The 144,179-nt window shown below is 39.9% G+C and overlaps 3 protein-coding genes across 6 annotated transcripts; 2 read left to right on the top strand and 1 right to left on the bottom strand.

The window, feature by feature from the left end:
• Positions 1-12,827: 12,827 nt before the first annotated feature.
• LOC113424472 (olfactory receptor 10AC1) lies at positions 12,828-13,805 on the top strand. Its single transcript, XM_026686174.1, has one exon. It carries the CDS (start codon positions 12,828-12,830, stop codon positions 13,803-13,805), a length of 978 nt encoding a protein of 325 aa, XP_026541959.1.
• A 16,242-nt stretch (positions 13,806-30,047) lies between these two features.
• Positions 30,048-110,053, top strand: EPHA1 (EPH receptor A1). 2 transcript variants are annotated; one of them, XM_026686173.2, is made up of 18 exons: positions 30,048-30,366; positions 39,114-39,181; positions 71,270-71,545; positions 77,505-77,895; positions 91,402-91,557; positions 92,048-92,383; positions 96,421-96,545; positions 96,664-96,823; positions 102,272-102,368; positions 102,486-102,535; positions 103,415-103,537; positions 103,629-103,814; positions 104,231-104,292; positions 105,411-105,620; positions 105,756-105,905; positions 106,705-106,898; positions 107,298-107,453; positions 109,252-110,053. In XM_026686173.2, the coding sequence occupies exons 1-18, from the start codon at positions 30,270-30,272 to the stop codon at positions 109,328-109,330; spliced, it is 2,916 nt and encodes a 971-aa protein (XP_026541958.2). In that variant the 5' UTR covers positions 30,048-30,269; the 3' UTR covers positions 109,331-110,053. The 2 variants fall into 2 exon arrangements, with proteins under 2 accessions (XP_026541958.2, XP_026541957.2); XM_026686172.2 differs by having other exon boundaries at positions 30,069-30,366; positions 103,403-103,537.
• A 3,152-nt stretch (positions 110,054-113,205) lies between these two features.
• Positions 113,206-138,580, bottom strand: ZYX (zyxin). Of its 3 annotated transcripts, none has more exons than XM_026686176.2 (10): positions 138,067-138,580; positions 130,826-131,103; positions 120,203-120,414; positions 119,243-119,341; positions 118,033-118,515; positions 116,097-116,247; positions 115,683-115,852; positions 114,361-114,539; positions 114,113-114,233; positions 113,206-114,016 (listed from the first exon to the last, which is right to left on the bottom strand). In XM_026686176.2, exons 2-10 carry the CDS (start codon positions 131,079-131,081, stop codon positions 113,906-113,908), a joined length of 1,782 nt encoding a protein of 593 aa, XP_026541961.2. In that variant the 5' UTR covers positions 131,082-131,103; positions 138,067-138,580; the 3' UTR covers positions 113,206-113,905. The 3 variants fall into 3 exon arrangements, with proteins under 3 accessions (XP_026541961.2, XP_087813456.1, XP_026541960.2); XM_087957330.1 differs by lacking the exon at positions 138,067-138,580 and adding an exon at positions 137,404-138,037; XM_026686175.2 differs by lacking the exon at positions 138,067-138,580 and adding an exon at positions 131,703-131,876.
• Positions 138,581-144,179: the final 5,599 nt, after the last annotated feature.

Below are 144,179 nucleotides of genomic sequence, written 5' to 3'. Positions count from 1 at the left end.
GAGGATTAACTTTTGAAATATTGGCCAATAGAGTGTTGTCACCATTTTGATGTATAATTTAGATGCCACAAATTTAGCTTTTAATTAGGCTGGTCCTACTATTGATATTTTACATGATTTGACTCAAAGCATGTGCAAATTTGACACTGTGGTCAAACCAAAAGATCAAAAATATTGTTTACAGCAGCCAAAACAGATACCCTCATGTACTAGAAGGAATCTGCCAGGGATGTCTTGTTGTAAAAAAAAGGGGCATGGTTTGAAGAAAAGTGGGGTGCCTTCGATACTTCCTTTAATTATTATTTGTGTATAGCAATGCTGCTAGTTAAAGGTTGCAAAAATTATAATTAAAATGACCTAAGGATGATCTTTCCAAGCTAAGATTGCCCAGACATCACTCTCAACTTTTCCCATTTGCATAGATGAGCAGTAAAACCATGGCAGATATGATAGTGTCTTAGCCATGTACTCTGTTAATCACATGAATGGACATTAGTGAGTCACTGATTCATTTGTTTCCTGAAAGTCCCCCCCACAACCAATAGTTATATGGAAATAGTTTTGATCATCTTCTGGTGTCAAGACTGAATTGCTTTGCTTCTTTCAAACTGAATGCTTTTCAACTTGCCAATGAACTTGGGGGAGGGAAATGGAATATGGAGAATGTATGCAGAGATTGTGAGGGTATGGAGCCAGCAAGGTCACCATTGCAGGTGTTTGAGAAAGAGATGGACCATTCTCATAACAAAATACTGTCTCATAATTGGACAATGTGATCAACCAGGGGTGGGAAGAAGAAGAAAGTATTGTTTAACAAGGCAAGCATTAGCGCGGGAAACCAGAGCTGGTTTTGTTTCTTCATTACCAACATGGTGTATCCAATAAAGTTTTACTTTTGGGAATTCAGTTCTCCTTAGATTGTTTCCTTGTTTTGGGTTCACTAATTGGACAGTCGACATCTGGCTTGATGTCAGGGTTTTTTCTCCCAAATTTGGATTATCTGGACCATTTGCGTCGTGGCAGAAACTTCCTATAGAATAACTCCACCTTTTGAAGCTAGCTTGAGCTCATTTGAGTTTGAGCTTGCTCTGCTCTTGGTTTCATCTCTACTCATGGCTGAAGTTGCTCAGAAGAAATTCAGAAAGGGACAGGATATCCTGAGCTCTCCCACTCATTTGCCAGCCTTTTGGTTCATGGCAGGCAGAAACCTTTTTAAGCCTCTAGATGCTGACACCTTCACTACTTAGCCAGCATGACTCTCAAGATCAGGGTAGTCCATTGACCTGGATTTACAGTGCAACCCCCCAAAAACAGCTGGACTAAAGCTCTCCAATACATGGCTTTCCTAGACTTTAAAAGTATTATCTTTTGGGTAGCTGAAGCAGCTGAGCTGATTTGATCCCAGCTTCACCTTTCAGTTTGCATCCAGAATCAAACAAAGAACAGGCATATCAAAATTCATCTTTTTAAGGTAGTTGGAGTCCCAAGCTCCATGGTTTCAAATACACCAGGCAAAGAAATTATTAAAAGACTCATTGGGACTTCCGGTTTGCAAGGCTTCGGCGGCGGCAGCAATCCGCGATTGTGCGTGGTTTCTGCTGCGCTCGCCGCTGGAGTGCCCCCGATCCAGCCGGATTTGGGGGCTATTAGTTACCCCGTAGGGTAACTGAAGATAGGGAAGATCCGGCATGAGTCCGGGGGAATAGCAACCCCCCTCCTCAGCCGGCTTAACTCCCTTTTCTGAAAGCGGTGGAGCGGCGGTCAGCAATGGCCCCCACAAAGAAGCTTTCATCCGGATAAGAATGTGCAGGAGGAAGCTGTGAAAGTGAAAGTTTTTGACTGACCAGGATAACAAGTAACATTTAAATACCCTGGAATTTAAGTTTTATTAAAGATACATCGCTCCCGAAGAAGATCAGAAAAAGCGGCGAATGAAAGTAAAAGGGAAAGTTTGTTTTTTCTCACTCTCCTTCCTTACGGTGATAGCAGATGAAGAGAAATTGGAAAAACCCGCTTTGGCATCGGCAGGTAACTAAATTGGAAAATTAAAGCCAAGGGGACAATAAAGATTTCTGAACATGGGGGAAAAAAACAAAAAACTTTTTTTTGCTATAAGTGGGAAGGGAGAGGAAAAGAATTAATATTAAGATTTTGCCGGAGGAGGCTGCTTGGAATATATAAGATCAGAGCTAAATTGTAACAAGACTTCTAAAAGATACATTCTAATTGGAACTTTGCAACTGAATTGTAACCCCAGGAAGAGAAAGTATAAAAAGAAGAAAGTGCTAAATCAGGGGTGTCCAACCTTTCACCTTCCCTGGGCCACATTAGAAGATGAAAATTTGGTTTGGGCCGCACATAAAATAAAATAAAATAAAATAAAATAAAATAAAATTATTATTTATTATTTATTATTTATTAAAAATTATTTATTTTTTATTTTATAATTTTCCAGCCAAATTTTGTGGGGGGAGCTCGCCAGCCTCGTGCCTACCTCTCCTCCTGCAAATTATTTATTTTTATTAATTTTCCGGCCAAATTTTGCAGGGGGAAGAAAGCTCGCCCGCCTCACGCCTACCTCTCCTCCTGCAAATTATTTATTTTTTATTAATTTTCCAGCCAAATTTTGTGGGGGGGGGGGGGAAGAAAGCTCGCCCGCCTCGCGCCTACCTCTCCTCCTGCAAATTATTTATTTTTATTAATTTTCCGGCCAAATATTGCGGGGTGGGGGGGGAGGGGGGGAAGAAAGCTCACCCGCCTCGCGCCTACCTCTCCTCCTGCAAATGCAGCAGCGGGGGCAGAAGCAGCGGCGGCGGCAGCAGCGGCGGCAGGGGCAGAAGCAGCAGTGGCGGCGGCGGCAGAAGCAGCAGCGGTGGCGGCGGCAACAGCAGGAGGTGGCGGGGCGGGACTTTTGGGCTGCGGCTGCCCGCCTTTTCTGTTGCTCGCCTTGCCCCGCCTCGCGCCTGCCTCTCCTCCTCCTCCTCGCTGGATCTTTCACAAAGGTTGGGGTGGGCGTTGGGCCGCATTACGAGGCAACCTGGGCCGCATGCGGCCCGCGGCCCACGGGTTGGACAAGCCTGTGCTAAATGAAACAGTCTGTGTGTATTTGGATTGCTTGGTGACTTTGGGACTTTTGGAAATTACTATTTGAAAGTCTAAAAACATTTGGGTTGTTTAAAAAAATTTTCATAATGGCATTACTTGTTGATGAACTGAAAATGGAATTTAAAAAATTAAAAGAAGAGGAACAAGAAGGGAAGGGCTCTTCTGGATCTGTTTTCCATTTTTTAGAAATGGCGATTTCTACCTATCAGAAACTACAAGAACAAGAAGATTGGGATGAAGAAGAAGCCATCTTTAATGAACAAATAACTCTAGCTGGGGAAGAAAAGGGAAAGAGGGGAAAGAGAATGGAGAATTCAAGACTTAAAAAAACAACCAAAAAAGGAAAAAATAAGGTGAAAAATCGATACAATGTCAGAAAGCAACAGAAAAGAGGAATACAGAAGAGGGTGGAGATCAAGAGACAAGGGGGTAAAAAGGCTAGACTGGAGAAGAAAGGAAGGGAAAAAAGGAAGAGAAGTTACAAAGGTTTGAAACAAGATGTAAAGAAACAGGATTTATTCAGAGATAATGGGTAAAAATCTAATTAAAAAAGAGATTCTGCAAAAGTACATAAGATTGTATTATTGTATTTATATTAATAATATTAGAAAACTGGAACATTATATGATTATAAAATGGGACAAAATATTAAAAGGAATGTGTAAAATGCTTAAGATTCAATGATAGAGTTCAATTTGCTATGGATTATTGTTTTAATTATATTATAAACTTATTATTCTTTTTTTATTTTAAAATATAGTACGTAGCTTTAGAATGTACTAAGCAGAATCAGAATGAAAATTATATATTATTTTATTATTTTAAGTGTTAAATTTAGGGGAAAGATATAAAGGCGTCATACTTCAATCAGTGATTACAGGAGAAATTTTGTGTTAATGAGAATAGATAATAGATAATTGTAACAGAACAGACAAAAGATATAAGCATAATGATTTAAATTGAGATGAAATAAATAAAACAGAATTAAGAGAGTGAAAAGAGGGGAGAAGCTATATAGAAAATGTAGAATGGTTAATAAGATATAAAATGGGATATAAAGTGAGCATGAATTCGAATTTATGTCTGTACAAAAAGATGTAACCCGGGATTAAGCCGCTTTCCAAAAAGAAGTTTTATGTTTTCATGTTCTGTGTTTTGTTTGTGTATGTTTGTTTATTGAAAATCAATAAAATTTAAAAAAAAAGAAAAAGAGAGAGTCTCATTAGTTTCCTTCCTTTCCATTTATTGGAGTGTACTTCAGAGGCCAGAACTCTCTTTACAGGTTGCACAGAAGAGACTGTTATTTCCATCCTTTCCTCTGCCCCACTTCGATTCTGAAGCATTTTCTCAATTTCTCTATTCCCAAGTGAAGTGGTACCTATATAAAAGGTGCCTCTCCGTAACACGTAGGTGTGAATGTCACACCTTGTAAATTTCTCCCACTTTACTATAATAAGAAGCCTCTAAACTGTTGGCCTTTGTTACAGTAAGATTAATATTTCTCTTTTTATTTACTCCTTTTGCTGAACACAGAATGAAGTTAAGCATTTCTTAATGCTTGATATTCATTTCTCCTGATGTTCTTGGAACTCCATGCCTCTTTTTTTTTTTTTTTGAATTCAGCATTTAATTGACTTCTATGAACAACTTGCCTTTCTCTCTGAATGATATGCTAAATTCTCATGGGTTAATACTGCTTCATATTTGATTTATTTGTATGTCAGCTTTAAGTATCGTTTGTATTATATTCCCTCCCAATAGTCAGCTGTTATTATTTTATTGCCTTTATATCATTATTTTCAAACACTAGTTAAGAAATGTGTTGGTTATTATGGCTTCAATTTTGGATTTCTGGAATGCAAATATCACAACATACAAGCTCAAGCATATGTTGGCATGGACAGGAAACAAGCGATTTAATTGCCCAGATATGAAAACATGTCTTAAACTGTCTATGATTTCCAACCAGCCACTATTTCAGTAGGAAATTGTATTGTGTTATATAATTATATAATTTACTTACAATTGTGCATTGCATTAAACAACCAACACCAGATTAAAATAACAATAGCCAATTACAACATATTTTTATGTTGTTTCTATCATTGAACATTGAAACTGGCATTTTTCCTTTATCTGTAGAGCTACAGAATGTAATGATAATTAGTTACAATAATATGTAATTATTCTTAATGTAATGTAATATAAAATGCTGGTAGAAGACAAGTTGGGTAGATCAGAGATGACAAGAATTCATAGATACAGTACAGTGACTGACAGACTATCCTAGTAAAATATGTCCATTGGATCCTAATGAGTTGGAACTGACTGAACAACTCAACACAATCAATAGCAATCAGCTAAATTATTATTACTATTCCTATATATCGGCTAGAATTTGGGAGCTATTGATCATTATGCTCTGTCCTCATGGAATATTTTGGCACCTATCTTTGGGTACTTTTAGGGGATTCCTACATGTTGGAGGGATTTTTCTGTAAACTTCAAAGCCCAGTCAACAAACATTTCTGTGAGTACAGTGTGGCACATACTATTTTGACTAAGTATCAGCTCTCAGTTTGGTTAACTATTGCTGAGATAATGTTTTTGTTCAAATAACTACATTTACAGTTTGAGATAATTAAGATGTTGTTCCTGTTGATGTCTTGCTAATCAATCCAAATCCACAGAGATAATAACAATAAACTGAAGATGAAAGAAATATTGCTGTAACCTAACAACCTTGACTTCAGAAGTATGAGAAAAAGAAAGTTAAAAACAAATGTAGCCGTATCTCTTTTCTAAACAGACTGTTACCACTTTACCAATATGAGAAGTAGTGTGGCTTCGTAAATTATCCATTGTCTCCCTGAAATTTTGTAAGAAATCTAACCAATTTGGAATGCTAAGGAGATTCTAGAAAAAAGGGTAAATACAAAGAGAGATAATTTATTTTTTGTTTTCATTTAGGCAGAGTTTGCAAGCAAATAATAGTGTTGATAAGCAAGATTCAAGTCCAACAAGTTTCTGCTTGCCTCAGTCCTATATATACTGCTCCCTCACTCTCTTATCCAAGTCCTTATCTTGAGATTTGGGAAGGAGTCATCTGGGGGTGGCAATCTACTTTTCCTAGGGCTTCAGGAGATAGTATTTCCAGATCAAAATTCGGATTACCAAGTCAAGAATTTCCAAAATTAAAAATACACTCATAAGATCATTGTGAGAAGACTTTTCAAGATAGAAACAATCCAACAAACATCATTTTCTCTTCACAGATTTTGGGAGCAGTTGTCGTATTCTCATCTCCAGGGAGAAAGCCATTACTCAAGCTTGGGTAAAGCCTTACCCCAGTCTTTGGGAGCAATTTTTCTTTCCCTTTCTCCTCATCCACAAAGATAAACTTTGGAACTTAAGAACTGTGAGTGGTGATAATGGAGATGAAGAGGTGGCAAATCTTTGTCAGTACCTTCAGATGCTTTCTGAAGGCTCCCAAAAAGTAGTGGCCCATGCTAAGTAAGATGAGAAGATAATAAAAATGCATACGTTGTGGAAAAATACAGCATTATTTTATTTTACTTTCCTTCACAGTATTGGAGCTCAAGGTCACCAATGGTATTGAAGTTCAAAGTCCAATGAAAAGGATTAGCAGTAGCTTTAGAATAAAGAATAAAACAGGATTTAGTCCCATGTTACTTCCTGGATTCTAAACAGTTATTCTTATTTCTTCAGGGCTTTTGCATCTTACTATTATCTTGGCCAAATAATGATTGTTCTCCAGCCTTCATTTTATGGATCCACCAAACCCTCAGTGGGTTTTGGACAGTTTTGTGTGTAACCTGAATAGCAGATAAAGTGAAGACAGTTAGTTGTTGAAAATATTGCCTATGAATGAAGTTGTATTTCTGGTGTTTTTTGTTTTGTTTTTTCACAATAGATGTAACATTCAGAACAGAAATTTGAGCAGAAAAGGTGTCTGTAACTAAAATATGGAAGAACCAGCCAGGGATGTTTTCTTTTTAATATTGCTCATACAGAGGGAAAGTTCAATTTATCTGAGCTTTTCCTACCAGCTAACACTGCTCTGATTTCAAACACGCAAGGTTAGAATTTTAAAAAATCTTCTTTGGATTAGTCTTCTCTACTCTACTCTAATTTACTCTATTCTATTCCATTCTCAGACCTTTTTCTTCATTCTACTTAATGAATACAGGCTCTTTATCATTCTTGTCCCTGAAAGATGGAATGGGGTGGGAGGAGAGAGGGAATGGATAAACTTGTATGCCACAGTTTGAAATACATGAGCAACTTTGTTGGATTCTCATTATAATATGTATTTATCTAATTTTGTATATTAAGTAAACAGAAAAAATAAGCTATCCTTCATATCTCTAAATTTTGTCATTCATTTCTAGAATAGAATAGAATAGAATAGAATAGAATAGAATTTTTTATTAGCCAAGTGTGATTGGACACACAAGGAATTCATGTAATTCAAGCATTACATATAAAGAGAAAAAATATAATTGGCAAAAAAATAATTAAACATTTGTATATTTTTACAAATGAAATGAAAAAGATTTTTAAATACACTTTTTAAATTTTCAACCTAACATAGAAAGGGCATAGAACTTGACTTTTGACGAATGTATCTTTTCTTTTATATACACTAAGAGCATATGCACCAAGACAAATTCCTTGTGTGTCCAATCACACTTGGCTAATAAAAAATTATATTCTATTCTATAAATGGAATGTAAGATTCCCTTTCAAATGGCAAACATTTATACTTTCTGACTTTTTTTCAAAAAAAAAAAAAATTAATACTTTGCCAAAATCTTCCTTGAAATTTCTTAAAAGTTTAATTTGCACCACAAGCAAGTCTTCCAGTTTTCTAACTTGGTCTTAGGAAGTCTGAGAACTTCTTCTGGATTTCACTTGGTGGATTCAAGCTCATTCTATTGCTTGAGGCAGTGAAAAAAGGATCTCCAAGGGATGAGATTATTTGGTTCCACAGATAAATGAGGGGAATTTCCTCATGATGTCATCACCTGGGACTTAATGATTGAAGCAAAGAGAGCTAGGTAGCCTGCAACTGATTGCAGAGCTTATTGTGCAGTGACAGTACACACACACACACACACACACACACACACACACACACATCTCAAAAATTATAAAATCACTCCCCATCAATGGGAAAGGAAATTCTGAAAAAGGGGCAGGTAGGCAGTAAAAGATAATGGAATAAATTTTTAATGCATGGCTACTTTGTATTTGCTATCTGAGAGCTGGGAAGCATACCAATACCTTCAGATTTAAAAAGTCAAATGGAATGGAGATTTCGGCTTTTATAGTTGATTGACAAAGAAATCTGGATGAAAGCTGTTATGTTTTGATTATGTGCATTAGATGCTGCTTTACATGCTGGCAGCGTCAACCTGCCTGCCTTTCAGCTTAACTTGCAACAAATTAGAATGGGGTGGGGTGTTATATTCTACAAATAACAATCTTTAATTCAAATGACCATTCATTCGTTATTCTTCAGCCTGGCCCAATGGGTCTCTTCTAGTGTGGTTTCATTCATTTATTATACCTCATCAGAACATCTATCTCCTTTCAGTGCTGCTTTACAAAATAACATTTATTTATTCATTTAAAAATATTTCTAAGAAGCACTACAATGCTATAAAATATTAACTAGCCATCTTTATCCTACAGTCTAATCCAGTAAAACAAAGCAAAATTCAGAGTATTTAGATGAAAATGCAACCCTCTGTCTCTTGTCTAAGAAGTTTGGTTTGTCAATCACTTTTGATTCTTGTCCTTTGTTAGCCAAGAAAATGCCGTAAGGTCCTTTTCTTTGAAAGGGTCAAAGGGATGCTTAACACTTTCGGCATGTGAACTTTCAAGGGATGGCTCCATAGGTAGGGGAAAGGAAGAATGAGTCCCAGGAAGCATACAGGCTATAAGATAGTAAAAGTAAGAAGGGAAAAAAGGATGTAATTGGGCATTGTGGAAAGAGAAATCATTTGGGCAATTTTTAAAAAAGTAACAAGAGGATGGATCCATAGTTTCTATCCAGTGCTCTTGTTACGACTGGATAAAAAACAGATTAAGGAGATGCCTTTCGTTCTTTTCTGCTAAGTGTGCAAAATAGACATCCAGAAGCAGGCTGGGGAGGGTTGTAGCAAGAAAGCAATACCAAATTATTTTTCACAGATGACCCAGAAGCCCTAAAAGGATTTATGGAGGGGAAGGTCTGGGAATTTATGGAATAGCTAGGTCTGGGAGATCCATGGCATTGTAGTATAGATGTATTCAAATTAGCATGGAGGAAAAATAATGGGAAAGGGGGTTATTTCATCTTTTCTGGACCAGCCCAATTTCTGATCTAGGCAATATCTCCTCCCCCCAATGAATTCCAAGGACAAATGTACAAATCTGCATCTTGCAATAGAAGCAACAATAAAGGCAGAGGGCAATAGCAATGGTAGACACGAATGAAAACGTTTCTCATGTTTTAGGTAGCATTGTTCCCCCAGAGCTTGAAAGTGGCTTCTTCTACATTTATTTATTTTGTTGTTCTTGTTCTTGTTGTTCTTGTTCTTGTTGTTCTTGTTCTTGCTGTTATGTTAGTATAAATCTTAATGCATTATGTTATTTTTGTACAATGACATTTATATATTTCAATTCTATTGTTTAGATACATTAAAGTATCGGATATAAAAAAGGGGGAGGGTTTTTATGAAGAAATTGGACAACAATTTGTCTGAAATGGTATAGGATTTCCTGCTTGAGCAGGGGGTTGGATTAGAAGACCTCCAAGGTCCCTTCCAACTCTGCTATTCTGCTTAAAAAGATGGTGGGCAGATTAGGAAGAAAGTATGCATGAGTTTCATATGGGGATGTAAGTAGAGTGGGGAAAAAATATGCATTAAATTATGATGTTTCTTGATTATTCTTTTCTGGAATTAGTAGTAAGAAAAGTTATGCTTTTATTTTGAATTTAAAATAAACTTTTTGTCAGCATTCCAGCAAACCTCCATTCCAATCAATAACTCTGAGACAAGCATAATCTCAAAAATACCTTTATTAGAATAGTACCTGGCACATCTGTGAAATCTCGAAATTAAAGTTTCCCGGATTTCCCACAATGTCCCAAACTACAATCCATCCCCTTTTCTCCCATCATCACATCACATGGACCAATCACGATCTGTCTCAGTGGAAGATCCTTTTTCTCTGCTGCGCCACACTTAATAACCTTGAACCAAGAAAAGAATTTTATTTTGTCTACTTAGAACTACTCAATTGAAATCACCCCCTCCCAACTTCTCAGGCTATGTGGCAGTGTGGAATATGGCTTCCAAAGCTGACATTTCTCTGCACTGTACTGCACATGTCTTTCAACAGTATTTTGGGGTCTTTTATCCATTTACCACATATGATAAAATGTTTCTTCTGTTTCACGGCATTTCCAACATCTGTGATTTAATCTGTCATAGATATTATTGATGGGTTTATATATCATCTGTAAAACATTTTATGCCAATTTTCCTTTAGGTTATAGCTTAGTAAAGTTATGTTGTTGAAACTGTTACTTTTGTATTTTGTGACAATGAATAACATAAAATAATGTGTGAAAAAGCCATGACAGCTGAATCAAAGCCTGAACTGAAAAGTAACCCATTGCAATCTGAGCAATCACTTTCCTTTGTTAGATTTCCTTGGGCAGAAATTATTTTAACTCTCTTCAAACTAAAATTTCTTCTGCCTTAATCTTCCTGCTTTTAACAATCCACTATTGTAGACAAAGAATCCAGACTAGGTCTGCAAAATAAAATTGCATCACATTAACCAATAAGTGTTTTTGCTGTCCTTATACTCTTATTACCTACTGTATATAACCTCAAATATTTCCTGTTGGTTACTGTAAACTGCCCTGCACATGAGTCAGAAGCAGCAGAGGTAATATTCTTTGTTTGAACAAGAACAGAGAAAAACAACTTTATGCCTGACCTCACTATTTATATGCAGATTTAAGGCTGCTTCCTATTCAATCTGGATACTTTGAGAACATTACTGAAAATGTCCCTTCCCATCTTAGATGTATTAAGACTAGATTCCTGAATTTCCAATCACAAGAGGAAATGGCTTTTTGGTAATTAGCTACATGTGAAATTAGAAAAGGGTTTCAGAGAAGGCTTCCTATAATGCAATATTATTGATATTGCTGTTATTCATGCCAAGATATTTCAGCAACAAGTATGAATAAACTCATGAATAAATTCAGCAAACTTTATTCTAATGTTTCCCGTTTGCTGGTTGCCTCCATTTTATGTCTTCCTGTGATTGCCACTGAATGATTACTGATAAATAGTCTCCCAGTTGCTGTTCCTATTGCAATTCTTGTGCACCAAAGCATTAGTTACTCTGGAAAGAGGTAGGTTGAATAGTTATATTCCACAGCTATATTTTACATATGATCTCCCAATCTAAGAAATTTTTATTTTATTGTATTTTACCATATAAATAAAATAAATATTCCTTGGTTTGGGAGGTTATGTGTAAAATGTAAGTACCCGAAAACAGGTCATACTGGAAGCCTTTTCATAAGAAATGAAATTGAGTTGTTGGGATGCTGGAATATCAAGCTATTACCTTAGAAAACTCTTTAAGTCATTTTCTTGTTAGGATATATCATATGCTCCTAGTATTTTTTTTTTTTAATGCCAATCAAACAATATTTTCAACAGTGCTAAGTTTCATCACGGAATGCACAAGATAACCATCAACATTACCACCAATGCATAATACCCTGTTTCTCCAACAATACGGCCTCCCCAATAGGAAGTCCCAGCATGTTTTATAGGCATGAAATGAAATTAAGCCCCTCCTCCCAAATTAAGGCCTGTATTAAAACATGCGAAATGGGGGAATGGTGGGGGCTTGCCGTTAGGAAGTACTTTTGTTGCACACCCGGATATGGTGCTGCCTGCATTGACCCCGATACGAAGTGCCCCACCAACACCGAGGTCAATCCAAGCCGTCGCCGCCTGCCTGAAGATGCAAGGGGGGAATTAAGTCACCCCCAAAAAGACAGCCTAGCCATTTTTTCGGGGCTCAAAAAAAAATAAGACCCGCCTTATTATATGAGAAACACGGTATATTATAGTGATGTTACAAGTCACTGTTGGGTATAAAATGTGATAATGTGACTGTCGGAAGTAGGGCCGCATTCTACTCTTTTTGGATACTCCACTGTTCTCCAGATTCTGGAAACATAGCATCTAGGCTCCCTAAAGGCAAAGCTCATGCATTTCAGTACTGCAATCTAGTCAGTTGGATGCAGTCTGAGAAACATGTCACCTCCCTTTCCTTCTTGCAAGATTTCCGAAGAAGTAGAAAAAAGGAAAATGCAAAATGACCTTGTTTTTCTAGAATAGACTGCAGGAGTAACAATACATTTTGCACAAAGTACATGGAAGTTATGCATGCCTCCCAATTTACTATCATTCCTCACAACAACTAGAGCTGAGAACCATTGTTAGATTTTAGTTTGCCATTTCTTTTCTACTGCTAATTTCCATGAGTACTTGGACCACAACAAGTAAACTGCTGGGAATGGGTAGATGGTTACTTTCATCTTTTTCATCTAGGTTTATATTCTCTCATCTCATTCTTTTTTTTCTCCTGCAGGTCTAATCTCTGTGGACAGTTGCATGGAGGGCAATAATCAGACATCCTCAAGCATGGAATTCCTGCTGCTTGGGTTCTCTGACCAATTCCGCTTGCGGATTTTCTTTTTCTCCATCCTCCTTGGGTTGCACTTGGCTACCCTTGCAGGAAACCTGCTGATTCTCTTGGCTGTGTCAGCTGAGCCCTCCCGTCCTCCAATGCTCTTTTTCCTCTGCCAGCTCTCGGCCATTGAGTTCTGTTATACGCTCATCGTTGCTCCCAAAGCGCTGGCTGACCTCTTGAGCAGCGGGAAAGGCACCATTTCTTTCATGGGCTGCGCTACCCAGATGCATTTATTTGTAGCTCTGGGGGGAGCTGAATGTTTCCTCCTTGCAGCCATGTCTTATGACCGCTACGTAGCCATCTGCCAGCCTCTTCACTACATGGCAGTGATGAACCAAGCGTTCTGCCTTCAGCTTTTCGTCATCTGTTGCCTTGGGGGATTTGTGGTCTCTCTGGGGCTGACTGTGGCTATCTTCCACCTGCCCTTCTGCAGTTCCCGCCATATTGACCACTTCTTTTGTGATGTCCCTGCTCTTCTCCACTTGGCCTGTACCAAGAGCTATATCAATGAGCTTCCCCTCCTTGTAGCTTGCGCGCTCATCCTCCTCCTCCCTTTCCTCCTCATTCTTATCTCTTATACCTGCATCTGCCTTGCCGTGATGAGGATCCACGATTCCTCTGGCCGAGGTAAGGCTTTCTCCACCTGCATCTCACACCTGGTGGTCACAGTCTTGCACTATGGTTGCGCCACTTTCATATATGTCCGACCCAAGTCTAGCTACTTACCCCATCGAGACAAGATGGTAGCCCTCATCTATACCAACCTTACCCCCCTGCTATATCCTTTAATTTATAGTGTTAGGAACAAAGAAATCAAAGGAGCTGTGAGGAAGTTATTGCAAAAACTTATTACTCATCCAAACTGCAGCATCTTTAAAAGCAGACCTGCTCATTTCTGAGGAAGTAAATTGAGTCCAGCCCAGAATCCATGGAATCAATATTTCTTATATATTGGGAAATCTTGTATATTTCTTTTATAATGAAAAGAAAGCAAATAAAAAACAGAGGCACCCACTGTGATTCATCAGTTAATCTTCTCTCTTTGCCATCTGCCTGGGATAGCCAAACATCAATTGTTAATTCATCTTGATTAATTCCTTTGTATGTAATGTACATGCTTAACTGTGCACACTCACATTATATGTGTGTGTGTGTGTGTGTGTGTGTGTGTGTGTGTGTGTGTTTTCTTAAATTTTCGCGGGTACTTACATGTATGGCATTCAGCTTTGTTCGGGTATTTTCCCACGTCATAGTAGTGGTGCTTTTAAAGTTGTAGCAACGTTTCAGCAGAATCTCATCTGCCATCATCAGGCTTTTGTATAGTGTTCGTCTGTGAGTTAGACTTTTACAGTGGTTTCAGATTTAAATTTTGGGCAGCCTATTGCTGTGCCAGAATGGGTTTTTCTTCATCCTGATAGGTTGAGAGTCTTGGTCTGTGTTTATTGGTCTTGGAGTTTGCTGTGTTCTGCTTCTAATATCTTCTGTCTGTTTTTTTGGCTCTTTTTGTATCTTGATTGGCTGGCAACTTTATTGGAGGCCTTTAGTGCAGCTTGGCTTCGGGTAAATGGACGGCTATCATTAGTTAGGAAGCTGGGTTTCATCTGGGTGCCTGGTTGGGGTGTGTTTGAGCTGGAGGTATCAGGGGGGATCTGTTTGTGCCCAGGTGTTTGCCTGGCTTGTGGTGTGGAGATTTTTTTGTTTGTGAGTGCAGGCTTCCAAATGATTGACAGCCTGGTGGAATCATCTCTTCTGTTCATGCTTTCAGGTCTTTTTTCAATCTCTATGGCTTCTCTGATAATTCTGTGGCTGGGGTTTTCTATAGTGGCTAGGGTTTTGGTGCCATTGAAGTTGATGCTATGACCTGTGGCTTCCATGTGTTGGACTAGTGAGGAAGTGTGTTCCAGCTTTTTGACTGCATTTTTGTGTTCATCCAGGTGGGTGCTTATTCTTCTATTGGTCTGTCCAATGTATGTGGAAGGGCATGATGCACAGGGGACTTCGTATATGCCTTGGTTTTCCAGGTCAATTTTGTCTTTGGGGTTTCTGAGGATGGCTGCTATTTTTCTGTCTGTTTTGAAGGCAGTCTTGATGTGGTGTCTGTATAGTATCTTACAAATTTTGTCTGTAGTGCCTCTTATGTAGGGCAGGACAGCTGTTCCATGGGTCTGTTCATCTTCTGGGTCTCTATAATGTCTCAGTGTGTTTTTGTGGATCAAGTTGGTGATTTTGCTTTTGTGGAAGCCGTTGGCTGTCAATATTTTAGTCAGGGTGCATAGTTCAGTCTTAATGTGTGTCTTGTCTGCCAGGTGTTTGGTTCTAGTAATTAGTGTTTTAGCCACGGAGTTTATCTGTGCTGGGTGGTGGTGGGATTGGGCGTTGAGGTAGCGGTTGGTGTGTGTTTTCTTCTGGTATATGGTGTGTCCTAGTGTGCCATCTGTTTTTTTGTAGATTAGTACATCTAGGAATGGTAGTTGTTTGTTTGTTTCTGTTTCCATGGTGAACTTGATTTTGGGGTGTGCACTGTTTAGGTGTGTTAGGAAATTGTTTAGGTTTTCTTGTCCATGGGGCCAAATCACGAATGTGTCATCGATGTATCTTAACCATAGTTTGGGTTTGAGGATGGCATTGGCCAGGGCTCTGGATTTGAATTCTTCCATGAACAGGTTTGCAATGACAGGTGACAGTGGTGATCCCATGGGGGCTCCTTCTATTTGTTTGTATCTTTGTCCTTTGTATATGAAATATGTGTTGGTTAAGCAGTGTTCTGTTAGTTCCATGAGGTGTTTAGCTGGTTGGTATTTATTTTTGATGATTTCAAGGGTCTCTTTTATCGGGACTTGAGTGAATAGTGAAACCACGTCAAAACTTACAAGCAGATCTTCTTGCTCCACGTGTAGATCTTTGATCATTTCCAAGAAGTGGTATGAGTTTTGTACATGAGAAGCTGCTGTTTCAGCATGGGGCTGTAGCTCTTTTGCTAGGTGTTTAGCTAGGTTTTGTAGTGGTGCTCCACTGGAGCTGACTATGGGTCTGAGAGGTATGCCTTCTTTGTGTATTTTTGGGAGGCCGTATAGTTTGGGGCATCTGGAAGATTTCTCTCTGGGTATGATCGTGTGTTGGATCTCTTTGCTTATGTGGCTGGTTATAATTTTCTTCTTGGTTAATTTTTCCAGATATGTGGTTGGGTCTGTGTTTATGGGTTTGTATGTGGAGTCTTGGAGTAGGTCTGTCAATTTTGTTTCATAGTCTTTTCTGTCCATTACTACAGTGGCATTCCCTTTATCTGCTGGGAGGATGATTATGCTGCTGTCTCTTTTCAGGGTTTGTAGCGCTTTAATTTCATTTTGCTGCAAGTTGCTTTTGGGTGGTTTGCATACATATATATATGTATGGCCTTCGGCTTTGTTCGGGTATTTTCCCACGTCATTGTAGTTGTTCTTTTAAAGTTGTAGCAACGTTTCAGCAGAATCTCATCTGCCATCATCAGGCTTCTGTATTGTGTCCGTCTGTGAGTCAAAACAGACAGAAAAATAGCAGCCATCCTTAGCAACCCCAAAGATAAAATTGACCTGGAAAACCAAGGCATATACGAAGTCCCCTGTGCATCATGCTCAGCCACATACATTGGACAGACCAATAGAAGAATAAGTACCCGCCTGGATGAACACAAAAATGCAGTCAAAAAGCTGGAACACACTTCCTCACTAGTCCAACACATGGAAGCCACAGGTCATAGCATCAACTTCAATGGCACCAAAACCCTAGCCACTATAGAAAACCCCAGCCACAGAATTATCAGAGAAGCCATAGAGATTGAAAAAAGACCTGAAAGCATGAATAGAAGAGATGATTCCACCAGGCTGTCAATCATTTGGAAGCCTGCACTCACAAACAAAAAAATCTCCACACCACAAGCCAGGCAAACACCTGGGCACAAACAGATCCCCCCTGATACCTCCAGCTCAAACACATCCCAACCAGGCACCCAGATGAAACCCAGCCTCCTAACTAATGATAGCCGTCCATTTACCCGAAGCCAAGCTGCACTAAAGGCCTCCAATAAAGTAACACAATGCTGCCAGCCAATCAAGATACAAAAAGAGCCAAAAAACAGACAGAAGATATTAGAGACACCAATCAAGCAGAACACAGCAAACTCCGAGACCAATAAACACAGACCAAGACTCCCAACCAATCAGGATGAAGAAAAACCATTCTGGCACAGCAATAGGCTGCCCCAAATTTAAATCTGAAACCACTGTAAAAGTCTGACTCATAGATGGACACAATACAGAAGCCTGATGATGGCAGATGAGATTCTGCTGAACGTTGCTACAACTTTAAAAGAACAACTACAATGACGTGGGAAAATACCCGAATAAAGCCGAAGGCCATACATGTAAGTACCCATGAAAACTTAAGAAAATGTATGTGTATATATATATATATATATATAGCATTCAGCTTTGTTCGGGTATTTTCCCACGTCATAGTAGTTGTGCTTTTAAAGTTGTAGCAACGTTTCGGCAGAATCTCATCTGCCATCATCAGGCTTCTGTATAGTGTTCATCTGTCAGAGTCAGACTTTTACAGTGGTTTCAGATTTAAATTTGGGGCAGCCTATTGCTGTGCTGCCCCAAATTTAAATCTGAAACCACTGTAAAAGTCTGACTCACAGATGAACACTATACAGAAGCCTGATATATATATATATATATATATATATATATATATATATATATATATATATATATATATATATATATATATATATATATATATATATATATATATGTGTGTGTGTGTGTGTGTGTGTGTGTGTGTGTGTGTGTGTGTGTGTGTTGTGGCTCGGAGGTTTGAGCCTGCTCTGTTAGAGGACGAAGACTTGGACAATGAGGAAGAGGAGGATTTGGCTTTGAGGTTTGAGCCTGCTTTGATAGAGGACGAAGACTTGGACAATGAGGAAGAGGAGGATTTGGCTCTGAGGTTTGAGCCTGCTTTGTTAGAGGATTTGGAGTTGCCTTCCTCCCCAGGACTTTCCTCTTCGGCAAGACCTTCCTCCCTGATTGTGCCTCAGGTGTCGGCAGATAACCAGGGGGGCGTATCAGAGCCTCTGACTGAGGATCAAGCTGAGGAATGCTGGCTTGATGCGAGGCAACGGCGCAGGCAAAAGTGTTAGCTGCAACGCAGAAAGAAAGGATAAATCAGGGACTGAGATGAGGGACTGACACGCCCCACAGGGAATAAAAGTGGGTGTGTTCGCTCTGGGAACTTGTTCAGGACAACGTGTTACTTAGTGAGAGAAGCTTCAGACTATCCTGTGTGCAGTGACAGCTTGTGATTTATGTTCCTGCTTTCTTGTTGGACTTGGCAGACAGCTTGTGTGAGACTGCCAAGAACTTTATCAGCTCAAGGAAGTTAACCCTGTAATTACTGGACTTGCTTGCTTGTTTGTGTTTAGTTGGAAATTTAGACTTCTCACCTTGTTGGTACAGGTGAGACGCCACACAGATAATTTGTCCAAACTGCTAACTCAAATAAACAAGTTGACCCGAACAGGGATTCAGAGCTAACACGCCCCCTTATATTCCCTGAGGGGCGTGTCAGTCTCTTTTCTCAGTCACTGATTTGACATTTCCTTTTACGCTGTATTTCACGTTTCTGCCTGCGTCTTTGCCTTGCATCAGACCAGCATTTCTTGGCTTGATCTTCAGCCAATGACTCCGGCACGCTCTCCTGATTATCTGCCAACACCTGAGGCACAATCAGGGAGGAAGATTCTGGGGAGGAAGATGATTCCGAAACTTCCAGCAAAGCAGGCTCAAACCTCAGAGCCAAGTCCTCCTCTTCCTCCTGACTCCCGTCTGTGTCTCCCAACAAAGCAGGCTCAAACCTCAATGCCAGATCTTCCTCATCACTCGAGCCTATGTCTTCTGACAGAGCAGGCTCAAACCTCCGAGTCACAACATATATATATATATATATATATATATATATATATATATATATATATATATATATATATATATATATAGTGTGAGTGTGCACACTACACATACACACACAAACACACTCACACACATACACATACATATATACAGGGGCAGGCTGCTGGGGATTTGCAGGGATCGGGAGAGCCCCTAGCTAAGATTCTGTGCAGTTTGGAGAACCCCCAAATCCCCTGGCTGGCCCCGCCCACCCCACACCTCCCAGGAGTCTCCCCACGGCCCATTTTGAATGCAGGTAAGTACAGGAGGCATGTGGAGGCTTGGGGAGGGCAAAAATGGGCCTCCTGGAAATAAGAAGGCTGGAAATGGGCCTGTTTCTGGTTTCCAGAGAACCTCCGGAGCTCAGGGAGACCATTTTCACCCTCCCAGAGGCTCGAGGAAAACCCCCAGAGTCCGGGGAGGACAAAAACGCACCACTACCCCCCGCCATGGTGCAGGAGGCTGACTAGCCATGCCCACCATGGCACACACACACACACCCACTCCCTAGGCATGTGGATTCATCCTATGAAGACACAGCCAGGCCTAACCAAATACAGAGGAGCCTGGCAGAGCTGCCTCCAGCTATAACAGACAAGAATAATAAAGAATGAGCTGATCACAAAGTCACGGGCAAAGCAACAAATTGCAATAGCTGACAGGTTAACATCACTTCTTAGAGATGAAGCAAAAACAACAGAGTTAATTACAGGTGGGAGGCAGTTGGAAGGGCCTATTACGCATGCAAGGGCTAAATTGATTAATGATATATAAAGGCATAGATCTCTGTAATGGTCGTTTAATAATCTGACGATGTCAGCAGAGGCTGATGAAAGCTTAGTAAGTATAATAAATATATATATAAATAAGTATTTTATATAATATATATATATATATATATATATATATATATATATATATATATATATGTGTGTGTGTGTGTGTGTGTGTGTGTGTGTGTGTGTGTGTGTGTATTCCTTATCTTTTATGTACACTGAGAGCATATGCACCAAGACAAATTCCCTGTATGTCCAATGACACTTGGCCAGAAAAGAATTCTATTCTATTCTATTCTATTCTATTCTATTCTATTCTATTCTATTCTATTCTATTCTATTCTATTCTATTCCATTCTATTCTATTCCATTCCATTCCATTCCATTCTATTTTACCTACACACACACACACACACACACATAATTATATACAAAATGTTGCAGTTTGATTCTAGGTGTAATTCATAAGACTGGCTTCTACCCATAAAGCCCTATATGGTAGAGACCCTGTTAACTTGAGGAGATGCCTATTTACTGTGGTATCTGCCTATCTGGTTTGATCTGACAGGGTTACAATGCCATTTATAGGGACCCTGAAAACATGTCTTGTCACTCTGCCTCCCCTCCTAAATGAGCTACTCCCTGAAATAGTGGTGACCCAAATCCTGATGGTATACCAGAGGATTGTAATGTGATGGTATGTAATGGTATGTGGTAATGACCTTGGGGGACGAAGCAAAGAGATGCAACCTAGGAAATTTCAGACTTGTAAAATTCTGTTAATGTAGTTTTACAATAAAATAGAATTAGCTTATCTAGTTGTGCTTCCTGACTGGTCTCTAGCTGAGTAGGAAGAATATGGTAGTGTGTACTTGCTACGTCCCTTGCTTATGAATAATCACTGAGAGGACAGAGGGAAAAGGGCTGAGGGCTGAGGCACCAGGCAGACTTGCAACTGAGGACTTGGCCTATAAACAGAAAAATGGGGCAAAAGCATGCCCCATTGCTCTCATCTCTGCCCCTGAAGGCTCTGATCTGGAGTCATGGCTGGCCAAGTTGAGAGAAAACCATTGTATCACTTCAAAAATCAGAGAGCAGAGAGTGAGGAAGTGGGAGGTTGCATAGAAGAGTATCTTGGCAGGATCTCAATACAGGTAGTAAAGTCTTGCTCCTGAATGGACCAGCTGCTAATATCAGGGCTGAGTTACAGCACTAGTTGTACTCAAGTGATAGCACAGAAAGCTTCATGTGAGACTCATTGGAAGCAACATCAATGGCAGCCCAATCTGACATGTTTTCATGCTTTGTTCTAACTTGTATTCACCTTCCTGGGAACTTTGGGACCTGGCCTGGATCTGACAAGGCTTTGACCCTTGCCTGCTTTAAACTTGAGTGCTGGTAAAGAACTTCTCAGGGCAAATTCAGGCTGGACTAAGTCTAAGACTTCACTTAGTGTTACAACTGTGAGGTGAGGACCTCTGCTATATGAAGACTTAACAACTTTATTTCAGTTTTGCAGTCCAGGCACCAATACAGAAAATGATCTGTGGAGAATTTAGAGAAATCTCTGTATCCTTCAATCATCCTTCAAAGGAGGGGAAACAGCCATTAAGAAAAGCCATTGCAGACAGCCCATATTCTGAAAGAGTTTCCATAAAAGCTAGAAGAATTCATTAGGGAAGTAAAATGACACAGAAGATGGCATCGGTCGTAATAGTGGCTTTACCTTGCTGTCAGTATGTGGACTTCCCTCACACACAAGACATGAGAAGATAACTGTTGTCCAGCTTTGTGCATCAAAGCACAGCTTTTAAATAACCACCCTAGAACTGCTAGTTCATTTCATTAATAACATCCATACTTTTCTACTCAGGAAGCCTGGGTTCTTATGAAGGCAAGTGATGCTTACTGGGTGTTATGGAAGTTATAATGCAACATATTGAGATGGGAAGGCTTTCATACTGTAATCCACGCTCATGCACACATGTTGTGGCTCCGATTCCCGAGCCTGTGCTGTTAGAGGAAGAGGACTTGGAAGATGAGGAGGAGGAACTGGGAATGCCTTCCTCCCCAGGACCTTCCTCTCTGGCAATGCCTTCCTCCCTGATAATGCCTCAGGTTTCATCAGACAACCGAGAGGAACAGCCTGAGATTAATCGGGAGGAAGGCATATCGGAGCAGCCCCTGACAGGGAGTCAAGAGGAAGAATGTTGGCTTGATCCTAGGCAGTGTCGTAGGGAGAAATGTGAGCAGCAACGTAGGAGGCGTGGGAGGGTCAGAGAGTGAGCTGAGTCATTGAGCCACACCCCACAGGGGATAAAAGTGGGTGTGTTGTCGGCTGGAACTTTGTACGGGACAAAGTTTGATCTTACTTCAGGTTTTCTTTGTGAATGAGTTTTGTGGTCTGCCTTGTAATTTTCTGTAAGTAGCTTTTTACTTGTTATCAGTTCGGACTTGGCAGGCAGAGCGTGTTGGAATGCCAAGGACGTTATCAGTTCCAAAGAATTAACTCTGTGAAGTCCGAGCCAGCCTGCCTGCCTGTGTTTGTGTGAGTTTGTACTCTTTCATCTTTTGAGAAAGAAGAAAGGTGAGACAGAACACACACATAGCTAAAACTTTCTGCCACTAATTTACACAAGAGGCCACTAGGAAGAGGAGAGAAAAATTCAGCAGATGGGCACAAGGGAGATTCCTGGAGTCATTTTGCTTCACAGAGGGCTTTCCTGTTGTCAATGTATAGTATCAGATTTTTGTAGGTAGATGCTTATCATAAGAATCTTTGGACTGAGGCTTCAGTCTGCAGTATTTGTGATATAATTTTAATTATAATTTTAATTCAATGTAAACATTTTATATGGTTTCATGTACTAGAAAGGATGGCCATGTTAATCTTTTGTGGCAAAAGCAACAGAGAATTTGCAATCCTTTAAGGAGTAAAAAAATATATCAGGACGTTCACTGTTTCACTCTATAGTCTATTCATCAAATTCAAGGACTATTATCCTGGCATAATACTAAACCATGATGCAACCAGTCATTGAACCATGGTTGTGGACAGTGATAATTTCATGACTATTAGTTTTCATCAATAAAACAGTGTTGGAGTAGCAAGCATATTTTTCCACAGTTGATTCGATTAATATGTGTAGTGTTAAAAGCTCTTTATCTTCTCTTTGGAATAACTTTGTTCAGGAATAGCTATTTCAAGCTCAGTGCCTGGTGTTCGGGAGACTGATGTGTTCTTCACCATTTTTTTAAATAGTGTCATTTTTCAACTTTCAAAAGAGTTTCATATTTACAAATACTTTCCCATTGAGATGAAGCTGCTTGTCCAATGAAGTCTCTGTTTTATTTCCTCTCTAAAAAACACAGGGTTCTGCTGCCTTACCCTGTACATTTTTCAATTTCCTTCAGGTTCATTAAGTCTTGTGTCCTACAAGGAAGATTCAAATGAGATTGATAAATAAAATTGTTTTGTTTATTTATTTTAAAATTTATTAGCCACCCATCTTATCACACAACTTACAATATTAAAAAATAAAACTGACCAAAACCTAATGAAATAAATATTGTACTATAAAAAATCAACCTAGCTAAAAAGAGGGGGGGGAGAGTGTAGGATGGGGGGGGAGATGGAATCTATTATTGACCTATCAACCACACCCAGTTGGAAACCCCTCTGTTGGAGCCCCAAGCCAAGGTCTTTAGGCTCTTACAGAAGGTCGGGAGGGTTAGAGCTGACCTCACTCCAGGGGGTTTCAAAGGGCAGACGAACGGCAGAGAAAGCTTTATCCTGGACCGCACCAATCAGAATATCCTGGCCAATGCAACCCCCAGCATGCCTCCTCTGCCAGCATGGTGCAATCCCGATGGTCCTTCAAGTAGCCTGAAGGCCTTTAAAGGTAATTACCATCACCTTGAATTGCACCCGGAAACAAACTCAGCCAGTGCAGCTTGCAGAGCAGTGATGTTACCTGGGCCACCCTTGGGGCCCCCAAAACTACCTGCACCATTGCACTCTGCACTTAGCTATAGCTTCCAATGCTCCTCAAGGATAGCCCCATATAGAGCACGTTGTAATAGTCCAACTGAGAGATGACTAGGGCTTGCATGACTGAGCACAGGGACTCCTGATCCAGGGCCAGAGGTGGTATTCAGCAGGTTCTGACTAGTTCTGGAGAACCGGTAGCAGAAATTTTGACTAGTTCGGAGAACCGGCAAATACCACCTCTGACTGGAGATTTTACATTATCCTTCTCTGCCACACCCACCAAGCCACGCCCACAGAACCGGTAGTAAAAAAATTTGAATCCCGCCACTGTCCAGGAGATGCCATAATTGGTGCACAACCTGAAGTTGTGCAAAGACTCTCCTAGTTGCAACTGTCCAGGAGAAACCTCAAGTTGCGGATCTGATCCATCTGAGGTAGTGCCACCTCATTCAAAACTAAAAATATCAAAGTCCCAGATCTTGGACGCCTGTGCATCCAAAGCCATTTGGTCTTGCCAGGGTTGTCAAAGCCTGTTATCCCCCATCCAGGCCCCCACAGCCTCCAGACACCGTGGGAGAGAAGAAACAGCACTGCTTGGATCACCAGAGATGAAAATACAGACTTGGATATCGTCAGCATACTGCAAATACCACAACCCATGGCGATGCAAAAGTTCATTTATTTCAGTAATGCAACTTAAAAGGTGAAACTAATCTATGAGATAGACTTATTACGTGCAAAGCAAGATAGTTCAAGCCGTGATGTGTCATAATTGAGATGATTATGGCTTACAGCTCATGAAAACCCCAAATCCACAATCTCAGAAAATTAGAATATTACATGTAATCAATAAAACAAGGATTGTACATAGAACAATATTGGACCTCTGAAAAGTATAAGCATGCATATGTACTCAGGACTTGGTTTGGGCCCCTTTTGCAGCAATTACTGCCTCAATGCAGCGTGGCATGGAAGCTATCAGCCTATGGCACTGCTGAGGTGTTATGGAAGACCAGGATGCTTCAATAGCAACCTTCAGCTCTTCTGCATTGTTCAGTCTCATGTCTCTCATCTTTCTCTTGGCAATGCTCCATAGATTCTCTATGGGGTTCAGGTCAGGTGAGTTTGCTGGCCAATCAAGCACAGTAATCGCACGGTCATTGAACCAGGTTTTAGTGCTTTTGGCAGCATTTTCCTGCTGGAAAATGAAGTCAGCTTCCCCACAAAGCTCATCTGTGGAAGGAAGCATGAAGTGCTCCAAAATCTCTTGGCAGACGGCCACATTGACCCTGGACTTAATGAAGCACAGTGGATGACATGGTCATCCAATACCAGCAGATGACATGGCTCCCCAAATCAACACAGATTATGGAAACTTCACAGTGGACTTCAAGCATCTTGCAGTGTGTGCCTCTCCATTCTTCCTCCAGACTCTGGGTTCTTGGTTTCCAAATGAGATGCAAAAGTTGCTCTCATCAGAAAAGAAGACTTTGGACCACTGAGCAATAGACCAGTTCTGTTTTTCTTTAGCCCAGGTAAGACGCTTCTGACGTTATTTGTTGTTCAGGAGAGGCTTGACAAGAGGAATACAACATTTGAAGCCCATGTCCAGGATCTGTCTGTGCGTGGTGGCTCTTGATGCACTGACTCCAGCCACTCCTTGTGAAAGTCCCCAACACTTTTGGAATGGCCTTTTCCTGACAATCCTCTCCAGGCTGCAGTCATCCCTGCTGCTTGGGCACCTTTTTCTTCCACACTCTTCCCTTCCACATAACTTTCTATTAATGTGCTTTGATACAGCTGTTTGGGAACATCCAACTTCTTTTGCAATTATCTTTAGCGGCTTTCCCTCCTTATGGAGGGTGTCAATAATGGTTTTCTGCACAACTGTCAGGTCAGCAGTCTTTCCCGTGATTGTGATTCCTACTGAACCAGACTGAGAGACCATTTAAAGGCTCAGGAACCCTTTGCAGGTGTTATGGCTTAATTAGCTGATTAGAGTGGGACGCTTTGAGCCTAGAATATTGAACCTTTTCACAATATTCTAATTTTCTGACATTGTGGATTTGGGTTTTCATGAGCTGTAAGCCATAATCATCTCAATTATGACACATCACGGCTTGAACTATCTTGCTTTCCATGTAATGAGTCTATCTCATAGATTAGGTTCACCTTTTAAGTTGCATTACTGAAATAAATGAACTTTTGCACAATATTCTAATTTTTCGAGTTTCACCTGTAGAAATCACAGTCTCCTTGTTTCTAATTTAGTGCCCTGATCACTTAGTGCCAGAATGTATTACAAGAAATGTTTATATTTATGAAGATCATCCTTCATTTTTTTTGCCGATCTTTTTCAGCAACTTGGTGGTGTACAAGACGTAACATTTTTATGAAATGAAGCAGAAATACATGTGGAATATAGAACATTACCTTTCTAAGCTCCAAAGGGGATGACTTCCAAATAACTGCCTTAAGCTATGAGCTTTCTTTAAAAACGAAAAAAACAAACTTGTTACCTTTATGGGTTTCAGAGAGTTCTAGGATAGACTGTAAGATTCCCTGCCCCAATCTGGTGCTTTCTAGATACATTGGAACAAGAACTTCATTATCCCTAGTTAATATGTCCTTTGGTTAGTCTTGAAGGGAGACCTAGCCCAGCCTCTGAGGGCATTAGTTTAGGAAAACTGGATCTAATGGGGGAAATAGCATTGTTGATATGCAAGATATACTGTAATTCTCTTTAACCCCTTAAACAGCTCTAATGTACCGTTAATAAGTATATGAGCATTAACTGTAAATAAAAATATGTATTCTATCAAAAAACCAATAAAACAAATTTATGAAACAACTGATGTGTGGAAGTGCACTCCCCATGCCCAAACCATTGATAATCAAGAACCAATAAGCATTAATTATATCTTGAATTATCTCTTCGGCCATTTTTCCACCAGCATTTCAAGAGATGATTTTATTCTTGCTTCTGCATATTCATGTTTGCTCTCTCTGGGGTCTCAAGGATCTTGCCATACAAATTAATTTAGAATGAAGACATGTCAACTAATTTAATTTGTTTGTTTAATATCCCACCTTTATTATTATTTTTATAAACAACTCAAGGCAGCAAACATATCTAACACTTCTTCTTCCTCCCCCCCCCCACCCAACCCTGTGAGGTGGATTGGGCTGAGAGAAAAAAGTCATCCAGCTGGTTTTCATTGTCGAAGGCAGGACTAGAACTCACAGTCTTCTGGTTTCTAGCCTGTCCATATGCCTGAATCTGGCCTGACAACATGGGTAAAACCATGACTGTGAATCCTATTACCATCCTAAAAGAGAGGGTCTGTAAGTGGTTCCCGCCATTGTTTGGCTATGAACATAGGAAAGCTAGAAACATTGGGGACAATCCTATCATTCAGGCAGTACTCTTTCAGAGATATTACTATATTTCCCACACCTACAAAATGTAAAGACTTCAGGAATTAAATCAAAGTTTAAATCAAAGTTAAAAAGAATTCAAATAAGCTACTTGGCTGTGGAAAATATCAGTCAAACAGCATGTCAAAAGAAAAAAATGCAGTTGTCAAAAATTGGGTATTGCTACTAATCTCTGACTATAATTCCATTCACCTTTTGCTTTAATCTCTTTTCATCATGCAACCTCTTTCATAAGGCCAAAGAGGGGATGCAGAACACAAAACAATTCTTCAACAATTCCTCATCTCCAATATAATATAATAACAGAATTGGGAAGGACCTTGAGGGTCTTCTAGTCCAACCCCCAACTCAAGCAGGAGACCACATACCATTTCAGACAAGTGGCTGTCCAGTTTCTTCTTAAAGGCCTCCAATGATGAAGCACACACAACTTCCGAAGGCAAGCTGTTCCATTGGTTGATTGTTTTCACTGTCAGGAAATTTCTCCTTAGTTCTAGGTTGTTCCTCTCCTTGATTAGTTTCCATCCATTGCTTCGATCTATACTTGAAACTCTAGCAAGGAAATGGGAATGATAAAACATTACAGAACTGCTTGGAAAGTTCTCAGAATCAAGTTGAATGAGCATCAGATTTGGAAATGAATCAGTTCACCCACAAGGCACCCAATAAGAGTCAGTAGCTCATTGTTTAGAGGATGATCCAGAAGAGTCCCAGATGGTTTTCATATATGGACTCTTTTAGCCATAATAAAAGTAATAAAGGATGTCTAATGAAAATCAATAAAAAGCAAAGTCTAAGCTCAGCCTCTGATGATCTTATATCTTGTTTAACTCATTTGACACAAACCAAGGTCGCTGATGCTGCACTTGCTGGAAACTTGAAGACTTGACTGAAATGCAAAAATCTTCAGGTCCTCCACTTTTAGAAAGGATCAAACCTACCAAGAATTGGCCTATGCTTTTTTGTGCAATAAGAAGTTTTCAAAACATATGGTTTTGGGGAACAATGTTTATAAAAGGAACATACAATCCAGAAAAGACTTTCCTCCTTCTCTTCCTCCTCCATCATTTATAATCTGTGTTATATTTTACTCTACAACCCATATTTTATTTTTACTTCAAAGGTTTTATAATGTTATTATAACATTATAGTATTAACCAAAAGTTAGTATTCAGAATTTCAAAAGCGAAAATCCGTGAGAAAGAATAGACGCAGATGGTAAGAGTACACTAAAAGGTAAGAGAGGCAAAAAGGCTTGATTAACTAGTATTTTTCCAGTGCCTAAGGAATATACTACAGACTTCATCAAAAGTTTTGTGTAACTTTTCAAGAGCTCCTAACCAGTGGTGGGATTCATTTTTTTTTTTTACTACCGGTTCTGTGGACAAGGCTTGGTGGGCATGGCAGGAGAAGGATACTGTAAAATCTCCAGTCAGAGGTGGGATTGGCCGGTTTTCCTAACTACTCAAAATTTCCACTATTGGTTCTCCAGAACTGGTCAGAACCTGCTGAATACCACTTCTGCTCCTAACCTATTTTAGGTTACTGTGAGAATGTCCTCACTTGGGTGGGTTAGCTTTTCTGATGAAGTTTGGTACTTTTGTTGGAGGCAGATATCTCTTGTTTTTGACAAATTGCAGAAGCTCATATGGGGCACCCAAAGGGAGGATCAAAATCAGGGAAGATGGTGGGTATAACCATGCAATTGAAGGTCCGCCCCACACCTTTAATATACACATGATGCATGTTTAAAAAGGACTTCTATCAATTGGTTGTGCTCACTAACTTGACTTCTCCAATCCCTCCATGAACATCCCTGTCTTCTATCCATGTCATCCTTCCAAAGAGACCGAAGAATTTGAGGAACAGATTAAATATTGTCCCAGCTTTATTTAATATCGTTGTTTCTGTTAGGGAAGTTAGCAGGTATCAACCCCTAACTAACTTTGACTATTCTTTTTCAAAAAATGTTAAGCAGGATCAAGCTAGCTTATTGTTTGAATGGGTGTGTGCCAGGAAATCCAAGGATTGTAGGCTGCACTAAGAAACCCCAAAACACCACAAGAAGACAAAGGCAAACTTCTTGGAGATTGTTGCTAAAAAATCTGGCATGATAAATCAATCCAGATTTCAGACTTGACTCCTGGTGACTTCCTGGACTAATCCCTCCAGTTTTCTTGGCAACTTTTTCAGAAGTGGATTTCTACTTTCTCCTTCCTGGGGCTGAGAGAAAATGATTGGCCCAAAGTCATCCAGCTGCCTTTGTGCATAAGGCAGGACTAGAACACGGTGTCTTTTGGCCTGATGCTTAACTACTACTCCAAAACATCCTTCTTTATTACACTGTTTGGAATATTTGAATTTCTTAAAAAATGAGCAGGTCTTTTGAATAATTTACCTATACATTTGAATTCAGGTAAGCATGTTTCCATGCCCGAAGGTCAAGATTTCGTGTATTCTATCCTGCTAGGTGCCAAGGGTGCTTTTCAAAAGCCAGTTGGCTTTTCTTGTTGTTTTTTTCCTTGAAAACATTTCACTTCTCATCCAAGAAGCTCCTGAACTGAATGAATAAAAGAAATTTCTTGGATGAGAAGTGAAATGTTTTCAAGGAAAAAGCCAAGAAAGTCCAGTTGGCTTTTGAAAAGAACCCTTGGGACAACCATGACCTGGATGATTGAGAATCTCACAGTCGTCTACCTTGCTATGTTTCGCACTCCACCCACCCCCCCTTGTGAGAAGGAAAGCCCACTGGGCCTAGGTCTGAAAAATGTCACCATGAGCCCACCAGGTGGCCCTGTGGAGCCATCCACGGAGCCTGACAGAGCAGGGGGAAGTTCCCAGGAAAAGTGGCAACTACCTTTAAGGTGAGCCTATCTGCTTGTAGCTGGCCCAACCCCTTTCAAGCTAGTAGCAAGCAGTTGATTGGGAGAGAACTGGTTTCACCACTTCTCTGCCGTACTCTTTCATCATAAGTCAGGGCCAGGTAGGTAGCTTTTGCAATGCAGGAACCTCCGTCAGTCCTTTGGCTCTGGTGAAAGTCTCTTTATCAAGGGCACCAGGCGAGCACCTCAATGTCTCAGGCCTGTAGCAACCAAGCTGAGAGACTTGCCGAGTGACGAAACGGAGCCTCAGAGCCAGCCGGGTCTGGGAGCAGGATCGCCTCCACGGGCAATGGAGCTGAGATTCCTTGGCAGAAAAGCCTCTCTAGCTTTGGAGCTACTGTTTCTGTTCTCTGTTTCCTTTCTGCAAGAGATACCTGCTAAAGAAGGTAAGGGCAGTTGGGGAGAAGGGAAAGGTATACCCAGGGTTCAAAATTTGAGGGAGCTGCACAACTTCTTGGAATGTCGCAAGAGGGAAACTGAAAATGCCAAACAAAAGGAGAGCATACTCCACAAGGACATGTTACCTTGAAAAACCACACAAAGTTGCATTATGCACGAGTGCTGAAGTTTGGGAAGGAGAAGTGGGGCATTTGAAAATGTGGTCCTCATATATTTTCCCACAAAGACAAAGCCTGAATCTGCCCAACTGTACTTACTTAAAGTTTACTTGTCAGCAGGTTGGAATCAATTGCCGCATCCAGTGATCAGCCTGGATTTGCTGCTGTCTCAATGTATGAAACAGCCCTGGCTTTGGAAGACAATGAGGAACCTGACAAGAAAGTTGAATTAGTCATGCTCCATTTTTGCCCATTGTGAGGTTAACTACCCTGCTGAAAAGCAGCATGAAGTGGACCCTGGTACTTCCAATAGCCTGGAAATCTTTGCAGATGACACATGGTAGCCCTGGAACTCTAGATTTCAGGGAAGCTTTGGTTGGCTTCTGGATTTTAGGGTTCTTTTTCAAAGGATTTTTTTTTTAATGAGATTATTGGGTAACTGAAATCTCTTGGTAAGCAAGCAATAATGTTATGAGTCAAATGAACTTTATAAGTTCATCACATTACAGTCCTAATGGAAACAGGAATCGGGCATCTTCCGCTTGGCGTAGCAGGCAGGGTTGGGTTGTAACTCGTAATTTCTGTGTTGGGGTTGGTTCCCAATTATACACTTCCCCTCCCCCTCCTGATACAGTACAATATGCATATATATTTTTTTAATGATATCTGTAAGACTCATTGGACACATTGTTTATAATTAAGGAAGTAAAATTTGGCTTCTCTGAATTAGCTCTTGTGAAAAAAATTACTAATACATTCTGTTAGCAGAACTTAAAAATATCTTTGTTGTTATAGGCAAACTGGTAGCCCACGGGCCTGATACATCCTATGCAGGCCACATCACCCCAGTTCCACAAAGGCAAAAAAATATGTCGCACAAAGTCGCGATATGTCACGATCATCCAACCCGTGACGCAATCAAGTTCCACACCCATGTTGTAGAACATTAGTAAATTGAACAGTTCCTTCTTTGCAATGAATATACACTCCAATACACAAACTTTAAACATTTCTGGTTGCCAAACTCAAACCTCAATTAGTGTTATTTAATGGCTGAGGGTGCTTCAGCCTCAGAGTTGTCCAACTTTGGTAACTTTAAGACATGTGGCTTTCAACTCCCCAGAATTCCCTAAATTATTGCAGTGTCCCTGCAAAGTTCCTTTCTGCCTGGCTTCTTACCCTTACTTGTGAGCATCTGTAATTTGTTTTCTGTAATAAGAACAGAGCTAATGGCTCTAAACCGGGATGGAAAATGTGCATGTCTTGAAAATGGTCTACAAATGAATTGTGATGCTTTCTGCATTTGTGTAATGATAGGACACAGATAACTTTACATGCTGAAAAATTTGAGTCCTATTTGTTTTGTTCCTTGATTCCCTTAGCATAAACCAACTCAGACCTATTGCAGGACCTATTGTAATGAAGTTAAATATTGTATTGGTTCAGTGATTTCGCATATAATAACTAGGAAAGGAAACTGCAACATCTTAATAATAACCAATTCCACGAATCACCATGGCTGATTAGAATATTTTTACTTAGAATATTTTAGCTTACCTAGTTTATGTGATTGGTTGAACTTGACACTGTAGCTTTAGGTAACCAGCAGAATGGACAGGAATGGCCTTTAACCTCCAATTATTGAAAGACTGACAATGACCAGGATTGGAATCCTAGGTTTAAATATAGCAGCCAGTTATGAATGTCTGATATGAATGAATGAAAATATGCCACCATTAGATTCAAGGTTGATAAGTTACATTTAAAAAATAAAACAGAGTTTACAGTTCTGGTGCTTTCAATCATGTCTCATATTCCAGGATAACTTTTTCCACTATAACGCCTTTCTGTGCAGCCTCTGTTTCTGATTAGATGACATTTTCTCCTTACAGAACCTACGATAGCCACAATGACGACACTGACAAATCATCAGTTTACAATATGACCTTTTATTTCTCCCACATTTGAGGGCAATTGTCCTGAAACTCTTCATCTGGCCATAATTAAGAAAATGATATAATTTGAGGTGATGTTTTCTCTTGGCACCTGCATACCAACCTACCTGTAGCCACTTTGGCAAGGGTGTTACCTGCTCAGGAATTTAAGAAATTGAATTCCCTTGCTCACACCTAAAAGGTACCATGTGAGTAAAGGTACCATAGGGCCAGACCCCCGAAATTCTTTCTGTCAACTTGCATGCTTCTCTCTCTCCAGTACCCATTCTTTGGTTTTAAATTTCATAGCACAAAAATAGAAAGGAACTAGATATTCTTCTTTTAAGAAAATAACTTGCATCTATTCATCATTTCAAAGCAGATTTGCTACCGTCCTCTTCCCGCACCTCCATCTGTCCAGAGCAGTCTTTATCCAATCAGTGTGTCATTCATCTCTTCTTGCCAAAGTTTTACTCATTGTACAATTAGGAAAAAGTTCTCAAAAAATGTTCTTGTATCTAACTTTCCCCCATAGATCACAATTATAAGCATTTTTGAATGTAGCTTTCTGTAAGATAGACATTTTTATCTATAAGCCAAGAAATACAGGTATTAGCAAACTCTGAATTATGTGCCTACTTGTGCCATGAAATGTGCTTCATTTCACAGAATGCATTGTTTCTCTTGGAGGGAATCCAGGATGAATTCTTTCACATTCTTAGCATATGAATTGCATAATTTAAGTTTTAGTTTCATTCCTAGCACTCATATCCAGTTACAAGAATTCTTATAGTAGGGCTGTGATCCAAACTTGTATCCACATGAATTGTTATAGTTAAGAGGCTGAATTTAAGATCCCCCCCAGATTTGGAGTTTATAACTAGCATTTTAGTCTTTAGAAATGTTGTTCAAAAATGTTAGCATTATTTTACTACAGTGACTCCCTGTGTATATTTTTTATTAAATTTGTGTGCCACCTAACATATGAAGAAGTCACATGCAATGAAAATATTAACTTTTCATATTCCTCTGCTGATGGTGTCTGAACTACTTAGGAAAATAAAGTTTCCTAAGATAATTAAGTTTTTCTAATATATCTTTAACTAGAATGATCTATATCAGGGGTGTCAGACTGGTGGCCTGTGGGCCGGATGGATCATGCGCAGTTTCACGCCCATCCCAGCTCCACAAAGACAAAAACCGTCACAATATGTCACGTGACGCGATCAAGTTTGACACCCATGATCTATATTGTCATCTTAACAATCAAACCTAGGGCAGACTATAGCTGCAAAGAAGGAGCCATGGAAGTGTAACACTGAGAGATCCATCAGAGATCCTTGGTGAGATTATAGGTTAGTCTTAGGATGCCTCTTTATTATCTATGACATGTCATTGATGTATAGATATTCCAACCTTTTAAAAAAATTATGATTACCTTTGGTTTTCACAATAGGAAGACAAGATAGTCTTCACAGAGACCATGACAGCAGCTGAGAGACTGGAGGGAATTAATACTTCTGTCATGCCTTCACAGCATTTTGTCACTTTAAAGTCTTCACTCCCTTGTAGAAATATTTCATGACTGAAATTCCTGATGGAAAAGTGGATCTTAGAGAGAAATGATGAAGCCGGAAAGTTGTAGCAAAAATGAGAGCATGTGCAAATAATATAATGATGACTTTATCCTGTTAATATTAATTTTTGAAGCTGTTTTTAAAATGTTTCAGGCCACAGAAGGGTACAAAGGTAGCACCATTAAAGCAGCTGCATTTTTTTTCTGGGATGGTGCATGGATACAACTGCCTTAAAGAATTCCCTGGTGCCTCACAATCCCAGGAAAAGTTGCAGTTGCTTTAAAAGTTGCTACATATGTAACCTCATGCACTCTAAAGCACTTTTTAAAAATAAGGTGCAAGCACTACACAGTTCTAATGCTTAATATGAAACTGATTTTAAGGTTTTCTAGAATGTATAAAGATACTCTAAATTTATGTTGGAACTATGGAAAACAGTAATGGGTCATTTCATCATTCTTGGTAGAGTTGCAAAAAAAAGCTAGAAAATTTGGGGTTCAAATACATACAGTATACATACAGTAAATAAATAATTTTAAAAGTTAATTGAAACTCACCATGAACCATTGAGTCTTTCCACCTTGCCATGTTCTCATTCCAACTCCTGATCTGTCCCATTCCTTCCTTAATTTCCTTAATGCTTGGACTGTGTCAGCAGCTCAAAGGTGATATTGTTTTTGTGGAGCAAAGGGGAGGTGAGATGTTTCTCCTACCCCTTTTTGGTGCCAGGGAGAGGAGAGGAGAGGAGAGTGCTGGGTGTAGAAGAAAGAATCTAGAGCAGAGTTGACTTAAAGGGGAAAAGAGAAGATGGAGTAAGAACTAAGAAGTAAGCCAACAGTATGGGTTTGTCTTTCTTCATGGCCAATACAGCATGGAATATAAAGATGAGCCCTGAGAAAAGTCAACTAAATTTGCAAAGAGCTATTTGCATGATTTTTAGACACAGCTATTCCATGGAATAGAAGGGTATAGAAGGCTGTAGAAGGGTGGTTCCTATTACAATGTTTAAAATATGTTTTATATGCCTCCCAAATTCAAGTTTGCAAACTCACTGCTGTTTATAGATGGATTGGTTTGCTTTTGGGTACACTGAGCATGCAGAGTCCCAAAACTGAACATGAGAATTCCATCCCTACAGGTCAAAAGGGAACAGAACGAAAGCAGGGGCTATGTTCTAACCCCTAAAAACTCTCTTAAACACCAGGAAGCTTCTTGGATTTAAGTTTCATTCACACTCAGTCTTTTTACCCATGTAGCAGAACAAACAATTCAGTTATTTGTTGTCTGGACTTAAGACAAAATTGTCTATGACTGGACACATTTTATTTGACTTATAGAGGCTTTTTTTTCCTTACAGCCTGCTAGCCGATCAAGTCTACTATTAGTGTAGATCCCTGAATTGGTCCTAATTAATTGAATTATTTCCTCTTGTCCCTTTTCATGCTTTTGCTAGCTTAAAACGAAATAGTAGCAACAGAGAGTTCATTTTTAAATGCAGAAACTAAATGTTCGGTTGTTGATTTTTTTAAAAATTACTAAGATTTATGATGCATGAATCCCTGGAACTGCCTTGATTTTGAAAGATGTTAGATTATGAAATCTAATAAATCAACTGGTAATAGCCCCAAGGAAATAGTTCCCTGCAAGCAAGGGAAGATGAGCTATCTAAGATTCATGGTTGTTATTTTTGTTTTGAATTTTAACCAAGTGACAAAGAAGAAGCTAAGAAGGGGAAGGGAAGAGAGGGACCTCCATGATCCAAACTTCATTTTCTTTGTTCCTTGGAATAGAACTAGCCCTGGCCCCTTGTTCACTGGAACAATGGGAAGAAACCTCCAAAAATGAAATGAAACAACAGCAAGAAAAGTATCAACGCTCTTTCCTTTCCTTTCCCTTCCTTCCGTCCTTCCTTCTTACTCCTCCTCTATAACTCCAAAGAATATTCTGCAAATATTGATTCATCAGCTGCCAAATGCCATCAAGCGTTAGTTATAGTATTACAGTGCAGACTCATCAGATGTCAAATAATGAAGAATGGCTTTCTTTAACAGCTTAATTTTCTCACGTTAACCAAGAAGATGATGGTCTCAAGCAACCTTTAGACCAATTTATTAAAAAGATATTTGATTAGATCCTTTCAATTACAGATCTAGCTGTGGCTGGTAATTTATACATTAGTTAGCTTAAAGGAAATGTGGTTTCTTGGCTGGATATCAAAAATGTGCTAGGCCCAAGCAAGTTGGATTCATAAACAGATCAACAGTTGACTAGTGTTAGATCTCTGGCAGAAAAACACATAGCATCTCCTGGCCAAAATTCTTTTATTCTCTCTCAAGAGAATTTGGGCTTAAATTTAGCATTACTTTCATTACTTCCAAGACTTTTCTTTATCTAGAATCTACTAAGAGTGAGACTACAATTTGATTCAGCCTATATTTGTCACAAAAGGGCCTCATTAGGCCAGTAATTTTTTGCCCCAGATTTCCTTTCTCCAAAATTGGAGAACCCAAAACTCCTTCACTTAGACTTCTATTGTTTCACTGTTCAAATGTCACTTCCCTTCTTTCTCTAACAGATATATACCTGAAGATATATATTATGTGCATTTATGAGTTAGCATTCCAGAATTTATTTTACTGATAATTTCAGTAAATCTAAAATAAAGGAGAATATTTATAACTCAGGGCTGAAATGAGGGGTTACATTACTCTCAGAGACCACCAAGTACCCCTCAGTAAATTTAAAATAATGTTTTTTTCTTTAAAAAAATAAGCATATGTTTGTATAAAAGGTTCATTAGAGGACAGCCCATGGAACAAAAGCAACCATCCAAAGATTTGGGAATCATGTGAGAATAATTTCAATTCAATATATTTAATAATGTTCTTTTTCTTGGGTTGACTATAGAATGTATGCAGTTCTCAATTCATTCCTACTAGTGTTAAGGACGTTGCTCTTTTTTTCTTATCAAAGTTGGAGAATTTCTTTCAGTTTCTTCACAGATATTTAAAGCTAAAGACTTATTCCAATTCTTAGGTGTTCTTAGATTGGTGGTTTAATTCAAATTTGGAATAAGATATGTCTTAATTTTTTTTCCCATTACATTCTTGGGATGACAAATGTATCATTTTGTTGCCTTCATTTTAGAGTGTGGTTTTCTTTCTCTCAAATGTAGATCCATAGAGATCCCAACAGATGAGACTGTAATTAAAAAAAATATTAGAATGTGCAGAAATGAACAGATTAACACTTACAATTAAGGAAAAAGAAGAAACTGAATATTTTTTGACATGGGACTTATTTAACCAATGGTTAGATAATAAAAACAGTAATTAGAAATATGGGGATATAAAAACAACTAATGTTGTACAGGAGATTTGTTAAAGTAGACAAGTAAAATATTATTGAATTAATATCATTGTGATGGATATTATTGTAAACATTTTGATTATGATTTCCTAAAAGTAATTGTACCCAGACAACACACTATTTGATTGAAATTGAAATTTTACATGTTATATAAATAAAACAAATAAAAATGGGGGGGAATGCAGATCCATAGGGCTTGATAGCCATATTTCTCTTGTGGTAGGCACTGCATTATATTAGAGAAGAGAGCTACCATTGCCCTGACTTAAGCTCAGAATCGTCATGTTTAGGCCTTTGGTTTTGTTTCTTCTCTCTGCAGGAAAATTGCCAAACAGGAACCATTCATGATCTGTTTATCACAAAAATTGACTTATCACAAAAATATTCTGCATGGCTCACAGACTTGTCCCAATTTCCATTGTACAGGTAGTCCTTGAGATATAACCCTAACTGAGCTGGGCAATGACAGTCGTAAATCATGTTAGTCATAAAACAAGTCACCATGTGACCAGATCCGATTTTAAAACCTTTTTTTTTTGCGATGGTCATTAAGCGAATGTGATGATTGTTAGGAGAACATGGCAGTCATTAAGTGAACTTGGAGGTTATTAAGCAAATTTGGTGGTCATTAAGTGAGTGCAACAGTTGTTAAGCAAACCCATTGTTCACTATGGGGCAGTTTTGGCTAGAAACTTAAAATAAACACTGGTTTCCGGAAAAACCATAGTGAATCACAGTCATGTTATCATAGGACACTGCAAACAGGATCAATGTTTCAGTGCCCAATGTTTGAGAGGGCAACATCAGAACAACAAAGTCAGGTCATAAGTAGCTTTTGTGGGATCTGTTGTAAATTTGAACAGTTACTAAGCATCCAGTCGTCGTAGGTTGAGGATTACCTCTAGCCCTTAATAATTGGTACCAAGGACAAGATAATTACTTGAACAACGTAAGCATACCCTTAATCTGCTATGCTTTTTGAAGCACCAGGTTTAGTTTTGTCCTTCTTGCCTTACTAATTACAACTCTTTTGGTTAATTTGCAGGTCTTTGGTTATATAATTACATTTTATTAACATAATCATTAGGTCTGCACAATCTACAATTGAGAATGTTACAGAAACAAATAGAACATAGAATCATAGGGCTGTAAGGGACTTTGGGGTTCTTCTAGTCCAATCCTTCACTCAAGGCAGGAGACTTTATCCCACACAAATGGCTGTCCAGTCTATTTTTGAAAACCTCCAATGACGAAGGATCCACAACTCCAGGAGGCAAGCTGTTCCATTGATTAATCGTTCTCACTGACAAAAATTGTATCTTTGTCTCTACACTGGACCTCTCTTTAACAAGCTTCCACCCATTTCTTCCTGTCCAGTCCTCTGGAACTTAAGAGACATGTCATCTCTTAAAAGATCCTAAGGATCATGCTGACCAAACTCCTAGAGCTACATTTTCTTTCCAGGATTGCCTCTGAATAGCAGTCGATGGAAAATTCAAGCAGTAGGGTTATTTTGGCCCCATGTAAACCTTATGGACTTCCTTGAAAGCATCTCTTTGATCTCTGTTGAGAAGAGAACCCTGGATCATTGTAGACCTTTGGGGTGAATTCCTCATTACTTGTTTCAGGCAAGGCTGATATGAATTTCAAGTTTTTGATGGCTGACTCAATTTTTTTTTCTTATTCTTCTTTTCAGTTAATCTTCTGGACACAAGCACCTCTCAGAATGAGCTAGGCTGGTTGCCAGACCCTCCAGATTCAGGGGTAAGTAGAAATCACAAAGACTAGAATGCAAACAATCTGTATTGCATTGCAGCCGTATGGAGCTGAATTTTCAGCGGCAGCTAGGAAATCTCTGCTAGAGATTAGCTGGTTTACTTAATGTCAAAGATAGATATCTAGCTGTCTGTGTTGCTCTGTTGCTTGGATCCTAGAAAGGGCAAAGTAGCTAGAGAAGTCTGACAGATGAGGGTCAATAGAAGCAGAGGCCTTGGGAAAGTTGAATAGGGATTGAAAAGACAGTAAAGGGTGTGATGTAGGGCTAGCCTGAAATTGTAAATGATTTTAAAAGGGGACACTCTAGAACAGTGGTTCTTAACCTGGGCGATATTGCCCCCCAGGGGGCAATTTCATTTTTCAGGGGGGCGATGGAATGAAAAGGGGCAACACGGGGGCGAAGGAATGGAAGGGGGGGCAATATGGGGGCAATGGAGTGAGAAGTTTTGGGGACACTTTTGAGAGTTTTTTTTGTACAGTGAACCGGTGTATATCTGTCGTACAAAAACATCAGATCGCTCGCTATTAGTGGATTGAACTGTGTTTTAAAATGTTCCTCCAGCTAGCTTCAGTACAGAATGCTGTACATATGTGAATACGCATCGCTCATCTTCATGCGCGTTGCGCAGCAGCCTTTATCACTCTACCCATTAAATTTGTCACTCTGATTTTTGTTGCTTTCCTTCTGTAAAAATTTTCGTTGTGCCTTTTTAACCCTTTTTACAGTATGCATGAATATATATTTTCCTCAAATCTTAATTTAGTTTCAGAGTTTTCGTCTTGAAATTCTTAGTTCCTGCATCGCGGTTTGTTCTTATGCCCTTTTTCTTTTTCTTTTTGTGTCTTAAAATTCACTTGTAATTAAATCATTAAATGTTACTGTTTTTTTCGGGCATTTCATTTTCTTGCAGTTGAATTTTGTTTTCAGTGGTTGTTTTTAAGTGTCTTGAATAAATAAGATAATAATTAAATATTTGTATCACGAAGTTTGGGAGTAAAGTGATTGGTGGCATCAGAATTTTTCACACAGTTGAGATATGGGGAAAAGACAGGAAATAAATTATTTGCATCGATATGTCCTGATGACAATTTTAAAGAAATCAAAAAACGTGTTTGCATAAATTGAAAAATTATTTCCCTGTGTTGAGATTGAGAGGTTATGTTGGGGGAGGGGGGCGATGATAACTTCCTCAATGGCTCAAGGGAGCGATTCTTTCAAAAAGGTTAAGAACCACTGATCTAGAAGAAAAACAAAGGCCAAGATTTAGAGGGGAAGAGACAAGGGAAACAGTTGGAAGAATGGGCAGAAAGATTTATCTCTCACCAAGAATCTCCTGTTTTCTAACACTTCCTTTCAAAAGGCAATATATTTTTTTGCTGAATTTCACCTTATTGATTTCAGTGTAATTTTGTTAATGCACATTACTTTCTGTGTGATATTCTAATCTGTGAGATAATCCGTAGGTTGTTTCTTGGATAGATTTTGCTGATTTTCTGATACCTAGTCATTTCTTGTTCTTTTCCTTTTTATTGTTTTGCCTTTTTTTCTTTTTTCTTTCTTTTTTCTTCCTTTCCTGTCTAGCTTTGCTTGCTGGTTTATTTTTTTATCCCATTTCAACAACAGGAGTGGGATATAAAGGCACAAGCCCATTTATGAACTATGTATTCACTTATCAAGCTTTACTGCTTAGTGCAAAATCTCTTATGTGACAATACTAAAGTTTCTAATTCCGCAGTGGGTCAACAGTATTTAAGACATTTTCCCAAATGAATCAAAATCTCTCTCTCTCTCTCTCTCTCTCTCTCTCTCTCTCTCTCTCTCTCTCTCTCTCTCTCTCTCTCTTCTTTTATGCTTTGTGGAAGACTACCTTGCTGTACTTTGCAATTCTTTGGAATGCACTGTACATTTCAATTGCCTCTGGGAAACTGTCACACATGTCAGTTTTTTGATCTTCCTGTAGTGCTTTAAATATTCGGAATTTCTGCCATTTGCTGCCTACGATTTATGTGAAAAGTTCTCCCTTCCCCCATCCATACAAAAGAATGTTTTGTTTTGTTTTCCATCTTAGGAAAATGAATGCTGCTTTACTGTTTTTGTGTTTTTATGTATTTAACAGTTTTATGTATTTAATAGTATTGTTTTTTAATGTTTCAAATTATTTTTGCTATTCACTTTTTTGTTGATTTGGTATCATTTTCTGCATATTTAATTTTTTAAGTAGCCCTGAGGTACAGTTCGTGAAATGAGTGGCTGTATAAAATGAAGGAAGGAAGGAAGGAAGGAAGGAAGGAAGGAAGGAAGGAAGGAAGGAAGGAGAAAAGGTCTACAGAGTTTCCTGAAATTATAATTCCAGAATTTCTAATTGATCAATCGAACATGTTTTACATTATCAATTTTCATTTTGTGATTATATACTGTTAACCATATCTATAATACAGTCAAATGCAAAATCATTAAAAACACTAAACAAGAAGCCTAAAATGTATTTCAATCCCCTTTCTACCTGTAGTCAGAAGTGGGCTTGGTCTTTTCAACAAGAAAATGTTCCATACGGTAGTAGCAGGTATACCATGGAAATGGTGGGACTAACTATTGATGCTAAATACATCTATAGCGTATTTGTCCCTTCCCTTCAAAAGATGCCTTGCTGAATTCTAAGAGGGAGGCATTGATGCAACTCAGTACTAATGGTCCTGCAAGCAAGTTGAGCCTTCTTTGTATCATCTATAGGCCACGATCAGTACTTAGCACTAATGTGCAAGAGGAAGCTTCTGTTCTTATCCTACTTGTTCCTATCCTCTCTTATTTTTCTCAGGGAGGAAGAGGATCTATAAGGAACAATGAAAACTTTTGCTCCCATTTTCTTTTTTCCATTTAATCGTGTCTGAACCTAGGGCCAGATTTGGCCTTCGCTGGACGAGTCTCTGCAGTTTTCTTGCCATGGTTTTTCAGAGGTGGCTTGCCATTGCCTGCTTCCCTGAGCTGAGACAAACTGAGTGACCAGAGGTCACACAGATGACTTTGTGCCCAAGGTGGAGCCTGAACTCGCAAACCTCTGGTTTCCAGTCTGATGGCTTGGTTCCTAAACCATACTGGCTCTCTTGCAGCAAGTACAGCCTCCTTCTGTTTGGATTAAAATTGTACCCTGATCCAAATCCTTTTTGCCCACTAATTCAGGTCCTATTTTCTTTTTTTAAAAAGGGCAGTTGCATTAGTGTTAAGGGTGTAATTAAGTTAACTTCTAAGTTACACCTGTTTCCCATCCAAAATAGGCAGTCTCAATAGCTAAGAGGTTAGACTCGGAGCAAGACAACTCAAGTTCTAGTCCACTCTTAATGATGGAAGCTCACTGAGTGTCCTTCACCCTTTGTTATTCTTTCTCAGCCCAACCAACCTCACAGGCTTGTCATTCTGGAGGGGGGAAAAAACAGGACTTAGATGTAAAGCATATTAAATAAAACGTATTTGCTAATTCCTAACTTAAAATACTGGTAGTTGAGGCTTTTGTAATACTGACTAGGGGTGTCTACTAACATTCAATGTTTATTCTACATAGAGAGGCTATGTGACCTTTCTTTGCTTTTTGTGCCTAAATAAGATTATGACAGTCACCTTTTTTCTTAAATTATATTTCCACAAAGCAAGGACACAAGATGAGCTGAGACCAAGATAAGGAGGACAAGGGATATGAACTTTGAGAAGAGGGAGAGCAATTTATGGTACTTTTGGCATTCATCCCACAAGGAATTATGTTTAGCATTGGTTAGAATTTAACACATTTTTCTCCCACTTTGGGGTCCCTTTTGACTAACTAATATAGTACAATTGCCAATTAAGGCTAATGAACAGCAGAAAATGATCATAATAGACAAAAATTATTTACTCATTTATTTACAAAAGCTTGTAAGCTGCTCCAATTGAAGCTGAGCCTGAACAGCCTACAGTTTCCACCTTTGTAAATTCAGACTAAAAACAAAACATTAAATTTAGCAAATGAGACAAATCCATAGGGGGGAAATGTAAAAATTGGAAACATACAATCAGCATTCTATTCATTAGGCTTTCCTTCATCAGAAGGAGCAGTCATACTATTCTGAGTCCATGGTCAGATGGTCATGATTTTATGGACTTCCTAAAAACCAAGAGAGTTCGGCCATTCTGATGCCTGGGCAAAAAACTTACAGATAAGGAGGGTACAATTGAAAATACTTCTACGAACTTTGCAGGTAACAGTCCCTAAAAAACTGGGAACCCCTGGTATAGGGAAAGGAAAAACCATCCCATTTTTGGGGTGCCACAAAGGAGCTAAGAAGAACTTTCTATATGACTTGCTATCTCAAAAAGAGGTTGTGTTTTTTTTAAGTGTCCAATTTTTTTTTCTGATTTAAAGGTGTCCTGAAAAAGGCATTTGCTGAGTGATCTTGTCCTGGGACAAATGAGGGTTGAACTATAGTAACAGCATTTTAAATGTGAAACAAATAGGCTGTCAAAGCTACACCTATACTTTCAGATTGGTGGTCGGTTAAAGCCTTTTTCAAATAAAATTTAATTCCCTGCAGTTTTTTAAAAATAAACTTTATTAGTCTTTTATATCTTTAAAAACCAAACAAAAAATATTAATATTGTGACATTAACAGTGTGTGACATCTATCTCATATACTTCTATTTTGTGCTTATTTACAAATATATAAAATTTATGCAAACATAAACCTTTAATCTATAAGTTGCTTATCATTAATTCTTCCATCATCCATCTGTCTTAATTCAATCCAATCATACCATTTTTTCCAAGTTCTATAATATTCAGACTTCTTTCTCTCGTAACATCAGGGTTAACTTATCCATCTCTTAATTCCCTGCAGTTTTGTGGACATATCTATGTAAAAAAAATTGGCAGCAATATAGAAATGATTTACTGATGTTCTCTTCTGGCATAACTTTTCAACTTTCCAACATTATAGCACTTGCTGGAGTTTCCGATTCAAGTATTAATCAGGCCTGACCCTGCTTAGCTTCTGGGTCCAGAGAAGATTGACCACATACTGTTACTTATTAATAATAATAATACACCACCTGAATCCACCAAGGTTCCAAAATGTTGTTAAAATGAACTGTATGCAGTGCATAATATAGCGGCCTCTTGGATTTACAGGAGCTTCTGTAATAATGGCAAGGCACATGTCTAGTGAATAGATGAGGATATCTCATTGCATTGTGGTTAATGAACACTGAACATTCTTTTGTGTCAGGGTACAACTGACAGCTGAACAGGATCAGAATCCTGAGATTCTTATAATTGCTGGATAGTGCTGCTAGGCAACGGCCCCAACAAATATTGTACAATGTTCATCTTTGCCTGTTTCTCTAGTTCAGCCCAAGGCATGTCTCGGTCACAAAGGTTGTCAATTATTTCCTTGAAGTCAGAGATCTACCATCTGCATCCTGACACCAGCATTTGATACTGCTGGGCCTGCATGCTTATTTATATTTCTCCTGACCTTGGCAAGTATAAAGAATAAAAGCCGTAGCTGTTGGGTAATTCAGTGCTGTCCTTTCAAAGTGGAGCCAAGGAGTAATTGCAACATGCTGGCTACCCTGAAGGAAACAGGTTTGGTGGTCTCTGTTGTCTTCCTCCCAGCTTGGAAGTGGACTAGAACAGAAGACTGGGAAACAGAATTTCATTTCTTCCTCTTTTTCCTGCCATGATTCATATTCCTTTCTCATCCTCTTCATAAAATGGAGGCATTTAAAAGAACTGGGTGGTTTTGCCCTTATTTCTCACGAATGTTAAGTGTTTCATGGGGCTGAAAAGAGAATTGCTAGAAAATGGGCTATCTTTAGCCATTACAACAGGTGGCATTTGTCCTTATGAACTGTCCTACAATTATGAGCTTAAAAAGATGTTCACCTGTTCTCCTTCTCCCATTAGAGGTTATGTTTTGCTAGGAACTCAAGGAAACCTTCTGTGTGGTTGCTCCCTGGTTTTGGAATTCTTTCTGAATGGGGATCAAGCTCATTTCCTGTTTGTTATCTTTTGGTTGCAAGCAAAACCCATTTTTATTCATTTTTTGTAGGCATAGCTCCTGAGATTTACCGGTGCATTTATAATAGTATGGTTATCATGCTTCATTATTCTACTTTAAAAAAATATTCATCTCCATTTTTAGTGCAAAAGTGAAGTATACAATGTACAATCATAAAGTGATCTGTCTGTCTTTTTCAGAATACTTTTTCATCAGTAAACAAAACATTTAAATGATAAAGGGGTGAGAAAGCACCAAATAATTTTGTGATGATGCAGGTTTACCAAGAAGTCTGCTACAGGTACAAAGCTGTTAGGAGGTGAAGCTCAGCCGCTATATTCCAGTTTCCTACATTTGTATTCCTGACAATTGCAGACAAGCTATGCAGATTAATTAAGAGATGCATTGGGGGTGGGGTCACTCTACTTACAACTCATGCATACTATCTTCCTGATCTTTTTAAGCAGAATAACAGAGTTGGAAGGGACCTTGGAGGTCTTCTAGTCCAACCCCTTTGCAAGTAGGAAACCCCATAGCATTTCAGACAAATGGTTGTCCAAACTCTTCTTTAAAATCTTCAGTGTTGCATGACAGTTCTGTGTTGTTTTCCACACAATGTACAGATCTCTGCTTTCCTACAAAACTGGACAAGAGAAAGAATATGCAGAGAATACAGTTTGTTTAAACACTCCACAGTATTCCTTGCAATATCAAAGTCTTTTTTTCCATGTCACAATGCAGTAAAAGACACTGTGCTCATCATTTAAATAAATTGGGTGTTGAAACAAGCCTGGGTAGCCTTCCCTTAATTCAACCTCAGGCAAGTGCCTAGTGCTGGCCTTCCCACATTTTGGCTTCCACATGGGTAATTGCATTTTCCTCCCTTTCTACATTGGTCAATCTCTTCTTCCAGTGGATGGCTTTGCTAATGCTGACATTGCAGATACTGTAGAAAGTTAGCACCCACCCTCTCCTAGAAGAATGAAATATTCTAGGAAATATTATAAAGGCAGAATATTATATTTCCCCGGATGAGAAAGGAGAAATATGTCTTTAAAGCAGCTCCCTGTAGCTCCCTGCCCACCCCCTTCAGTTCCAAGGCGATGGGATTAAGACATGGCCCTCAGCACATGATAAGATTACCCATCTCACCACATGGCACCTGGGAAGATTGCATCACCCAGAAGGATTCAACCAAATTTAGCACACATACAACCTACAAAGCTAGCTATGACCCCTGACAGCATCCAATCAGGATACTCTTCCTGTGCCCCAGGAAGTTCAAAGCTTAGAGAGGGCATAAAACCAAGGGACTCTCAGCATCTCTTCCCTATTCACTCAGGAGCTCCAAGGCATGTGGTCCTGTCCACCATTAAACCTTCTTTCCAAGCAACTTCCATGAATCCAGTGTCTTTTTCCCCGCTTGGAACTGCACCCAGAAGGATATTTCTTCCAACAATACTATTATGTGAGAATAAACCCATAATTTCTGATTCAGTTCAATTCTTGTAGTCTAAACCTTTGTGGGTCAAAGTGCTTGTTAATCATTATAAATAGTCATCTCTGGATGGTAGGACATCTATCAATATATATTTATCCATAAACATACACTACAGCGATCCTTTCATTCATGAACTTCCTTTTCTGAATGCAGAAAGAGAAAGAAAAATCTTCCCTAAAAGATGAGACCAAGATAACAAATAGCCCAAGCGGTAGATGTGTGCGTGTCAACCTTATGCTGAATATATATTAAAATAGAATGTAATAAAAGGGCAAGGTCTAATTGGTGTGGTCGTGACTCATTTCCGGTCCTTAGCTACTGTTGATAAGAAGTGTAATGAGATTGGTACACTCATAAAAGTTCTGAGTAACTTTCGGTTGAATTAAAAAAAATCCCAGCTACTGTTGTTGAAACCAAAGGCTACTATTTCAATTTTGCCAGTGAGTTCTGATTTTTCGAGTGGTTTGATATTATAGTATTTAGCACTCCCTTTTTTGGTTCAACTCAATGGCGGCCATAACGCCTGAGACATAATGTCTTGGAGCTCTGTGGCGAAATTCTCCTTCTCACACTGATCAACACATACACAGACAACCTAGGTCAGGGGTGGGCAAATCACGGCCGCTGGACACATCCGGCCCGTTGGTCATTTTAATACGGCCCGCCTCTGAAAAAAAAATATTCCCTCTGAAAAAAAAATTGGGGCCGGCCAAAAGAGACCCGCGCCGCGCGCCAAAAATTGCACACACAACACGGAGCTGGGCAGCTGCTTCCTGCTAGCGGGGCCAAGGCCACCGCCCGGGAACACCCACTGCTTTCCCAAGCCAGGGCTGGGCGGTGGCGTATTGCCCTGCACCGCGTGGCCCCGCCTGGCAGCGTGCTTCTCAGCTGGTCTCCTCCTCCTCGGCCATACAGAACAAACAGCCGGCTGGTTGGGGGAAACTTCTGCACCGAAAGAGTCAGCTACTAATCTCCAGCTTTGCTCCGCTTCTCCAATGGTCCGGCACCACCCTGTTCTTCTTGTGCTGAAAAGAGGCGGCTAATGATCTCCGGCCCGCTCTGCTTCTCCAACATCCGGCGCCACCCTGTTCTGTGTCAGGCCCAGCAAGTCCGAGCAGCCGGCGCACAGAACAGGGCAGCGCCGGATGTTGGAGAAGCAGAGTGGAGCCGGAGATCATTAGCCGCCTCTTTTGCAGCACAAGAAGCCTCCCCAACTGGCCAGGTGCTCTCCTCCTTCTCTGCTCTCCCCTCTTGCTCCTCACAGTTGCCCTGAGCTGGTGCGGTTCTTTACTTGGGCAGCCAGACACCCGCAGCAGCGCCCGCAGCAGCAAGCAGGCAGTTCTGCCCGGCTCTGCTCAGGTGTCCGGCTGGGGCTGTCAGGAGTTGCTACCGCCGGCGCAGCTCTCGCGGCTCCAGTCCCGCGTTGCCTTGGGAAGGGAAAGGCAAAACCAGGAGCCGCTGAGCCTGAACCTCCGGTGCCGCTGCTGCTGTTGCAAAACACCGCCGCGGCTCTTCCTTTTTGCCTTTCCCTTCCGAGGCAACGTGGGACTGGAGCCGTGAGCCGTGCCGGCAGTAGCAACTCCTGACTCAGGGGGCCTCCGAGGGGAGGGGAAGGAGGAGAAGAAGGGGGGAAGGGGGCGATTCCCAAAAATCTTGTGCTGACCCGGCCCGTCTGTCAAATTTTAAAAGTGAATGCGGCCCCCGAGCCAAAAAGTTTGCCCACCCCTGACCTAGGTGCAGAGTGAAATTATTCCTGATTTTGGCTGCACATCACTTTAAAACTGCCTGCCCCCATTAGACCAAGATGAAGTACATCCTCAGAGCATTCAGATTTGCCTGTTCAGTTCTATGCAGTTCAGTTCAATATGCAGCTCATCTGGATTATCTTCCATTGGAGCATGGAAGTGTGTCTCAACACTTTGTTGGAATTAGCTTGGCCCCAGAATCTAACAGGAAATCCAGAGTCCATTCATGGAAGGTAGCAGGTTCTTCTGAGCCAATGGAAATTGCATTGTTCCTAGCAGCGGACTGCTACTGCTGACTGCTCTGAACTTAGGGGCAAAATCCCATCTCATTACTTAGCAAGCCAAAGGTGATCCTGGGAAGCAACCCAGGGAAGAAGGTGACAAGCACCTGTCTACAGAGATTCTCAGTCATCCAGGTCATGGTTGTCCCAGGGGTACTTTTTCAAGAAGCAACTGGACTTTTTTTTTTTTTTTTGTTTAAGAAATCTGAAGCTGAAGAAGCTCAGAGCTGAAGAAGATTCTTGGATGAGAAGCAAAACATCTTCAAAGAAAAACAAGAAAGTCCAGTTGCCTCTTGAAAAAGCCCCTTTGGGGCTAACAAGCACCTCTCCTTTGTTTTTCATTAGCAGAGATTTTGAGGCTTGTTTCCATGAGCTTCTTTTAATTTTTTCAGGAGAAATAGAAAGGGTACGAATCAGCTTTTGGGTCAGGAAAAATGTTCATATCTTTCTGGGCGTGCATTTCTGAGCTCTATCTCTTGTAATCAACAATTGCTCTGTCTTACCCAGAGCCTTTAACTTTAATTAAGACACCAAGGAAGCACGGGTGGAATTCTACCAGTTCGCACCTATTCGCTAGAACCGGTTGGTAACATTCTAAGCCGTTCGGAGAACCGGTTGTTAGAAAAAATTACTGGCCTAATCCTGTAAGGAAGGCAGGAAGGAAACATTCTGGTGTTGCTTACAGAAACTGCCTCTCCGTTAACCCTTATTACATTCTTGGCAGGACTAGACTTCCTGTCTCTGGAACTTCTCTGGAGTTTTTCTTCCCTCCTTTGCTGCTACTTTGCTTGTGTGGAGCAACCAATCAAAGTTACAATGGCACTTGAAAAAGTGACTTATGACCATTTTTCACACTTACGACTGTTTCAACATCCCCACAATCATGGCATTCCAGGCGAGGAGATGCATGCCTCGATGTGAGTGATATTGAGTTGGCCACACCCAGCCAATAACATGACCACCAAGCCATGTCCACCCAGTCACATGACCACCAAGCCACACCCACCACCTAAGCCATGCCCACAGAACTGGTTGTTAAAAAATTTGAATCCCACCCCTGCAAGGAAGATTGCTAGATCATCCACTAGAACTCTTGTCTATAAGAATTTCACACCAATTTTTTTGAACACTCCTGCTGCCCATTGTTTTACAAATGGATTACTTTCCTCCTGTTGCTGTGGATTAAGCAGGAGTCCTTAATGTATATTACTGTGATGGTGAACCTATGCTACACATGCCAGAAGTGGCACGCAGAGCCATCTTCACTGTCACGTGAGCCGTTGCCCCGGAGCAGGTCCACTGCACATGCGTGCACACCACCCACCCACTAGCTGATCATCAGGTAGCTGCAGGGGGCATGTGGGAGATGCATGCACATGTGCAGAAAGGTGTGGGATGCACAGAGGGGGTCACAGACACATGCGCAGGGGGCGTGGGGCCCTCCATGTGCATTGCCTTATGAGTGTTGGAATGCGTGGATGGAAAGATTAGCCATCACTGCTATATTATGTACTGTAAAGGAGGTATTACATAAAGGAGCTCCAGAGAAATAGGCCATTCTATCTTCTGTGTAATATAGTCATGTCCAGCTGGCTCTTTGGTCACGCAGAGTAGTCCCTGGTTTATAGACCAACCATCAAACCAGATCATCTACTGTATAAGTAAAATATGTATTCTGTGATTGAGCAGTGATCCCTGTTAATGTAAATTGGGAAAACGGGATTTTCCTTTAATGAGTCACTGTTCGTCTTGCTGTTAGCAATCCACAGATAAATATTTGACTTCTGCCCTTCCAACAAAGTCTTTTAAATATTGGTGCCTAATATTGCTGTTTTACAAACTAGGTTCCAGGCAGTCCTCAACTTATGACTATAATTGAGCTTGCAATTACTGCTGTAAGTCATGTCAGTCATTAAGCAAGTCATCATGTGATTTTACAACCTTTATTGTGGTGGTCATGGAGGAAACGCTTCAATTAAGCTAGACGTAATCACCAGTTTCCCACAAAAAAAGTCATAAACCATGATCACATGACTAAAGACACTGCAAACGACTGTAAATGCGGGTTGATTGCCAGATGTCCACAGTGTGGCCAGTTGACTGCAGGAAGAAGGAGCAGTTGTTGGAACTTCGAATGGGGTGTAAATCTTTGTGGTGGGAGTCTGTTGTAACTTCGACCGATATTAGGTTGAGGACTATCTGTACTTTAATATCTGTTCAATGTAAATGGTAAAAAGCATTGTCAAAGATAAGATGCTTAACTTCCCTGTATTGTTCCAAGCTAGTATATGTGCTGTCGTAGCAAGCACAAGATGATGGTGATTATTAAAGATAAGATGTTAAGCATGTAGACGGGTAAGTCTTCTGAAGAAGAATTAGCATGGCTTCTGCAAAGGAAGGCCCCCAGAAAATATATAATTATGCATATTGGGGCAAGTGTGTGTGTGTGTGTGTGTGTGTGTGTGTGTGTGTGAGAGAGAGAGAGAGAGAGAGAGAGAGAGAGAGAGAGGAGCATAATTGTGTGATCACAGCCTCACTAATATATATAACTAGAAACAACGTTGATAAATTCAGTCTTTTTACTTTGCTTGAGGATGAATATTCTCGCAGGGTTGTTGTTGACAGTCTGTTGGATATGTTTCCTGCTTCATGTTATTTATAAAAATAAGAAAAATGGGATATAAATAAATGAAAATGAAAAAATTGAAAAAAATGAAAAAGACTATATATGTATTTATTTATAGCCTACCTTTATTATTTTGATGGAAGGAAGCTTTAGATTTGAAAGGGCTAATTTATCAAGTTCAATATTACTCATTTTTCTGTTTTTTTTCTCCAGTCAATTCATTTTATTTCGCTATTAGTTTGCTGTTTTGTCTATGTAAAAATTTATATGCATTTTCTTATTTTGAACATAGATAACTTTGCAAGTGATTTTTTTTCTGGTATATTTTTGTTTGCACTTCTCTATACGATATACAGATTTGGGGAAATCTGCTACTGTAGTATGTATTTTTGTACAAACTTTTGATTCAGCCCAGCCCACCTCACATGGTGGTGGTTGTGGAGAAAATAGGAGGCAGGAGTACAGAATTGGCTGTATTTATTGCTTTGAGTTGACCAAATATGCTTTTAAAAGGCAGGATAAATATTGAATAATAACAATAACAACTGCAATGTTGATCACAGAAAACTAAATGTAACTGCACATATATGCAAGTTGGTTTGTATACTGTACAGGAAGCGCAAATTAGCTAAATCTGCACTAAGCTAAACAAATTATTCTCACATCCCCAATTAAGTCTGAGGAGATTTCAACTTCTTGAGATAGGAAAAAACACAGAACCTTTGTTTTACTCTACTGTATTTACTGAAAACATTTCTAACATGGTTATTCCTTTGCATTGAGTTTTCTGACATTGCTTGTGTCCCGTCCCCCGTCCCCCCGTTGTCCCCCCCCCGCTTCCCCCCCCCCATTAAACCTGGATTTCCAATTACTGTTTTGCAAAGACTGCAAGGGAAAATTGTGGGTAGGGGGTTCACACATATACACTTTTACAATGGATTTGCAAGCCAGTGAATACTGTCATACATTCCTGCATCCCACAGGTCTTAATTCTATATTAAGTGTAATGTGATTAGAGATCTATAGAGTGAAAACAAGATTCACAGAGAAGAAGCATAATGCACAGCCTTATTCCACGCAATTATAGGTGAAGGAAGAAAGCCTGCAATATATTTTGCTGAAATCTTCCATATTCTCCTGTGGATGTAGTTCAAACACACTGTGACTGAAGCCACAATACAGTAAAATATATTTTTAAAAAATATGCAGGAGTGTTCAAGAATCTAATATCTAGTTTGGTGAGCAAGTGGCAACATGAAGTCAGAGTCTTGATCACAACATTTGGCCCTGTCACAGAGGGTGACAACATGGAGCAAGAGGAATGACGTCTGGGGGGTATATACCATCATGAAGCAACACTACAGTGGATAATCTAAAGGTGATCCAATATAGCCAACTTTGCATAGCAAAGATCTGGACTAAGATCCAGTCTGCTTCAGTAACTCACCTAATAACATTCCTGTTTATGCATGCAGGTTTAATCACTACTTCCTCTTCTGTTTCTTTCCTTCATCTTATTCAGCCATTGACAATTAACAGTCTTTCAAAGCAATTGTGTTGGGCAGGCCACCAAATATCTCAGCAAGCCTTTAATTTAGGACCCTCCTGGTGTGAACAGATCATACAGAAGTAATTGGCTGATTGGCAGTTTCAAGGGGGAGGGGCGCAGGCATGCCTGCACGAGAAAACTTGCTCCTGGCTTGTCACATTTAGATGCAAATATTTGGTCCCCTGGTTCATCTTTGCAAGGAATAATTGCCTGGACAAGCTTTGGGAGACGTTGATGAGGAACACAGGGCTTACTGCAGCTGGCAGCTAGTACAGAAGGATTTATTAGTTATTCCAACCATACCATGCCACTGTAGGCATTGCTGAAATGTAAGGAATTATATAACAAAATAGAAAGGTGAAGAGGGAGAAAAAGAGAGATGTACCTATTTCCAAGGAACTTACAATCAAAAAAGTATGCAGGCAGACAGAACTGCATTTTTAGATAATGTGCCACAGTGAGTGTCGTGATGCATTAGTGAGAAACTGCACAGATGATCTTCCATCCTAAATGAAGGAAGAAGGATCCTGGAAGACAGATAAGCTTTGTTCAGTGTACATAAATTCACTTACGCGCGCACACGCACACACACACACACACAGACGGGGTGGGAGGGGGGAATGTAATTCCTAGAATCACACATTCACCCATGGCTATTTCAGATGCCCTTCGCAAAAACATATTTTCCAAATTTCTGTCTTTTCTGACTATCCATACAGCCCGCTACACTGGTAACCCATTGCTTTCCTTTTCCTTGAAAAATCTGTTCAAAGTCCTTTGAAAGGTAAGGATTAGTTAGCAAACAAAGATTTCCAAATCTATATTCGCTAAGAGGACATTATGGGGAAAAGGGGCAGTTCATAAGAAGGTTGTTGTAAATGGGACAGAGAATATAATCCTAGCCCTTCTGACTAGAAAGTTTCCCTCTCTTTTCACTTCTGCAGAGCAAGCAGTCTTTGAACTCAGCTGTGGGGGTGGAGGGGTGGGGGTGGGGTGGGGGAAACGGTTTTAAAAAGTGCCAGTTGAAGGGGAGAATCAGGAGGCAATGAATGATGAAAGACTTCCGGCCCATTGATTCTCAGTTCCCTCAGACCATTAACATTTCAAGGAAAGCAAGGTGTTGTGGAGCCTTGTTTCCCATCCTTCACACCACCACCCCCCACCACACACCCCAGGACATTACTAGTAAATTTTCTGCAAAGGGGTTTTTGTCAGAGAAACAGAAAAGAAAGTTGACAGCTACTTGTCTCTCATCAAATGCAGGAGTACTTTAATTTGTGTGGCCTCTGACTCTAGGCGGAATATACCTTTGTGAAGTTGGAAGAGGGTATCTTCAAGGTTCTGCATATAGGGCCAATATTACTATGGAAAGAGTTAGAACATGTCAGTATTTAAGGTAGTCTCCTCAGGCTTTCAGTAGGAGAACGTCGCTATTTCAATCTGGCTCATTTTCTGCAAATAAAACATCACACCACCACCACCATTATCATCATCCATATTTTCCTAACTAGTACCCAGAAGTGGGCACCAATGCTATACGAAATGTCATTCTTCCAAGAGCCAATCAGACATCCTTTCCAATAAGAAATGTATACATAATATCCTTGCAGCAATTAGCATGTATAAAACTAATTCAATATACTCAGAATATCTGATTCAGTAAAATTGAGTGTGAATATTGCAGGTTGAAATAACTTTTAAAATCAATTTTCTTCTAGTACGAATCATTTTCCAGAATTTTAGAGCATTTGCCACCGAATGTGAAAAATGTTCCAAATCTGTTCATTGCATTTCCAACTATTTTTTTAAAAATGACTTCTCTATTTTCACAATCAAAACTGGAGTGATGTATCTATGATAAAACAAGTATTTCAATTTTCTCTTAGTATAATATTCAGAGTCAATTGAATTGAGATTCCCATTGTTGTGTCTCTGTTACTGCATTCAAATTCTGCATCCATTTAATGATGCAAATTTTGACATGTTTGGATTCTAAGTTAAACTTTACTGTAAAATTATAAATGAAGCCTAAAAATTGTTTCAAATTGTCTGTTGCAAGATTTTTAAATGTAGTCAAGTTTCCCAATGTTCTTTCTTGTTTCTATAATTCTTGTAGTGCACTACTATTAATTTGAAGATACTTTAATCAAGCAGGTAAACTAGACCATTGTGAAATAAATGTTCCCAAAAATATTTTATCTTCATCTTTAAAATTATTAATGCCATCCAGTCACTATTGTGAGATGGATGACTGTATACTGTAAATCAATATAAGAAATAAATATTATTGATAATTAAACATTGCATCAAAACCAGTTATTAACTTTCCACTGAATTAATTTTGTCTTCCTCATAAAGTAGATACATAATAATGAAACAGTGGAAGAAGCGAATTTGAATTTAATCTTTTGCTGTATTTATTCTAGACATCCTAATAGAAGTCTTCTTATTTAGTTTAATTTAGTTTTATTGCCACTGCACCTCATACAATGAAATTAAATGCCATCTTCATTAGTACACTATAACTACAAAAATAAAACACAAACATGCATCCTTCACATTCTATACAATTGAATTGAAAACTCCTGATATTGCATTAATATTGCAATATCAGAGTTTCTATAATTCTTGTAGTAGTAGAATTCAATATAGTTAGTGCTCTTGGATAGAAGCTGTTTTTCAGCATATTTGTCCTTGTTTTTATTATCCTGTACCATCTGCCAGATGGTAACAGTTCAAAAAAAAAAAAGTGCCTAGGATGAGATGGATCTTTGAGAATGTTTTGAACTTTCTTAAGGCAGCAGGAGCTATAAAGCTCTTCCAGAGGGGGAGAAGGCAACCAATGATCTTCTGGGCAATGATGTTAACCCTCTAGAGTGCTGTCATATCTGCCACTGTGCAATTGGCAAACCATACAGAGGTGCACCATTAGAAGGTCACCAGCAGTTTTTCATTCAGTTGTTGTTTCCTAATCATTACGCAAACTTTTATTATATTGTTTTTTTTCTTTTTTTATCAACCCAAAGATATTTGGGAAGGCCATCTGAAAGTCCTGCCCCTTCCCTTGAAGCAGATGGGCCAAAAGAAATACAGTTTATTCTGAGATATATGTTAAACAACTAAGCATGATAATACAATTTAAAAGTTTCAAGCTTTTTGGACCATAAATAGTCCTGTACTTATTTATGCCAATCACTTAATATTTTACTTTCAACACATATTAGACTCATTTGAAAAAGAAAATCAAGTCCTGGTGGCATCTTCATTTAACTGATGCCATTCTTCCTAGTCATATAGAAATATACCGCCTGCTCTTATGCTTTTCCAGCTCAATAAATGTTAGTAAATAAATATTATTTTCATCCGGTCCTTCCTTATATATTTAATCTCTTTTCCAGTCATGTTAAACTCCATTGAGACATGTAGGTACTGCTTTTCTTCCACTACCAAATTCCATTTCAGCATTTGAAACTTTTCTTTATTAATCCAATAACCTGACACAAAGGTTACACATACAATGTTGTTATGAGCGTTGATTTGGTTCCTTAAAATGGTTCCCAGCATTTTTACAGAATGCGTTGTTGTAAGTATTAATGGGAGTGTTTCATTTTCATCCTGTGAAGCAATTTTGAATGAGTCAGATCATTTGTACAACTGATCCAGTCCCAGCTATTGTAACTGATGATGGCTGTCTAAGCTCTTTGGGAAATAGCTTTCCTTATGCTTATGCTTCTGTTTTAGGCTAGAGCCTGATCATTGTTTGTTTTATTACAAGTGCATTCATGCTATACAGTACTCCCAGTCTACTTCATTGTTTCAACAACTCACTATGGGCCTTTCTTCACTATCACCTAGCTAACATCAGCAAAATACTGTACAGGCATGAAGTTTGAAGCCCCTAGTGCTGATTCCTATCTGGTCTCTGATGTCACCTGGCCTCCTCCTGAGATAATGGGTGACAGGTTCTTTTGCATAATATCAAAAGAAGGGGGATGCCACTGCTTGAATGTCTTTAGTACAGTTAAGGATCACTTAAGGCTGTCTCATTCATGAGTTGGTGATGACATGAAGGCAACATCGTAGGATAGGAAAGAAAAGTTGCAGGGCATGTTTGTACTTTGGTTAACTGCAAGTTTAGAAGATGCAAGTTAGGACATGGTTTATATAAGGGTGAGAGAAAAGTATTGGTCCAAGAGCATTTAGCAAACTTTATAGCTAATTGCTTCACAAATTCTTAGCAGTATCAAAATAATGTGCACTTGGCACCCATCCACCCATCCATCCATATATACCCAGAAAGTACAGTAGTTCCTTTCTATCTGGTAGGGAAATCCCACCAAAGGAGATGTGAACCAACTGAAGCAGAAAACCTGGCTCCACCAGATGAGCAGGAACCACATCAGCACTATAGACAGGATGTGTCCAGGGAATAGCCTAAGAGCTATGGTCTGAATTGAGTAGTGAGACTGATTAGTTTGTCATCACATTAAGGTACAAGTTTAATAACCTAGTATGTTTTCAGACCATATAATTGTTATTCAGTTTAACTGCTCTAAGCGTTGACAGCACAGCAGGATTGGTTGCTATGAGTCTTTGTACTCTTGGAAAGCTGAAAAGGCTGGTTCTTCAGATAAACAAAACAAACCTCACCCATGGTATTAAAATTAGGAGACCAAATCAGCAAGTTCTGCAATGCAATTTAGCAGGCTTCTTACTCTTAACATCTTACCCAAGTTTCATAGCAAACTCAGAGATCTAATTAACATTTGGTAAGCTGGCTACTTCAACATTCCTCCTCTAAGGTGGTTTCATGCCATATCATCCACTTCCCCAGCCAAGTTAGGAGTTGCCATCTCATGAATTCACGTAATTGTTGTAATCCAACAGTAGTTTTGGTTGGACTTGTGCCATTTGCAAGATGGAATTTTTAAATTCTAATGAGAAGTACCAGCTGCAGCCAATTAATTTTGAGACTTGCAATGAACATCTACAAACAAGTCTCAGATCATTTGATTCATCCATCTTCATCCTTCATTAGATTTATACCCCATCTTTTCTTCACCAGCTCAATAACAGCAAATATAGCACTTGTCCAATTCTTCTCACGACAATAAACCTGTGCTGTAACTATATACTCATATGTTACTAAAATTGATTGAAAGAAACTGAAGATTTTAAAGTGCTTAGTTTCTTCAAGTTGATTATGCATTTCAAAAATGGTGAAAAATAAGACAATTTGTACGTTTTAAGTAGCACCTAATTGCTCCAAAACAGAAAGAAAGCAAATGAAGACTACACCAGTTAACTATTCCCATGCCAATTAATAGAGCATTGTATTTGCTAACTTGAGTTGTGTAATAAATATGTATAAATAAAGGTAGGATTGAAATCAAATGAATACATAAATTGCCACTTCGGTACATGAATGTCCAGTAGTTTTGAATACTAGTTAATGCAGCTAATGATATTTCCATTTCATGTTTCCATTTATATTTCTGCTTTCCTCCAGGAGCTCATGATATTATTTTAACACATCTTCCTTTAGTTTTTATCCACCAAAACAAAATAGGGTGGGCCATAAGATCTTGACTGGCACAAAGTCACTTTGTGAGCTTTTGTGGCTGACAGTAAACTTGAATCTGGGCCTTCTCTTCTAATCCAAAACCCGAATTGCTACACCAATCTGGCCCTCACATCATGGGACAATATTTTCTATGTGGTTCTATTTTTGACTTCCTAGTGCCATTGATAGAGATGGATGGCTGACTTAAAGTATATGTTTTAATACATACCTATAATGTGCCATTAAAAAAAAACTCCTATGTGGACTGTGGAAAAGGTGAACCTACTTTGAATCAACTCAAACTTCTGGTGACTACAACCATGCAATTTTCTTGGTCATGGTATAGAATTGGTTTGGTCTTGCATTTTGATGTGTGTTTTTTTATTTTCAGTCATGCTCTAATGGTTCCCATCCAATTACTCATCCAACCCAACCCAATCTAGCTTCTAACCCTTAGAAGGTTGACAGGGACTGCCACCTACTGTTTACCTCCACTGTAAATACTGGTAATCAGAACATTGTAAAATACTCATTTAGCAACATCTCAATATCTTTTGAGATACCAAAATAAATGAAAGTGAGACAAGACAGTTGAAGGATCAAGAGTTAATTATGAAAGCAAAAGGGTACCTTAATATTTGAAATGCTAAGACTCTAGCAGACTCTAGATCAGGATTACATCCTGAGTCTCCAGAACTTGCCAAACTACAAATCTAAGAGATCTCATTCAGTAAGTAACATTCAGAGGGCCATCTTAATACTTTCAAAAAAATGCATGCCAAATGTGAAGAGCCACTAATTAACGAGTCCTCCCCGACATAAATGAGTTCTCACTCACTAGCCAAGTATTCATGTGATTAATCTGCCAATTAAACTGATTCAATCTTGTAACCCAATTATCCCTGCACCTAAAATAGCAGCTCACTTTTTAATTATGTAAAAGTATTATTATGTTTATACAGCATTTAGCATGTTTAAAGCCTTTCACATCCTGATCTGCATCTCGGAAATGCTTGCCAGAGTTTTATAAGCGGGTTTCATTATTCTTTTATTGCAGATAAAGGGATGAGGGAGATTTAGACCAGAAATTAGAAGAAAACCACCCACAGCTCACACTCTGAACCAGTCCTCCATGCTAGAACTTTCATGTCTCTGATATATGAAGTTAAATGTACATTTTTTGTAGCCTGTCTAGGTTCAGGGGGTTTTCAGACATCTGAGAGTCAGCATGGAGACTGTTTGAATCCGCATTCCTCAAAATTCTTCAATTTATGAATGATCAATTCCAGAATAATTTGTCCCCTTTGACCTTGTCTTGCTTAAATCATTAGTTGATCACCCCCACCCCAGTATAAGTGGGTCACACGGTTGAATGCTAGTCACCATTTAGGGAAAGAGAAAGAAAAATGGATCAAAATTGGATCAAAATAGATACAATCTTGAAAAGAGAAAAAACCAAAGACAAATCTAGATAGATGTAGTATGTGTTTTTTCTACAGATGTGTATAGTTGTGCTTGTTGTAGCAGAAGCTGCTACAGAACAAATTTTGTCCAGCATTTTCTATTTACATCACCAGAGACCTTTTGGATTATTTGCTACTTACTTTTACTTCCGGTGAATATTTGCATCTTCTGGAACTTTCTACATCTGGAGAATAGAGATCTGAGCTTTCTTATCATTTACTTAGTGATTAAGACATTGGCCGTCAATTGGAAGGTTGATAGTTTGAGACTCAAGCACCACAGGCTGGGGTGAGCTTCCTTTCCTGCCACAGCTCTTGCCAACCTAGCAGTTCAAAAGCATGCAAATGTGAGTAGATAAATAGGTACCACTTTGATGGGAATAGCGTTCCACAGAATTTGATGTATAGTCATGCTGACCATACATGACCATGGAAGCATCATCAAACAATGTTGGCTCCCTTGGCTAAGAAACAGAGATGAGCCTAGATTCAGATATGACTGGGCAGGGGAAACCTTTACCTCTTTTTCTGGCAAGACACTTAAGTGAATTGCAGATAATTTGAGTTACTTGTTACTGAGGTCTGTTTCCCTCTCCCCCTCACCCCCCCAACTCTGACTTTCTTAACCTCATGAAAATAATGCCTTTTCTAGGATGTCTCCAATTCTTTTTTACACTATAGATGAAGAATGATCGTGGAAAACTATCATTAAAGGCATTTCTAATCAGAGCACTTTGCTTTGCTGTAAGCTCAAGTTTCCCTAGTCTGTAGAATGGTCAAATGGAAGCTAAAGCCTCCCACTCCTCCATAGATGTCATAAAAACAACTGGAAAGAATCATCTTTCAACATGAGGACTACATTCAAAGCCACCACCAGACTCTTCACGATCCCATAATATTAGCAGCGTCCATTCAGGGAGTGGATTTCTTTCTGGCTTTGCAGTTGTAAAGTTCAAACCTTAGTAAAACCTATTTTCTTTGACCTCTTGCAGTTCTATGAAGCTTGTGGGAGGTTAAACACTTTTTTGGCTAAAGGAATATTTGCCTCACCCAACTCTCAGCTTTGGGGTTTCAGCTGCCTTAGCTGGTCTTTCAAGGGGGAAGGTAGCTTGAGGGATTTGAGCAGGGTTGGGATTCAAATTTTTTAACAACCGGTTCTGTGGGCATGGCTTATTTGGTGGGCATGGCTTGGTGGTCATGTGACTGGGTGGACATGGCTTGGTGGTCATGTGACTGGCTGGGTGTGGCCAACTCAACATCACTCACATCAAGGCACGCATCTCCTCGCATGGCCTCTCGTGACTGTGGGGATGCCGCAACAGTCATAAGTGTGAAAAGGGGTCTTTTTTCAGTGCCATTGTAACTTTGAATGGTCACTCCAGCAAAGGAGGAAAAAAAAACTCCAGAGAAATTCCAGAGACAAGTAGTCTGGTCCTGCCAAGAATGTAATAAGGGTTAACGGAGAGGCAGTTTCTGTAAGCAACACCAGAATGTTTCCTTTTTCCTTCCTTACAGGATTAGGCCAGTAATTTCTTCTAACAACCGGTTCTCCAAACTGCTTAGAATGTTAACAACTGGTTCTAGAGAACAGGTGCGAACTGGTAGAATCCCACCCCTGGATTTGAGCCCAGGAAGTGCTTAAATGTTTTGCCTAGAACCAGGCCAGTGCACACAACTTAAAATAAGGACATGTGAGAAATGGCTGGATAAGGGGATTTGGGTTTCTCCAGGACAGCTCAGTAAAGGTTCTCAACTTATGACCACAACCAAGCTCAAAATTTATGTTTCTGAGATAGTTGTTAAATTAATTTTCCCCCATTTTACAACCTTTCTTTCACAGTTGTTGAGTGGACCTCTGCAATTGTTAAATTAGTAACACGATTCTTAATGGAATCTGGTTCCCCTATTGATTTTCCTTGTTCAAAGGTTGCAAAACGTGATCACATGACCCCAGGACACTGCAGCCATCATAAATATGAACCAATTGCCAAGCATCTGAATTTTGATCATGTAACCATGGGACACTACAACAGTTGTAAGTATGAAAAGCAGTCATAAGTCACTTTTTTTCAGTGCTATTATAACTTTGAACAGTCACTAAATGAATGGTTATAAATTGAGAACTACATGTATGGGACAGTCTTCATCATTCCTCAGTATCTATCAGGTCCATTTATACTGGCATCGTCTTAGGAATAACTCAGGGCAGCGCCCAATTAAAGCAACAACACAGTGAAATATATACATTCTAAAACAGGGGTCTCCAACCATGGCAACTTTAAGCCTGACAGACTTCAACTCCCAGAATTCTGAGCTGGCTGGGGAATTCTGGGATTTGAAGTCCACCAGGCTTAAAGTTGTCAAGGTTGGAGACCCCTGTTCTAAAAAATAATGGAATTTAAAAGCAATTCCGCCAAGGGCAATTCAATAATCAAAACCATAATCCAGAATGCTGCTGACCCAATGCCTGAGGGGACAGACAGACCTTCAATATAGGTCCAAGGCCTGCCAGATCTCAGAGGGAATGCTATTCCATAAGGCTGGTCAACACCAAAAAAGGCACGTCTCCTGATTCCCAGAAGATGACCTTATTTAAGAGGTGGAATCCAGAGCATGACAATCTTCTCCGATCTTATTGGAGGGGCAGAGATAATCAGTGACAGATGGTTCTACAAACAACCAGGTCCTGTACCATGAAGGGCTTTAAAGGTGAGAATCAGTATGCAGAAGCCCACTGACAATTAATGTGACTTGCAAAGTACCAATGTTACATAGCTGCAACCAAGGTGGACCCCTAAATACCTGTGTGGCTACATTCTAGACCAGTTGTAGCTGGCAGGTATTGTGTTGGTTTGTAGGAAGAAGGAAGAGAAGATGATTGCACACTGTCTTCAAAGAGTTTTGGAGTGTATTATTGTAATAGAAACAGCAATGTGGAAGTGTTCATACAGTTTTCCTGTGTAATTAAAAAAAGAACATGATCAACTGCCAATTATAATAGTCTAAATATTTCACGTGCAGTACAAAAAGTGAGAACTAAATGATTTCTATAATGTGTTAGGCTGATAGAGGCCATTAGGTTGTTTGGTTACATTCAGTCACTTGTGGATCAGCATTGAACAATGCTAGTGCTAAATCAGATCATAAATATCTGAGACCTTAAATAAATAGAGTACTCATTTCAACACCTATATTTCAACTGACTCCATCTGTTTTCTGAAATTCAGGTTCAATTTGGCTAAATTCAAATCAATAATTTTTTTTGTCTGGAACATTTGGACATTTCAAATGCTGTCCAAGGAAATTATGCTCATCTTGTCGTAGACTAGGCAGGCCACCTTGTGAAGGACCACAATTAAGGTTGCTCTTGATCCATATTTATCAATAGCTCTCGAGACAGATTCTGTAGCACAGGGATGTTTTTTTTAGCCGTATACGGCAACATACCAGCTGAAATAACTTGACTTCAGTTATTCCTATTCACTTTTAATCTCCAGTTTAGCTCACCCTATAGGGCTGTTTTTGTTCAGAAACAGTATAGAATGTGACATTATAATATGATCATATATTAAATAGATAAGATGAGGTATCAATAAAGTGTTGGATTGGCACCAGCAATGCACAGATTCAAGACCACAGATGCTCTTTGGCTGACTTTGGGCCACCCTGTCAGTCATTTAAGTAAACCAAACTTGGAAAACGAAGACACACAAACGAATTCTACTTTTATTATAAGGTTACAATAACAGAATCTTTTAAATCTGAATACACCTCCTCCCTTCTTCCCTTTATCTTAATGAAAATTATGGAGGGTCATATCTGAGATGCTTTCTCATGTTACATTTCAGCCAAAAACTCAAGATTTCTTTGATCTCACTGCTGTCTTGGTTGCAGCTCTTCCTTCTGTTCCTCAAGGTTGTTCCCTCTTCCCTCTTCATTTATGCTGCTTGGCATAAACTACACCACACAGTTGTTGCTGGTGGGGGAAGGGGGAGAATGTGGGTAGGATAGGAGGAAGAACTTATATCTAAAGTACCTTGAGTTCAACAAATAATAAATAAATGTATATAAGGGTGTTCCAATTCCAATTTAGAATGCTGCATTTGAAGTTTATATGGCTGCCCCTTTGCTATCATTTAAGATCAGTCATACCAGACGAAGGGCTTGGGGTGGAGAGGTGAGTGTCAAAATGTCAGGTTGACAGAAGCAGTCTCACAATCAAATCCCCACCTCTCTTTAACATGTATCACTTTCTTTGTGGAACAATGTATTTACTATCTATCAAATACCTGTTTTATTTTAGTTCCCAGAAAATACAGTATTTTTGACATAATTTTAATTTTCTTGACTGTTTTGTGTTCCGTGACCTTTGAATAGATTGTGCTGATTGGTATTCAATAAGAAAGAGTGCTTTAAATAAATTGAACTTTACATTTTTTCCCCTACAAACATTGTTTACTTAACCTTGCACTTTGTAAAGGCAGGACGCCTAGCAAAAATATTTACTTGCCTCCTTGCTAAAATATTCTACCTGGAAATGTCAGGAATTTAATCTGGCACCATCTACATGGAAAAGGTGTGTTCTGCTGCCAGATTATCGACCCTCCCATGTTGGGCACCCTGGCATTAATCAATTTGATGGTGTTTCCCTAAGCTATGAAAGGATGAAAGGTTTTTCTGTAGGGTAAAGTTTAGCTGAGAGTTTTGGATTTTGGATTCAGAGGAATAACAACCCTTCCAGTTGCTTTGCTTGTTATGTCTCCAGTCAAACCTCTTTCCTTGACCTGCTGACTATAACTTTGCAGCCATATTAGTAATCACTGTATTTTCATATTTATTTGTTCTATTTATATAGCCTCTCATCTCACATTTGTGATACTGAGTGGCTCACTTAATGAAAAAAATAACAAAAAAAAACCCCTAAAACACACACAAGTAAATAGCCAAACAACAAAAAACATTTAAACCAAATTAAAACAGTTAAAAAGAACTGGCCATAAAACATAAATAATAAAATAAAATAAAAGTAAAATAATAAAAATAAAAATAAAATAAAATAATAAAATAAAAACAATGAACCATGAAACCTAATATTTTTGTAAAATGTTTTTGGTCCTCCAGAGAAAACAGTATCTTCTGTCTCAAAGATACATTTGAGGGTCAATGAAGAAGAAAAACCACAGGTCATAATGCCTGTAACTAGCTGTGGCCAATCCACTCTATTTCTTATTTTTCATAGCAAGTAGCACCACAATGCTTGCACACACGTGCACAGACATGTGCAGACACAAACACACCGACCAGAAGAAAGTAGTTTCTGTCCCTGCGTGTAGATTACCTTTTAAAACTACCTGATTTTTTTTAAAAAAAACATTGTGTGTGTGTATGTATGTATGTATGTCATTATAGTTGTGCTTTTAAAGTTGTAGCGACGTTTCGGCAGAATCCTGCCATCATCAGGCTTCTGTATTGGGTTCATCTGTTGTATACACAAGCCTGATGATGGCAGATGAGATTCTGCCGAAACGTTACTACAACTTTAAAAGCACAACTATAATGACGTGGGAAAATACCCAAACAAAGCTGAATACCACACACACACACACACACGGTATTTAGGTTTCTTCGGGTATTTTCCCACGTCTTAATATTTGTGCTCTTATTACAGCGACGTTTCGGCAGAATCTCATCTGCCATCCTCAGGCTTGTGTATTGGGTTCTTTTTAATCTTGTGCGTATATATATATATATATATATATATATTGACAAACTATATATATATATATATTGACAAACTGTCTGATAGGCAATATACACGTGGAAGAGGAGGAACATTCTGAGGGTGACAAAATCTAAGTCATTGGGAGAGGGGAAGGAGGGAAGAAGCAAGGAAGATTTGAGAGTCTTTCAAAGAATACAAGGTTTTAATATGGAAGGTTGCCTCGTATGGAGGCATTATTACAAAGAATATATAGCAGACATATCTTCCTGTTTTATTTATTTGAGAGTATCCAGTGGTGTTTATATAAGCCTAAGATTGAAAATCATGCTTGTCAGATGGTATATCTTTTCTATCCTGCTCTACAGAGTAGAGAGCTGGTCTCTGCAGAAAGCCACCTGAAGGGACTAGAAGCATTTGAAATGTGGATTTACAGGCGGCTGTTACATATAAGTTGAGTTGACAAAATCAGAAATGAGGAGGTGATAAGCGATCTGGGAAAGACAAGAAAAATCATCAGAACCATAAAAAATCAAAAGTTATAGTATTTTGGACATGTGATGTGATATTCAGAAAAATATGGCATACTTCACTTAATTCTCCAATGAAAGATTGAAAGCACAGAAGGTCCAGGCAGAAGAAGAACATCATGGCTTCAAAATTTAAGGGACTGGTTTGGACAAAATTCAACAGCACTTTTTGGTGCAACTATTGATAAAAATAGGATCGCCAACATGATTGCCAATGTCGATGATAGATATGGCACAAGAAGAAGTGGTGTTTAACAGAAATATCTTTACCTACAATTACTAAGATGCCTTGAAGATACCATGATTGTTTTATAACATCCAATATAATTTTACAATCTCAATAAGCCCCAGAATCCTGTTTCCTCATTCTGTCAAGGATAATGGCCTAAAATTCTAATCTGATTTTTTTTTTTAAACTACCCTTGTCTGTCTCCAATAGAAGCCAATTTTCATAAATTAGTACCCAGGAAATAAATCTGTTGTAATATTATTACAGTGCCTTTTCCTCCTACAGTGGCATTTAAAGAACATTTTTCTCCCACAGGGGCAGCTGCCATTAGCAATAACAACCAGTCTATGCCACTCCTCCCCAAGAAAGAATTATAGTACTAAGTTAACCTTATTCCATTGATTTAATAACACTGTACTTTAAATACTAATCAGTATGTTCCTTTGATACCCAGATACACTAACAAGTGATAAGATAAAGACAATTGTTTGTGTGTGTGTATTTATTTGCCTTATTTTATTTATTCAACAATGCTATTGCTCTCAGCAGGGCAAATAACTGCTTTGTATATTTAAGAGTATATTGCACATTTTTTGTATTTGTACATTCTACTTACTTTGTACGATGTATATTTAATATTTAAGAATGATTTTCTTGTTGCTGCATCTCACTCATTTACATGATGTATATCCTCACATTTCCAGACACACAGACATAGCACATACTCTTTTGCATATCCTGATATGAACTTATGTTTTCTGAACTTTGTTCAGGAAGTTGTGATTGACTAGGTTAAGGGGAAACTGGTTATTTTGAGCTTACTGATTTCCACAGAGCAGGCTGAATGATTAGCAATCCTGTGTATCAGAAGGGGAAGATATATTCTTTTGTATGCTGTTGACAAGAGTTTAGCTTAGCTCAAAGGGAGGCATAACAACGCCTACCGTCCTGTCCTATTGTTTCTCTTATTCTTTATTTTTCTTTATGTACCATTTCATGTATTCAAAATATACATTTATACTTATTATTTGTAAACAATTCAAATCAAATAAATAAATAAATAAAAAAAATAAAATAAATGGTCACAGAACATATAGAGCAGGGATCCTCAAACTTGGCAACTTTAAGACTTGTGGACTTCAGCTCCCAGAATTCTCCAGCCAGCATAGTCTTAAAGTCTTAAAGTTGCCAAGTTTGGAAATCTCTGATATAGATTATGCCTAATTCCCCTTTGAAACTGATTTGGAAAGCTCATGAAAATGCCAGTTAAATGGTGGTCTGCTTTAACAAGCAGCAGTGAGCAATCACCCTTTTCCAAGGTCCAAAGCAATATTTTCAAATAACTTTTGAAGCCTGCCCAAACTAGCATGTGAGGTATAGGGGGAAAAAAGATTTTGCTCCTATAGATTCTCCCAGGGTCATATTTCCAGGTGGTACAGAAGCATTTCAGGTGAAATAGTTTTGTTTGATGCTATCCATAGAATAATTATTTAGAATTCCTGTGCAGATAGATGTTCCACATGATATTTTTTCTCTTATGATCATAATATCCAACTGCATTTTAGGGCTTACTAAAGATACAATTCAAATCTGAATCTGCAAGGGGGCTCACAGTAATACAGTAAAACAATAATCTCCATAAAAACTGGATGTGCTAGAAAGCAAAGTTTAAGCCTATTTCTCTCTGACATGCATTTATATAAAAACTACAGCGTTGTAAAGCGGTGTAGCTTCAATACAGGGCTAAATTGACTTGTTTGATTAGAGAGGGAGAAAAAACTATTTTTACAGAAGACTGGAAACATTTTATGGACTTTTTGCTTTATGAATAGTGTTGTCTATGGAATATCCTTCCAAAAGCCAGTGTTATATCTGGGTCTATAGAAGAGCTGTTAAAGGTATAGAATAGAACAGAATAAAACAGAATAGAATAAAATACTTTATTGGCCAAGTGTGATTGGACATACAAAGAATTTGTCTTGGTGTAAATGCTCTCAGTGTACATAAAAGATAAGTGTGCAAACATATATCTGCTGTACGTGTGCATGCAATGTCCTCAAATTAAAAGCACTGTATACACTGAAGGAGCACTTTTGACTGCAGTTGTCGCTATCACTTCATTTTATGTAATTCGCACTTGCCTAGGTACGGCTAGAGAACCAGCAAAAATCAGTTTAAACGGGATCCTGAAAGTCAAAAATATAGAATTTCTGCATTGCAGACAGGCATCAGAGAAATCAAAAAGAAGAGGGCTGAAGAAGGCAAGATGAAAGGATAGGATTTGTAGTCTGTTTGGAGATCCATTAAAAGTTGAATAATTATAACAACATTTTATTTTGAGACATTGCTTCAGCCCCAGGACACTGTCCTTATTAGGGAAAATTTCTAATGAGCAAACCCAATAAGCAAACCTGGTCCCCAAAGGAAAGCATTGCTTCTGTTTCTCTTCTAAAGCTTGGCCATACCTTGGCCATTCCAAGACTGCAGAAATTCACTTAAACTGCGTCTAGAAGCAAAGTACTGTAAATAAATTTGTCAATGAGTTTAGCCTTCTTTGGAAGAAAATTCTAAAGCCTACAGCATGAGATAAACATTACGTGCGTTTTTCCTTCCTCTATCTCGTGCAGCACCAGAAACTGCTGCAAAGGTACAGAAACAATCTGTGCTGTCAAATTCTGTTTATGTATTGTTTAATTATACTGAACAAGGCTGCAAAGTGATTATTCTCTGGGATCCCTGGGAACAAGCCTCACTAAAAACTCATTTGGACTGCCATCTAAATAAGTTGATATCTAATTGCATAGTGCAGATAACAATTTGAGGAGTCCTTGGTGCTCTCTGAGCTTGGTTGTTTTCTTACAGACATGTCATTACCCAAACTAGGAAACACCATCAGTGCTAATAAGGAATGGGTTTTGCTGACAGACTGGATAACAATTTATGCACATTTCTGGGCAAGGGGGAGGACTTGTATCATAAATGATTTTGCATAAAGTTGGAGGCTGGAGGAGCCTGCTAGGTTACTCAAGGGGCAAATTCATGCTTTAATTCTCTGTAAGGTGACTGCAGTCTTATCCCTGAGAACAAATTGTCCTGAAACTGGTGAAACTACCTTCAGAATAGGCATGCAGAGTAGCTGCTTTTTCAGCTCTGCCCTTGCTAACCTTTGAGTAGGCATGCACTGGAGAGATGCTTCTCCATGTTTTGCAATTGACTTTTGAAAAGTGATTCAGATTAACTTCAGCCCTATTAAATTGTCAGATGGCCCTTTGAGAGCCAGAGTGATATAGTGGACTTGAAATTCTAGACCTAGAAAACCTTGAATTACGCCGTCTTCGGTCTGATCTAAGTATTAGCACAGTTGAGAACGTCCAGAAATATTTCACAAGAAGAGTTTTCCACTCCTCTACTCATTGTAGAATACCTTATGCTACCAGACTTGAAATTCTAGACCTAGAAAACTTTGAATTACGCCGTCTTCGGTCTGATCTAAGTATGGTATATAAAATCATACATTGCAATGTCCTACCTGTCAATGAATACTTCAGCTTCAACCATAACAACACAAGAGCACACAATACCAGTAGATACAAACTCAAGGTTAACCGCACCAAACTTGATTGCAGGAAATACGACTTCAGCAACAGAGTGGTCAATGTCTGGAATACTCTACCTGACTCTGTGGTTTCTTCCCCAAACCCCAAAAACTTTTACCTTAGACTTTCTACTATTGACCTCACCCCTTTCCTAAGAGGTCTATGGGGGGGGGGGTGCATAAGCACACCAACGTGCCTACTGTCCCTGTCCTATTGTTTCTTTTATTTTTCTTATATGTACCCATTTCATGTATTCATAACTATGTATATACTTATACCTATTATCTTGTAAGCGATTGACAAATCGAAATAAATTAATTAAAATAAAATAAAATAAATCAATAACAAACGGGGCCTCAGACCTAGTCTATCCTCAGCAATGGAAATTGACTAGGGGACATCAACCAGTCACTTTCTCTCTCAGCCTAACCGATTTGACAGGATTCTTGTGGGGGGAAAGAGGGAGAACAGAGCACTCTGTACAGTATGCCAACTTGAAAATGGAATGTAAATTGAGTAAATAATAGCATTAAGAACTGGGGAAAAATTTAGTGGTGCCTCTGCGAAGATTGGAGACAGGATTGGTCCTTCATGAGATAGGAAGGAGCAAAAGCACAGTGTGTACATTGAAATAACCATGTCCCTGTCACTTCAGGAGGGCATTTTAGGTCAAGAAAATGGCAGAACAAGGTTGAACAGGCCCACCCCAGAGTCATTTGCCGATCAAACAGATAGGTGCCCTTTGTTGCAGCTGCTTTAAAGAAAAGCAAACAAAAGAGAAATCTGATCTGCTGTGTAATGTGTCGTTGAAATAAATATATAATATGAGCATGAGCAAAAAGGCACGTGACAACCAGATTTACAGCCTAAATTTTGATGAGACAGAGAAAAAGGAAGCAAGAGAAGGTAGGCGGGTCCAGATAACAAGCAGGTGAGAACAAACACTAGAAAAGGTTTTTTTTTCCCCATGAGTGGCAGTATATGCATATTTGGTTTTTTTTTTAAAGCATCTACAGCTATCCACCCACCCATCTGCCCTGTGGGCTAAGGATGGGATATCAATTTATGATGAAGGTTAGTCACACAGTGAGCCAGATGTTTAGACTGGCTTTGGCATTTTTATCCCCCTATTTATCCCCGCTGAGATAGGTTTTATTATTATTCACATTATCACGCCAACAGCAACCTTGGAATGCTTCTTTGAGAACCTCAGTTCAATGTCTTCAATCTTCTCTCCTTCTGATATGCAGTGGAGCGAGGGGCAGCAAATGATCAATGGGACTCCTGTATATATGTACCAGGATTGCAGCGTCCTCTCTGAAGGAGACACTGACCACTGGCTCCGCACAAACTGGATCTTCCGAGGCGAGGCCTCTTCTCGCATCTTCGTGGAACTGCAATTCACCATTCGAGACTGCAAGAGTTTCAGAGGAGAAACGGTGAGCTGCAAGGAGACATTCAACCTCTACTACATGGAATCAGAGCAAGATGTTGGTATCCAGTTCCGCCGTCCTCTCTTCACTAAAGTAAGCTTTATTTGTTTATTTATTTATTTCATGTGTACGCAGCCTGATTCCCAATGACTAGGGACAGTTTACAAAGATAATCCATATAATGTCAACTCTGAAGCGAACCAGTTACCAAGCAACTAGCCAGCACCTCAATTGGACAATGTGACTGATAGTTTGGGGAAAGGGGGAACTGTCATTTTTTAATCAGGTGAAAACCGCAGGAACTTTTACCAGTTTGTGCCAATATGGTATCTCCAGTAAAACTGTTCTTTGAGGAACCTGCTTGCCTCAGAGTTCTGCTTTCTATGGAGTTATTACTTGGAACCCTGACATATAATAATAAAGATAAAGGAGGAAAACTAGTCAGATAAGGCTTTAAGCACTCCTGCCAAAGGCCTGGGTGAATGGCCAGGTTTTGAAGGCCCTGTGAAACACCAGGAGGATGGAAGTCACCAGATCTCAAGGTAAACTTTATTCCAGAGGACAGATGCCACTACAAGAAAATGTGCTCCCAGTATTCCAAAAAATAGCCCCATTTAATCGGAGGCTGCAGCATGCCAACTCATTGGATCAAATCAGCCAGGCAGATACTATGAGAAATAGATGCTCCTTCAAGTAATTAGGCGCTGCGCCATGTAGGGCTTTATAAATAGCAACCAGCGTCTTGAATTGCACCCAGAAGCAAACTGGCAACTAGTGCAGTTTGTGAAGCAGGGGTGTTACATGCACATACTAAGGGCACACCCATCACTGGATTCTGGAACAAGTTTCCAAGTTGTCTTCAGAGGCAGATCCAAGTACAGCACGTTACAGCCATAAAGAGACCAGACGTGAGTGACTGTCTGAAGGGCTTTCCACTCTAGGAAAGGGCACATACAGTTGTGCAAAGGCCTTCCTGGTCACAGTTGCCACCTGCTCATCAAGCAGGACCTGTGAGCCCAGGAAGACCCCCCATTGAAAGGCAAGTACTGCAGAAAGGTTTATGATCATTATTCTTTTATATAGAATCTTCTGTGTACAATTTCATAAGCAGGAGAAGAAAGGTCCAGAATGTCAACACAGGGGAAGAAGAAATAAGGATATCACAAACAAGGTGAACACAGTAGTCTACATTGGTAACAACCAGGCTTAAGAAGGAAAGAGGTGGAAGAAAATGTCAGGGCCTGAATGAGAAACTAGAGAGGATGTGGAAAGTTAAGGTCAAAGGGTTCCCAGTGGTGGTAGGAGCACTTGGAGCTGTGATCTCCTATGCTGAGAGAGTGGTTCTTATATTCCTTCAGAATACAAAAGTATTCAGAATTTTTAAAAAATGGCAGAAGGATCAGAAACTTGTAACAACCTGTTTGCAATCATAGATACACGCACTGGTTTGTTCTTCAGACATAGTGAGTTAGATGCAGATAATTTTAAGTCAGGAAGAATGTAGCTGATGTGAACAATAACTTGGTTTAGAAGCTGAAGTGCTATAAATTGGGAGGTTGATAGCCTGTAATTTTGCCATGGTTGAAGATTTTCAGAGATTTTTTACAAAACCAAAAATGTCTTTTATAAAATAGTATCATGTGGTAATTCTAATCAATTTATCTTTGTAGATAAAAGAAGTTTTACCCTAAATAAAAGCGTTTTGCTCTAGAAGTTACATTCAATACGTAGTCTTTACTTACTGATTGCCTTGTTTAGCAACCATTAGAAGTTGCAACACTTACAACAGTTTTAAAAAATCAGCTTTATGACCAGTCTTTACATTTCTGAGTACTACAGTGTCCTCTGGTCATATAATTGCCATTTGGGAAGTTTGCAACTGGCTTCCAACAAGAAGAATTAATGGAAAACATGGAAAATTGAAAATTAATGACTATGGTCATTCGGCAGAAGTGGAAGTGACATCATAAGTCCAGAAAGATTCACAGTTAGCTTCATTTTTATATGTAGCTCTGCTTCCCATAGAGAGCAAGATTATGGACTAACTCCCTAATTATTGCAGAGGGAAAGGTCATGATTTCAAACAAATATGTCAACGTAACAATGTATTTTGTTTATTGAAAATGGGTTATAGATAATTTAGGCTTAACCTTTACCTTACAAAATCTTATTAGTATTAGAATTTAATTTCTCTTGTTGGGCTTTATTGAGAATCACGTAAATGGCAATGACACTGAAGTTACATAAAATGAATGCAAGATCAATACTATGACAAATAAATGTACTGCAATTAGAGGACTTCCTTTCAGTTGATTGCTCAGCCTCAAAATCATAATGCAAGAGATGGCCTGTGTGTTTTTATTGGCTGATGTTTTTATTGGCTGATGGATGATGTTTGTTTTTCAACATCTTATATTATTGAAAGTAATTTTAGCTCAGTAAATAATATATTAACAAAGGAAAGAAAAACTATTGATATATCATCAAGGGGGAAATTAATTTTAAACTTATGAGCATCACACCAAAAATTGAACTTTTAATGGGAAAAAAAAACATCAGAAAGCCACAGAATCATTCCTGGATAGGTAACTTTCCTTTGTAAAGTAGTTAAGTTAAAAATTAGATCCACAAAAAATAATATTTAAGAATTCATTTTATTTTTTCTGTTGTTTTATTTTTGTTGGAAATGATTTAAAATGCTTATACTTACATGTTTTTATATAAATTGCTAATTTGCTTCTGTAGTTTGATGCATTACAATTTAAATAAATAAATTACCTTCAAAATAACTCAACAAATACAATTAGAAAGTTAAGTTAAATTTAATTGTTTTTTTAATTTTTAATTGAACTTTTAACTGACAAATTATTTAGTCATTCTTAACCCTGCATTAAAAATAGTTTTAGGTACATACTGTGCAGATTTCTTAATCCTGACAATTTTAAAATGGGTGGACTTCAACTCCCAGAATTCCCCAGCCAGCATGGGGAATTGTGGGTGTCAAAGTCCATCCATCTTGAAGTTGACAAGATTGAGAAATACTGCCCTAGTGGGTGGGATCTTGCCGTTGCTTTATATCCTGAGAATCAAAGCTGGGGCAGGTGGATCATCTACAAAAGTGATATTTACTCAAATATGTATATGTATATAATTTGTATCCCTTCATCAATAGTAAGATTTCTTAGACATAAAAAATACATGTAAGGATTTCTCTACATATAATTGTGATTACTGATTCTCTAGTATTTCTTAAACTATGAGATTCTTTCAGAGTTTGGATGTGATCGCTGAGAGCCAGGAATCACTTCTACCTCCACCGACCCATTCAAACACCAACCAAAGAGAGATGAAAGCAATTATTTAAAAATATTCACATGATCATTTCTCTCTGCATTAGAATCAGCAGATGTCCTTTATGTATCCCTTCTGCCAACTCTGCCATACAGTAACCATCTCTATTTGAAAACAATTTTAATATTTTTGGCTTCTGCGTGTTTGCATATGATGACATTTTGAGTGACCCCTGGCATTATGTTCAGTCTTTTAAATAGAGTTCACGCATCTTTGTATTTGGGTATAATATGATTAGCTGTAATCATAGGGAGTTACTCTACTATACACATGATTGACAGAATGCCAGCATGTGATGAATTCTCAAACTGAACAAAGCACGCAGGAATCCAGATTTGGCTGCAGCCTTTCATAAAATTGCTTAGCATTTTAATGTAATGTTTCAAAATAATGTACTAATTCAGAGTACAAACCTACTCAGATGTTCTCACCCATATGCCCTATTGAAGATGTTGTGTGACTTTCTGCATCACTGAAGCAGTGAATTTTAGTTTCATTGTATTAATGTTTTTATTAATCTAATGTATTAGATACACAACCTGAGGCCACACCCCACCCCAGGGCGTGTAAAAACCAGCTCTTAAATTTTATGTGTTAATGGGACAGGCATTCTGAGAGGAGAATAATAATTTATTCTCCTTCCCTGCCATCTTTGTTCATTTTTAAGTCAATCTGAGTATTAATATGTATTAGTTTAACGTTTTAATGTTTTTATTGGCTGTAAGATGTCTAGCCTAGAATCACCTCTAGGCAAGATGGGCAGTGTATAAGTTTAATAAACAAGTAAATAAAAACCATCTTAACAACATTTAATTTTAATTCAAGTGAGTGTAATCAATAATTCATATTTTTGTCTTGATCTACTGCTTTTCAAAGCGTGGCTCAGAAATATCTGCAGAAGCCACTTTCCAGGGGCTATTGAATTGATATTGGTATTATGTTGTTATTATCTAACTTCCACACATAAAAGAACAATAACATCTCAAAAGCATCACTAGATATAGACTTGAATACTGAATTACTTTCAGATGGGAAAAGTACTAGAAACTCCCTGCACTTTTGCTTACTTGTCTGTTCAGCTGGGTTTTTTCCAAACCAACCAACTAAAAAAGGAAACGAGCACAAGAGCTCCCACAGCTGTCTTTCACTTTCCTATTCTTCATCAGCTTTTCAGAAATGGGTTTGCTCACACCCTCTGAGCGGCTAATGGGCATTAGTACATTGTCAGAGCATTAGGCTCCTGCCCAGACAAACCCCCTGTCAAAACAGTAGCCCTATGTTTAATTTTACCTGTTTTCATGGGATTAAATGTTAAGAATTCTCAAGAGCTATTAGTCACTTCTCGAAAGGGAGTGTCTATGTTTATAACCAGTGTTTTCCTGAATGCTCCTTCTTGAGGTACAGTATTCTTGAGGTAGAGCACAGCTGAATTCTAGCCCTTGTTGCAGGTAAATGCTAGGCAGCATGGCCTCTGGATTTTGTCCAATAAAGCCCAGGTATAACAAGTATGGTCAATATCCACTGGGTATCTTACTGTATTTTCTAATCTTTCCATCAAAGTCTGCAGACAGCCGCCAGGCCGCCTCATTGAGTCCTTTCTTGATTCTTCACAGACGTATCATGCCAGGTCCAAGGAGTATGGTCAAATAACTCCATTGGAGGTATCTTACTGATATTTTCTTCTAAATCTTTCCATCATTTAAATAAAAGTACTTGTCAGAACATGCCGGCCAAGGCTGACAAGCAGTTTTCATTGATGTCCTTTCTTGATTTCTTCACATGACACAGTATCATGTAGCCCATATCTATTCTCTGCTTATTAGTGACATTCTACATTGGTCTATTTATTCAGTTCAATCCATTTTATTCTCTGATGTATATTTTTCAAATCAATTTTCTTTGGTATATATTTCTGATTACTAAAGAGCTCTATGCCGTAATCAAAACAAAAAGAGAATGGCTGAATGGTGTTTTTTTTATTTCTAGTTTCTTTTGGTATTGCAAGAAAGAATTCCTACAACTAATGCAAACTGCTTGGATTATATGTAAACCTAAATTGGTTCTGAGCTTTCTCTTATTATGTCTGCTTTCTGTGTCAAGTGATTAATTCTATTTCAATACTGTTGTGCAACCTTTTAACGTGCTGTAGTCTTAAGGGATTAATTTTACATTTTTCTATTAGTCAGAGCTTTATTGTTGAATACACTATACTTGGTTTTATACCCTAGCTCAGCCTAGGCTATCATGATGGATATGTTATGCCAAATTATTTGTTTTCCAAATAGCTAAGAAAATGTTGATATAGCTGTTTTTGAATGTCTGTTTTACTGCTGAATATTTTGTTCCAACAACCAATTTATATCTGATTTCTGCTAAACTATTTAGCAAATTCAAATTATGTCCTGAATAGATCTAAAAGTTAAGTAGGGATAGGTTGCATACATGAATTAGGATTTATAAAGAAAGAAAATATGTATGTATTTAAAAAAAATAATCTGAATTTTAGAGACAAAGCTAAATTAAGCTTCTCTCTCCCACATACTTATTTTCCCTGCATATTTTTTATGTGCAGGAAGTTCTGAATATTGGTGAGGATTCAAATATACTTAATTTACTTATGATGGAACTGCTACATTTCAGAAAGGGATTGTGTTTGGCTTTAAAAAGTTGCTCAACTGACTTAAACCCTTTTGCTTTCCAGATCAACACTGTGGCAGGCGACAACATTTTCACAGCTCGAGATGTTGAGGTCGGCTCGCTGAAGTTGAACATGGAAGTATGCTCCATTGGGAAGCTACAGCAGCGTGGTTTTTATCTGGCTTTCCAGAACTCAGGAGCTTGTGTGGCCTTGGTTTCAGTGAGAGTTTATTATAAGACCTGTTCAGATACCATTAGTGGATTGGCCCATTTCCCAGAGACACTTTCAGGTGCTGAGGGTCTAACGGTAGTGCCTGGTGTCTGTCTGAAGAATGCAACGGAGGAGACAGGTGTTCCACCGAAGATGCACTGCAGTCCCAGTGGGGAGTGGTTGGTGCCAGTGGGCAGGTGTATATGCATCATTGGTTTTGAAGAGGTCAAAGGAAGATGTGTGGGTAAGTACCCAAAGGGTCAAACCTTGAGGTGGACTTGGAGGATTTTCCAATTTCTAGATTGGAAAACATGTCATTTTACAAATAGAAGATGTGGGAAGTTACTCGCAACATGATTGGGGTACATTATCTGGCTCCCCTGGCTTTTAATGCATCAGATTCCCTTATCCTTTTTTGTTCCATTGACAGCAAACGTATTTGACATTTTACCCTTCCACTGCTTCTTAATTTCCTGCAAGGCTTGGGAACAGTTTCTAGGGTATCAGAGCACATAACTACTTGTCCACAAGGATTATGTCTTTAATGAAATGTTCATCCATTAGAAGATATGTTATGAATATATATGAAGAAGACCCACTGGATTTCAATACATAGAAGGAGATTTCTTAGCTAGAAGAGTCATCCTGTTTGGTCTCATCTGCTCCTGATGGGTTTGAGAAAGGAAGTCCCAGGATTCCCAGCAACTAAGGACTATCCTGGCTGAAATTCTGAGAATTACACTGTCTCTGCATCATCACCATATGAGTTGAATTTCATTAATCCCAAAATGCATTGACCTTCCACCCCAAGGCCTCTTTCTTTAAAAAAAAAAAAAATCCTTCCGAGAGATAGTAATTTTTTTTAAAAAAACTAATTTCTTTAAAAAGTCATACAAAGTTGTCTTCAGAGTTTCAAGCTCTTAAAAGGAAGCCATTATTATTTCAGTGCAGGTGGACCTTGACTTATAACCATTCATTTAATGACTGTTCAACGTTGCAACGCCACTGAAAAGCGACTTATGACCGTTTTATTCACACTTATGTGTCCCTATGGGTACATGATCAAAATCCAGATGCTTGGCTACTGATTCATATTTATGATAGTCATGTGTGATCACCTTTTGCAAGGATCATGTGATCACCTTTTGTGACCTTCTGACAAGCTAAGTCACTGGGGAAGCCAGATTCACTTAACATCTGTGTTCCTCACTTAATAACTGCAGTGACTCCCTTAACAACTGTCGCAACATGGGGCAAAATTCACTTAATAACTGTCTCATTTAGCAAGAGAAACATTGGGCTCGCTTGTGGTTGTAAGTCGAGGACTTCCTGTACTGCCTTGCTAGTAAATATTAAAATTCAGGACAACATTTTGAAAAGGTAATTTAAAGTAGTTTCTGCTCCTCCCTCACTTTCATCACCTGTTACAAGACAAGTGTATTAAAAAAAAAAAAAAAACTTGGACAGCCAATGGACTGGAGATACAGGTTGCTTGTTTTTGTCTCAGGGAGTTCCCCTCTGGTGATAGAAAAATATTTCTGTTCAAACTTTCCAAAAATGTCATCTGTAAATGGGAAAAGTGGAAAAAAGAATAACCTATGAAAAAGGGTTACTGAGAGGCTTTGGAACATATATTTAAAAAAAAAAAAAACAAGTAAGGAGGGCATGACAGAAAGAAGGAAGGAAACTAATCTGATGAAAAGGCCTATATATGTCTGTGTTACAATACTAGAACCATTGTGAATTGTGTTGCATTCAAGACAAATGAAAAAGTACCTCTGAAGCACACAAGAACTTATGGAATTTCACCAGATGTAGCAATGACCACAAAAGAAGTTTAAACAAAATTCTAGAGAGTAAGATTTCCAATCACTACTAGCCAGGATAGCAACAGCAATAGCACTTAGACTGATATGCCACTCTATAATGCTTTACAGCATACTCTGAGCAGTTTACGATGCCGGGGTATTGCCCCCAACAATCTGGGTTCTCATTTTACTGACTTAAGAAGGATGGAAGTCATCTTTAAGCCGGTTAGGAATTGAACTCCTGGCTTTGGACAGAGTAAGCCTGCAATATTGCATTCTAACCACTGCGCCATCTATTCTCTGTAAAATCAAAGGAAGTGTGCTTCTGAAACTGCAAAATTGGAGTGGAAAGAGATTCTCCCCTTCCTGTTCTGTTGGTGAGCTTCTCATAGAGCATAGTCAAAATGGTAGAAAACTAGAAAAGTTTTATCTGATATACAGTCGTTGTTCTAATAATTGTATTATTCTCATGCAAAGAAAAGGTGTATGGATGATACACCCATAATGGTAACTTCCCAAGATGCTTCCTTTTAGAATGTTTTACAGCAGTGATCCCCAACCTTTTTTATGCTGTGGCCCGGTACCGGCATCAGCTGGGTGCCGCAGCCCGGTACCGGCATCAGCTGGGCGCCACCATCTTTTGATGAAAAGTGCTTCCGGTGAGCTTTCTACCCGGAAAAGCTCACCGGAAGCACTTTTTCATCAAAAAGATGGCGGCGCCCAGCAAACCAGCGACCCGGTAGGACTTGTTCCACGGACCGGTACCGGTCCACGGACCGGTGGTTGGGGACCCCTGTTTTACAGCATTGCCTCCTTCTAGAGGCTAACTTACAACTCTTGGAAGTTCCTGGGCAACTACTAAAGCTCCATGTTCCTTGGTCTAATTTGAAGAAGAGCTGATAATTTTTTCAAACCTAGGATTTTCCCTTCCCTGTTCCTCTTCCACAGCTCAGCCAGTTTTTCCACTTAGCTGCTACTATGACTGCTTTCTCCCCGCCTTCCTGGGTTGCGAACAATCTGCTGGAATGGGATAGAGAATCCATCCTGCCCAGGCAGGTCCTCTCTGACTGCACTTACCCAAGTTGTAACCGGCACTCCTTAGCAGTGTTACATATCAGTAATGAAAATAGGGGTCTTCCAATTGCAGAGAGAAAAGAATGAGGGCTGCTTCTCAGATTGATGAGGAGGCAAGTTTAGAGGGTGAGGGGAGTGAAAAAAAAGTTTTAAGAGAAAAAGTCATCACTGGAATAATAACCATTGCTAGCTCAAGATCTAGCTCTAGCCAATGTGATAATGAGAAACATTTGCTTTATATCTACCGTACAAACATGAAACTGGAATTCATAAAGTGAATTGGTTGTCTATGCTTTATGAGAGAAGAGGTAACACTTCCATTGTGTTTGGGCCCTAGTTAGCAGGGTGATGGGGACAGGGGAGATATTTAAGCTTTGTACATTGTTCCCTTCTATTTTTTCTTGATCAAAGGATATAGCTGCTGTTTGTTCAAGACAGTGCTGTCATGGATACAAATCAAGGTTACATCTTCTGGGCACTTTGGTTTTAGTGGCAAGGTGCAAAATGCCTCAGTCTATGTTGCCAAATAATGTTTGTGTAGTTTATTGATCATCTACACCAGGGGTTCCCAACCTGGGGTGCTCGCACCCCCTGGGGGTGCGGGACGATATTCCAGGGGGTGCGAGAAAAGTCCAGGTAAATAATAGGATATTGGCTATATGTTGGCATTTTTATTTATTATGCAATGGATTAACTTTGTTTTCATTTTAGAGTTAAGTATCGTTATTTAGTGGCCGTCACATACATAGCTGAAAAGATTCAATCCTACCATATATTTAACACGTTCAGTAGTTCCTAAAGTCTAAATTTCAGGAGGTGCGAGGTTCGAGTGAAATTTCTTTAGGGGTGCAGGGCGAAAAAAAGGTTGGGAACCACTGATCTACACATATTGGTTTATTGGTCATCTACACATGCAGCCCTCCCTTAGAATCACAGCTATGTTGCTTGCGTGCCGCACTGGAATTTTCAAAAAGTTGTCCATGTCCAACATGGCAGGAAATGCTTCTCTTTTTTTCAGAAAGAATTCTTGGTTTTAACCAAGCCCTTCTAAGGACTAGATAGACAGACAGACAATGTCTATATATCTTTGGATGCATTCATAGTCCAAAGTAGTTTTAAATATTACCTGATGCGGATTACAGATAAAAATAAAATAAATTTGAACTAAATTCTTCTCAAAGTCAGGGCTTAAAACAAACTTTAATGGGCTCCCCCAATGTTGGGAGCATGCCAGGTATATATGCTTTTTGGCCTTTATTCAAAGATCAGGATGGGGTTGTCTTCAAATAGGATAAAGAAAAGGCTAAAAGGGACAGCTCTGGTCTTTGTTCGATTTGCATGAAAGATGGAAATGGAAATGCTTGAACTTTAACGTGCATTGCAGTTGAGGGAGGACAACTTATCCTTCATCTTGCCAGGAGAGGGAAGTTGTAAGGATTAGTCAGACGTGATACATGTAAAATACTTGTGAGTAAAATCAATCATTATTCTTTTAAATACCTGCAGCCAAATTTTGAGCAGACTTTTGTGGCCTTCATTATCCAGATTCTGCCCTACATTTACTTCATTATCTCTGTGGGTAAAGGACAAGAGAGAGAGAGAGACTGAGATACGTAGGATATTTTATGGAGTAGTCTGTCTAGAAGGATGGCTGATAGTGCTGAGAAGGGCTGAAGCCACAAAGAATCAGGAGGAGGCTGGTGGCATCTTTTCAGTTCATTTCAATTCAATTTAATAAAAACTTCTATGAATTGTGGCTATCATAGACTGTCACAAGTCTTCTCCTGCAGTGTAGCTACAAAGGAGAACCTATAAACTATTTGCTATCTTTTTAAGAGTATTTGGGACCTCTTTGATCTTTAAAAATACTGGCAAATTCCTAAGTTACATAGGGTGAACAATGAATTGATTTTACTTCCAGAGGTACAGATAGTCCCCAACTTACAACCATTTATTTAGTGACCATTTAGTGAAGTTACAACAGGACTGAAAAAAGTGGTTTATGGTCATTTTTCACACAACCATTTCAGCATCCCTGTGGTCACATGATTAAAATTTGGACGCTTGGTATTTGGCATGTTCTTATACAGATACAGATAATCAGAGTTGGAAGGGACCTTGTAGGTCATCTAGCCCAACCCCCTGCCCAAGCGGGAGACCCTACACCATTTCTGACAAATGGCAGTCCAATCTCTTCTTGAAAGTCTCAACTGATGGCGCTCCCACAACTTCCAAGGGCAAGCTGTTCCATTGGTTGATTGTTCTCACTGTCAGAAAGTTTCTCCTTGTTTCCAGGTTCAATCTCTCCTTGTTCAGTTTCCATCTATTATTCCTTGTCTGGCCTACAGAAGCTTTAGAAAATAGCTTGACCCCTTCCTCCCTGTGGCAGCCCCTCAAATATTGGAAGACCTCTATCATGTCTCCCCTGGTCCTTCTCTTTACTAGACTACCCAAGCCCAGTTCCTGCAACCGTTCATTGTATGTTTTAGCCTCCAGTTCCCTAATCATCCTGGTTGCTCTTCTCTGTACTTTTTCTAGAGTCTCAACATCTTTTTTATAATGTGGTGACCAAAACTGGATGCAGTACTCTAGGTGTGGTCTTACTAAGGCTTTATAAAGTGGTATTAGTACTTCCCTTGATCTCAACTGTATCCCTCTGTTAATACAACTTAGGATTGCATTAGCTTTTTTGCCGGCTGCTGCACACTGCTGGCTCATATTTAGCTGGTTGTCCACTAAGACTCCAAGATCCCTCTCACAGTTACTGCTGTTGAGCCTGGTTTCACCCAGTCTATATGTGTACTTTTGGTTTTTCTTGCCTAAATGTAGGACTTTTTTTCTCTATATTGAATTTCATTTTGTTAGATGCCACCCAGTGTTCTAGCCTGTCAAGATCCATCTGGATCTTGAGCCTATCTTCTTGGGTGTTAGCTATTCCTGCTAGCTTAGTATCATCTGCAAATTTGGTAAGTTCCCCTTCTATTCCCTCATCTAAGTCGTTAATGAAGATATTGAAGAGTACTGGGCCTAAGAAGGAACCTTGTGGCACCCCACTGCTTACTTCCCTCCATGTAGACTTAGACCCAGGACTACTCGTTGAGTACGGTTTGCCAGCCAGTTGCGAATCCATCAGTGGTGGTGCTATCTGTTCCACCTTTTTCTAGCTTACTAAGAAGTACCAGGTTGTGGTCTACTTTGTTGAATGCCTTGCTGAAATCTAAATATATTATGTCCACAGTATTTTGCTGGTCTACTAATTTAGTCACTGTGTTGAAGAATGAAATAAGATTCCTTTGGCATGATCTGTTTTTAACAAACCCATGCTGACTGCTAGTTATTACTTTACTTGTTTCTAGATGTTGGCAGATCTGTTTTTATGATAATTGCAAGGGGTCATGTGATCACCTTTTAACAAGGGAAGTCAATGGGGAATCCAGATTCACTTAACTATGTTAGTAACTTAACAACTGCAGTGATTCACTTAACAATTGTGGCAGGAAAGGTTGTAATATGGACCAAAACTCACTTAACAATAGTCTTGCTTAGCAACAGAAATTTTAGGCTCAATCGTCATCAGAAATCAAGGCCTACATGTATTAGTAGGGAGGATAAACATCCTTTGATAAAGTACATGTATTTCCAACTTTTGGAAACCCCCTGGAGAATACAGTAAACATTCAGCTAATATACTTGTTGATTATGTATTTGTTGGACTTGCTTTTGTTTTAGGATGGTTTTGGGCGTTCTCCATTTCCCTGGTTTGTATGCTTTTCTCTTTCACTGTCAGAGCTATGAGAATATGCTTCCTCATGCCACTGAAACTTTCTCTGTCTCTGCAAATTTCATATCATGCTCACACTTGTCAATATTCTCTTGTTTCTTTCCTCACTCTTCTGATAAATAGAAATGAAAGCTGGGGCTCTCGGAGAACTTTATTCAGCCCTGCCATTAGGAATGGAGAGATCAGTTTGTTTCTGGAATTTGCCAGTTGGTTCATACATCCATCTGCTCCATCCACTTTCTGCATTTGTTTGCTTTCCAGCCACAGGGGGAAAAATCAGTACAACTTTTCTTTTTTTTACATAAAATCTTTCTGCACCCATTTCCCCTCAAATAGGCACTTTTGTAAACACGGTGTACTAAAATTCACATTTTTGTGCTTTTCTTTTGAGCCAAGACCTGTATCATGCAATCCAAATATTTGTTTTTACTAAAAGAGCTTGGCCTGTGATCCCAGGAAGGGCAAATCAACCTCTTTTACTTAAAGTCAAACAAGTTTCTTGAGCTGACCTAACTACTAGCACGTTGTAGAACTTTGGCACAGAATATTTACAGCCTCAGCTGGGACATTTCCTGTGGTAAAGATAGCAAGGCCCTGAGTCAGACTCATCTGCGGTATTTCACCTGAAAGAAAGAGGATTAGCTCAAAGTTTTGTGCCTTCCCTGGCATGATATTAAATGAATGAGAAATTCTTCTGGGGGTTCTCGAAGATCAAGGGAGCAGGTCATTTGCTATGAACATTGCTTGACCAGTCCATGAACCGAGGAAAGGGAGGAATGATATACCATTCCATTTCTTCTTGATCTTCCATTCTGTTTCTTCTTGACCTTCTGTAGGGAAGTTTCAACTGAAGAATCTCCCATATGAGACATAGATCAGGTTGAGATGTAGACCAGGTTGTAGGGATTGACACCCTTCAAATGACTGCATAGGTCAGGGAATGGTTTCTGTCATATTGCACATGTTTTCTTCCACAACATACCTGAGCTGGGCATAGCCTGCTATGAGGGAACAGAGACCACATGATGATTTCACAGGGACAATTCTGACTGGCTGATTGGCCTTCTCTCACTAATAATGAAACTTTTTTGGCTCTGGCTGAACTTGGGTGGCAGCATCTTTCTCTCCCTTCAATTTAATGAGCCCATACAAGCTCGTTAAGATAATTGCTGGGTGGTGGTAGCAGTTGAGCTGGTGCAACTTCTGCCTCCCCCACAAAGGGGAGGGGTGTCTCACGGCCTGTTATTTTCCCTCACCAAATTGCAACCAAATTCCCTCTGTCTGCCTACCTTCCTGCTGTCCTGCATCTCACAGGGGTTCATCCACCATTCCAAAGTCAGAAAGAAATGCAGTGACTATCAAAGTACAAATCCAGAGAAGTTCTAAGATAACTCACGCTGTATCACGAGGAAGTTCTGGCAGTTAGATTTCCAATTTCTGCTGAGGGAGCTTCCCTTCATTCACTTATGGATTTATTCAATGTACTTTTGAAAATATGAAAGCTTAACTATGACAAACATATTTGCAAAACATGCATCAAGCAAGAGTCTTCATTGGCTGTCAGTTCATTGAATGTGTAGTGTGGGAAGCCCACTATATTATGTGCAACTATATTATGTGCAACCAAACCAGTGAGGGGTATTTATAAAGAAGCATTACTCATCTTAGAGCAAGGTGGCTCAGCAACAGCACAACACCCATCAATTTATTCCTTCCTCCAAGGACATCAGACTGTCTGCTCTGAATTAGTCCTTGCCTATTCATATTAGAAATAATTAATCCTGGTTGATGAGAGTCCCGATCCAGGAAAACAGAGGACAATTGGGGGAGGGGCTGAAAGACAAGTGTTTTCTTGCACCTGATTCATTTCAGCTTCTGCAACGTGCCCAAACTGTGATGTAATCACCTGAACCCCTTGCATATTAGACATGAATAACTTCTCTAATAAAGGAGAATATTTGTAGCTCAGGGTTGACCTGAGGGGTCCTTGGTGCTCTCTGAGCTTGCTTACATATAGACAGATTTAACCATAGCTTCAATTGGGAAAATGTGACCATCCCAGACCAAGTCAAATCCAAAAACGCCAGGGAATTTCTAGAAACCTGGCACTCTGACAAATCAGCCATCAATAGATACATTAACAACATCTATAGACTATGCAAAAAGAGACTAATCACCCAGCCCAAAGAGGAACAAAAAGACCCAAGCGCCTCTCCACCAGCATTCAGCACCCTGATCGCATAGATTAATTCCAAGGTTAACATCAGACCAACAATCAAGTAAACCAGTGGTGAGATTCAATTTTTTTTACTACCGGTTCTGTGGCTGTGGCTTGGTGGGTGTGGTGAGGCTTGGTGGGTATGGCAGGGGAAGGTTACTGCAAAACCCCCATTCCCTCCCCACCCCACTAACCTGCTTTCCAGCTCTGTTCTCCTGTGCAGAGCAACAAAAGAACACCCAGCCGATCAGCTGGGACTCAATGGGAGGCAGAGAATAGATGGGAGTGGGGCCAGTCAGAGGTGGCATTTGCCGGTTTTCCAAACCACTCAAAGTTTCCACTACCGGTTCTCCAAAACTGGTCAGAACCTGCTGAATACCACCTCTGAAGTAAACAATGCCCAATCAAGAAACTGCCAAAGAAGCCAACAGCAAACAGCCCAACCAAAGGATCTGTAAGACACCCCCCACCAACACTGACAGGGCAAGCCACCAGAATATAAACTGTCAGCAAACAGCACTCCTTACTAGCACCGATGATGTTACCTAGTTTGGGTAATGAAACATCTGCAAGAAAACAAGCAAGCTCAGAGAACATCAAGGAGCCCTTCATGAGTAACTTCTCACTGAACAGTTTTCATGCTGGATGATCTAGGAAAGGGGAAGACTTTCTGTATAGAAGGATGAAAAACAAGAATGGTCCCTGCTGCCCTCTATATTAGCACGGGGCTGGAAACTGAGAAAAAAAAAACTCTTGGAAGAAGACAGTGGTAAGTTCCTTCCGTACAGGTAGTCCTCAACTTACACGTGACCGTTCAAATTTACAACGGTACTGAAAAAAGTGACTGATTTTTCACAGTTATGACCTTTCTAGCCTCCCCAGGGTCATGTGATCAAGACTCAGATGCTTGGCAACTGGTTCATATTTATGGCGGTTGCTGTGTCCCAGGTTCATGTGATCACCTTTTGTGACCGGAGAAACCAGACTCACTTAACAACCGGATTACTAACTTATCAACAGCAGTGATTCACTTAACAACTGAGGCAAGAAAGGTCCTAAAATGGGGCAAAATTCACTTAACAAATGTCTCACTTAAAAGAAATGTTGAGCTCAATTGTGGACATTATGAACATATCTATATGATCATCAAACAAGGCCAACTGCAAAGGTAGTCACTGGCTTCAAATTGGCAGCTGTGAGCAAGCAAACCAATCCCTGCCCCCTTTTAATGTTTGTGTAATGCAACCAACACACATTAAAAGGCCTTGTCAGCCCATTGTCAGCCCACCAATATTAAGCCAATGACTTTTTTCTGTGGAACAAATGACTGAGAGCTTGAGGGAGACTTTTAATGTAAGAAAGAAAATTTAATTTCAAATTAAAATGAATTGATCTGCTGTTTTTCTTGAAGGAAACGTAATTCAATTCTTTGGAGTCACATTTGCGTTTAAAGGCACAGTTTTCACCCTTTGGTGATAATAAGAAGAGAGCCAAGTTAGACTACAGTATAGTAACCAAAAATTAGAAGGAATCTCATACAGCTCCATAATATGATGAAGTGAGTTGTAGCTCACGAAAACTTGTACCTGTTAATAAGATTACTTAGGCTGAAAATGCAATATGAGATTCCTTTAGGCCCTTTCAATGAAAATACTTGGCCTCATACTTGCCATTCATTATAGTATTGGAAAGTAGTTTTAATAACCATTATAAAAACTTTAAAAAATTAATGGACTTAGTTTGAAAAAAAAAATCCAATATATTTATAGTGGACTATATCTATAAAGGAAAATCTACCTTCCTATGGCAGGTGCTGCCACCTGCTGTTTTTAATTGATTTATCGTCCAAGGGCATGTGTGGTGTAACCTTCCCTAGCTTCATTCCTTTCCCTCCCTCTGGTGACATAATCCAGCTGGAACCTGTTACTGATTTTCCTTTTTCACCTTTGTTGCCTCCTTCCACAGGTCTCCAGCACTCCCTTTAATGCCACCCACATAACCATTATTCTCCTCTATTTTGTGTCTGCAGAAATAACATAGCCAAATCTGTCATGGCAACTCTTGCATAATGAGTAACAAAGCACATCAGGTCACTTAGGAAGGGATATGGGGAAATGCTCAGATAAATCCATTTCTCAGACATTCGTGCCATGATGCCTTTTGACACGGTGGGTCTGAGAAAGCCAGTGGAAAAGTTTTGGGTGGGGACAAAAAAATTGGCAGCAATCTTCGTTTTTCTGATTCTTTCTTTCTCCATGGAGCCATTAGTAGCAGCTGATCTTTTTTTTAAGGTGGGGCATAGAGATGTGAAATTCAGCTCAAGGGAGAAAGAAGAATACTAAAACAATATTCACGGATTATTGGCACTTTTGCATAAAGTGATTCCAGCTGTTAGCCAATTTCCAAGTTAACCACTCTGAAGCTAGTTTTCAGTAGAAATCACTAGATCTGTTGATTGAAGGAGTCTTGCCTTACCCTTCTTCTCAGCTCCTGAGCTTCAGCAGCTTCCAACAGATTAGATAAGGGCGATTCTGGTTTGACAGCTTAGTAGTTCCCCTCTGCTGCCCCCCCCCCCATAGCTCAGGCAAAGATAGCAAGTGTGAAAATTGACAAAAGTCTGTCAATTTCCCATTTTTGTAGGCAGTGGCCAAACTATTACAAGGGTCCAGGCTGCTTAGGGATTTTTTAATTTCATTTCCTTCCTCCCTCCCTCACTTTTTGGGTAGAGAGGCAATAAGGATACTGCAGGATCAACAACGATGATTTTTTTCCAGCTTATTCTCTGGGTTAGCAAAACTTCACATCGTTGCAGGTCACTTGGAATTTGCCTTTCAGTTAATGGGAAGGAACAGTAGTGTAAAAGTGGCAGAGAGAGAATAATACAATATCTGGTTTGATCATCGCCTGGAACAGCCCCAGTCTGGATTGTTCCTGCATGGGGCTTCAAAGTGAATTCATCCACACCATTACAAATGACTCCCAAGTTCTCTGAGGCTTTAGAACGGGGCTGTTGCCTGCAGAGTTTGAAGATTTTTATTTTTATTTTTTTTGCATTCATGAGAATTAGACATTTTCTCTTGGGAAAAGATGAAGCAGTTTCTGACTTGGAATGTGGCAGAAACAAATAATTAAACCTTCCCTCTCCTCATGCACAAGTTCTGATGCAGACAGAATGTCAGGACTAACCTCCTGACATATTTCATATCTAATTTAGTCCTCAGTTGAACCCAATAAATACTCTAGGCCTGTGATGGCGAACGTATGCCATGCATGCCAGAAGTGGCATGCAGAGCCATCTCTCTGGGCACGCCAGCCATCGCCCATTGCTCCTCTGGGTTCTGGCACATGCGTGTACGTCTTCTGATTTCAAACTCACATGCGTGTACGAAGACCAGCTGGCTGGCCAGCTGGTCTTAGTGCATGCATGTGCATTAGAAGCCAGAAGACCAGGTGGCACTGTTTGTTGTGAATCAATAAAAGTGAATAACCTAAATGCAAATTAGGGGTTGAAAACCTGCACACTTGATTGGTCCTTATACAACAACTTGGGATTGGGCCAGAACCAGTCCCTGATTGGCCACTTTTGGGACTGTCCTTATTGGTCAGTAGTTTGAACCTGTTGCACATTTTCATTGGTTAATTAGGCAGCAGCTAACCCTATAAAAGGGTTACTGCTGCCCATAGCATTGCTCTGTTATGTTCTACCACTTTATTAAAGAGTTGAAGTCACTGGTCAGATGTCTGGTCTCCGTTATTCTCCATACTTAACACTGCTCTTCCGGTTTCCGGTGCATGCATGTGTGTTTCAGCACTCAGTGTCTTTTCAGTGCATGCGCACTCCCATTTCAGCACTCGTTGCTAAAAAGGTTAACTACCATTGGCCTAGGCTTATTCTGCATTCCAAAAGAGCGTGTAGATGTAAACAGGTTTCTCATCCAAATTGGACCCCATGATTATCATCCAATGCATATGTACTATTCAAATGAATAGATAAGTTTTTATTGCCGTTCCATACCAAAATACAAAGAAGTAATTCAATGTCACCCATAACTTATAACAGTTTACAGTAACACCAGGACCAAGGAACTTTCGTATTTGATATAAGTGCAACCATATTCTGCTTAGCTTAAGTTGGTGCCTAGCTTCTAGATAGAAACAATAAGGCTTAGCAGCTTGGATTACAGTTTTTGGTACTAGGCATCCAGAAAATAGATACCATCATAACATAATAACATTTTAAGCTTTATTATAATATTATAATAAAACTGGAAATATGGCAGTATCAGAAAGTTAATCTAAAGATCTAAAGAATGGGGATAGCTGGGAAATGGTGGTATAAATATTAATTTGAATTATATTAAAATAATTTAATTCTCAATTTCATAATATTCTTTGATTATGAAAAAAGAATCTATTATTTGCAATAGAATAAACAATAGAACTAAAATTAAAATTAACATAAGACAAAAATAAAAACAAAGTAAATATTAACTTGTGATCCTGCCATTCATTTTGGGTTCTGAATCCATTGATTTTTCAACCATAATGCTTGATATGTTGTTCGAATCCTAGTGTGATGATCCTTGAGCCAACAGAAATTGTACAGCCTGTCTATGGAACTTGTAGAAGCTAAATTATTGTTTATCATACCTAATCAGTTCAATAACAAGGATTTTTTAAGTGAAATTCACCACGACTTAAAGTACAAAAATAGCTAATTATTAAGCTGCCTTTCAGTTCTAAGATAAGATTCCATGAGTTTGGGTAAGATATTATTTCTATCGTGTCTATGACTGTGGACTTTGAACGCTAATTTGGGTATAGCAATAACCTTGGAAGGTGTTCATGAGGTGCTTGTCTTTTGCACAGCCTGCCAGCCCGGATTCTATCGTCACTCTCTAGAAATGGAACAGTGCCTCAAATGTCCTCCCAAGAGCTTCTCCCATTCTCCTGCTTCTACAAGCTGCCCCTGCATCCAAGGCTTCTTCAGAACATCCATTGAGGATCAAACTGTGGCCTGCACAAGTAAGTCCTCCAAGAAGGGAGAACAGGCCTCCAGGCAGGGAAGATGGTCCTTGGGAGAGTGAAGCCTCCACGTCTCTTGTAAAATGCAGATGAAAATGTGGTGGAGCTGCATCACTGTGTTGATATCTGTCTGTTTTACCTACTCCCATTTCTCTCCCGGTGGAGGTCTCAATGCTTTGGCGATATATTGTAAGGTGAAGATGTGTGTCCAAGGCACAGAGATGCAACACAGGATCCCTTCCCCTTGGTATTTTCGGCTAAGGATCTCATCATCCTTATTGATGTTGAAATCTACTGAACATATTCTGTCCAGTGCTTGTGGGTAAACTGTGCCCAGTGGAAAGAACTCATAGTATAAATATGAATGGACGTCACCACTGCAGAATCTCATTATTTACTGAATATATGAACTAAGAAAAGTTTAAAAACTGTGAAACAGGATTTTGCAGGATGGAAGGATTAATACACTTTCTTCTCTTTGCCTTTCCAGGCCCTCCTTCTGCTCCACGCAATCTCAACTTCTCCCTTGCGGGGACACAGATTTCCCTTTGGTGGCAACCTCCCCTTGATCGGGGTGGGCGCCAGGATCTTACTTACAATGTTTCCTGCCAACGTTGCCATTTTCTGGTGTGCGAACCTTGTGAAAGTAGTGTGACTTTTTCCCCCAGTGCTTTAGGACTCCCCAAACCAAGTGTGATCGTGGATGGTTTGGAAGCTTACACCAATTATAGCTTCACTGTACGGGCTCATAATGGAGTATCAGGACTCAGCCCTGCCTCACATAACAGCACCAGTTTCCCCACCTGGGTGTCTGTGGGCCATGCAGGTGAGTTACTACAATGAGTAAGGAAGAAAGATGTTGCATTCTCAGGAAGTGAGCAACCAAAGCTGAAGTAGAGTTGAATTATAGTTCTTGTTGTGTTCCTTATGCTAGCTAAGAGCAGCCAGCTATGTGTACAGAGATTCTCAGTCATCCAGGTCATGGTTGAAGAAGTTTCTTGGATGAGAAACAAAACATTTTCAAAGAAAAGAAAAAAAAACAAGAAAGTCCAGTTGCCTTTTGGAAAAAACACCTTTGGTAGTACCAAAGGTGCTTTTTCAAGAGGCAACTAGACTTTCTGATTTTTCTTTGAAGACGTTTAACTTCTCATCCAAGAAGCTTCTTCAGCTCTCCATAGACACTTTTGGTAATACATAAGATGAGGGCATGTTGTAATAGTTAAAAATGATTCTCTGACTCAGTACTAGTGTCAACCATAAATTAGAGAAGTACAGGAGTGCAGAGCTTAGTTTTGGATGCCAACTTTCATCAGTCACACAGACATGGACAATTAGAACTAGGACAAATGGTGATATGGAGATCTGTCGAGAGGAAGTCATTTACTATCAGACTTACCTCTTCAGGTCTACTGGAGGTCATCATCCCAACCTGCTGTACAGATTGATGGAAATGTTATGGTGAACTTTATAAAAGGATTGAAAACACAGAAGAATTTATATAAATGATAAGATGAATGGTGTCATTCTTGAAAGGAGCATTTCCTTTGAGGAATGTAATCTTTTCTTAGAGCTTAAACCACAACCATTTATGTGTAAAGGGGGGAAAGCAATTTTCCATTGAAAAGTTAGCCAGCATAGTAAAATTAGCTAACAGGGCCACTATGACTGATCGATTAACTGGTAATAAAGGTTGTGTACGATGCCCTTTCACTCTCTTTCCATTCAGGAATGTAATCTTGTTTCTGTTAGATGCTTAAACCACAACCATGTTGTAATGGGTAAAGGCGGCTGAATTAAGCAATTTTATTAGGAGAAAGATCTTAGCCAGCATAGCGCAAGCTTTATTATAACAGTGGCCACTAGGTAACTTGATCAGATTAATCTGGTAAATTAAAGGTGTTGATGATACAGATGCCCTTTCACTTCTCTTCTACCAGATTATTCTGGTTAGCAGCTCTGTGTTTCTGTTTGATGCTTAAAACTCTGAATTCTGGAGAATAAAACCTGAAGCTCATATTAACTCTCCAGAAAACAATTTGTAAATTGCTGTTATGTGTTCAAAGCTCCACCAGAGGCCACTAACATGAATATATTTGATTTTTAAAGTTCTCATTCCTGATGAAGTGGTATCAAAAGAAAATTCTACTTCTTTAATCTAATCTGCTGTTGCTAAAACTACTTTGAGCAACATATTTCCGTGATAAACACTTAAATAATTCCCAGTCTGACTTTGTTAAGCTACAGAAATGACTTATTTGATCATTCACGGAGAACCAGACAAGCCAGGGCATATCTAACTAGGCTGTGACACAAGCACTTATGCAAGTCATTTCCTTAGGAGAAACATCCATCGTGACCGCATTAGAAACATATACGAATCAGGAATTTTGAACTTTTTTAAAGGCCAAAAGACTCTAATTTGGTAACCTATCTCTCCCTCTTCTGCCTTTGGTAACCTACCTATCCCTCTTCTTGTTCCATGTTGCAGGCCATGTCAAAAAGAGCCACTTCCAAGCACAGCTGAGACTCTCATCACCTTTCTAATTATTTAGATTTCAGTGCCACCTCTCTATTTCCTCATTACGAAAATGAGTTATCTTGCCTACCAGTTGCTTCTGGAAACAAGATTTTCCAGTCTTTATCACATATTTTTTTCCTATATCTTAGGCTGATGTTTAAGAGTCTATTCTACATTATAATGCTTCTGAGTAGTAGGTAATTTGACATATTTATGGGATAATAATTGCAATTAACAATAAAGGAAGAATATTTTAAAATAAATAGTTTTAATAACAGCAGTAACTTGAAAAATAGACTACAAGCAAATAATGATTTAAATAAGGGGAAAATGCTGCTTTGATTCATAGTATTCCAATATTTAATAGGGAGAATATTTTTATGTCTTCCTTTTAAATTTAATTTGGATGTAGTTGTTTTATTTTCACTTATTGGTATCCTGCTTTTATTGACAATATCTGAGGATGGATGGCAGTAATGTAAAATAAGCACCAATAAAGAATGGATAATGAACAACTTTTGAAAAAAAAAATCGTGCATTTATAACAGTAATATATACTTGTAATAGCAAGCTATGTGGTAACCATAGCAAAGCAAACAGAGCTAGGGATTCTATCACATTCCCTGTATAGTGAGTTTATCCTAAGCATATTTCATTGTAGGAGCTTCCACCAAGTTCAACAGAATTCCCACATAAGTGAGGCTTGCAACTATTCTATTCTAGACTATTCCATACTTTGCATATAAAATCTTTTCAAAAGTAATACCATAAATAATGTCTTTCATGTTGTATCCAAATGTTCATACTGCTAAGGAGAAAGAAAAGACTCTCCAAATTTTGAAATAATAAAAATAATAATAGAGATCTGGAATCAGGTCTCTTTGGTCAACTCCTTCATACTAATATTCTAGTAACACCCTTCCCTTCCCCATTTGAACTTTAAAACCTACAATTCCTTCCTCTTAATTTACTTCAATTTTAGCCAAATTATGTTCGCCTTTTAAAAACAACAGCTGAGCAGACCAAATTGCTCTTATCTTTCCTTCCCCAAGTAATTCAAGCAGATGTACTCGTCTTTGGTAGGGATGCAATCTTCCAGCTAAATAAAACTTCCACTTGCTCAGAATAGGGTCATGGTTTTGGAATATTAGCCATGGTGCTTGTTTCACTAATGCTCCAGAAGACAGAAATTGCAGTTAGCCCTCAATGTATGACCACCATTGGGCCCAAAATTTTTGTTGCTAAGCAAGACAGTTATGCCCCACTTTACAACTTTTCTTGCTCCAGTTGTTAAGGGAATCACTGCAGTTGTTAAGTTAGCAACCCAGTTGTTAAGTGAATCTGGCTTCTCCATTGACTTTGCTTGTCAGATGTTCGCAAAAGGTGGACATATGACCCCAGAACACTGCAAATACATGCCAATTTCCAAGCCTCCTGATTTTGATCATGTAACCACGGGGATGCGGCAATGTTCGTAAGTGTGAAAAATGGTCATAAGTCACTTCTTTTCAACATCGTTGGAACCTTCACTAAATGAATGGTTATAAGACAAATATATACTTCTATGGGTTGAATGACAAGTGTCTGAATAGATGGGAGACTTTGCAGCCTTCATACAGAGGTCATGTGTTAGGGAATTTTCAACACTGAACATTTCAGCATTGAGCAGAAAACTTTGAGCTGGAGGAAAGTCCTGCTACAAAGGCTACAAAGCAATCTCCAAGGAAATAGTTTTTAGAACCAAGATTAGTCCAAGTATCTAGAAGTTGGGACAGAAAATCCAAACAACATGCACAATCACAAAGTTAACACTGAAGAATGGGAAATTCTTCTGTGACTCTTGCACTATATAGCACCTCTTTCTTTTAAAGAGCTTTAAACAGGTAATGGTACCTACAGTAAAAACTTGTGTCCTGTTGTTGCTACATGGATGTGTGTAAGAACAGGAGAGTCCTTGGGATCTTCTAGCTCCAGCATAGAAATGTCTCAGACCATCATATATGCAGGGTACATTCTGGGAGCTAGAATCACTCATCAGAATGTACCATGGAGCCAGATGCTGATCTAACTACTGTACTTGTAGAGGAACTGGCTCTAAATATCAAAGAGATTGAAAAGAATATGAAAAGAATGCTAGCCAATTGGATTTTATAGGTGAGATTGGCTTCTCTTTCGGGTTCCTTTCATAGCAGGCCCCTAATTGCGGAATTTGTTCCAGCTATTGTTACTTTCATAGAGCAAGGTAAACCAATACTGAGAAATATAAACTTTGAATGGGCTTGGCATTGCCTTCAGCTATAAAAGGACAAGTTAAGCTTGACCATCTTGTTTCTCCTTCCACCCAGCTCCAGTTGTGGTGACCAATGTCATTTTGGATAAGCGGAATGACAGCAGCATCTCTGTGACTTGGCTCCCTTCCCGTCTTCGCAGCCAGAGCTCTGTGAACTATGAGGTTTTGTACTTCGAGAAGGTGAAGTGTGCTGTTCTATTGTCCTCCAACAAAATCTATAAGACTGTCCCCTTGATGTGGAGCCCTTTGCATCTCATTTTGACTCTTAGAAAGCAATTCTGGTTGTTTGATTCCACAGGGAGAAGAAAAACACTACACCGTTCATCATCTTCAGAAACCTCACGTAACCCTGGCCAACCTGCAGCCTGACACAGCCTACCTGCTGCGTGTGCGCTCCATCACACCGTTAGGACCTGGACCATATTCCCAGGAGCAGGAATTCCGCACTCTGCCACAAGGTTGTCTTTTCATATCCCAGTTCTGTGTTGAGGAATGTTTGTAGCTCAGTGATTGAAGAAGCCAGTTCTGAGGCAAGAGACCATCCAAATTGGAACTGCATTTGGTGGGAGGGCATTCTCTCTTCATGCTATTTTTTTTAATTATAAACTATTTATTTCTCGAAATTAACATTCGTAACAAAAGAATTTTTTTGTATTTTAATTATATTTTTAATTATAAAATTTTACAATTATAATTTACTTCATGTTTTATAGCTAGGTCAAAAAAAAACAGCTGTTGATGGAAACAGTTTTCCTATGAGGAGAAGATAAATTTCCCTCCTTCCCCTGTACTTCCTTATTTAACCTACAGCAGGAGTGTCAAGTTCATGTCGTCGTGACGGCATCACATGATATATTGAGACTTTTTTCCCCCAGGCATGGGTGTGGCCAGTGTGTGATGCATCGGGCCCATGGGCTGGGAGTTTGACAGCTCTGCCCTGTAGTGAAAACAGTCTCAGTATTAATAGAATTCCTGGAGAAAATCTGTTTATATGGTTGCTAAGAATAATTCCAACTAAATGGTTAATCTAGTTATTCAATTAATAAACATTTTAAAAGCTTCAGTACCAATTTTTACAGTAGCGGACTTACTGAAATTGATCAGGTTGTCTGTGGTCTTATGCAATCAAATCAGAGGTGGTATTCAGCAGGTTCTGACCAGTTCTGAAGAACCGGTAGCGGAAATTTTGAGTAGTTCGGAGAACCGGCAAATACCACCTCTGACTGTCCCCACCCCCATCTATTCTCTGCCTCCCGAGTCCCAGCTGATTGGCTGGGTCTTCTTTGGTTGCCCTGCACAGGAGAACGGAGCTGGAAAGCAGGTTAGTAGGATGGGGAGGGAATGGAGATTTTACAGCATCCTTCCCCTGCCATGCCCACCAAGCCACGCCCACAGAACCGGTAGTAAAAAAGTTTGAATCCCACCACTGAATATCCATATAAAGCCTCTGATGTGTTGCACTAAAGAAAGCAACATGTATGTACCAAGAATTAAATATGTGAGGCTGCTCTTGCCACTGAAGTGGATTGGATTTCAACTGCCTGGATTTGTCCCTGAAGTTGTTTTGGGAAGATTTCATAAACAGATTGTTCTTATGTTCTTCCCAGGACAGAGAGAGAGGAACAGGCCCAAGGTTATCCATCTGCCTTTGTATCTAAGACAGGACTAGAATTCAGTCTCCCAGTTTCTAGTTTGATGCCTTAACCACTAAGTCTCCAAAAAAATAAATTGGAGAAAGCTTAATGTACAAATTAAGAACTCTGGATTTACTGCAAATGTATTCAGTTGTGCATGCTAGCCCTGTATCATATATTACCAATGGCCATTACTGTCTTCTTTCAAGTTTATTTTGCCATTTTCATGGCACTGGACAGCAATTTCTGCTTGCCATAAAAAAATTATCGCAAAACAAGCCACAGATATTTTTATGGATTTGTTTCTCTCTTAGCATAAGCAGCTGTACCTGCCAAATCATTGAAATAAATAAGCCAACTAGTGACAACTTGTGAGCCATGAACTGCTGCAGAGGGCTCTGGAGAGAAACCAAGATAGATGCTCAGGCACATTCTGTATTTTTTTCTAAACATTACATTAATTCAATTCTGCATTTTATTTCTACAACAACATAAAATAATGGCATAACCTCAATTCTATTTAATCAGGAATCAGCAATTAGAATAGTAACAATTTTCTTTCTAGATTTAACAGACTACAAGGTAAAAATAGCTACTTGATTACTAGTATAAGAAATATTCACTCTTACAGAAATTAATCATCCAGAACTATGACCCAGCCGTTTGTTGGTGGTGTTGTTCTCATCGCTCCATAAAGTGTCAATATTAAACATAGTGTTTAATATTATCCACTTGACCCTGACTAAAGGAGCAAAGGCCTTGTTTCACTGGAGATTTAGGGAATTTTCCCCTGAAGGAGTGCCGAAGGCAAGGTTTGCAAACATGGATGGGTAAATACCTTCCTTGGGTGTATACTCATAAGGACAGATAAATATCAAGAAAAGGCCCTGTCTTTCTTTTAGCAAGGTGAAAGAAAGAGGTAAACTTGGACGATTGAATTGAGTTCCATCACCATCATTCATCTTACAAGGCATCCCATTAAAAGAGTCAGTTACCAATCTCTTCCTTGTCCCAAAGCTTAAGGTTCTGCAATAAAGTCAGAGAATACAGCCAAAGGATTCCAGAAAGTATATTTTGTTATTGGCATTACCCATGGTTATGCCTAATGCAAGATTTAATCCAATAGTCATCATCCAACAAATTTCTTGAAATATTTTAGCATTTTTAAGTGAACTCAAGTGCAGATCGAGGGCTATCCTCTTTCTGTTTTATATGGACAGTAAGAATATCCCAAGGAAGGCTGAGTTGCCCTCAGAAAATTATCCCAGATTGCCTCTAATTTAGCATTTTGCATCCTCTGTCCTATATAACTGCTGAGGAGGTCCCTGTTCCTGAAATAGTCTAAGAGTGGGAGCTATTAATTGTCCTCTTTAGAAAGGAGGTCCAAAGGGCAGACCAGAATCTTTCCATGTTATGTTTCCATCTTAGAAAGAAGAGGTACATAGTTGTCACATGTTGCCATAATTTCCAACCTGTCTTCTATGAGAATTTCCAAAAAAAAAAAAAAAGAAATATTGATTTATGACCAGAATTTCCATTGCTAAGCAAGGTGGTTGTTAAGTGAGATATACCCAATTTCATTACCTTTTTTGTCGTGGTTGTTAGGCAAATCACCCTGGCCATTAAGTGAAACTAATGGTCAATAAATGAATCCAGCTGCCTCCATTGACTTTGCTGGTTGGAAGCTAGCTGGGAAGGTTGCAAATGACAATCACATGACCTCAGGATGCTGCAGCTGTCATAAATATACGCTGGTTACCAAGCACCCACATTTTGATCATGTGAGGCCATGGGGAGGCTGCAACAGTCACAAATGCAAAGACTGGTTGTAAGTCACTCTTTCCAGTGCTGCTACAACTTGGAACAGTCACCAAATCAATGGTTGTAAGTCATGTACCACCTTTATTGGCTCTGAATAAGGTATGCTGATGTTTAGAGATTAATTTTTAATAAGGAATGAAGTAAAAACTTTGCTTCGTGTTGTGGATTTAATACCAGTTTTGAAAGCAAAGAACCAGCCAAAGGATGAAAAGTCTGTTGTCCTTATGCATTGAAAGGAAGGGGCAAATGCAGTTGCATCTCATTTTCTCTCTCTCTCTGTTGCACCTTCCTATATCCAGATGTACTATTATTACTGAAGTGTTATTTAAAAATGCTGCCTGCAGTGTTGTCATCATGAACAAAGATACATTAACCTCACGGCAGCTGCCTTTTTAAGGATATGATCAAAATATGGAGTTTCCAAAAGTAATTTGACTTTGTCTCAGATGATGTTGTTTAAACTTTAAAGTGCAATGAAGTAAATAAGTAGCTCAAAGCAAAATGAATTAATAAATAACAATGCAAAACAAGACTGAAAGAATTCCCATGCTAGATACTTTCAGCTCAGCTCCATGCTTTTGTGATCCCTTGCAGGGGGTGGGATGCTACCGGTTCTGCCTGGTTCTACAGACCTGGTAGCTCTGAAGAACAGCAGACACCAAACCGGTTCTGTGTTCGCTGCTGTTTGGCCTGCCCACCCGCCCATCTGGGCTCTTACCTTTATTTCCTGCTTTTTCAACCTCAGCTGGTTTGTGTGGGCTGAGCCCCCACCTGGGCTCTTACCTTTATTTCCTGCTTTTTCAACCTCAGCTGGTTTGTGCGGCACAGCTGATGTTGAAAAAGCAGGGGGGGAAAGGCTTTTCAAACACTGCGCACCTGCGCACAGCGCTTTTCAACTGTCCGGGCAGCACAGCCTAAGGTTTTCTTACATGTGCGTGCAGCGCGTGTCAGGCAAAACATAGTCACCAAACCGGCAGTAACACCAGTTGAAGGCCACCCCTGATCCCTTGTTATTATTTCTTTTGGGGCAGCTGAGCCAATGTTTGACGAACTGTTTGCAAAAGAAATGCTGTGAAGCTGGCTGCAACTGGAAACTTGGAGCTCTGCAAAGTTTAGGGATACCTTATTTCACCATTGGAGATAATATTTCCCACCACCCCCACCCCCTCTACTCCTCCTGACCCCTGAGCTGCATCTGCCCTAACAGGCCTTCTAAGTGGAGTGTTCAGTGTTGGCTTTGCAGCTCTCCTCAGTAGCCCAGACCAGTGAAAGGGAAAAGAGATTGTGGCTGTTTTGCTCTTTTTGTATCAGCTGCCAAACAACATGCAAAGTGCCAGACTTTGGGGAGATGAGGAGACTTTTGCTCCAGCAGCCTCCGCGGCACTCAAGTTAGAAGAGTAATTTTTTACATCATTTTCTGAGTCAGCAGAAGTTAGGGCAATCACAGATGGCTTCAAAGCACTTTGGAGAGATTGGAGAGAAGGAAGTAATGGCAGCTAAAAAGTCTCTTAATGAAAATACTTTTCTTTTGGCAACAGATCTGCCGCATAATTTACACAGCAGCTATGTTTGTCATCGACAGGGAATCATGCCAGTTTCTGCAATAAAATATGAAGAGCAAATAAAAACCTCTGAGCCCTAATTATATGGCTTCTTGATGCCAATTGACTGCATACTTAGGGTTGTTCCATTGTTTTTCACACGTATTCATTTCCCTGGGGTCCATCACTGTAGCTGCCTATGCTGAATACAGTTGCGGTATGAAAGTCCTCTAACATCCATATGGTTCCCTTTATGACAATTTAAGCAAGGTCAGAGGAACAAGCATGACGAAAGCCACCAACTATTGTTTCTGTAAATGGAATTAGGAGAACAACATAAAGGAAGAATTACCCATAAGGCAGTCGTTGCTAAGAGCATTATTTGAGATCTGGTCAAACTACCCACTTACAAAAGCTTCAATATTTCTCTTGAATATAAAGTATTCGGATAAATTTAGCATTTCTATTTTGGGCATAGACATCATCACTGTGTATTTCCATCAATTCTTCTCATAACCTGATGCATCAGGACTTTATAAATAAACCAGAACTGATTGCTAAATAGTGCAACCAATTTGATGTATTGTGCTTTAAAACTATTTCTGTAAGCGTATTAAAGCACGGAGTGTATCATGCAAAAATATATGCAATATCAAGTGAAATGGAAACATGGATTAACATTAAAAATAAAAATAAACGTCTACATAGCCCCAATAATACAGGGTCCATACTTTATGAAACAGGTGGTAAGACCATTATTAAACCTTATGGAGCATTTTGCAGTTTTAATGTTGAAATCCAGTACATAATCCTAATTCTTATCTGAATAAATGTGTTTTAATATCTATTTATAAATAGATTTTCTTGTTCTAGTGAAGGGATGTCTGTAATTCATCCTTTGATCTTGCAGACACTGGTATGCTGCCTGGAGGAGTGATTGTGTCAATCATCTTTGGAATCCTGTTGTTCCTTGGATTGATTACAGGACTCATAATCTTCCGTCGAAGGTAAAGGCAGCAGTTCCCAAAGGAAAGAGGCTATGGTTGTCATCAAAGACAGGAATTTGCTCTGTTCTATTCCCTGCTTGCTTATAGCCTCTATTTATGTTTATTCTTATCCTTCAGACGAGCTCATCATCACCGAGCACGACCATGTCACAATGGCTACAACCGAGGTGAGGCTTCAGTTGTTGTTGTTTTAAAGGCAGATGGCAAAGATCTGCATTCTAAAATTCAAGCACAGTGGTCTCTTCTCCAGTCTTTAGAATCTTCAGAAGTTTTGCTAACATGGGTGGCAGGGCAATTGATATTGCAAAAAAAACGTATTTGTGGAATGCCAGTTGCAAAAGACTGTTATATGCAGAGGTGGTACTCAGCAGGTTCTGACCAATTCTGGAGAACTGGTAGCGGAAATTTTGAATAGTTCGGAGAACTGGCAAATCCCACCTCTGACTGGAGATTTTACAATATCCTTCCCCTGCCACACCCACCAAGCCGTGCCCACAGAACCGGTAGTAAAAAAAATTGAATCCCACCATTGGTTATATGCCAAGTAATCAGGAGACGTTTGAGTAACTAGATAGAAGTAGTCAAGAATAAATAAGTTTTAGTAGATTGTTGGCCAATTTTTTCTGGCCACTTTTCCCCCAAATGCACCCTCCTGGAGCATATTTTTTGAGCAGGGCGGGGGGGGAGGAACCTATAGAGATTTAATATGGAGAATTGGTTTGTGGAAACTGTAAAAGTCATCTTCTCTTGCTATTCTTCCTTCACACTCAGCACCCAGGGAATCTCTGTTTATGTATCTCAAAGAAATGCCATGATGGGACATATTGTTCTGAGATTTTTTTCTGAATGAAGAAGCTTTCATCATCCTGGTGTTTATTCATGAAAGTAGGGTTCATTAGCCCAGCATGATTTACTTCTTATCCAATATGTTTAGGACTGCAGTGTGGGAAGATCTTATTTTTCATCAAGTCAATGGAATTGATTTTCCCCCCTGCTGTCTGAAACTTTTGGGAGAAACTAGTTTATATTGTCAGCTTTTATTGCAGATGAGATGTGGTTGAAACCTTATGTAGATCTCCAACCATATGAGGATCCCCGAAGGGGTGTCTTAGAATTCACAAAGGAACTGGACCCATCTATTGTCTCCATTGACACAGTTATTGGTGAAGGTAAGTTTCATTAGGTCTGATTGTATCTGCCTCTCCTGATACCATTTCTCCATTTCCTTTATCCTTTGCCTTGTCCTTGGATGTTCCATAGGAGAATTTGGAGAGGTCTATTGTGGTGCACTGCACTTCCCAGGAAAAGAACGTATTATTGTGGCCATCAAGACCTTGAAGTCAACTTACTCAGATTCAACCTGGTGGAATTTCCTCCGTGAGGCAACTATCATGGGCCAATTCAACCATCCCAACATTGTCCGGCTCGAGGGAGTTGTCACAAAACGTAAGAATTCAGAGTTGTAATGGCAGTGGGACATACACACACAGTGATGGTTGTGAGATAAAGTAGATTTGTATAACTGGGATTCCCCAGAGGGAGTGAAGTGATTGGATGTGAAGTTGATTGGATCTGAAGCACAAAAGATCTTTGATATGTAAAATGCTCCTGAAAGGTTGTGTTCTGATCTGAGGTAGCTGTTGCAAGTTTGAATAGGCGATAGTGAGCTAGACAAGGGAAAGGACTGATTATGTGGATAGCAGCTTTACCTCCTCCAAAAGTATATTTCTCAGACTATAAAATCTATGAAATTTCTCAGAAATAAAATCTATGTTCGTGGCCAAAGAAATGAGAAGGAAGATGAAGATATGGGGATAATAAGAAAATAACTTTAGTATTTCTTCTTCTTTTACCCCCCACAGGGAATCCAATGATGATTATTACAGAATACATGGAAAATGGGGCTCTGGACACCTTTTTAAGGGTAAGAAACTGGACAATTGTTTAATCAAATAATTTGGTGATTACTTGAACTGCTGAATGTGTGTCTGAGCTGTAACATTTCACACTGATAGTAAGGTTGAACTGCTGAATGACGTTAATCAATCTCTCAGTTTAGTATGAAATATCTTCCCACATAAATAAGATGAGAGAGAACAGTAGATTAATATGTTTTTCAGGCAAGTTTTGTGTGTGTGTTGCTAAACAGTGATATTAAACGTTATTTAGAAAATAGGACATAAGTTCCTTCGACTAGTCTTAGTCTACCCAGCATACTTGTCAGGCATAAGAAATCAGAGCAAGGGTTAGGTCCAAAATGAATAGAAGTTTATTTCATGTTACCTCTGGTCATCTTCTACACATACTATGACATCTTCACAGCATGAACCTCAGCCAGCTTTTAACTTGGTATTCTCATTCTTAGACATGGGTCTTTCAATGTGATAACACCACAGTTGTGTACACATGATCATTTAGCTCAGTGTTTCTCAACTTTAGAAAGGTAAGATATGTGGATTTCTGGGCTTTGAAGTCCACACATCTTACAGGCCTGTCATTGAAAAATAATGGTTTAACTGATGCCAGTTTTGTTAAATCTTTCCCATCCATTTAAAGCTTTGGAACTCTTGTTTACCTAAGTTATGTTCACTCTCCCAGGCTGCATATGCATAGAGTGGTACTCAGTGGTTCTGGAAACCTCCAACCTCTGCTTACTTTTTAGGAGTATAAGTACTACCTAGCAAAACCCATAGTGTTTTTTGATTGAGTGAATCCTATGTTGTAGAGCATCCTGATGGTCTGATGGACTATTTGAATATATCCCTAAAGCAGGGGTGTCCAACCTTGGCAACTTTAAGGCTTGTGGACTTCAACTCCCAGAGTTCCTCAGCCAGCAAAGCTGGCTGAGGAACTCTGGGAGTTGAAGTACACAAGTCTTAAAATTGCCAAGGTTGGACACCCCTGCCCTAAAGTGAAGCTTTTCAGCTGTGAACGGAGACTTTGTTCCTCTTACCTAAGACAAATGTAACCCCCTTTCCTTGCTGTGAAGCAAACAGATGAACAGAATGCAAGCATTCATCAGTGTCCTTGTGTGCCCTGCAGGAGAATATCGACAAGTTCAGCTCGGTGCAGTTAGTGACAATGCTGCAGGGCATTGCCTCAGGTATGACCTATCTCTCAGACCGCAACTATGTACATCGTGATCTAGCTGCACGCAACATCTTGGTATCACACACCCTTCAGTGCAAAGTCTCAGATTTTGGTCTTTCTCGAATCCTGGAAAATGATGTGGAAGGAACATATGAAACAAAGGTAATGCACAACAGAAGCTATTAGAGGGTACTCCTCAATGAGGGGAGGAAATACCAGCATGTATTTATGCCTCATAATATTTTTTTTTTAAAAAAATGATTTTTTGAGTATCAATTTCCTTTCCTCATTGAACAGGGTGGAAAGATCCCTATTCGATGGACAGCTCCAGAGGCCATTGCCAATCGAATCTTCACCTCTGCCAGCGATGTCTGGAGTTTTGGTATTGTCATGTGGGAGGTGTTTTCATATGGAGACAAGCCCTATGGGGATATGTCCAATCAGGAGGTAAGAGGGAAAGGAGAAACAGGATTGTCAGTCAAACCATCCTTTGAACAAGCAAATACCCTGGAGGGAAAAAATGGTTTGGTTAAGTCTCCATTTTTTTATTCAGTCATAAATAGACTGTTGTGTTGAATGAATTGTTGTTAACGAATCATGAAATTTATGCCAACATACTGTATATACTCCTGGATCAGAAACGTTTGTCCTGCCAATGGGAGAACCCCCTAACCTGAATTTCACATAAAAAGTCTCCATTGGCAGAAAGAGGAAGAAGATACTTTTGTTCCTTCACCATCAAGTGCCTCAGAGGTTCCTTACCTCATACAGATCTGGGTTGGGGCGGGGGGGGCGGTGGGCAGCAGGTTTTGTTTATACTGTAATAGACAAGAAATCAACTAAGAATTTACTTTTCTGTATTTCAAGAGGAAAAAATTACTAGAAGAAATTATGTGGCTGTTGCTGAAATCAGCCCAATTCTTTGAAAAACAAAACAGTACACTGCTTTTCGTTTGAAATGACTCATTCACATCATAATCACATAATCTTCAGAGGGGCCTTGCCCTAATGGTGCTTTGCACTTGTTAAAATTTTAATGCTTTTAAAAATCCGTTGATCTATCATGAGGTTATTTAATCTGGCATCCATAGTTCAAATAATAGTCTAAATGAATCTCTGAAAATTCATGGTTCTCATTCCAAATGATTCCAGTGCTTAGATCTGGGGTCAAGAAATGCTTCATACTTCTGCTACATTATCCAAGGAATTTTGCACAAACTGATTGATTGCCTGTTTTTCTGGATAGGTGATGAAAAGCATAGAAGATGGGTACCGACTCCCCCCACCAGTGGACTGTCCCTCTATCCTTTATGATATGATGAAGGTGTGTTGGTCATATGATCGGACACGGAGGCCACGTTTCCGGGAGATCCAGGCTCAGCTAGACCACTTTCTTTCCAGCCCACATTTGCTTCGAACTGTGGCTGATTTTGACCCTCGGTAAGAGATAAGCATTCTTTTAGAAACGTTTGGGAGATTCTATCTAAACATAATTCTTCAGCAACAAAATCTGAATTTTACTACCAGGGTTAATTATACTTTATGTATGAGGAGACCTGTTTGGTGCACCTGCATATTTATCTCCTACATGTATTCATTTAGGGTGATCTTTCTATATGATGTGTGAAATCATCTTCCCTGTCCCTATTATGGAGAAAAGCACTGAGTATGCAAGGCGAATTTCCATATGAGACAAATAATGAAAAGCGAAATTCTCCACACAAAGGAGCTTCTCAGCCTTTAGAATGGTTTCCAGCTTCATCAAAGTAGGGTCCTGTCCTTCTCCCATGTTACAGTTTAAATTTCGTAATTGGTCTGAAAATACCTATCCATTTACAGGGTGACACTTCGACTTCCAAGCTGCAGTGGGTCTGATGGGATTCCTTATCGGTCTATCCCCGAGTGGCTAGAATCCATCCGCATGAAACGCTATATCCTCAACTTCCATACTGCTGGCCTGAACACAATGGAATCTGTCCTGGACCTATCTGCTGAGTAAGCTTTGCGTGTGTGGGCTGTGGGTTTTGACCTAAGGTAGAAGAAGGCTGGTAGGCATGAATTACAATTAAATGCCAGAGTATGCATAGAATTTTCTTCTAGGGCAGTGGTCCCCAACCTTTGTGATTTGGCAGAAAGGATGGGAGGAAGGGAGAAGGGAACTGGGCCTTATGAGCAGTGGGCTGGCGTACACATAGCCCTTGTGCAAGTAGTGGTTCAGCACACACGCATGAGTGCCTGCTGGCCCGTTACTCACACAAGTTGAGCTGTGTATGCGCACTCCAGCAAGCCACTCGCCCTGCCCAATTCCGAATAGGCCCGGTAGTGGTTGGGGACCCCTGTACTAGAGTACAAAGAACTTTATAGCTTTTGAGGTCAGTTATAGTTCACTAAATTCATAATACAACAAAGATATTGTAACATCCTCATGCTTCCACACCCTTGCATCGTCTTCCCTCTGTTTGAAAAACTTGGTGAAAAATACATCAGCTAAAGTTTAGCCCCTTAAATATTTGATCCCTTTTTTGGCAGAGTTCCTTAGGAAATACTATTATAGATGTTGTCAGTATTGCCATCACTGTTAGGACTGCTAACAGTGTTCCTCCACCCAACTAGCATGGCCAGTAATTTTCCTGATACAAAGGAAGATACCAATTCCACGTATTAACATTCAAGTATGCATCAAGAAGAGAATTAGTAAAACAGCTAAAATCCAAGTAGTTGCTTGGATCCATATAGCAACAAACACATAGCCATAGCAATGCTGTTCCTTTGAGGAACTGGAAATGAGTAAAAAGCTACAGAGCCACCTCTATTTTGGCCTCATTTTGCAAATGAGCAAGTTAGGGTAAAGAAGAGTGTTACTTTGGAGTTTCAAAGAGTGAGAATTGGCATGGCAAGGACATAAGAATCCGTTTGCCAATTTCCACCAGCACTGTGATGTTTCTGGCCAAAATAGCTTTCTGGGCTTTTTTATAGTCTTTCAAACATTTGCAAGAACTGTTTAATCAACAATAGAAATAGGGTACAGAATATCAAATGAAAGCTTTTATAACACTAAAATAAATCCTCTGCCACCCAAAAGAGTGAATATGAAAAAATTGCAGGACAAAAAAAAAATCAATAAACACGTCCCTTTTGTTATAACATAGTATACATCTGCAACGCTTCCTAAAAGTATCAGACATATGCAAGTAATCAACATTATCAACATAGCAAAATTCACATGAGCTGGAAAGAAAAGAATTTGGCAGATAGCACTGTTAAGAAATTGTTGCACAAGGATTATTTTTGCAAATATCTAATTTGTAGGATATAGACCTTACAGATACGGGACATTTATGTACACGCCTTATAAAATATTGCCTATATAGATTTAAATTAGAACCATGCTGTAATACAATGACACACACTGGTCTGTTCTTTGTAAGATAAGAAATAAAATTAGCTGTTTAAAGCTTTGCACCCCCATTTCCCTTTTCAATAGCATTAACCAGCATTTTGGATTCGTTATCAAATCTTCAGTCACTGCAAAATATGGTGTCTGTCTTCCCCACTTAGTGTCTACCACCTCCCATTGCTAGACCCAGCAATTGAGATTAATTTAATTAAGTTCAGTTTTTCCTGTCATTTTCTTGAGCAATCATTTTCTATGTATTTTACAAAACTAGAGAAGTGGGGGAGGGTTACCTTTCATGGATGCCACCACTCTAGGAAATGGTCCGTTTCTCTAACTTGTCCCTCTTCTCTAGCAAATGCGGTGGCTAATCTTTTTTCCTTATCTGTGTGATTTAAGGGACTTGAAGCAGATGGGCGTGGGTCTTCCTGGCCACCAGAAGCGAATTCTGTGCAGCATCCAGGGATTCAAAGAGTGAAACATGCCACCGTACGGTGCCAAGCAAGAGTTGCTGCCATCTCCTTTTGCCGAATATTTTTTTTAAAAAAAGTGACCCTGTGGCAGACCTCCTGCAAATCAGAAGCCAGAGGCAAACAGCTGCACCTTGGAACATAATGCACAGGCTGTGGCTGAGTAGCCTAGAACAGGAAAGGACTTCCTGCACAGGAAACCAAAGTGTTGCTGTTGACTTCTCACTCCTCCACTCTCGCAGAGGCTTCTGACTTGACATGCTTTATAGTTGCTGAGGACGTAACATGCCATTGTAAAGAAACACTGAAGTTAAAACCATACCTACCTGGAAAGGACCTTTTCTGTTGCAAAATCTAAGCCTCCAGATATTTGTGGCCAGATATATATTACAGTATTGTTTGCAGAGAGCATGAACGCCTGTCCTTGTAAATTAGTGGGTTAGTTTTCATCGTTCTATCCAAGTTCATGTTCCTTTGTATATAAGGCCTCTCTCTCTCTCTCTCTCTCTGCAATCTACTCCTTAAGAGCAGAAAAGGCTTGTTTAAAGCAAACTAGCACTTGCTCTTGGGAGGTTTTTTTTTCCCTCAAGTTGAGGACCTGCTTATATATTTAAAATATCAGGAAGGGATGGCATAAGGGAGAAAACCCAAACCTGGATTGATCATATGTTGTAGATATGATTTTGTAAATAAACTCATAACACAGATCAGATATTAAAAATTTTTCCCATGACCATTTCTATTTTTAAAAGTTGGCTATTAAAAACATCACAGAAGGGGAAAGTAGATTTGTGCACACATTAGAAAGAAGGAAATACTTAAAAACTTAAGAAATGTTTTGTAAATGTTTATGTAGTGTATAGCGGCATTAGAGAGATCTGGAAGAATAGGAATACCTAATGAATATTGGGAGTCACATAAAGGGATTACTTGGAACCATAAATACAAGACAGGAAGGTTCTATGTAGCTTACATGCACATGGAAATCCTAAACAACAGCACAGCTAGCAGGTGGAGAACATTTGAAGGATACATCTTTTGGCAGGAAATGAAAATCAACCAAGATATGAAGCAGAAGTAAAATGATGAGATCTTGCTGCATTTACTTAAGGAGCCTTCTGTGACTGCCTTGATATTTAGGGAAGTGTTGTCCTATTGCTTCCTTCAGTTTTCATTGTAATCACTGCTGCTCTTTAGTGTAAAATCAAATTCAGTATGAGCTCAAACTGTGAACCCTTTACTGTACCTTTGATTTGACCTCTTAGCTGAGGGGTTCCCAACCTTTTGAGGTCAAATGACACTTTGTGTATATACTATGAATGTTCAGTGAAGAAGGCTGATATTGGGAAGATGTGTTCATGCATCCTTTAGTGGGAATAGCTAGTCTCAAAACTTTGCCCTTATAAGAAGCTAAACTAATGAGATGGTGCTCATATCACCCTTTACAACTCTCCAAGGTAGCAATTATCCACCCAAGTTTACTATTGTGTTTTTCTGGTGAGATGCAAATTTTATAAAGCAAGTTCTGTAGCATAGGCACTTGACATTTTAATTTTCCAAGTAAGTTTCTGTAGAACCCAAGATGGTCTTGAAAGCTGATGATTTGCTTTGTAACATACCAGCATTTTTATTGTTTAAGTTCAAAACCATGGAGATATCCACACTTGCACTTGTGAGTAGCACAGTGAAGATTCTGATATTTGCTTCTATACCCAGCAAGGCCTTTTCCACCTATTTTATCAAAAGAAAGCCCAAGCATGAAGCATTGAAACAATGGCCCTAGACAAGTTTCTACACCAAAGTCCTAGTGAAAGAAGAGTTGTTGGAGAAAAACCATCTGATATGGATGCCATTTACACGCAGGACACCAGCAACTCTACAAGGCGTTTTAGTAACATCAAGTGCTTTAATGCAGCCTTCTTCTTTGAGAATTTCTCAATACTTTTTTTAAAAAAATATTGTAAATCTAAATGGGTTGTGCCAGTTAAAATATGTCACATGTCAGATCAAAATGCAAGGAATGAGTTTTAAGAACATTGGAGGCTGGGGAGAAAATATACAGAAGCAAATGGACATGAAAACACTTCTGTTGATGCATTGCTGTAATTTCCACTTCAGAAGATCACATTCTGTACTTACTGTAAAAGTGGCTCTTTTACATAAGAAAAAAAGACTTCCACTTTTTTCAACAGAGGTCTTAGGAAGATTATGTAAGCATGAGATGTAGGCAAGAACATTTGCCAAAATAAATGTCCTTGCCTACATTTGTACGAAACGAATTTGTACAGAATCCAGCTTTAACCTAAGGCACACCAATTATGCTTACTGGTACATTTGGCAGCTTCTCATTTGGTTGCAAACTACTACAGAACTGTCTGTTTGTCCACCTTTGTTGAAAAACTATTAGGGTACACTGACCAACAATTTCATTTTTTCAACAAAATTGGTTGTGTGAATGACGCACCAGAGCAATGTAACATAAGCTAAGCCAGAGGCTCCTAATTATTTTTCACACAGGCTGCTGTACAATTAAAAGATTTTTGAGACTACAAGCCAAGGCAAAGTAGCAACACACCTGTCAGTCCCACGGTACACATAAACCTCCTCCTTAAATGGTTATCTGCAGAAATCTAAAATAATATTTTATATTTTGGGAAATTGCTAAGATTTAGGCCACTAAAAAAACAAGCAAATTTCAAGGTAATTATAACATCATGGCTAGCCTTTTAATTAACATGTTTATATGAAACTGATTTACAAAGAAATGGAAACAATCTAGCCCATACTATGTTTTGGCCTGATATGGATTAAGCATTTTACTATTCGTCAACAAAGGTTTTACAGTAAGAAAAAATGACATTTGTAAGAGGTTTTTTTAATTAATTCCATTCACACTGCTCGCATATTTAAGCGTTTTTTTCCTGCACAGCTTTTCCAAGCCTGAGGCTCCAGAGGAAAAAAAAAACGTCATTCATAAATATGGAATCCCAATGGTTTTTATTTGAAATCCCTCCTATATTTTCCCATCACAAATTTCTGAGGATGCCTTGTGATTAGAAATGTGATCTGAAGAATGCTTCCAGAACAGCACCCAAAACTAAATGCTATAACAGCAGCAGCAATTCCTTGTTTCTGTTTGTGCCTCCACCAACCTTGCTATCTTCCCAAACTGTAGTATGAAATTGAAAGACCAAATTCGTTGGTGGTACATTTATGACTTCATGTATCATTTTTGTGGCTGTCCAGTCTGCAGATTAAGCAGAACATACCATCCAAAGAGAAGTGCATTGTCGAAGGTTCCTTCTCACAGAAAAGCTGGAAAGGTTCAAGAATGCTATACCTTGCACCCCTGTTTTAATTGAATAAAGAAGTGAAGTTAGAGAGTGAATGCACAGGCCCTTCTGTCTGCAAAGTCAAACTAAAAGATGAAGCCTACTTTCTTTCTTCTACATGAGACGTCTTCAGTCCTGATCCGTGGACCGGTACCATGGCATGCCAGCAACCAGGACCTGCAAACAAGTGAAGCTCCATTTGTGGTATGCAGGCAGCATGCAAAACCACGTCTCCTCTGGTCTGTGGAAAAACCTTTCTCAACGGAACCGGACCCTGGTGCCCAAAAAGGTTGGGGGCCACTGTTCTACTTGATCTTTAAGGCAGAAGAGAAGTAGTTCGGAAGAAAATATGATTTCTGGTATTGTAACACAAGAACTCTGGCTGACTTTGGGCCAGTTGCTCGCTCTCAGCCCCAATCACCTCACAGGGATGTTGTAAGGAAAATAGGAGGAAGAAGGAACATTAGGTATATTTGCCGTCTTGAGCTGTTTATAAAAATAATAAAGGTGGAATGTAAATAAATAAATAAATGATTGGAATGACAACAGGAGAAAAAAAACTGCACAACTTTATTGATGCAAAACAATGGCTGAGGAAGGATAACTCCCGATTACACCACTATGCCAGCTTCACAATAAACTCCAAAAAGCCCATTGTAAACAAATAAGTAGCCCTTTGAATAGTGTGCAGTGCAGAAGTGATTAGACCAAAGTATCACACGTTCACACATACAAAAAAGAGGAACCACCTTGATTTGGGAAACACATGGAGAAAACTGGTCCATTAACTTAGGAACAAAAAGTTCTCCTGCTGATACAAGCATCCAGTACAGAAAACAAGCCAGCTGTGAAATGTATATTCTGTCTCTAAAATAAGATATAAAATAGTAATTTACATTCCACATTTGAACAGAGGACAGGGCAAAGCTCCACAAAGAAAAAGCAGGTTGGAAGAATCCAGCCTTTTGTTCCAGGACTACTTTATTACTCAGTAAGACCAAAGGCTTATAGCAAGATAAGATTCCAAGACAGAAAGTGAGGATTTAAGACCTTGTATTGTAAGGGATACATATATTTTTTTTAAAAAAAGAAGAAGTGGAGGAGCCCTTAGTGAAAAGAGAAGGATATTGCCAGACAGGCAAAATGTGTTCATGATCCTAAGAAGGAGTCATAAGAAAAAGCATACAAAAGATCAGATCTGCTGCTTTTGGGCAGGAGGAATACACTGAAACATCTCCTGATTCAAGATCTTCAGACCGCAGCTTTGACACGTGTGGTGTGACATTTCCTACACAGCACATGGCCATCCAGAGGGAAGCAACCATTGTCATCTGCTTCAATGGACAGGGCCTTCCCACAATCCTGAAAGGTTAACAGAGAAAGAAATGAGCAAGGTAGACTAAACACCAATGTCAAGGAGAAGCAGCGAGGGGGGGGAAAAAGGTAGAAAGTGCTCACCTCACACTTGTAACATTTCATGTGGAAATTCTTCTCCAGGGCCACCACACGAACAGTCTCATCCTTCCCAGGCTCTGGCATGATGGGCTCAGCACATACTGAACAGCGAGGAGCATATTTTCTGCAAGCACATAAGAGAAAGTGCAGGAGATTCAGAATCTCCGTTTCAGCTTTTGGTCAAATCCAAGCTTTAGGGCACAGAGGATCATCGTGGCCAGAGAGGAGAACATGAACCTCAGGGGACATACCTGTGATAATCATCAACACAATGTGGCTGGTTGGCTTTATCCACAATGAAGGATGCCCCTTCCAAGGGTTTGTGGCACACCACACAAGTGAAACATTGAGGATGGTAGGAATTACCAGTGGCCCGCAACATCCTGTCTGTGATTGTTTGCTTGCACACACAGCATTTCTCTAGGGTGCCCTGAAGAACAAAACATGGATCAGAAAGGAAGCACGTCTGCTTCAGTTGAGAGCATTACTTCTTCCTCTGGTAGGACAAAGCCATCAACATTAGCCAACTTAACTCAACCAGATTAACAGTCAAGAAGAGAAACTATGACGAAAATAAACCCAACTCAATGTAACCTTAGATTGAGATTATTTTAGTAACTTTAATCTCCCATATCCCAGGACGACGCACTGGCTTCCTCATTCATCTGATTTGAAAACTCCAGAAATAATGCTTTAACCCTTGAAATTTAGTTATTCACAGTTAACTTGAACATGCACATATCTTTGCATGTACTTCGACTACATACAAGATACAATTCAGATTAAACATTTCCACAAACTTGGTCATTCTCTATGGCTGAGCTTCTCATGTGACCCACCCTGTGATATCTAAAACTAAGAGCTATGTGGGAACACAGAGGGAAAAATGTGACTGTTTCTCAGATTAGTGCTCAAGTTAACTCACACAGAATATACTTTTTGGGCCCAAACATTCCAACACCTTGGCTTTGGAACTTTGTGATCCATGATTCATGCAGACTGCTTTTCGTAATCTGATATCCTTCAGTTAACTACAACTTCTAGCTATGGGTGGGATTCTCATGGTTTCGACCGGTTTGGGAAACCCCTTGTTCCACTGATCATCTGGCTCCAAATCAGTTCGCATATGGGCCTGCCCACCTGCCTAGTTTTACAGCACAGTTGATTTGCGCGGCGGAGCAGTTCGCTGCTCATCAGCTTTTTTCTTCACAGGGGCTGCAGTAGAAGGTAAGTATTAGGGCTTTTTTAAACAAGGAGCACGCGCGCACCGAACTGGTTGTTACACCAGTTGAATCATACTCCTGCTTCTAGCCAACATAGCCAAACTTTGTATTTTTATTTATCTGGAAACTGCTTCCTCTCATAATAATTAGCAACTGGCCAAGGCCTGTCAAGCTAGCATAAAAGGTTACCACATAATTTACACAGGTGGCTCTCATCAGTACAGTTCCTCCAACTGAGTCCATGAAAACAGGCCATGCACTGCTAAGACAATAGGCATTACGCTCCTTCTCCCCTCTCCCAAGTCTCCAGGATTGGCTGCCTTATCCTTCCCTCCCCCCATTTTGCTCACCGCATAGCATTCTTCACAAAAAGGCTTTTCATCCACATTGTAGAACTGCTGCCCCTGCAACTGTCTCTCACATTTGAAACAGGTAAAACATTCAACGTGGAAGAGCTGGTCCAAGGCCCGGACTGCAGGCTGAGTCCGAGATAGTGCCTTATTGCACAAACCACAGGATTCTTCAATGGGAAGAAAGAGGGGAAAAAAGTCTGAGAAGATATTTGCGTAAGTACAGTGTTAATCTCTCTAAACTTTAGCTGCTCTTTCATGATTGCAAAAGTAGGCTTATGGATTTCCTGGAGATCCAAAAGTTAGACAATTTCCCACCTTTGTATTAAATTGCTAAAAGAAAGAAAAGGAGCAAATAGATAGTAGTTCCATTCTCTCCTAACCCCCCACTAAAATTCACACAACCCCACAGACCAGAATTAGAGGCTTCGGCATGGGGTGGATGATCCATGTCCTTCATGAGCTTCTGGGTTAACATCTCCAGCTCCTCTACCTCCTTCATGGTCAGAGCAGAGCTGTTCCTAGGTGGATCTGATCCAGTGTTTGGAAGAAATACGGGGTTGCGCTGGACAAATAAAGAAGATTAACTGAGATAGGTGCAAATCTCCAACTTTTAAGCACCTCGCATTCTGGAACATATATTCAAGATCAATTCATGCTTCCTTTAACATTGTTGATCAATGAAGACATTCCTGCGCCATTTGCCCTTTCTATTCAGTCTACATTTTTTTTTCCTTTAAGTTTTACTTTACAATTAGATGACCAGGTGTTTAAAGAAAAAATAGGGGGAGATTATTTTTATTGTATCAGTGGCATTTAATTAGTAAATTTTCAGGTGAAAATTATTAGGACTACATTTCCACTAATGCAAAACGTTCATAGCTACAATATGACTATGGAAACAATCAATCTCTTTCACCCCCTCACTACAAAAACTAGGAAATATGTACTTTAGGAAAAAGCTATATTATATACATATAAAACTAAAATAAGAAATAAATGTACATGCATATATATAATATGCAGTTATTCTCTGGATTTTTTTTTTTAAAAAAAGATTTATTGCCAATGGTTTTTCTGTACTACTATTAATTAATATCTATAAGGTATACCATGCATACCATGCCACTGAGACAAGAATAAATACCGTATTTGCCGGCGTATAAGACGACTTTTTGCCCTGAAAAGATGCCTCCAATTGGGGGTCGTCTTATACGCCGGGTCGCTTTATACGCCGGCAAATAGTAATTGGGAAGCACTGCAGCTGCCCGCGGCTGAGGCACTTTGCGACTTTTTGCCCTGATTCGTGGAAGCGATCCCGTGAAGCCGAAAGGAGCAGCCAGCCTTCTCCAGCTCCCAAGGAAACGAGGCTCGCACCGCCCGAGCTCCGCTGAGGTATCCAGCTGGGGCTGTCAGGAGTTGTTACCGCTGGCGCGGCTCCGCGGCTCCAGTCCCGCGTTGCCTCGGGAAGGGAAAGGCAAAACCAGGAGCCGCTGCTGCCATTGCAAAGCGCCGCCGCGGCTCTTCCTTTTTGCCTTTCCCTTCCCGAGGCAACACGGGACTGGAGCCGCAGCGAGCGCGCCAGCGGTAACAACTCCTGACAGCCCCAGCCGGATACCTCAGCGGAGCCCGGGCGGTGCGAGCCTCGCTTCCTTGGGAGCTGGGAGAAGGCTGGCTGCTCCTTTCGGCTTCACGGGATTCGTTTCCACGGTGACAAAAGTGCCTCAAAAAAAAAAAAAAAGTGCAAAAGTGGAAGGCGTGCGGAAGAGGGGGCGAGTATATAACAAACTATATTTTGAGTGGAAATGTTGGGGGGTCGTCTTATACGCCGGGTCGTCTTATACGCCGGCATATACGGTAACCCATACAGGTTTGGTTCTGTAAAAATGCACTGATGCCAAATTCTGAAATCCTACTAAGGCTCTTTTTCCAGTTCTAAAAGTTAAAGTACTTAAGCAAGTGTGATTTGAGGTTATGTATGAAACAGAGGTGGACAATCCACTATTCAAGGGTTGCCAATCTTCCCTCCCTTTTTTTTTTCAGAACCCACGTACCCCATATTATACTAAAAATATTTGGCAGAAAACCATCAAGATTTGGGGGCTTTGTTCCTTAAGATATTAAGCAAAATAAATGTGTTACACCTCCAATGAACTAAATACACCTATTTTGCTTAATCAACTACCTCCAAAATGCAATTCGGGTGATATCAGCCCCATATTCCCTATGGATTTGGAGTAAGCAAAAACCACCTGCCTTTGACACAGGGAAATTAATCCGCAGGCTATCCTGTTTTGTTTTTGTGTGCCACTCTTTAATGCTTTACTCATGTACATATTTGCATCCTTACCATTTCTCGTGGGGCAGATGGCTGCACAGTAGGATATGGCTTCTCCTGGACTTGTGGTTTTTCTCGCTGTTGTGCGTAAGTGAAAGTGGGAGGCTGAGGCTTTGGAGCTGAGCCTGTGCCCGAAGGGGCTGGGAAATGAGACTGTGCAGGAAATGAAGCGGGCTGTTTTGGAGGAGCCGCAGGAGCTGGTTTAGGTACAAATTTTGGACCCGTGGCAGGAAGAGATGCAGTGAACTTAGGAACTGATGGAGCTGGCGGAGGAGCAGGTGATACCGACGACGACAAGTCTTTACGCTGCTTCATGGCTACCCATGGTGGAGGAACAGGAGCAGTTTCCTCTGGTTGCTTGGCCACAGAGTTTCCAGCAGAACCGGATGCAGCCTGGATAATAGGAACTGGACTGTCTTTAGTTGGAGCTACAATTTCTAAGGAGCTTCTAGAAGCAGAACCTACATTTGCTGGAAATATAGGCCCTGAAGACAACTGAAAGGTAATGATGAGAAAAAAAGTCAATGTAACAATCTCCATTTCCATGCCACCCAGACTATGCTCATTTAACCTGGCTTCAGCATCCAGAGGGGTGACAGCGACCCACTTTTGCCCATATATTCTCACCTTTTTTTGACAAAAGTTAAGTATGGCTACTAAAGGCTGAGATTTAGTTTTAATGTCTTTTTTTTTTCTCATCTCAAAGTCAAGTCTAGGAAACCTGATCCACAGCTTTCTTTCACCAAAACCCAAGGACTTGCACTTAATTTTTACAGTTAGTCTATTCTTAAGTTTTTGCGGGTACTTACATGTATGGCATTCAGCTTTGTTCGGGTATTTTCCCATGTCATTGTAGTTGTGCTTTTAAAGTTGTAACAACGTTTCGGCAGAATCTCATCTGCCATCATCAGGCTTCTAGAAGCCTGATGATGGCAGATGAGATTCTGCCGAAACGTTGCTACAACTTTAAAAGCACAACTACAATGACGTGGGAAAATACCCGAATAAAGCTGAATGCCATACATACATACATACATATATAATTTCACACAGAAAGCTAGCCTATCAAAGAAAGTATGCTAGATCATGCTCTCCTTAAAATACTTTTCTTTCTTTTTTAAAGAAATGCTTTTGGAACACTGTTTAGTCATGCTGGGCCTCTGTTTGCTGACTAGCTCAGTTTAAGCTAGGTTTGGAAAGGCCATCCTGTACTGCAGCTCACCCGGGTTTTGAAAGGGTCATTCTTTTCCATGTCATCCAGCATTGAGGACAAAGAATCAATCTCCAGATCAATGCTACTCGTCTTTCCACGGTCCTTCTCCTTCCACAATAGAAAAGAAAGTTGGTACATGTTGAGGGAGGTTACTAAATCCATAAACCACTATGTCAGTCGACACTAGCCAATACAACTACACTGCCACCAAACAAAAGGGAAAGATTGCCAAGTGGGGTCCTAATAATGAGCAATTCATTCTTAATTCGCATTACTTCCACACAGTCAAATCTCCATTTCAGACAAACACCAGAGTTTTCAAGAGGTGCTTGCAGGATGTAACCGAAACCAGATGAAATCTCTGATGTTTGGAAGATAACCACAACTGCTACTGCTTGGGGGGCAATTTTTCAGCATACAAGTTTTCCTTTTCCCCACAAGTCCCAGAAATATGTGCACGGTTGAACAAAACACAGCACCACTACTATAAATAAACTATGCAATGTTTATCTGCACAAAGTACAGATGTACCCAAAGACAGTTAAAAACTCATGCAGAACTGCAATTAACATTCCATTTAATTATTGCAAAGCATAAGGAATATTGGAGGGAGCACATGCTTTGCTCATAAACATACCTCCTTCCTTTCTCACTTCAGTTTAACTAACATGTCCATTTAGATATACTTGGGACTTTCTGCTCATTTATTAAATTCTGCCCCAGCATACACCTGAGGACAAATATCTAAAGCAGGGTTGTCAAACTCACGGCCCACAGGCCAGATGCATCACACACTGGCCACACCTGGTTTAGCGAAGGGGGGGAAAGTCCTGATACGTCATGTGACACCACCATGATTACGCAAGTTTGACACCCCGATCCAAAGCATCATAGGAACAAGATAACTATGGAAAAATAGTTCCCCAATGTCTCTTTTCCTGCTTTCCATTATCTTCTATCAGGACTCACCTGAGAAACAGGCAAGCCACTCAGAAACATGGGTTCTTCCTCCAGCATAGGAGGAGGAGGGGAAGGAAAGACCTCTTCTGGAGCAGGAGGAAATGGTTCCTCAAATGGAGGAGGTGGTTCCTCAAATGGAGGAGGTGGAGGAGGGAATGCATTGTTGTTTGGGATCACCACTATCTCTTCTCCTGGAGGCGGTGGTGGTGGCAGAGGAAATTCTGTAGAGAACAAGAAGCAGGGAGGATTAGCACAGCTCATCCCTAATTATATACCATAATAACTACAAAAAAGGGTTGCATTCCGCCTTAGCCAGCAGTAGACACACTAGAGTGATACAACAAAGAGAGTCAAAGCAGTTCTATCAGATTTCAACTCTCATAATTATGAAACAATGCCCTCAATGATCATGTTATCCAGGAAGTTTTGATCCAGCAGATTTAGAAAGAACATAGCTGGGGAAGGCTGATCCACTTTTGGCAATTTTATATTGAACCATATCTTCATATTACCTGAGAAACATTTGACCAATATAATGTTATAAATATAGTTCAGAATTACAGAATATATGTAACGGGAAAGCAATTTACCTCTGATTTTTTTTTAAAAAAAGTAAACATACAGCTACCTAGTAATTGCAAGATGCAAAAATCCAGATTATCTCTAGGTGGGAATAAAGAAGGGGTTGTTATTGGGTTTTTTTTAATACTTTACTGCCATCGATGCCATCCAGATTTCTGCAGCCCAGATCTGATCGCATATTACACACATAGAACACATACCGTACACATACATTCCTTTGAAAAATCAGATCTTGATAATAAGCATGAACAGATGATTTTAAAAAAATTGAATGCTTGCCAAAACAGGGTATATGCTTCCAAAACATTTTTTCAAGAACGTTCATTCATATCAATGTTTTTTATTATTATGTTTTGTTACAGTTTTAGGCAACTGTGCGATATTTCCATATGCTTGAAATCCAACCATTTAAAGCATTTTAACAAAACTCTAAGTACTCATTAACTTACAACAGTTCATTTAGTGATTGTTCAAAGTTACAACCTCACTGCAAAAGGAGACTTATTGTGTGACTTATAAGTGTGATTATTTTACACAATTACAACTTTGCAACATCCCCATCATCACCTGATCAAAATTCAGATGCTTGGCAACTGGTTCATATTTATGACTGTTGCAGTGTTCCAGGATCATGTAACCATATTTTGACAAGCAAAAGTCAACAGGGAAGCCAGATTCACTTAACAACCGTGTTGTCATGCCCTTGTTAGAGTCAGATTCTGAGGGAGAAGAGAAACAGCCAAAAGGGAGTGGAGGTGTGGCTCCGGAGGTTGTGGAGGAGGCTGGGGAAGAGCAGAGATTGGCTGGGCAGTCAGAGGAAGAACCAGGCCCATCCCCCTCTTCATCCTAGGACACACAGGGAGAAATGGAGAAGGAAACAACTTGGCTTATGAGAGAGGAAGCGGCCATGATCCCCCTTATTGGTTGCAGCTGGGAAAAATAATACATAAGAGAGACGGTTACAACACAGCATTGCCAGAAGCAAAGTATGTGTTATTTTGGGCTGAAGTTATTTTGGTTGGCATCCTTCCAACAGACTGTGCTTTGTTATCTTTTTGAAGTTGGTAATTACTTATCCTGTTCTGTTGTGGAATTTCCTTCATTGTAGTTTGTTTTGGGTTTTTTATTTCACCTCTATCTGCTCATTAAGTTTGGACTGTATTGCTTTCTTTTGAAGACTATTTTTGAGGACATTTTATCTCCAACTGAGAATTATTGAACAGTGGGGCCAAGTTGGAGGTATTAAAGAACATTTATTTGTGTTTTGGATGTTGTTACGTTTGTGTTATACTCTGGGTCATCACACATGTTACTAAGTTAACCATTGCAGCGATTCACTTAACAACTGTGGCAAGAAAGGTTGTAAAATGGGGCAAAATTCACTTCACAACTATTTCACTTAGCAACATAAAGTTTGGGTTCAATTGTGGTGGCCAGTTGAGGATGACTTGTATGGTTTAGAGTCCTCAAACCTTTCAATTGCCCTACAATCGCCTACAAACTGATGAATAAAATGTTGAAAATTAACTTTACAGTGCTTTGTAAAAAAAATATTCCAGTGGTACTTTCCATCCTTTGAGCACATACATATACACATCTCAACTTCTGGAGATTCTGAGCAACATTTCAGTACTGTTATAGGAACAGCTAAGGGGGAAGAATAGGGGACAGGGGCTTGCAATAATGTATACGTGGGGAAGGGGAGGACCTTTAATAATGCATTACATCTTTACAAAGATCTCTGATATTCAACAGTCTGAAAAAGACAATTCGGGCACTCCAGGAAGCCCCAGAAATTGGCACCACATACCATAATATCAGCAAGACAAGATCTTCTACATTCCAGTCATCCTGAGAGACAAATCACCTTTGCCTTTTGGAACAAATACCATACTTTGTACTAAAGTATGGTATTGTACTAAATTAGATTGGACTAAATTAGAGCCACAACTCCCAGAAACAAGAGACAAAATGACCTGATCAAAAGACCACCTTCACCCTTGTAAAGAGCCTGGGACATGGACACGGACACACACACAATCACACAGAACATCTCAAGGGCTCTGCACATAGCCACCCAATTATTGTTACAGGAACCTTATTCTATAAATAGAAAGAGTCACAGAACAATACACACACTTCACCAATTCCCAGCAGTCCGAATTTACTGTAATAAAAAACCAACACTGGGCAGAATTCTGTACATTGCAGGACTTTCAGTTCTCTAAATTTGGAAATCCCTGGTGCTAGAAAAGTCACTCCACCTGATGGTTTCAGTTTGCATGGTTTATTTCTTCACATGGAAGTGAGTGAGTGGTTACTATTTGTGAGAGAAGTAGAGGCAGCACCTGGGACACCAAGCTTCTGTGGCACTGTGTCCTTGTTTCTAGACATGTAGTCCTTGACTTGTGACCACAATTGAGCCCAAAATTTCTGTTGTTAATTAAGTGAGGCAGTTGATAATTTTGCCCCATTTTTTTGACCTTTCTTGCCACAATTGTTAAGTGAATCGCTGCAGTGGTTAAATTAGTAACACGGTTGTTAAGTGAATCTCGCTTCCCTCTTGACTTTGTCAGAAAGTCGCCAAAAGGGATCACATGACCACAGGACATTGTGATTGTCAGTTGTCAAGTGTCTGAGTTTTGATCATGTGACCATGGGGATCACAGGGATACTGCAATGCTTGTGAAGTGTGGAAAAACAGTCATAAGTCACTTCTTTTCAGTGCCATAACTCTGAATGATCACTAAATGAACTGTTGTAAGTCGGGGACTACCTGTAATTCACATTTTTAGAGGAAGAAAAAAACATTTCTTACGTTTTCTGAAATGAAGGAAATTTGTCAGCTATGGAAGCCATATTGAGACCAGATGCTCCCACACTGCCACATTTTGAGCTTGGGAAAGTGGGAGGGGGGAATTTCTTGGAGTGTATCCAGTTAGACATGATAACATTCTTTTTTTTTTATTCAAGGTCATGTTATTTTGCACATAAGTGAGGGGAAGTCTTAAGTTGGGGCGGATGGTGATTGGGGCATGTGATGTGACAATGGGTGCAGGGAATGGAATTGTAGTTTTTACTTACTGCAAGGAAGCCTGGAGCTTTCAGATTCGGGATTCCCGAATGTGCCAGTTACTATCCAAAATAAACTTTTAAGAAGATGTCTGTCTCAGAGTTATTGGTTGGAGTGGAGGTTTGCTGGAACTCTGACACAATTTGGGGAAGGACCAGGGTTCTTGCTGTCCCTTACTATGTCCCAACTTTGAAGAAAGGACACCTATCTTCCTATCACATCATACCGCTTTTATCTATTCTAGCATCCCATTCCATCAATTACTATCCACTCCTTTTCTCTGATCTTTTACCTTTCTTTCATGCTCAATGGACATATTTGATAACTGAAGGCAAAGAAGAAAGAAAAAAGATAGGGAAACGAAATCACTGCTATCCACTAAGATGCCTCAAACAATGATACCTGAGTGACTGCTTCACTTTCTCGTTCTCATTCACATGTTTAGCTAGGCAAACTGATACCACCATCACCTATGGACTTATAAGGATCACAAAGATTGATCTGCAAAGAACTTACATCACCTTGTTGCAAAGAAAATTGCAACATACACCATAAATTGGCCTTTCTAACCTGCTATTTTCTAGATATGCTGAATGCCATAAACTCATGTATGTTTATGATTTCACATTTTTATTAATTTGGACATATAAAGTAGTAAGGAACTGCTGCTGCTGTTTAAAAATTGTAAAATACAGACGACTTTGTCTGATCAATGCTAATCAATGCTATCTCAGAAATATGGAACTCTGCCATCCTCTAAGTACTGGCCTACAATTAGTTCTGAAATGCTGTGCTTCTATTACCTAGCAGTTGAGATGGGTTCAATTTGCACACATACCTCCCAAACCAAAGCAAGTTTCCTTGACAAATGGTGGAAAAATGATAAATGGGAATGAACAAATACAAAAGATTCCCACCATAGGCAGTCAATCTTCATTAGAAAAAAGGGAATACATACTATCTTAAGACAGTGGTGTCGCAGCCTACTTCTGCTGAGTGCCTGCTGTCAGCAGTTCAATTTTCACCGGCTCAAGGTTGACTCAGCCTTCCATCCTTCGAGGTCGGTAAAATGAGAACCCAGATTGTTGGGAGTAATATGCTGGCTCTGTAAACCGCTTAGGGAGGGCTGTAAGGCACTGTGAAGTAGTATATAAGTCTAAGTGCTATTGCTAAGTGCTATATTAGCTACTAACCTCTTCTTTTTTAAATAATATTTCCTATCAAAAGACCTGATACTTAAACAATAGCTTAAAAAGGGCTAAAGTTTAATGCTAGCAAAAATTAGAAGCTAGACAAATTCATATTCATTTATGTAAACAAAGAAGTTGCAGAGCTCTAAAGAATCAAGCCAGAAACTGGGAGACTACCGGTTCTGTGGACATGGCTTGGTGGGAGTAGTAGGGGAAGGATACTGTAAAATCTCCAGTCAGAGGTGGAATTTGCCGGTTCTCCGAACTACTCAAAATTTCCGCTACTGGTTCTCCAGAACTGGCCAGAACCTGCTGAATACCACCTCTGGGCCAGTCACATTCTCTCGACCCAACTTATCTCCCAGGGCTTTTGTTGTGGGGAAAATAGGAGGAGGAAGGAGTATTGGCTATGTTTGCCATCTTGAGTCATTTATAAAATAGTAAAGGTGGGATACATTCATATAGGAGTATATATGGATGCATGAAGGCATAACAATTCCCCCACTCTTGCTTCCTTCAATAGTGAAGACAGGTTTCTTATTTATTATGCAACAATATCATTATCTTCCTGAAGTAAAACCAAAGAGCAGACCAAAGAAATTTTATGCATTGTCTCTCCTGGGAGAAGAAATAGCCAAGTCAATGCATAAGAGGAGGATACAGGCTAATAACGACTCCAGAGGAAAAGAGTCCAAGTTCCAGATGTTGGTTACCAGCTGCCTATCTCACTCTTTGGAGGAAATGAAATTGCAGAACTGAGCTAACGAAGACTTCTATGCCCAAGCAACATTTCTTCATCTTTTGAAAAAAACAAAATATTCTTTATTTTTCAGGCAAGTTAAATTGTTGCTAACATATAAAGCCCAAAATTATCCCCATATCAAAGCAAACAAAAGCTTCCAACTATATTGGATCTATCCACAGTGACAATATTCTTGCTTGGATTATGCATGCTTTTGTCACTACTGATCAGCAAGTGATTTCAGGGCTCAATTCGGATTTCTTTACCACCTCATTTAATATTTGCAATATTTATAATCTGTCCCAATCCCAGCAAAATCTAGGTAGGCTCACAAATTAATATAATACAAGACTTTTGGAAAGCAGTTATGCCAGTTGACCAGAAACTAAAATCATGGCATTTATTTAGAACCAAGTGATTTTAGAATTGCAGACCAAAGATAGGATAAAAACACAGACTTTTCTCCATTCTCCTAATCACCTCAACTGCAATTACTTGCAAGTAAACAGAGAACACAGAATAATAGAGTTGGAAGGGACCTTAGAGATCTTCTAGTTCAACCCCTGCTCAAGCAGGAAAGCCTATATCCATGATGGCAAACCTGCCACACATGCCGGAAGTGGCATGCAAAGCCATCTCTCCAGGCACGCAAGCCATTGCTCTTCCGGGTTCCGACACGCTGGCCAGCTCATCTGCACATGCACGGGAGCGCCGGAAATCAGAAGAGCAGACACCTGGTGAGCATGCATACACTGGGAAGATGATATTCTGGTTTCCGGCACGCGCATGTGCACCGGCCGGCCACCTGGTATTCTGGTTTCTGGCGCTCCTGCATGTGCAAAGACCAGCTGGCCGGTGTGCATGCCAGAAACTGGAAGTTCATCCACCCAGTGCACGGCTGCTCTCCTGGTTTCCGGGACACACACGTGTGCGCTCCCATTTCAGCACTCAGTGCCAAAAAGGTTCACCAACAGCGCCCTATATCCGTGATGGCGAACCTAGGGCACACGTGCCAGAGGTGGCACACAGAGCCTTCTCTCTGGGCACATGAGCCATGGCCCCAGCTCACCTCTGTTGTGCATGAGCACACGCCTCCCCCCGGCCAGCTGGTCTTTGGGTCTCTACCGTGAATATGCAGAGGGAGGGATGCATGTGGAGGGATGGGGCGCATGTGGGAGAGACTGCATGTGAGGGGCAGGGGGCATGCACAGGGCACACGTGCAGGGATGCACGCACATTGCATTGTGGCTATGTGCGTGTGCGCTTTGGGCACTCAGTGCCAAAGAGGTTCGCCAACAGTGCCCTATTATCATTTCAGATAAATGATTGTCCAGCCTCTTTTTGAAAGCCTCCAGTGATGTTAGCACCCACAACTTCTGAATGCATGTTGTTCTATTGGTTGATTGCTCTCATTGTTAGGAAATTTCTCCTTAATTCTTGGTTGCTTCTATCCATTGCTTCTTATCTTGCCTTTTGATGTTTTGGAAAATAGTTTGACCCCCTCGTCATTGTATAGTAGGAGCTCCTCAAATATTGTAAAGTGTAAAGTTCCCATTGCAGTTCAGGGACAATCTTATCATTTTAACCTAAAGATTATCCAAACTATCACTAAAATACGACTCAAAATACCATCTAACTCTTTTGCACTAGGAGTGATTGTTCTGACCTAGGCGTCACAAAATCACAAAGCAGACTCCTTGTCCTGACAAAACCCCTTTTTATTAGGCTAATATGAATTCCTGTCATTCACATCCAGCAAAGTCCCAGCAAACAGTCTTTCAAGGGTGAATTACAACCACAGACCTTATCAAGCTTGGCACCGTCCACCTGTGCCTTTACTCCCAAGTCAACCCTTGTTCCTTAACTGTTCCCTTCTCCTGGCAGTTCTGTGCATGTGGACATCGGGAACAGGCTCCAGCTATTCTTCTGCCCTACTGATCTCCGACTCCAAAGGCAGCTAATAACTGTCGGAGGGTCCTGGCCCCATCTCTGCCTCAACAGAGCACTCATCAGACCCTTCCCCAGACTCCAGGACTGGCCCATGTTCCTCCCCAACCTCCTCACTGTCCGAGTCTGCCGCCAGCTCTGCTGGCCACTGGCGGGCCACAACAGTGGTATTCTTTCTAGCATTCATACAATTACGTTGTTATTTTACTTACCCCCCCTGCCCCTAGCAGGGATCAAAACCTGACGTTTTTAGGGGCCAAATATTTCAAGTCATGAATGAACGGAATAGGTTCCGCTACATCAAACTAATGCATTTTTGCACATTTCTAGACTAGGAAAAGAGAATCGAAGTGAATTTTCTACTAATTTGGTTAAACCTAGAGGAAATTATCAAGTCTAGCTTTCTTGTTCTTGCAAATTGTAAGTCAGAATTATGCCTTAATCATGAATAAGTAGTGCTAGGTCCCAGGCTTGATTCTTTATTTGGCTTATCATTGTGGGCAAATGCTAGGTCATTCCCATTATGGAAACATTAACCACTTCTGTATCTAGTTTCCTTTCCCTCTGTAGCCTTCCTAAATGCTCGAGTCTGTATCCATAAAGCCCTATTGTTCTTCCTTCAACTTGACAATATTTGTCTCTTCCCTTCCTAATTCCCATTAAAGAAAATGTGACTGAGGAGGAACCTTCCTTTGGATTTCAACTGTTCACCGATTAGAAAGATAAACCAAGTCATTAATTACTAATATGGATAGTTTGTCCTATTGACTTGTTTCACATGCAGATATCCCAAGGGTACTTTATAATTAAAATGTCAGTGTGCTTCCAGAGAGGTCCCATCAGCAATAACAGGGTATGAATATGAAAAACAAACATATTCATGCAATATATATATCTGCCTCAGGCTGAAGAGGCAAAAATCATACAAAAGCTAGATTTGGGATACAAGCCCCAGGGATTCAAATACTAACTGAAAAGCCATAGGAGCTGTGACATCTCAAGGATCAAGTATTATTCTGGCATATATTCAATTATACTAGTAAATAGCAATCAGGCATTTATTTTTGATAACGAAGAAGCCAATCAAGAAGCCACTTTTAATGTTTGTAAACATTAAACGATGAATTAGGGGGAAAATCAGTTAAAGTTTCAGACAAACCTACAGTTTTGAACACGCTTAATTGTACATTATGACCAAGTCATCCCAGAGTCATTTCTATTATAATTTTTTTTTTAAATCTCCCAGGTTGTGCATATGTGTGTTTGTGTGTGTATTAAAGTGTGGGGGTGTAGAGGGGTGTGGGGTTGTTTGAAGGCTGTTCAGAGCCTCAAATGTGCCTCTCCACAGCAGGGCTGAGGAAGAAGCAAGGGTTTCATTCAGCACACATTTTCTTAGGTTTCCTCAGATGAGATGAAAGTATATGTAAACTTCTTTTTTATAGTCAGAGAAGAAATTTTAATACTGCCCAAGCCCAGCTATAGAGTCAACGACATGCTGTCGAGCGTCTGTCAACTTTACTAGGGCAAAAATAAGTGACTTGAATTCCAAGGGTATCTGAAACTAAATAGTGAAGACAGTATCCTATTTAAAGGTGTATTTAAAGAAACAAAGGACCAGAAAGCCCTCTGTTAGACAATAACATTCTTAATGTGGAGCTGAAGGAAAAAGAAAACAAAGAAAATGACTTAACAATACAGGTAGTCTTTGACTTGCAACTATTCATTTAGTGACCATTCAAAGTTACAATGGCACTGAAAAAAGGTGATTTTTTTTTTACAGTGGTGACGTGATCAAAATTCAGGCACTTGGCAACTGGCATGTATTTATGATAGTTGCAAAGTTCTGGGTGATCACCTTTTGCAAACTTTTAAGAAGCAAAGTCAATGGAGAAGCCAACTTCACTTAACAACCAAGTTACTAACTCAACAAGTGCAGTCATTCACTTACGAATTGTGGCAAGAAAGGTTATAAAATTCTCTTAGCAGCGGTCTTGCTTAGCAGTGGAAACTTTGGGCTCAATTGTGGTCATAAATTGAGGACTAGAAAAAGGGGTTAAAACAACTATGGCAGCAAAGGAAGATATGCAAACACAAAAGTACAAGTAAATTAAAAGGTCCTACTTAAATAAAACTGGCTCGGGACTTTTGCTGTCCAAATATGAACTTGGGTTTCAAATATAAATTTAAAAATTCGGATGAGATTCCTACCACCACCACTATTGCACTCTGAAGGCTGCAGAAAGTGTACCCAAAGGCCTTTGAGGAGGCTGGGGGAAGCAAATTCAAAATACAGATGTATTTAACCTCCCAGAGCCTTAACACATCTGTTTTAAGGCTTAACTTTTTCCCTAAATAGGGAGAGCCCTGATGATTTGGGGAATGGTGCAGACTGCTGACCTATGCAATAATTAACCTCTCTCTACATGTACAGTTTGTACCAAATAGTTGCAATCTAGAATTAGGAAGGCAGATGGAGGGACATCCACATACACTCTCTCCCCGCTATAACTCAAGCATCTCTTGGCAGCATTCCAGAACCAGAATATTCAACTAATTTTTTTGAAACTTGGGGTTCTTAGAACTCTTACTATCAATAGATGCCTCAACATTACATCACCCCTGACTATATTCATTTATTACCACTGTGGGCAAGGAAGAGAGACAGTCAAATTAAGAATCCAAGGTTAGCCCAAGGCCACTTGTTAAGTTTCCGATGAAGACAGTTGCCTTCAATCCCAGCAGGCTAATTCTCTGATGCTCCTCCGATAAGTCTAGCATTGTACCATTGAGGGATATAATATTGCAGATGATTCAGAGGCAAATCATGGAGAGTCATCCCTCAACTCTCCTGTTTGAGATTGCTTTCTCATTCCTCACTCAGCAAAGATCTGGCAGCCACACCCTCACGGAGATTGTTCCACTTTTAAAAAAAATTGAGATCCGCACCTTCTTCTAACCTGGAAACTAGGACATCAATGTGATTGTGAGCGATTTCCTCCTCCGCCACCACGACACCCCTGCCACCGCCACCTTTCCATCTTGTTTTTTGACCGAGTGTTCTTTGCTTTTCCCAATAGAAGACAGCAAGGATCACTTACCTTCTGCTGGGGACAGAGTCACAGCTATGGGGATCTCCCCCACTTTTCCTATCTGGGCACATGCTCCAGCAGCCGGAGGCAACCTCTGCTCAGAAGCATTTTCTGGAACCGGTCCAGCGGCCTTGAAGGGATTCACTTTGGGCTTAGGAGCGACGACAGGCGCAAATTTTTTCTGGGGGCTGTAGAAACTTGGAGTGGAGATGTTGATGCTGACAGTAGAGGTCATGCGGGTTCCTGGGGCGCCGGATGAGGCCATCTTGCTGAGTGTGACACAGGACCTAGACAAGGAGGGCAAGAAAGAAAAGGCCTCCTATCAGTCACGAGCAAGGCAGGTGTGGCATGGAGTGTGGTGCCCGAAGGATGAATGAAAGTCTTTAAGATGGAAAGGGGAAAGGAAAAGGGGATGTGTATTAAAAAATGAAGGGCAGAGGCAAGCAGGATACAAGGAACAAATAAACAAGGTCCAAAGTGTAGATAAGCCTCAGCGTCCGATTAGGGTGAGGAAAAAAGCCAGGCCTGGATTTCCTCCCTGCATATATTTTGGGAACATGGGGAAAGATGGATAAAGGCCACAGAACCAACCACAGGCCTGAAAGGGTAGGTTCCCCTCTTAATAGGCATGCATGGAAGTCAATGCAGCTGCATGCAAGAGAGAATAGAGCTCTGTGTACATTACGGCACAGGGTTTAAGAGGATGACGCTCCGCATTTCTACCCATTTTAATGCAGATAAAACAGAATTGTCCACCTCCTCCTTCCTTCCTTCCTTCCTGGCCTTTCACGCTCTTCTCTCTGCTTGCTTCACCTCAAGGCACTGCCTATCGCCCGGTCAACACAAAGGCAATTTGGCAACGGATAGGAGAAGAACAAAAGGAAACCTGTCTGTCTCCATGGCGCTGGCATCTGTGAGGCAGCCCCTGGAGCCCCCGATATCCACAGGCAGCCCCGTTGCCCCCTCCTCTTCCGTCCTGCAGCTGGTCTGTCCTGCCTGGTCCTTCCCGTCACAAGCGTTCTCGGGCAGCATCCTTGCCTCTCAGCTCTCGGTGCTGCCACTCCCCCCACCCACCCACACAGGAAGCAGCTCCTAGACCCAACCAGCCGTGCTGACACGTTCCTGGAGTCACAAGTCTTCCCTCCCCAGACTGAGTAGTACAGAGATTGCCCTGGAGCATGCACACCCTGCTGTTGGGCTTTTCTGCTGCTGAAGCCAAGGCACACACAGCAGCCAATTATCAGCTGCAACCTTGACACGGGTAGCTTTTTGGATTTTTTTTTTTTTAGTTTTCTTTAAAAAAAAAAAAAAGGTTGCTTTGCAATACTGTTCCCAGGCAGAAAGCACCATCTTTTACCAGACCAATTTAAATGAATAGAACACTAATCCTCTTTTAAAACATCAAATGCTTGCCTGTGCAGTTTAAAGCACAGCAACGGTTCTGGGAAGGGTGTTTCTTTAAAGGCCCGCAGTTAAAACAAAAAAATATTTTTTTTTATCAGTATATTATACTGTATGTGAGTATACATATCAGTGTCCAGGTGATGTCATCAAGGTGCCTGGAGGCTGTGGAGGTCTGGAGGAGGGAGAATAGCCTCCACCTGATCCCTGACAAAACTATGGGACTGTGGGACATCCGTCTTGTTTAGTAATGTTTCATTGTTAACTCTGGTTGGGTAACACTCCTGTACAATCTGGTGTTCCTCCTCAAAGAGAAGGGGCAGTTATGGCCAGGAAAACTTTTGCAACCTTGTGTGCCAATTCTATTCATTCCTAGATTGGAGGCACTGCTCAGGAACACTCGCACCCTAATCACCTCTCAGATGGGCTACTGCAATGCACTCTACATGGGTCTGCCCTTAAAAAGCACGCCGAAGTTTCGGCTGGGTCCAGAATGTTACAACATGTGTAGCGAATCCACCATGTGCAGTAGTGAGCTATACTGATGCCCAGTAGGCTTTGGGATGCAATTCAAAGTGCTAAAAGCCATACATAGCAAGGGGTCAAGTTACTCGCAGGACTGTCTAGCCACAATAATTTCTGCCCACCCCACTACATCCAGTAGAGGGGACATGCTCAGTGAAGCAATGGCACCTGGTAGCAGGAGGTATGCTTTCTTGCATGGTACCTGCCTTAGGGATCAACTTTTCCCCTCGGTTCGGGATGGGCTGTGAAGATTTTGCTTTCCAGATGTCAATGGAGCCCAACATGTGTGGAGGGGGAATACATTTTGATAAGGTGTTCTTACTGCGGCCCAGACTTCACTTTTTTTATTGACACAATCATGTATTATGTTTTACCACAAATGTGGTACCATTTGTTCACCACCCGGAAGTCCCCTGGTACATGAAGAGCTATATAAATTTGTTAAATAATGATACACAGACATAGACAGACCATATCTTACTACCAGGGGCTTTATTAACACACATTTTGAGATTATTTGTTTATTTGTTAAGAATTGCAAATTACTCATTTTACGGGTACATTTACACCCAGCCAGTCAAAAGGATGAAAATGCAGCCACTATTAGAAGTGCATCCTCAAGAACCACATCAATATCAGATCATTTTAAGATACAAGAAGGTATCTTTAACATTCTGACTCCAGAAAAACAAACCCAAATTCAATCAGTTTTCATGCTGAGCCATATGACTTTCCTTATTCATTATGTTCAATTGGGTTTGAGGCTGATCCATTATATTATTATAATCATGATTATTAGACTTTAAAACCCAGAATAGTTACCATTCCACTGACCTTCTTGGGATTTGAGACATGGGAACTTGCTTGTATATGTGTAGCTCATATTAGTTCCTGTCTAACAGTAAGAAATGCATTAGAAGCAGTTCCTCTCTTCAAGTCCTAAGGATTTTTCCTTACCTGTAAACATTCCTCTCTTCATCCTACTTCATTATTAAAGTCCACATCATTTTTTTTTCCTGAGTTACATTTTTTTTTTTCCTGAGTTACATTAAACAAAAGGTTCTGCTTTACCAACTTTTCAGACTTTATTTGACCAATCTTCCAAGAGATGGCAGAACCGGATTACATACAAATGGAAAGGCTCAACATTGATACAAAGACTATGGGAGTCAGCTGTCCCAGAAAGACACTTGCATAGCATGAGCAACTGTTCCAAACCCTTCGCTCTCCCCCACAGCAAGCCGCTTTCGAATTGCAGCTGCCCTGCCCATCTTATCCCCTTTCTTGCCTCCACCAGCACTAAGTCAAACACTACATTTTGCAAACTGGTCTCTCAAGAGACACTCCATTTCCAAGGTCAACTGATAAAAGGAATTCAATTGTGCTTAAGAAACCAAACAAGAGCCAACATAAGAGCAAGTTATAATGTTCGTATGGGCAAGCAACAGGCAGGGGAGAATATTTCTCATGTGAGCAAGTCTCAACCAGTTATTATATCTCTAGGCTCCAGAACAGCTATTTGGGAGGGTGGCAACACAATTGCCTTAATGGCTTTTGGTCAACCAAATTAAAGCTTTGGGTTTAAAAGAGTGAGAGGAAGTGGAGTACTTTTTAGTAGTACAAACTGCCTTCAAATCAGTGCAAACTGCACACGCAGATCGTTTTAAATTGCTTAGAATTTCTACAAAAGTAACTATACTTTCTATCGCGCCAAAGATTGAAAATTAAGTTCTCCTTCCTACAAATTCTGCCTTTTTCAAAGTAAACAAAAAATAAATCCTCAAGTGTTTCCACCGCCCTGAAGAATTCCTTCCATGGAGAATTACAGTAAACGAATTCTATCAAAATGCTTTGAAGACAGACAAAAATTCCACTCCATAAGAGTTGGTTCAACATACAAGCTATACAAAAAGCTAAACTCTATTTAATTTTCATCTGCATTTCCTTTGATTTTGTGGTCTGATAGAGGAAGAGATTCCATTACATCTGAATGTCCATTAAAAGGCGAATGGGATGTTATGCATGTGAAAAATAGTATTATGCATAACATGATTAATACATTTTATCTGTAGCAACCCAAATACACTAAACAAAGGTCCAATTAATCATGGGGTATCTGCAATTACATTGTTCCCCTTAGGTAGGCTGGAAATACAGAATACTACTTCTTTAAACAAGAAATAACATTCTAAATACTGATATATAAAAATTATGGAGAAACACAACTTCAATGGCCCTTTGTGAAGGTATGACAATAGCATATTTCCCTTTCCTTAATTGGCTTTGTAACCATATTACATGAATTCTTCTTTTCAATAACTTCCAACATTCTCTTCCTTCTTTCCTCACCACTCCCACCAAATGTTCATTGCTAATTGCTCATTGCTAATCCTATGCCTTTTGTTTCGTTTGTTGGCAAAGAAGCAAGATTGCAAGAAAGATTCAGGCAGAAAAAAAAAAGTGGGAATGGCCCACACAGTCCTGCAGCCAGTCTGTATAATTGTTAAATGCATACAACTGTTAAAATAGTTGCTAATGAAATATTAAACATATCGATATACCCTCAGTTCAAAGGATTCATCTCATTTTAGAGCAAAAACACAACAGCAAAAACCATCTCAAGACCGGAAAGTTCTTCTTTAAATATTAAATGCCTTTGTGCCCAGCTTATGAGAAGTGTTAGAAACACTCAGCCTTATCAGTTCCAAAATGTATATTGATATGACACAGCAAAGTGATCTTAATGTTTCAACAATACCAGTCTTCCTCATTCAGAGATGCTGGACTTCATTTTAGCCTCAATCATCACCAGTAGTAATAAGAGACTGTGGAGTTACAGCCAGAAAAACTCCAAAGGACACCATGCTAGGAGCAGTTGGACCACCCATCCTGCTTCAGTGCTGTTTCAAGTATCTAGTGGTCAACCACTGAATATGTACTCGTAATAAGCATCTCCACCCAATGTAAAGAATGAGTCTAATATCTCTCCCAAAGTCTGTATTATAAAATAAGATTTCTAGTGGGTCTGCTACAGAAAAGCATTCCACTTGAAGAGTCATAGCTTATTTGCTTGTATGATCATGTGGTCCTTCACTGCACAACCACTCCAGAACTACATAGTCTTACCACATAGCTTGCTATCACAAGTATATATTACTGTTATAAATGCCCTTCATTTTGATTTCTGTAGTGTTCAGAATTCAGAATTCTTTTTTATTGGTGTGGTTGGACACACAAGGAATTTGTCTTGGTGCAAATGCTCTCAGTGTACACAAAAGAAAAGATACATTCGTCAAGAATCATAAGGTACAACATTTAATGATAGTCATAGGGCACAGTAAGCAATCAAATCATACTAGGAAACAGTCAATATAAATCGTAAGGATACAAGCGACAAAGTTACAGTCGTACAATCTTCTAATACTGGTGGGATGTTTCATTAAGGATAATTTTAAATGTGTGCATTGCTTTGGGCTCCGTTGGGAGGAAGAATGGTATTTAGAAAACCAATAACAGCATGGCTTTTCTTTAGATTAAGGGGCGTGCATAAGTGCCCCATCGTGCCTCCCATCCCTTATCCTATTGTCCCCATTTAATCGTACCTCTTTTCTGTATTCTTACTCATATTTATAATTATACCTATTATTTTGTAAGCGATTGACAAATCAAATAAATAAATAATAAAGATTGGGAAACATTCAATATATGCAGTAACTAAGGGCCAAGGAAAAGGGTGAAGGCTTTGTTTTTAAAACTGAAACTTTTTTTTTTCACAACTTCCTAATTTCAGTTCCTTTCTGGTAACAGCCCTACTTACAGGACATTAGAACTTCCCAACGAATATGTTCAGTTCTGGAAATGCAAGCCAATTTAGGATACCTTCAGGACTCAGACATATCCAGGTTGGTGTCTGCTTCCTAGACAGGACTTTGTGACCTGTGATCTATCAACCACAATACAGCATATGTGTCATGGATTATGTCTCTACTTGGATGCATGACAAACTTCTGGTTCTCTTAGAGACAGACAGTCAAGCAGGATGTTTACCCTTGTTCTAAGTCATCCCTGCCATATGTAGATTGTGGGGTTGGCCTGGCAGTTCGCAAAGTGTGCCTGAAGTATGCCAACAATTCAACTTTATTGCCCCAATCGATTTTGGAACAGCAGAAGCCAGAAGATCTAGGATAAGTAGATCTAGTTAGGATTAATGACACTCTGGAGGTGGGATTGTACACTAAGTGCACCTCTGAATTCTCAATACTGATATATAAAAATGGCAATTATGTGAGCGGATGGAGTGTCACATATGGTCCTCAGTGGAAACAGGGTAGTAATAATTAATAGCAATTGCAAACATCTTGCCTGAATTCTTCATCTGCTCCCTTTTTTCCCCTCTCTCCACTCCTTTTCATTGTTAATCATGTGCCTTTTTGGTTAAGAGAGAGACTGCAGAAAAGTTCTGGGCAAAAAAAACACCCTAAAGTTATATTAAGATTGCAGAGGATGTCAGTGTTTACCATGTATGTAGATAAAGTCACTCAGCCCAATGTATTTATTTATTTATTTATTTTTTCATTGCGGCGGTTGTAAAACTCGACGACACCCCCCCCCAAAAAAAAGGAGAAAAGAAACAATCCGGAAAAACAAGCGGCAACACTAACCGTCTTTCTAGGAAGGACTCACAAGTCACGCAAGAGTTGCCGTCCCGACAAGAACTTGCAGATTCTTTCCGCTATCTAAACACATCTGGAAAAGCGCTCGGGGGCGCGGGGTTGCAGAGCCCCCCCACCTCCCTCCGCCTGGCTTGAGCTTAAAGCAGGCAACAATTCCCAGCCCGCGGCTCAGCTTTCAGCGACTGGCGGAACTTTCCAAGACAAAGAAGGGGAGTCGGCTGAGGGGGGATACTGCCCCTTCGCTGGGGAGGGGTCGCAGGAAAGTCCGAAAAGGGCGCCCCCTAATTTGTCAACATTTCCCGAGAGAGGCGCCTTTCCTCAGAATCCCGTCCTTCTCTTTCGGCCCCAGCCTCGCCAAGTCTTCCTTTCACACTTGAGGCGCTCTCCCCCCCCCCCCGTGGACCCTCCAGGAGAAGTACTCGCCGCTCCTGCCGGCTACATAAACGCATAACCTTCGCCTAGCTTGTCGCGCGCGACGGGGAGGCACGCAAGCAAGCAAGCACGCCCAGCCGCCCTCCAGGGCAAAGCGGACGATTTTAGCCCTCGAATGACCAATCAGGGCCCCGAGAAAAAGTGGCAGCCGCTCGCGCCCTCCGGCACCGCAGGCGTCCTCCTCCTCCTCCTCCTCCCTTCAGGGAAAGGCGACCTTACCCTTTCAGGAACCGAAAACCGCTCCGGGGTTCCGCGGGACTTTAGAAGGCGCTCTTGCGTCTTCTCCGGCAGGCGAAGCGCCGCGGATGGCAGCCTCTGGCGGTGCTTGCCCGTGGCCAGGCGTCTTTGCCTGCCTGGCCCGAGCGCAACTTTCTAAGCAAGCCTGGCTTGCCAAGAAGGGGAGTTGAGCAAAGCGGGGACGGGGCGGAGGAAAGCCGAGCCGCCGGAGCCCCAAGGCTGCCGAAAAGAGCCTCCCCCTGCCCAAGCGTTTGACCATAAAAGGAGAGAGGCTGCGCTGAGCTAACAGCTGAGCTCACTCTTCGGGGAATGTGGCAATCGGGGAGGCCGGCGACGGAATGGGGGCGGGGGATGCGCGCTGAGCGGGACCCGAAGCTTCCGCTTGTCCAGGAGGCCGGCTCGGCCCTCGTTTTACCCTAGGGTCGGTCCTACCTACTCCGGCCTCCCTTCCTCCGAAGTAGAGGCAGTCCTGCGCAGGGCGAGGTCCTAGGAAGTCGTCGCCGCCGCCTTAAGTTGCACGAGACATACTGGCGCAGAAGCAAGTCCCCTCAGGCTTCGCTTAACGTCAGCGCAGCGCCCGATCCTCTTAACGTTTACCCGCCCCCGGAGGGAGGGAGAGTTTTAGAGGTTTTTCTTCTGAAGAGAAGACCGCAGTCCGAATGAAAAGGACAAAGTCGTTTATAGGTTATGGGGGCTGACGCTTTTGTTTCGCTCTTCCTTTAGTCCCAGTCCTGATGCGCGACTTTTTGTCTCGTTGGGGCGGCCCCACACCTCCCCTTGCCTCCACCACCCCGCCAAGTATATGGTTTTCTTCAACTTGTGTCGCGCCCCCCCTTTCTCAACTTTATTAACTTCGTCTTGAGTTTGCCTCCTGGACCCTCGCACCCCCTCCCCTTCTTCTCCCTCTAGAAGTGATTTCATTTCCTTTGGAGCCCCCAAAGCTGCGAGAAGCTGCTTTTGATGAGTCAGGGTCTGCTTGGCTTCTCCACCCACTCTCTCTCTTTCTCCCTGAACCAGATGCAAGAGTTTCTGACTCAGAAGTTCCCTTTTAAAAATGGTGAAGACGTTTGTTCTTTCTACACAAAAAGCCCCCACATTTTGCATTATAGAATGGTGGCATTCTTATCTTCCTGGCATCAAGGAGAAGATGGGGGGGTGGAAGCTTTAACTTAAGGGTAACTAACGCAGTTCAAAAGATCAAATAAGATGGTCATAAAGGCCGCAATCAGAACAATTTTGCACTATTTCTCCATTCTAGGTTGCAGTCACAACTTGCTTTCCCCATCCCCAGTTTGCATCTTACACAGTTTTTTCTCTGCAAGTACTTAATGGAACTGTTGTTCCTTTAATTCTGTTGTAGGAAGGGAACTACTCTGAGACAGTGTTGCCTTAAAGGTTAAACCAAATAGAAACCAAATAGATAACAAACTACAATCAACACTCTGTAATTTTATTTGGTGCCAGCTGAAGATTTGCTTGTGCATTATCTACCCTTGCTCTACAATGGCATGTTTCAGCAGTATGCACCTTTCTTTTTCTTTCTTTCTTTCTTTCTTTCTTTCTTTCTTTCTTTCTTTCTTTCTTTCTTTCTTTCTTTCTTTCTTTCTTTCTTTCTTTCTTTCTTTCTTTCTTTCTTTCTTTCTCTTTTCTTGTTGATTTTTTAAAATCTTGACTTCTAACAATCAAAATAGGCACAAAGAAAAGGAAAGTAGTCCCATACATCTGCTTTCTGGCAGAAGGCACAAAGCGAGGCACCTAAGCAGCACGGCCACAGTATAGCTTAGTTTATATATACAGAGGCATGGTTTGCTAAAGTAGGCTTGTTAACAAACCATAGAATCTTAATGCATAGCTATGTAGTAGTAAACCATAAATCAGAGTGGATGGATTCACGAAACTATACCAAGTCTAACACATTACATTATGGGTTAGCATTATATTTGCTCTTTCAGGATAAGAGAAATTTGTCAACAACAAATACAACTCCCAATTCCTGCCATTGGGAGAAAGGCAATACAGGCACAAAATTTATATATAAGGAAAGGAACAGGGGAGAGACTTGGAAAATGGTAATCAGTGTTATATGTCGCAAAGGGTGTATTGTTTACCAAGGTGAGGTCGGTATTAGTGCCCAGACTGTAATTTAATGTCTGAACTCCTAAGCCAAAGTATATGAAAAGGTTCTCCAGCAGTGGTGGGATTCAAATTTTTTTACTACCGGTTCTGTGGGCATGGCTTGGTGGGCATGGCAGGGGAAGGATACTGTAAAATCCCCATTCCCTCCCCACCCCACTAACCTGCTTTCCAGCTCCGTTCTCCTGTGCAGGGCAACAAAAGAAGACCCAGCCAATCAGCTGGGACTCAGGAGGCAGAAAATAGATGGGGGCGGGGCCAATCAGAGGTGGTATTTTCCGGTTCTCCGAACTGGTCAGAACCTGATGAATACCACCTCTGTTCTCCAGACACAAAAATGCTGCCAATGTACTTGCATTCAATGCTGCTGTATGGTTGCTTCATGCATATTGACTGTTTTTTATATTTCCTCACTCATTATTTTAGCAGCTTCTAGTGTCATCTAACCATAGTTGCAGCAATACAATAGGAACTTGTATTGCTTCAACGATGTATGATGTTGCTAAAAGATGCTGGAACTCAGTGAGGAAATGACCTTTCTGTGCAAAGTGCTTCATCTGCAGAATGTCCTTTGAGTCTCCATAACATGAACCCAGGGAAATACAACAATAACATATTGTCATCTGCCATAACATATTGTCATTTGAGTTGATGACCTCCTTCAGTGCTGTAGGTATTAGTGATGCATGCAGTAACTGTGTATTGTACATTAATGTACTAGCAGCAAATTTCCTAATGAATGCAGTTTTACATCTGAAATTAGCAAGAAAATAATGACAGACAACACTTTGTTAATAATCTGTAAGTAATTATTTCTCCCAGCAGGACCACTCCCTTTTTGAACTCTTGCCTTGAGCCCTGATCCTAAGCACCAGGAAAGGGTGTGCCTAGGAATTGAAGTGTGTCATTCTTGTTGCTAGCAGAAAACAATGGATAAAGAAAGCACTCTAAAATCTCAACAGAGTACTGTAATAGTTTGTAGCCCCCTGCTGGACAGTGTTGAATGTGCGAGTTTCAAGGTTGACCCACAAGAAGTCCAAAGCCAATAGCCTTTATTTAGTTATTACTTATTAGCAGTTTTTAGCTGATTTAAAAGACAATACTTATCTTAAGGAATCCATTTAACTGCTCTTTTAGAAAAAAAATGTTCTTAAGAGGTCCATTTAGTTATTCTAATATACAGTTAATACTCTCTTTCCAACTCCTTGGCTAAATTGCTCTTTCCCCAACCACACCTTTTTTTCTTACCAAATTCGATTTCCCATGACCACAGGCAGCTCCTATTTCAAGAGATAAGGAGTTTCCTGCTCATCCTTTACAGGGGAGTGGGGAGCCAGAAACTGAAGACTATATTTTCTAAAGACCACAAGACTCTATGTTGCAAAAAGATCGGCTTAGCCAATGGCTAAAACAAACGATACCCATGTCACATCAAGTGATTTGAAGCCACCTCATACTTTGGATGGATAGAAGTGAAAAACCTGTAAATGTGCTTCTGTGCATTTTAGTTAGCTAGTAGCCACATGGGAAATGGATCTACAAGCACCTTCCAATCTTTGGGAAAGAGACAAGAGTCAGTTGTAGTTATATTCTCTACATAGATGATTCAAATCTTGCACCTCTAGGTAGGGGGTGGGAGAAAAATCCTCGCCATGGGCAAGAATGTTTGTGATTCAGAGAGTAATACTGAGTTAGAGGAATTGAGTTTGACTCAGTATGAGGCAACTTCCTGTTTTATCTAACCTTCCTGCAATGTCTTCTTCCACCGTCAATTTTTTCAACATAATTTTGAAATTATTCTTTTTTAAAAAATCATGTTATGACAAATGCATCAATGATACCGATTAAGCTTTATTTCACCTTTATCAACTATGCTACTGTATATTTTCATGATTTACATTCCTTTTCTACAGAGGCATTATTGAGTCTGTCATTTGTTCTTCTATAATTGTCTGGTTTGGTACAACAGGACAGGTTCAGACTTCAACGGAGAGTTAGGACTGCCGAAAAAACCATTGCAACCAGCCCGTCTTCCATTGAGGACCTGGATATTGCACACGTCAGAAGGAGGGCTGGGAAAACATCTACAGACCCCTCACATTCTGGACATAAACTGTTTCAATTTCAAAATTTTCAATTTTGGGACCGCACTACAGGACATTGCATGCCAAAACAACCAGACAGTGTGCCATCCCTTCTGCTATCTCACTGCTGAACATCTAATTCCCATAATACTGTTATGCCTAACCATATTTAGCCATGTGGTATGACTGTATTACTATTATCCTTTTCAGCTTTTCTACCTTCTCTTATTGGTATCATTATTATGATTATTATTAATCTGTTCTTTTGCATGTACACTGAGAGCTTATGCACAAATTCTTTGTGTGTCTAATTACACTTGGCCAAATATTTTATTCTATTTTCTGGTATTTACTAAAATCAACAAGACCCACAGAAAATTGGCTCCATTTCATCCAGGTAGGTGTCTTTCTCTGGTTCATCTTCTTTGCCATCTGCCTTTGCAAAGATGATCAGAAAGACACCTTTCAATTTAGTTGGAGGGCAGCACAAATTATGATGAATGTTAAACACATGAGCATGCTTCACCTCACCATCACCAAGTGTACCACCACAGAAGGACAAAAACCACCATTTGTGAATGGTGGGAATGTATTAGGTAAAGCTAAGGAAGAGTCCAGAATTGATAATCAAAGCATCTGGGAATGCCTATATAATTTTTGCCTAAAGTATCTGCATAATTTATAAGCTTAATAATTTGGGCTACCTGGCTATAATTTAGAATGCCTTCCATAGTCATCAGTCTAACTACTGTGGGGTTGAAGTAATAGTAACGAGAAAAGGCATTATACTACCTTTGGAAAGTACTGTTTTATTATATCATTATAAAACACACGGTTCAGTGATATTTATAAAGTGTTAACTAGGAATTATTAATATAGCTAGTCCTCAACTTACAACAGTTTAGTGACTGTTCTAAGTTGCAACAGCACTGAAAGAAGTGAGTTATGACTGTTTTTCATACTACCGTTGCAGTGCCCCCAGTCACATGATTAAAATTCAGCCACTTGGCATGTGACTCATATTTATGACGGTTACAGTGTCCTGGGGCCATGTGAACACTTTTTGCAACCTTCTGACAAGCAAAGTCAATGGGGAAGCCAGATTCACTTAACAGCCAAGTTACTAACTTACCACCTGCAGTGATTCACTTAACAACTGTGGCAAAAAAAGATCATTAAATGAGGCAAAGCTCATGTAACAAATTCCTCACTTAGCAACAGAAATTTTGGGCTCATTGTGGTCATAAGTCAATGACTTCCTGTATGGTATTATACTATCTTTATATGGTTCCTGGATGCTGTAGAAGACTATTAGTGAGAAAGGGCCTCTGAAGGCACCTGAAATTTAGCTATTTTTTAAATTATTTCCCTTGGAGTTCTGTGTAACTTCTACTCAAGTATTGATAGAATACTTGTTATTCTCAAACGTGCAGAATAACCATAAAGTGGGTGGCATAATCTCATTAGACAAATGAGTTCAATAACATGTTTTGTGAAACTTTCCTTGTTGCTTTGATGCAGTTTATGTGCTTTGCCTGGGAGTAGTGCTTCAACAGCACTGGAATTGGCAGTCCTAACAACAATAGGGCATTATTTAGTGTGGCAATTCTTCCTTAAATTAGCTTCCTTAGACTCATTCTGCTTCTGATTTATAATGCTACACCAGGACAACTTGTGCTACAATTAAAGGGCAAAATTATGGAGTTTGATTTATCCAGGGACACCCCACTGCGATACCTAATTTCTGGAAATTGTCTAAATCAAGTAAAACTACAAGATAGTTGAATAAAATAAAATAGCTATAAAGTCATGTAAGCAGTTTATTGTAATGTTAGCCATGCTGAAGTACCCCACAAAACTATTTTTACCAAGTACCCT

Source organism: Notechis scutatus, chromosome 2, assembly GCF_049901735.1.
Source record: "Notechis scutatus isolate UNSWTSFEM ecotype Mainland chromosome 2, rNotScu1.2, whole genome shotgun sequence".
In the NCBI taxonomy this organism is placed as follows: domain Eukaryota; kingdom Metazoa; phylum Chordata; class Lepidosauria; order Squamata; family Elapidae; genus Notechis; species Notechis scutatus.
This window is presented reverse-complemented; position numbering and strand designations above follow the sequence as displayed.

What these genes read in the sequence shown, in the direction of transcription:
- LOC113424472 (XM_026686174.1), top strand. Translation starts at nt 12,828, where the DNA reads ATGGAGGGCAATAATCAGACATCCTCAAGCATGGAATTCCTGCTGCTT.
- EPHA1 (XM_026686172.2), top strand. Translation starts at nt 30,270, where the DNA reads ATGGAGCTGAGATTCCTTGGCAGAAAAGCCTCTCTAGCTTTGGAGCTA. An exon ending in GCCGTCCTCTCTTCACTAAA is followed by an intron (nt 71,546 to 77,504) that starts GTAAGCTTTATT and finishes TTTGCTTTCCAG; the next exon opens with ATCAACACTGTGGCAGGCGA. An exon ending in TGACACAGTTATTGGTGAAG is followed by an intron (nt 103,538 to 103,628) that starts GTAAGTTTCATT and finishes GATGTTCCATAG; the next exon opens with GAGAATTTGGAGAGGTCTAT.
- ZYX (XM_026686175.2), bottom strand. Translation starts at nt 131,848, where the DNA reads ATGCTGCCCGAGAACGCTTGTGACGGGAAGGACCAGGCAGGACAGACC. An exon ending in AGCGCCATGGAGACAGACAG is followed by an intron (nt 131,104 to 131,702) that starts GTTTCCTTTTGT and finishes CTCCTTGTCTAG; the next exon opens with GTCCTGTGTCACACTCAGCA. An exon ending in TTTGTGAAGAATGCTATGCG is followed by an intron (nt 114,540 to 115,682) that starts GTGAGCAAAATG and finishes TTTGTTCTTCAG; the next exon opens with GGCACCCTAGAGAAATGCTG.